The sequence below is a fragment of the Lontra canadensis genome, unplaced genomic scaffold, assembly GCF_010015895.1.
Source record: "Lontra canadensis isolate GAN:19392208 unplaced genomic scaffold, GSC_riverotter_1.0 scaffold120, whole genome shotgun sequence".
In the NCBI taxonomy this organism is placed as follows: domain Eukaryota; kingdom Metazoa; phylum Chordata; class Mammalia; order Carnivora; family Mustelidae; genus Lontra; species Lontra canadensis.
The window spans coordinates 4,752,295-4,895,114 of NW_022631114.1; the positions used below are offsets into that span (position 1 = coordinate 4,752,295).

The 142,820-nt window shown below is 44.8% G+C and overlaps 3 protein-coding genes across 4 annotated transcripts in view; all 3 read left to right on the forward strand.

Moving 5' to 3' along the window:
- Positions 1 to 6,536: 6,536 nt before the first annotated feature.
- Positions 6,537 to 60,510, forward strand: NUP133 (nucleoporin 133). The gene is made up of 26 exons (XM_032841085.1): positions 6,537 to 6,780; positions 8,959 to 9,077; positions 11,884 to 11,987; positions 13,160 to 13,267; positions 14,821 to 14,955; positions 15,584 to 15,754; positions 17,436 to 17,591; positions 17,895 to 17,965; positions 23,393 to 23,540; positions 24,831 to 24,978; positions 25,917 to 26,074; positions 27,009 to 27,100; positions 33,384 to 33,547; positions 34,675 to 34,769; positions 40,260 to 40,484; positions 44,657 to 44,779; positions 45,341 to 45,440; positions 46,104 to 46,355; positions 46,989 to 47,122; positions 48,903 to 49,061; positions 49,874 to 50,009; positions 52,282 to 52,400; positions 53,378 to 53,458; positions 54,201 to 54,265; positions 56,305 to 56,393; positions 60,275 to 60,510. Exons 1-26 carry the CDS (start codon positions 6,599 to 6,601, stop codon positions 60,409 to 60,411), a joined length of 3,471 nt encoding a protein of 1,156 aa, XP_032696976.1. The 5' UTR covers positions 6,537 to 6,598; the 3' UTR covers positions 60,412 to 60,510.
- Positions 60,511 to 67,597: 7,087 nt separating this feature from the next.
- ACTA1 (actin alpha 1, skeletal muscle) lies at positions 67,598 to 70,491 on the forward strand. 2 transcript variants are annotated; one of them, XM_032841109.1, is made up of 7 exons: positions 67,598 to 67,715; positions 68,586 to 68,726; positions 68,834 to 69,158; positions 69,269 to 69,430; positions 69,526 to 69,717; positions 69,822 to 70,003; positions 70,086 to 70,491. In XM_032841109.1, exons 2-7 carry the CDS (start codon positions 68,598 to 68,600, stop codon positions 70,227 to 70,229), a joined length of 1,134 nt encoding a protein of 377 aa, XP_032697000.1. In that variant the 5' UTR covers positions 67,598 to 67,715; positions 68,586 to 68,597; the 3' UTR covers positions 70,230 to 70,491. The 2 variants fall into 2 exon arrangements, with proteins under 2 accessions (XP_032697000.1, XP_032696999.1); XM_032841108.1 differs by having other exon boundaries at positions 67,602 to 67,733.
- Positions 70,492 to 134,298: 63,807 nt separating this feature from the next.
- Positions 134,299 to 142,820, forward strand: part of CCSAP (centriole, cilia and spindle associated protein) — a 16,409-nt gene continuing 7,887 nt past the window's right edge. Inside the window, exons 1-2 of the mRNA XM_032841102.1 lie at positions 134,299 to 134,340; positions 134,753 to 135,186. Of these exons, the coding sequence (XP_032696993.1) occupies positions 134,799 to 135,186 (388 nt within the window). The 5' untranslated portion in view covers positions 134,299 to 134,340; positions 134,753 to 134,798. The remainder of the gene's footprint in view (positions 134,341 to 134,752; positions 135,187 to 142,820) is intronic.

Below are 142,820 nucleotides of genomic sequence, written 5' to 3' on the forward strand. Positions count from 1 at the left end.
CATGATAAGCGTGTCATATTATAATTCATTCTACATAAGGGAATTTATTATTGAATAAAATGAACTCAGTGAGTGAATGAACTCCAAGTTCTTTGTATTAGGAAACAATACATCTGTGACAATCATTTTAACAAGCTTTACTTGTATTCTTTATACAATTTGCTATTATGGTGTGGTTTTCAGAAAGCAGACAAAACAATTACAAGGCTGGATCTGAGGGAAATCTCTTTGTGCCATAGAAGTATTTACAAAATTGAATTTGATCATTATATTTTATTTTCTAATACAAGATGTTCAATTGTGTCTTTAGGGAACATTTTATATCCTGGATTAAAATTTATAGTGAACTTCATCTGTGTCTGTCACTTCTTCTAAAACTATAGTGAACTTATCTGTGTCTGTCACTTCTAAAACATGATAAGGAAAAGTAAGTAGTAACTACAAGTTCTTTCATTTCCTCCCTACCTGATTGTTAATGTCCTCATATTTACTTTTTTTTTTTTTTTTTAGGTATTTTTGCTATTTACCAACTGTTAGAAGGTGGGGGAGGGACAGTAAATTAACCCCCAAACTGAGAAGGTACTTAGAGACTGGAAAACAAAGCAGGTGACTCCATCTAGTTTACACAGAGTTTTATTCAGGTAACTTGCTGATGGGGGGTCGGGTGGACGACGAGCCAGGCAGCTGCACAGCTACTCTCCATAAAGTCCAGACCTTGGTCTACAGATTTTATAGAGCAAGGAGATACATGGGTGGGAGGGCACTGTGGTGAGATCAAAGGGTTTGCATGCACCTAACTGACAGCTAACTTTTAATTAGATAATTGTGGTGCCATCCATGCATTGGGAAGAGTAAAGACTCTTACCTCCAACAGATGCATGGGAGGCCAAAGCAAGCCTCCACACATCCCAGCCTTGGGGGGCATTTCTAAATTATGTATATTAATCTTCAAGGGGCCTGGAACACAAGTCATAGAGCAAACATGAACAAGATGGAGGGCTAAAGATGGAGTCAGTATTGTCAATACTCCTACATAAATACTCTATTTAGTTGCTTCAGTGCAGCAACTAAGCACCCCCTGCCCCCACCTTGGACAAGGAGTTGTGCTGTGGGGTTAATGACAGAATGATCATCTGCCCTCTAGGAGCTTCTAATTTATTTAGAAGGAGAGATAAGGCAGATAAAAATTAATTACAAGGGGCACCTGGGTTGCTCAGTGGGTTAAGCCTCTGCCTTCAGCTCAGGTCGTGATCTCAGGGTCCTGGGATCGATCCCCACATTGGGCTCTCTGCTCTCTCCCTCTCTCTCTGCCTGCCTCTCTGCCTACTTGTGATCTCTCTGTCAAATAAATAAATAAAATCTTAAAAAAAATTAATTACAAGAAAATAGCTAAGTAGTACAGAGGTGTTGTTGCCAGCACTGTGGATGGTGCCACTTTTTTTCCAGAGTGTACACGTTAACATGTTTGATACTTCCACAATCCTATAATTTATTTTTTATTTATTTGACACAGAGAGAGAGGAGGCATGCATAAACAGGAAGCAGCAGGCAGAGGGAAAGGGGGAAGCAGGCTCTCTGCTGAGCAGGGAGCCCAATGGGGGGCTCAATCCCAGGACCCTGGGGTCATGACCTGAGGTGCCCCAGATAATTCTATAATTAACATAAAAACCTATCATCCCCTTTTCACGGAAGACAAAACACGAATAGGAGAGTTGTAAGTCAGTTCAGCACTGATGCTATATAGAAGGAGATATTTGAGAAGCAGGAGCCAGATCATGGGGGACCTTTAATATCATGCTGAAAATCTTAGCTTTCATCCTACATGCATGGGGAACCATTGAGGGATATATATGTTCATATAAGCAATTTAGAAAATAAGCCAAAAACACTTTTAATCACCAGAAAGTCTACCTGTGAGGATAAAATTTCATGTTAATGAGCTTAGGGTTTTTTGTCCACCCTCCCAGGCTCACCCCTATGTGCAAGGCCTTCTCTGACCCTGGACTTGACTGGTTCTCAGGAAATAATCATAAGCTAAATAAACTGTTACAGGCTAAACCCTTGTCAGTACATGTTTATAAATTAGGGCTCTATTTTGGAAATTCATTTTATTTCATAAAAATGCCAAAGCTGTTAGAAAATAAATGAAAATATAAATGTTACAAAACATTAAGTATATTTATGAAAAGTATGTGAGAACTACATTGTAAATGTTCCTTTGGGGGTGTTCTACATGATTTTTACATCTGAGGCATCATGGTGATTTCTATTCATTCCAAAAACATCTATTTTGTTAGGTCCTCTGCCAACAAAGGACCTGTGCCTCCCTCAATAAACTGCCCCATGGATCCGCAATCTGACTGGCTGCCTGATGTGTATGGCCTGCAAGCTAAGGATGGTTTTCACAGTTTTGTTTGTTTTTAAAGATTTGTTTATTCATTTAGTGAGAAGGAGAGTGTGCAAGCTGGGGGAAGGGCAGAGGGAGAGGGAGAGAGACAATCCCAAGCAGACTGCACAGAGCATGAAGCCTGACTTTGGGTTTGATCCCACGACCTTGAGATCCTGGCCTGAGCCAAAACCAAGTGTCGAATGCCTAACTGCCTGAGCCACCCAGGTGCCCTAGTTTTTACAGTTTTAAATTATTTTTTAAAAACCAAAAGAAAAATGCTTCATAACATATCAAAGTTATATGAAATTCAAATCCCAGTGTCCATAAATAGAGTTTTATTGTGATAGGGTCCGTGATCAAAGGAACGAGACTGATCTAAAGCGAAAATCAAACAAAGCTTTATTTTACGCCAAGCATCAAAAATCAAACTGACCGGTCAGGGCTGTCTCTTACGAAAAGGTGACGACGATGACCCCGGCAAGTCTGCTCCCAACGTGGCTGCTCTGGACGAGGCCTTTCTGCAGATGAGGCCGCTCCCAGGACGAGGCCGTTGCTGATGAGGTCGCTCCTCAGACAGGGCTGCTCCCCGGACAAGGCTGCTCACAAAAAGAGGCCGCTCTGGAGGAAGCGTCTTCCCTGAGGATGCTGCCTCCCGCAGGGCTGCTCACCGAGGAAGCCTCGTTCCAGATGAAGGCGCTCCCCAGAATGGCGCAGCTCCGGCGAGGCTGCGGCTCAGGGTATCAAGGCCGCTCCTGGTGGCGAGGTTGCTGGCGTCTAGGTTCCCTGTATCCACTGCCGAGGACCGTGGTGTGTGGGCGGGGCCACTGGTGTCAGGGCCGCTGGCGTCTCTGGGTTCCTTGCGTGCTGCGACCGCTGGCGTGCTGGGACTGCTGGCGTCGGGGCCGCCGGCGGCTCAGGTCCGCTGGCGGCTTGGCTGCTGGTGTCTCCTCTGCTCCCCGCGGCACCGCTGCCAAAGGCGTGGTGTGGGCAGGGCTGCTGGCGTCGGGGCCACCGGCGGCTGGGGACCGCTGGACGCTCGGGTCCACTGGCGGCTCTTCTAGCTCTGACAAGAGCTGTTACAACTCCTACAGCTCTTAGAAGAGCTGTCACAGCTCTCTTTCTTCTGCTCCCGCCGACTCTCCTTCTTCTGCTCCTTCTTCCTCTGACAGCTCTCCTTCTCCTTCCTCACCAGCCTGGCAGACCAACCTTTATGGGGGGTGGTTGAGCCCCACCCCTACACGGGTAGCCAATTGAATCCCAATTTACCCAATGGATATACCCACGCCCCAGCGATTGGACGTCTCCACCCGGCCTGCCCCGCTCCTTCCGGGGTCCACAAGCTAGTTCCTCTGGGAGGGGCAGGCACCTACCATTGGAACACAGTCACACTCACTGGTGAGCGGTTGCAACAGATGATATGGCCTGAAAGCTGGAGATACTTTCTGACCCTTGACAGTTTGCTGACTGCAGAACTAGTGAAAACAATATTCACTCTTCCCTGCTCGGAGGACTTCTAAACTACAGTGAAATTTAGAGTTTAGAGTCTCAATTTAGAGTCTCAAATTTAGAGTCTCAAAAAGTTCCATTGCCATTAGATGGCAATTAAATGAATGCCTTGAAAATGATTAGGCATGGATAATTTCCATGATGAGTTCTTCATTGTTTCCCTGCCTTTCTATTTTAATAATATCACCATTAACTGTGTTGGTGATAGTGGAATTCTAACAATTCTACTACAGCTGCAGGAAACAATTCTGGCTACTATCCCGTTGTTGATTGCAGTGATTAGTGCCACAGAAATCAAAGTTTGGAAGGGCAGTCTTTAGGAAGGGTGTATAAAAAGGAGGCACATGTTCAAGTTGAGCTTCTCATATGTGTACATGTGTCTATGAGGCATTTTTTTATTGCAATAAAAAATGGGCTCATAGTGGACATACTGTTTTTTGACCAACTTGCTTTTAAAAATTTTACAACAGAATATTTTCCTACATCCTTAAGTATTCATTACACACATCTACATGTATTCTTTTTAACCATATAGAATTTTATAATGTGAATATACTATAAATCTATCATTGGACATCTTTCTATATTCTTTGCTATTATAAACATATTTATTATTATTTTTTTCAGCTAAATTCTAAAAGTGAATTGCTAGGTTTAAAGAGCATATACAAGGGGCGCATGGGTGGCTCAGTCAATAAATGACTGCTTTTGGCTCAGGTCATGATCTCAGGGTCCTGGGATCCAGCCCTGAATTGGGCTCCCTGCTTGGTGGGAAGTCTGCTTCTTTCTCTCCCACTCCCCTTGCTTGTGTTTCCTCTCTCGCTGTCTCTCTGTTAAATACATAAATAAAAAAAAAATTTTAAAAAGATAGCATATACAAGTTATAAGGCTTTTCGATAGATTATCCTCTTAAAAGACCATACTAATTTATAAATATCTCACCAAAAAATACACCAAAAATGTATACATCAGCGCCTATTACCCCACAGCCTTTCAGCATGAACGATTTTCATTTTATAAAACCTTCCGGCTAATTCAACAGGCAAACAATACTGATTGGTGGTTTCATTTGCATTTCTTTAATTATTAGTCGTGTTGAAGATCTTTTCATGTGTTTTTGGTCGTTTCTAGTCTTTGACTTAATGCTAGCTCATGCCCTTCATACATTTCCATTTTTTCTATTGGGGTAGCTTGCTTTCTCTGGTTTTCTTTAAAGAGTACTATTTTATTGGAAATACTGTTTCTCTTCGCTTGTTTGCCTTCATTCTATGTTATTGTTTTTTGACATCCACAAATACAGTCACATCTGTATTATCTAATTCTCACAAGTGAGTACTATTAGTAATTTAATAGAGGCTTAACACGGAGACAGTAAATAGCAGAGCGGAGATCTGAAGTGAGTCCCATTTAATTCCAGAGTCTATACACTCAATAACTACTCCAGTGGTTATCTCAGGGTCCCCAGATGGCCGCATCATCCGACACCTAGAAACTCCTTAGAGATGCAAAGACACTGTGATTGGGCAGCAATGCAGTTTAACAAGCCCTCCTGGTGATGATACCGCTTGAGTGTGAGAACTCTAGATTTCCTGTCTAAGGGACTATCCTATTCAAAAAGAGGTCGAAGTATAAACAAGGAAACGATTTATTGTTTGTTGTTGTTGTTGTTTGCTTTGTTTTTTAAGGAAATGGCAGCCACTAGGAAAAGGCAGAACCCTGGGTAGTGATAAAGAAGTACTTGTTCTGCCCCCAAGGCATAGATCCTGATACTGTTCCACTCGCCGCGGTCACCGCTGTCCACTGCAGGAGGCTGACGTTCAGGGGCTACAGTGTACCAGAAGTCGCAGTGGCGGTTAAGTGTGAAGAATGACTCCTGGACAGAGCTCTTCTTTTTGACTTGGGTAACCGGCCAGTTTTACCAAGTGGGGCAGAGGTGTTAGGACAGGGTCCCTAAAGGAAAACAAGAATTCGGCTTTTAACAGGTGGCTCGTCAGGAGTCCTGCAGGACCGCAGGTCAAAAAGTCCACTAGGGAGCTGTTTGGAGTCTGCAGTTTTTGAGCAAGATCTCGGAGAAAGATGTGGACTTGTGGCGTCACTAGCGTGGATGAGACAGCAGGGAGTGGGGAATGATACATATAGAGAAGAACAAATATAACAGAGTGTGAAACCGCTGGCAACTTTTCCGATTTCCCCCTCCTCAGCGTGGACCAGTGAACCCACACTTTCCAGTTCCCAAGAGGCTCGGGAAAGACCAGAACGCAGAGAGGCTTTGCGTTCAGGCTGCTAAAGGGCCAGACAGTCGAAAAGGGCACCTGGCTCTCCAGTTTCACTTCCCTGAGACTCCGGACACCCGCCAGCCCCCTAAACCCTCCACTGGTCACCTACAGGACCAAGTCCCACGGCCCTAGGCAGCCTCTGACGTCATTACCACGCGCCCTCCCCGGCCCGCTACCTACACGGCTCCGACCACACCCCGCGGCTCGGCGCCGCGCTTTTACGTCTCACCGCCGCGCTTTTACGTCTCACCGCCCTCCCACCCGGGCCTCCCCCGCCTCCCAGACAAAGCCCGCAGCTCGGCGCTTTGCTTTTGCGTCATCACCGCGCGCCCTCCCGCCTTTGGGCGTTCAAGCTCCCCGGCGCGCGAGCAGAGCTGCAGCCCCACAGAAGGAATCTGCGCGCCCCGTGTCGCCTCTCCGTTCCGTCATGTTCCCGGGCGTCTCCTCTCCGCGGACACCTGGGCCCGGGACCCGAAGGGGCCCGCTGGGCGGAGTCGGACCGGGCTCCACGCCCCGGGCGACTAGCAGAAAAGGTCTGTCACTAGGGTCGGCAGTCAGCTCCCCGGTGCTCTTTTCGCCGGTCGGCCGGCGTAGCTCGCTGAGCTCGCGGTAAGTGATTGTCCTGGGTTGGGTATCTTGACCGATCGGCGGGCCTGATGGGGTAGTGTCTCCAGAAGCCTCCGGAAGCGGGGGCGGCGGGGAGGAATGCCAAAGTTTTGGGGAAATAGCTCTTCGCCCTTTTTGCAGGTAGTTATTTCAGCCTCGCTTTAATTTATCAGGCATTCACTTTGCACCTTTCCTGGAATTAGCTTTGTGTAGAGGTGAACAAATTAGAATTCAGTCGGTGGTTAGCTGCCTCCTTACTACCCCTGTGTTGCGGTGTCAGTCAGTCATGGGTCTTTTCATTTGTGTAAAGGCGATAGCCTGCTTCACTTAAGGCCAAATGAATCAATATGAAATCCGTCGTCGGTGGTGGGAAAGAGCATCTCCAACCCAGGAAAATGCCTAATAGAGAGTTATTGTCATTCATATCTTCTGATTGATAACTAAAGGAGTTTTGGCCGTACACGTCAACTTTCTAGCGAAATTAATAGGCGAAAGTCTTTCCATAGCAGTGAGTTAAGAATAGTAATTTTGTAAACATATAAAAAACGTGGCACATCAGTCCACATCACCTGTTAAGTCATGCTCCGCACCCATCCTTTCATAATTAATCTAGAACTTTAGGCGGTAACTTGTTTCTGAGTAGTTTCTTCCGACTTTGTCTACCCTAAAAGAACTTTGTTTTGCAGGGAAACTTAACATTTTGAAAGTGCTCTTTAAAGTGGTGATCTTGTCAGTGTTTTCTACTCCTTTTGAGAAAAGTCAGGGAATTAAAGCTGTACTTTACTTAATGTGTTTTTAAAATATTTTCTTACTTTCTAGTGATTATTTAAAGAAAAATCTTGGTTATAATGGTATGTCAAGAAACAAAGCTCACTTAATCCTCATGATAAGAGAGAGAATAAGTTTTATACTGGTAACTACATTATTTTTTGAATGTTAACAGGGTGAGGAGATAAAATTTCAACTGCTGTATCTGCTGTTGAAGAACAGGTAACAGCAGATACTCATGATTCTGATTTCTTGTACAAATCTGGGGTCGCCTGTGTGGCTAAGTCTGTTAAGCGTCTGCCTTTGGCTTAGGTCATGATCTAGGGGTCCTGGGATGGAATCCTGCGCAAGGAGCCTGCTTCTTCCTCTGCCTCCCTCCCGGTCCTCTCTCATGAATAAATAAATAAAATCTTTAAAAAAAAATCTGGTAGATTTCATAAAATTCTATAGCTGATGAGGGAAAAATGGGTGAAAGGGAGTGGAAGGTACAGACTTTCAGTTACAGAATGTGCAAGTCATGGTATGAAAAGCACAGCATGGGGAATATAATCAGTGATGTTATAATAGGGGGGGTTGCATGGTGTCAGAGTAGCTATACTTGTGAGCATAGCACAGAATTTCTAATCACTCTTTTGTACACCTGAAACTAATATAACATTGTGTGTCAACTCTACTTCAGTAAAAAAAGTTCCAAGGCTGATGTGAGCTTAAAGATAATCTAATTCAATATTTGTAAAGCTTATTTGACCACAGTGTAGAATAAACTCTAGATTATATTCTGTTTTTCAAAAATGTTGATTGAGACCCTCAAAATGATCCACAACTTGGAAAACACTGATCTAGTTCAACCTTCGTATATCACAGCTAAGGAAGCAGTTATAAGGAGTTTAAGTGAATAGAGCATACATCTGATTACTAGAGCATAAGAGTCAGAAGCCGTTTTCTAGATCCTGTCAGTCTGTTTTTTTTTTTTTAACAAAAAATGTATTATGCAGTACATATGAGCCAGAGTTGTGTGTGTGGTTTTGTTTTTTGTTTGGTTTGGTTTTGGTTTTCGTTTTCGTTTTTTTGTTTTGTTTTGTTTTTGTTTTTTACTGTTACACCTCATCTTTCTTCTTGTTTATCAAAGATCTTCTCTTTATGTGAAAATATGTACCTAAAAATTAGGATAGTGGAAAAAAAGTTTTTCAAGGATTTTGTTTATTTGACAGAAAGCAGGGGGAGTAGCAGGCAGAGGGAGAGGGAGAAGCAGGCTCCCTACTGAGTGGAGAACCCAATTTGGGTTAGACCCTGAGACCCTGGGATCATGAGCTGAGCCCAAGGCAGACGCTTAACTGACTGAGCCACCCAGATGCCCCAAGACAACAGAAAATTTTAAGATACGGTTCAAGGAATGTTGTCTTTTTTGTTTAGAGGAACACCTACACGAATATTGCCACACCACTGTGTAACTGAGTCTATGAACTATGATGTGAAAACATTTGGATCTTCTCTTCCTGTTAAAGTAATGGAAGCCTTGACATTGGCTGAAGGTAGGTGTCATTTTCCGTTTGCCTCTATTAGCAGTTCAAAATGCAGCCTGGCTCTGGCTCAGATTGGTATTTGTGCTTTGTCTGATATCCCTTCACTTAAATGGGGTAGAGACAGGTAACATTTGGTTTTCACTGTAATTGAGAAATGTAATAAATTTGAAAAACAGAATGAGTTTATTTTTAGCACACTTTTTTTTTTTTTTTTTGGACAGAGAGGGATCCCAAGTAGGCAGAGGGGCAGACAGAGAGAGAGAGGGGAAAGCAGGCTTCCCGCCGAGCAGAGAGCCCAATGCGGGGCTCGATCCCAGGACCCTGAGATCTTGAGCTGAGCCGAAGGCAGAGGCTTAACCCACTGAGCCACCCAGGCGCCCCTTTAGCACACATTTGACTGCATATGCAAAACTCAGTCTCATTTCAAAAGTTGATCATGTGTATGAAGTTTAGCTTAAAAAAAGCCAAAACACTGCCTCACATTATTGGGTGTGATAATGCAGTAAGGTCAAGGCTTACTACCTCTATTTCTGGATCCTAGAGGTTAGTATCCTAGAGGTTATATGTACATGTTTGTGTTATCAGTGTGGTGTACCTTTAGAATATTCTCTTGGCAGAGAATCAGATTGGCACTTCGGAAGAACCAGTCACAGAAGGGTCAGAAAGGCAACAGTAAGGATGAGGGATTGGGTGACTGGGAGAGCAAAGTTCAGAGCATCCTCATGGATGTTCCCAAGTAGTCTTTATTTGTGATTCAATTCTAGATTTTTGTGATTTTCTGGAACAGTGTTTTTCAGACTGCAGGTAGTAATGGAAATCAGTTTAGTGGCTCATGGCCAACATTTTAAAAAAATAGAATGCAGAATATCAGAGTGCATTTCATATAATAATGTTAGATGCTTGTTTGTTTTATTTAAATTATACGTGAATGCGTCATGATATAAAAGGTATTTCATACCGTGAATGACAGTCAAAAAAGGTTAAAGTGTACTCCGTTCTAGCAAGGAATATTTCTCATCAACCTGAACTTGCATATCTTGCCTGTGAGTCCTTGAGAACTCAGGTATAGTGGTTTGCAGACAACTAAACTTCTACTAACTTCTGTCATGCACTGTTTTTATTATTTTTTTAAAGTTTTTAAATTTATTTTTGCAAGAGAGTGAGCATGCACCAGAGAGAGCACACACATGAGCAGGGGGAGGGGCAGGGGCAATCGCACCTTTCCTGCTGAGCAGGTTAGGACCCTGGGATCATGACCTGAGCTGAAGACAGATGCTGAAAGTGCCCAGGTGCCCTGCACTATTTTTGTTTTAAATATATATAATATATTTTCCATTTTTCTTTACTCTTTTAAAAATTTGAGCTTAAATTATATTTAAGCCTTTTAACATACTCCAGGTTCATGCCACCAGACTTTTAGTAACAAATAATACTCAGCCTCAGAGGAGAGAGTCCCTAGAAATTAGGATGTTTAAACTGAGGGGTGTTTAAACTGGAAGAACTTTTCCCTGTATGGAAACCTACCAAGGGCTGTGTGTGAAGTCAGAGACCTCAAGGACTTACCAGTAGAGTATTTGGAGCTGCTTTGTTGCTTTCAGGAAAAGAAAATATTGAGCCGATATGCTAATTCAGCAGAAACCACACAGCCTGTGTGAGTTAGTATTTTAGCTTGTACGTTATTGATGCCTTTTATCTCGCCCCTCTACCCGGCTTTAGGCAAAGAGCAAAGCTCAAATTAATTAAATTTCTAGGGCTAACACACTTACTGAGGTTTACCACCAGTGCTTATGACAGCAATATAATAATGCAGTTTTGTCATTTAATATGGAATGTAACCCATCGGGTGTCTGGGTGACTGGCTCAGTTGATTAAGCGGCCGACTCTTGGTTTTAGCTCAGGTCATGGGCTCAAGTCCTGTGTCATCCTCTGCACTTAGTGAGGAGTCTACTTGAGATTCTCTTCCTCCCCTCCCTCTGCCCCTTCCTTGTGCATGCTCTCTCTCTTTCTAAAATAAATAACTTTTAAGAAAATATGGAATGTAACCCTTGATGTCGGCATATAATGAAGTGCTTTATCATACTTTTAAAGAATGTATTTGAAAAGTACTTATCATACTTTAAGGAAAGTATTTGAAAATCACATTCTTTTGAAGGAACAATTTTCCTTGAAATTTTTTAATATATTTATTGGGAAAGATTATTATTTGTGTTGTTGTATCAAAATAAAATTACAAATGTTACTAAATATTATAGAAAGTAAGATGCTGGATTATAACCAATACTAAAAGATATTAAGCCTAAGTCCAAAATATACTTTTTGCCTTCAGATACATTTCTGAAAGTGATTATCAAAGTTAAATGGATTTCTTATTTTGGGTATTAATAACTCTTGAATTACTCAAGAGCACTTTTTGATGTGAATGAATTTTTTTATGTGGTGATCACTTTTTTACACACACACACATCTGTAAAGAATGTAACCATAAAGAAGATCTTGGTATAAGGAATTTTAAGGTTTTTTTTTCTTCTTTTTGTTTTTTTTAAAGATTTTATTTATTTATTTGACAGACAGAGATCACAAGTAGGCAGAGAGGCAGGCAGAGGGGGGGGGGGGAAGCAGGCTCCCCACTGAGCACAGAGCCTAATGTGCGACTCCATCCCAGGACCCCGAGATCATGACGTGAATCTCGAACCGAAGGCAGAGGCTTAACCCACTGAGCCACCCAAGGGCCCCTTCTTTTTTTTTTTTTTTTTTTAACAGTTTTTCTTATTCATGCTTTAAGTTTAATTACGTACTTTTTTTTTCTTCTTTTTAGTTGATGATCACTTGACTGTTCACATAGATGAAGGAGGATGGGCTTGTCTGGTCTGCAAAGAGAAACTCATTATTTGGAAGATTGCTCTGTCACCTATTACTAAGGTAATTGCTGTTTAGGGAGCTAAAAGGAGGTAGAGGAGAGGATTACCCATTGGCTCTTAATTTTTACCCTAAAGCTTTAGAGTTGTTAAAGTACAGTAATCTGAATCTGCTCAGACCTGGCTCTGCATTTTTGTTATGATACGGAGTACTGAGCATGCAAATACATTTTCATGTTGGGAAAGTTTCTCCCATTTAATAATTTTAACTAGATCCATGTTATTTACAATTTAATAACATTAGACTTTATAATTTTTAATTAACATTATAAATGTCATTTCAGTCTACCTAATGAAGTTTAAGACTAAATGCTGTCCACCTAACCTAATGAACTGAGTTTATTTATTTCTAAGATAGAACTCTGTTTCACTAAATCCACCAAATGATGCTTAATAGGGAAAAACTGAGGGGTGGCTGTGTGACTCAGTCAGTTAAGCAGCTAACTCTTGATTTTGGCTCAAGTCATGATTTCTGGGTCACATAGGATTATCATTTGTGTTTCTGAGACCTTATCCTCAGCAACTTATTTTCTTTTGTGTTCCATATCAGGCATCCTGTCTTGCACCAGTCACTGGTTACTGTTGTCACTGGGCCATTGTTCTGTTGGAACTGGGGACTCGTGCTTACCTAAACTCTTGACATCTGTGGTCTCCATACTGGTGCTGCCCCGAAAATAGAATTTGTAGTTGAGAGCATAGGTGAAGGAGACGTCCTGGGGGCCCTGATGAGTTACCAGAAGGAGCCTGATACCTGGCATAGGCCAAGAAGTATTTTCTGGACAGCTTGGTATAATTGGTTATTCTGTGGTCATGAAGATTTTAGATGTCAAATAAACAAATCAAGACTAGCCTGGGAAAATTCCATACATACATCTCTTAACCAGTACACATCTTTTTAGTCCAGAAAGATACTGGGCTTGTTGATATTCAGGGTCTGGTCTACCTCTTAAGTTTTCCTGATTCTGTATCTCTTAAGATACTTTGTTTTGAAATTACTGAAAGCCCTGATGAAACCCTAATGAAAAAGATAAGAGAAAAAAGAATATTTGTAGAATGGTATTTCCAGCAATGAATGAGAATATGAAATATGCAGGGAAAGAAAATAGTGAAGTCAGGTGCGTATTCAAAAAACTTGGATTTGATGTGAAAGATTTTTGGTTTGGGTTTCTTCTTTAGTTATCTGTTTGCAAAGAACTTCAGCTGCCGCCTAGTGACTTCCCTTGGAGTGCTGACTTGGTGGCTCTCTCTTATCCTGATACTGCAGGTGAAGCACATTCTACTCAGGTAGGTGACTTAAGTGCTTATTGAAATATAGATTTTTTTAAAATAAGGGAGTTCTAATATTAGAGGAATCATCCAACCTGATTCAGACACATAACCGTAAAGCCACAGGAGTCAAGACACTAGTATTGGCAGATAGACACATAGAGAATGCTGATACAGAGGTGGCCTTTGATCTGTGACAGCTGCAATAGCAGTTCAGTGGAGTAAGGATAGTCTTTTCAGTAAATGGTGTTGGGACCATTGATCATCCTTATGCAAAAAAAAAAAAAAAAAAAAAAGAGTTTTCCCCTAAACTTCCTATCTTATACAAAGATTAACTCAAAAGGGATCATAGATTAGATTTAGATCTAAAACATAAAACTATAAATTTTTGGAAGAAAGCAGGAGAAGATCATCATGACCTAGGATTAGACAAAGAGTTCTTGGAAATCACCAAAAGCGTGATTCACAAAAGTAAAAAATAGGTAAATTGGACTTCATCAAAATTAAAAACTTGGCTCTGTCAAAGACAGTGACAAGAAAAGAGACAAGCTACAGACTGGGAGAGAATGTTCCTAAGTCCTATATCCAAGAAAGAACTTGTATCTAGAATGTAAAATGAACTCTCAAAGCTTAATAGGAAAACAACCCAATTTCAAAACAGAGCACAAGATTTGAACAGATACTTTACCAAAGAAGATATAAGGGTGTCAGAGGTGTTCACATCATTGGCCATTAGGGAAATGCATACTGAAATGACAGTGAGCTATCACAGTACACGGATTAAAATGGTCAAAATACAAAATACTGACCCTGCCAAGTGCCGGCAAGGATGTGGAGCAACTGGAACTCCCACATTCCTGATGGGATGCAAAATGGCACAGCTACTTGATTTTTACTTTCCTGGCAATTCCATTCCTAGCTATTTACCTCATAGAAATTAAAACTTAAAAGTTTACACAAAAAACAGTGTATGATTGTCATAACAGCTTTATTTGTGATAGCCAAAGGTGGAAACAACTCAAATGTCCTTTTAACAAGTGAATGAATAAAGAAATGGGTTTCATCCATAGAATGGACTACTATGCAACAGTAAAAAGGAATGAATTCTTTATACAGCAACAACCCAGATCAGAGACATGCTGAAATGAGATAAGCCAGTGCTTAAAGGTTACATTCTGTATGATTTCATTTACTTGGCATTCTCAGAAAGATGAAACTATAATGATGGAATTGGCCAATTGCCAGGGTTAAGATGGGGAAAAGGTGTGATTATAAAGTGATAGTTAGCACGAGGGAGTTTGGGATGTTTATGGGACTGTGCTGTGTACCTATCTGGGTAGTAGTTACCTAGGTCTATACAGGTGTTAAAATTACTAAAACTGCACAACAAAAGGAAAAGAAAGTAAATTTTATAGTCTGATGATGTTTAAATATAAACAGGAAGGGTTATGTCCCCCCTAATTTCTGTAAATCAAATAATAAATTGCTCTAGTTTGTTTTTATCAGTGTCACCAGACACACCAGACACACCTTTTTACTGTAATTGCCGAGTGTTATGATCTTGTTTGAAGGCTATTGCTGTCATGGTTGCCACCAGAGAAGGATCCATCCGCTACTGGCCAAGGCTTGCTGGTGAAGATACCTACATGGAGACCTTTGTAGATTTGGGAGGTGATAAGACTTACAGTTTCCTAACAGCAGTGCAGGTATGTGATGGATTTTCTTTCATATTTATTGGAAAGCTGTGATTTGCCTTGGAGTGAGATGTGAATGAGTAAAAGTTGTTTTGGATAGACCATACAGCCAGAGAGGAATCAGAAAGAGGCAAGAGAAGAATGTAAGGGTCTAGGAGTTAAGCGGTTGGACAAAGGAAAGCCCTTTTCCTAGGACTCTGAAATACCAGTATTGAATCCTAGCCCATGGTATTCATTTCTTTCAGAAATATTTCCTGACGGTGACTTAGAAACCCTTAGACATTAGGAAGAATGGCTTGCATTATAATGTACACTTTGCAAGTTTACCAAAGAATAAAATGTGATACTTGATTTGTTGAACCTGTGGTGTGGTGAACCTGTATTTTAAAAATCAGAATTAAGGAAACACCCAATTAAAAAAACAACTAAAATTTATGTAAAATTAATAGTATCATATCTTAGTAACATGTTATAGTATTTGTAAGTAAATCATTTTAGTAAAATGATACTTTTTTTTTAAATTCTTTTAGATTTGTTTTAAGGTACAGATGATGACTTGTTTCTATATCAAAGCATTTTGTGTTAATGCTCTTTATCTTAGTTATAGATGCGTCACTAATTTCACAATATTTGTTCATAGGGAGGAAGTTTTATTTTGTCTTCATCGGGAAGCCAGCTGGTTCGGCTGATACCTGATAGTTTAGGAAAGATTCATCAACACATTCTGCCTCAAGGACAAGGGATGCTTTCAGGAATTGGTCGGAAGGTTTCTTCTCTTTTGGGAATTTTATCTCCCAGTAGTGATCTCATTGTAAGTTGATAAAATGATTTTGTTTTACAAGCTTGTTTCTTCGTGAAATCAGTAAGTTGGAGGTTTCCTATGAAGTTGGTATTGTCTCCGTATGAATACTAATATATAGGAAGTAAAACCTTTGATGGTTTCAGTGAAGCATTTTTATTGTGATCAAATGAGTTCATACGAACTCTCACAAACCCTGTAATTTAATATTCTTAAATCATACAGATTCTCTTACATGTACATTCTTTGGATTAAAACTGTTATGTAAAATTGTTACATAAAATTATATATAAAAATATATAAACTGCTATTATATAAAATTGTGTTTAAGGACCAGTTTTGCTTTTTGACTTAACGGAAAGTGTTCTCGACTCCCATGACTCCAGCTGTTTGTGTGGATGACTCGAATCTGGATCTGTCGGCCGGGCTTCTGCCTCAGGCTCTGGCACAGCGAAGGGAGGCAGATGGCAGCAAACCTGGAGCATGTCCTCTCTGCTAGAGGCTCTATATTTGTTATTTTGAGCAATAACTGTGATACCCTGTAACGCAGAGTGCTTTCTCCCCAGTTTGCGGATGAGCAAACAGCCTCGGTGACATTTATGTAAACCGCCTGACGTTGCACGGCTACTCTGTGGCAGATAAGTGCCCGGGCCTCTGAGTGGAAAGCACATTTTCTTCTCGCTGCGCTGTTTCCTTCTAACTGCGGGTTGCTCTCGCCATCTGCTTTCCTGATGGTCTAAGGACCTAAAACCTAATATGTCTGAAAACAAATTGCTCATATTCCCTCTTCCCTCACATTTGCTACACCAAAAGTGTATATAAAGCTCGTTTCTCTTTTGGCCTGTTAATTTCTGTTCATGACCCTGTCACTGTTTTCAGTGACCTGAGTATAAACTCTCCAGTGTGTGTGTGTGGGTGGGTGTGTGTATGCACACCTCCCTTCTATAGCAGATTCCGTACTTAACAGATACTATAGATTTGACTTATAATATGTCTCATTTTCATCCCTACCTTTTGCTTCCATTGTTATGCCCTAATCTGCACTCTTGGTGAATTTCCCCTAAGCCCTGGGTGGCAGTTCAGTTTACTCTCTGATGGCTCTCTAACCCATTAGTGGCCAGAATCATGGTGCTAGGAGAAATGGAGAAAATCAGGGCTTTAACTCAAAACAATCGTGTGCCCAACTAAAAACACAACTGTACTTCATAACCAATATATACTTGAAAAGGCAGAATAATCTATCTACATATAACTTGCCACATTCCTTTTCCTCCAACACACCTCTTGAGTTCAAAAGCCATTGATAATACCTTGTTTACTAGGTTTACAAATTCACATGCAGGACTCTGCTGTGTGTCCCTAATTTTTCATTTGAGCATTATTTTTCCTCCTTTTCTAGCTATAGTCTAGATTCCAGTGTAACAGGACTGCTTGTTCTCTGGAAGGCCTCGTAACTTTCCCACAACTGTACTCTTTGTGGGCTGTCTGCTTTTATATTTCTAGAAATCTTACTTTGCTTTCAAGGTTCATTTTAGGATCACTCCTTTCTGGAATACTAAATAAAGAATTCCGCCAGGATTACTAATGGAATACTTATAAAACATATAAATTTGAATTTCAGAAAAGTAGTTCCTTCACATTAGAACTTAAAAATCTGTAAATGTAACTTTTTTCTTCTCTCCTCTCCATACAGCTTTCAAGTGTCCTTTGGGATAGAGAGAGAGCAAGCTTTTATAGCCTGACAAGTTCGAACATCAGTAAATGGGAATTGGATGATTCTTCAGAAAAACAGGCACATAGTTGGGATCTAAATAGAGTCCTGAAGGAAAACATTACTGATGCTATTTGGGTAAGGAAAAATAATATTCATCTTTGCAATTCACATTTTGATTAGATAAGAATGCTAGTTTCTTTAATTATTTTATTTATTAGAACACATTTCAATGCAGTGTAGCTTTTAGTCATCAGATAAGCAAAAATAGGGAGTTCAAGCCTTAGAAATACTGGAGTTCACTGATTTACTTAGTAGCTTTAAAAATGCGTATATTATTTATTCAGCAACTTTGAACTGTTTAATAGGTGCTGGGAATACAAAGGTGAAAAGCAATGATCCTTATACTCATGGAGCTTTGTTATTGGTGTTTTCATATAGGGATCTGAAAGTAACTATGAAGCTATTAAAGAAGGGGTCAACATTCGGTATTTGGATTTGAAGCAAAACTGGTAAGCAGTTAGCTTGTCCTCAAGAATACAGGGAGCTATTTGGGAAACTAATGTTTATTGTAAAATGATGATCAGTCTTGCCGTCTGTTCTTCTAATGCTGTTCGCATCATACTTTCATCCTTACTGAAAGGCTTTGTGTCCTTTTCTAGAGATGCTGGTTGATTTGAGAAATATAGGCAGTTCTCAGCCCTCACCTGCATATTCTTACGTTAGTTGTCTGCCCTAGTTCGAGACTCATCTTTCCTGCTCTTATGGCTGGAGCTTCTCTTCACACTAAGAGATGCCCTCCCTGCTGCTGCTGCTGCGGGTGCCCCCTGCTGTCATCCTTCTCTTCTCAGTGGCCATACCAGGCATTCTTCTCCAGCCTTTTTGCTTTAGTAAGCTTATGTTTGTGGCGAAAGTGGGGTGAGGTTTTGTCTTGGCAGTACAAGTGAGAACTCACTCAGGGTTTAAATTCACAGTGAATTTCCTCTTAGAAATGGTGCTCTAAGTGGCACTTAATATCCTAGGTTAGTCTGATAAATCCTAGGTTAGTTATCCTGTGTTATTATTTAATTTTAATACCAAAGGTCATATGGAACTTAAAAACCATTTATAACATGGCTTCCATGTTATATATGACTTGTAATTCTTCAAAACACAACATACCAGAAGTTAAGAGCAATTTTTGTGTTTTAGAGTTATTTATTTATTTATTTATTTATTTATTTTAAAGATTTTATTTATTTATTTGACAGAGAGAGGGAGATCACAAGTTACTCAGAGAGGTGGGGGAGGTGGAGGAGCAGGCTCCCCGCTAAGAGAGCCCGACTCGGGGCTCGATCCCAGGACCCTGAGATCATGACCTGAGCCAAAGGCAGAGGCTTAACCCACTGAGCCACCCAGGCGCCCCTAGAGCAATTTATTTAGTAGAACAAATTCTACTTGTTTTTTTGGAAGGATATTGCAGTTCTGCTGTATAATTTTTCTTAGGCTCTTGAGAATATCAGTAAGATCCTTCTTTATAGTTTCTGAAAACCTTACATAAACTATCAAAGAGGTAGAAATAGCATGTGTTTAATTTCCACAAGTGGTTTAATTAAATATAGTTTATGTGTTTTCATGTATCTTTACCAGACTTTCAGGAATTTAGGACTACTGCTAGGGTGCACCTGGGTGACTCAGTCGTTAAACATCTGCCTTTGGCTCAGGTCATGATTCCAGGGTCGCAGTAGTAGGATCGAGTCCCGCATCAGGCTCCCTGCTCTGTGGAAAGCCTGCTTTTCCCTTTCCCACTCCTGCTTGTATTCCCTCTTCCACTGTCTCTCTCTGTCAAATAAATAAAATCTTAAAAAAAAAATTACTGCTGCTGGGACACAGCCCACGTGGTTATGCGATGCAGACATTTTTTCACATAGTTTTCGGAACAGAGATGTGGACTGAAAACAGAAGAGAAACATGCTTAAGAATTTCTGGACTGGGTCAGAGCCCGGGCTCGTCTCCTCCATTGTTGTCATGCTAGCAAGGTGCTTGTGGGACTTGAAAGACGCAGCTCTTGTTCTCCTTCTGGACCGTCTAGTGATCATATGGTGTCTGTATCTGCATACGTTTCTTCTATTTAAGAATACTGTCCGTCTTCTTGATGCTCACTGATGCTCCTTGATCTTTTGCTTGTGTTGGCCAGGTTTGTAACCTGGCATATATGTTCATGGAACAGGCTTACAAGTTCTTTTACTAGATTATTACACAGAGCTCAGAGAGCCTCATTTTAGATGTGAAGTTGGATTTTTTAAGTCTTAAGTGTATTGTTTTGTATATACTCATGTAAAAATTTAACAATAAATTTTTCATTTTTAAATTTTTTTTTTAAATTTATTTATTTGACAGACAAAGATCACAAGTAGGCAGAGAGGCAGGCAGAGGGAGAGAGAGAGAGGAGGAAGCAGGCTCCCCGCTGAACAGAGCGCCTGATGCGGGGCTTGATTCCAGGATCCTGGGATCATGACCTGAGTCGAAAGCAGAGGCTTTAACCCACTGAGCCACCCAGGCGTCCCTGTTTTTAAATTTTTTTTTTAAAAGATTTTATTTATTTATTTGAGAGAGAGTGAGGGAGAGCATGAGAGGGCAGAAAGTCAGAGGGAGAAGCAGACTCCCTGCGGAGCTGGGAGCCCGATGTGGAACTTGATCCAGGGACTCCGGGATCATGACCCGAGCTGAAGGCAGTGGCCTATCCAGCCGAGCCACCCAGGCACCCTGTTTTTAAATTTTTAACAATAAATAAAAAATTTATTGTTAAATTTTTATTGGTTTTCAAAATTTAGAGTATCTACCTATCATCTCTACTACCTAAAACAGCTTCATGTTTTTTCCAAACGTGAAGATGTTTTTATATAGATGTCAAATAAAACTGTTCTAGCACTACTCTAAGAAATTCTGTTAGACACGTCTCCATGACTTCGTGGCACCCCTTATCACCCAATATACAGTCTTTAGAGTAACTTCAGTATAGAGCCTTATCATAGGTACGACCAACTCTGCCTCCCTCCTTGGTACATTCAAGATCACATTCTCTGGGACCTCACTTGGTTTCTTTTTTCTTTTTTTTTTTTTTTTCTGGTCTTTTTGGCTGTACTTTTCATCTCTGTGACCTGTTTATTTTATAACTGGAAGTTTATACCTGTTAAAGCACTTTGTTTCACCCATCCCCTCAGCCATCTCTCTTCTGGCAGCTAAGAGTCTTCTTTTGCTTTTCTGATTGTTTGTTTTGTTTTTAAGATTCCACGTAAAAGGGAAGTCATATGGTATTTGTCTTTTTGTGTCTGACTTACTTCACTTAGCATAATACTCTAGTTCCATCCATTTTGTCACAGATGGCAAGATCTTACTCTTTTTTGCTGAGTAGTATTCCTGTGTGTCTGTGTGTGCGCGCGCACACTGTGTCTTTATCCATTCATTTGTTGATGAGTACTCGGGTTGCTTACATGTCTCAGCTGTTGCTGCAACAAACATAGGGGTACATATATATTTTCAAATTAGTGTTTTTGTTTTCTTTGGATAAATACCCAGCTAGTGGAGTTATTGGATCATGCGGTATTTCAATTTTTAATTTTTTGAGAAACCTCCATACTGTTTTCCATAGCAGCTTCACCAGTTTGCATTCCCACCAACAGAATGTGAGGGCTCCTTTTTCCTCTACATCCTCACCAGCACTTGTTAATTCTTGTCCTTTTTATTTTAGCCATTCCGACAGGTGTGAGGTGATATTTCATTGTGATTTTGTGCATTTCCCTGATGATTACTGATGTTGAGCATCTTTTCATGTGTCTCCTAGCCACCTGTATGTCTTCTTTAGAAAAACATCTATTCAGGGCCTCTGCCCATTTTTAAATTGGGTTATTTGGGGGTGGTGTGGTGTTGTGTAAGTTCTTTACGTTATTTTAGATATTAACCGCTTATCAGATATATCACTTTTGGAATTCCATTCATTAGGTTGCCTTTTTGTTTTGTTGATCATTTCCTTTGCTGTGCAAAAGCTTTTTATTTTGGTGTAACCCCAGGAGTTTGATTTTGCTTTAGTTTCTCTTGCCTGAGGAGACATATCCATAAATATGTTGTTAAGGCTGATGTCCTAGAGATCACTGCCTGTTTTCTTTTAGGAGTTTTATGGTTTCAGATCTCACATTTAGGTCTTTAGTCCATTAGTTATTTTTTATGCATAACGTTCTTCTATATCCGGTATTAGCTCTTTAGGTCACTGCCAGTCCATTATAAGTTTGGGCTAGTATTGTTGGATTCCTTTCAGGAGTCTGAGTAGGAGTGATAAGGGTTCAGGAGCTGGTGAAGATCACAGTGGAAAAAGAAACGAGAGCCATGTTCAGATTGCTCGATTTGAAGTGATGTCATTTAGTCAGTCGCTGGGTTTCATTTTTTTTTCCGGTTTCTTGTTTTTAGTTGTCAGTAGAGGGCGCTTGCTCCCTGCCCCTCCCAACACCCCATTAATATTTCTGAGACTTGAATGAAAGTTGCTAATAATAAATACTACTGAATATTTTGGAGGGCTTGAGATTAGAGACCATGTAATTCTTTGTTGAGGGCAACAATTTTGATAGACTTACGAGAAACATAAGCTTTAAGATAGAAAAAGGTTTGTTTTCACATTGAAATTTCTGCAACTGATTGTTAAAAACAAGATGTTCCTCTGGACCAAAGTAAGCTCTAAAGAACAAATTAGGTCGGGGTTTGGCAGCCTTTCTTTGAAGGGCCCACAATGTGGTCTTCACTGCATCTCTTCTACTCTGTCAGTGATAGCATGAAAGCATCCATAGGCTGTGCAGAAATGAGTGGGCCTGGCTGCAGTCCAGTAAAGCTTCATTTATAAAAACTTGCTTGAGCACAGTTTGGCCTGAGGGCTATGCTTTGTCAGTCCTGCATTTGATGATTTGTTGATTTTTTTTAAAGTCAGATTTATTGAGCTATATTTTATATACGGTAAAATTCACCTGTTTTAGTGTATAATGAGTTGACAGATGCAGACTCATTTGACCGTGAGACACAATCGCAATATGAAATAGTTCCATCACCCCCCACACTTCCTTGCATCCCTTTGTAATCAAAGCCTCCTTCAGTCTTAACCCTGGCAACTGTTGATGTGTTTTCAGTCCCTGTTGTTTTGTCTTTTTCTGAATGCCCTGTCAATGGGATCATATAATATAAAACCTGTTGAGACTGCCTTCTTTCACTTAGCACAATGCATTTGATGTTCATTCAGCAGTTTCTTCCTTTTTACTGAGTAGTGCACACTGTGTAGCATTACCAGGGCTTGAGGTGCCTGGGTGGTTCAGTTGGTTAAATGTCCCAACTCTTCATTTCAGCTCAGGTCATGAACTCAGGGTCATGGCACTGAGCCCTGCCTTGGGCTCCGTGCTCAGCTCAGAGTCTGCTTGGGATTCTCTCTCCTCCTCTGCCCCCTCTCCACTTGCACTCTCTTCTCTCAAAGTCTTGAAAAAAAAATTACCAGGGGAGCCTGGGTGGCTCAGTTGGTTAAGCATCTACCTTCGCCTCAGGTCATAATCCCAGGGTCCTGCATCAGGCTCCCTGCTCAGCACAGAGCCGGATTCTCCCTCTCCCTCTGCTGCTCCCCCTGCTTGTGTTCTCTCTCTCTCTTTCTCTGCCACATAAATAAATAAAATCTTAAAAAAAAAAAAAATTACCGGGATTTATCTATTCAGCAGTTGAAGGATATTGGGCTTCCAGTTTTAGGTGATTGTGAATAAAGCCGCTATAACTATTTGCACACAGGTTTTTGTGTGAACGTAAGTTTTTGTTTTTCTTGGGTAAATATCTAGGGGTGGGATTGCTAGGGCATATGGTTAGTATGTATTTAACTATATAAGAAACTGACAAACTGACTTCCAAGAGGCTGTAGATCTTTCTTTTCCATTGATTAGTGATGGGCTCCTGATTTTGGCAGCCGCATGGCACCCAGCAGACAATCCATGTCTCATCTATTACTCTCTGATAACGGTAGAAGATAATGGCCACCAAATGTCTGATGCAGTAACTGTGGAAGTCACTCAGTGCAATCCACCTTTTCAGGTAAGAGTGAAGTGAACTACAGAGGACAAGAATGTACTGCGTTGTTCTCCTAACTGTTGTAGGCTCAGATTCTTCTGAGAGATTTACTTGGAGGGCTTGAGATGCTTTCAGATGGCCGGTTTTTAGGCATTGCATTTTGTTTGCCATCTTAGACTCGTTACTTTGGACAACCTTAGCTAAAGAGAAATGAGAGTGGAAGCAGCTGACGGCAAGCAGTTGTTTAATGTTGTAAGTACTGTTGAATAATGGGGATGTTCATAAGACAAAGACAAAGCCTTAAAGTGTAAATTCATTTCATTTAGCCTTATACCATATAGTACCTAATTTTGTTAATCCTTATTCTTTTTTTTTTAATATTTAAAACATTTTACTTTTATTTTTTTAAATCCTTATTCTTAATGTGATTGTAACTAAATACTGTAAAGAAGTCATTTAATTTGTCCTTTTATTTCATACAAACCTTACAGTTCTGATTATGCAAGAAAAACATGCTCAGTGATAAGATTTTTCAGGCAGTGCAAAAGAGACGTAAAGAAAACAGTTTCAGAATACAAACATTATGGAATACCACTTTTTAATGTTTTGTTTATAACATTACTTCTTTAATAAATAAAGAATTTATAAAATTAAAAATTTTATAAATTATAAAAATACAAATATATAAAAATATAAATTTATAAATTTATTTAAAAATTTATAAAATTACTTCTTTAATAATAAACAGTATATTTAACATTTGCTGATTTCATTTAATTCATTTAATTTCATATTTCTGTTTCTGCTAATATAAACAATTTATTTTATATATAAAATATATATTAATATATATACATATAATTTATATATATACAAATTAATTTATATATAAAATAAACAAATTAATTCAATTTTCTTGTGCTTGGTATCTTTACAGTGAAGTAAGAACCAAAATGTTCACCAGGGATCACTTACAAAGTATTTGCCAATTTTAAATTAGTAATAAAATAAATCAGTCTTTTAATTTCTTTTCTCATGTTTGTTATAGGCTTTTAGTTAGACTCTTACCATCATGTAATTTTCAAAATTTGCTGATTATTTACAACTCAACAAATGATTTCTCTCTAATTGTTTATAAACTTACATCATATTTTGTAAATCATCCCAAGAGTAGTATTTAGGTTTTGACAAGGACAGTCGGAATTATTGTGTCACTTTTATGAGATAGTGTATAAAAATACAAGTTACAAAATTATGCAGGCAAGTATTTTTGTTTTAATTATCGTTAAACATAATCTGACATTTAATTTTCAGTCTGAAGACTTGATTATGTGTCGGTTGATGGTCCCAAACTTTTCAAATCAGACTGCCTATCTGTATACTGAAAGTGCTGTCTACGTGTGTGCCACTGGAACTGGGAAGTTTTCTCTTCCTAGGGAGAAAATTGTCTTTAATACACAAGGTACAGTATCAGTTTTAGAAAGGGTGATTAATGACTTGTTAGTCGTTCTTAGCAGTTTTTATTCTCTTTCCATAAGTGTTAAGTATGCTACCCCCAGGTGTTATTTAGACATTCACTACCACAGCAGTAGTAGCTGACGTCACAACCCTACTGAAAAACCAAAAGGGTAGTAAAATTCCCCAACTCTTACATTTTTGGGCAAAAGATAGTAATATTTTCCCCTATAAGGGGCCAGGAAACAAAGAATTGACACTAAGAGAAGTAACTGCTTATTCCTAGATAGACTAATTTATCCTGAGTTGATGTTCTTTAAGTAAGTTTGTCCAGACTCCTGGCTAAGAAGAATCCTGGGTACTGGACTCACGCAGGGGGGCTGGAATGGTGGCCAAGGATGGGGGAGCCAGCCAGGAGTGAATAAAAGCAAAACAAGCAGTCTAATCAGGATAAAGAGACTGAGCAGAGGGCAAAATCCAAGCAAGGCAACAGGATGGAACCTAGATTTTCTAGTTTTAACACAAGAACCTTGACTTTGGGTAGGGAGAATGTTAATAAGGAATTGAGCAAACAGACTTTTTCCCCATCTCCATTGACCTACTCAGTAAATACAGAAAGAGGGCAAGAGGACTCCATTGGATTAAAAAGCTGTCATTCTGAGTTTTGCAGAATGAATAATTTTCTTTTTTGGCTTATCATACCCACTGCTATCTTGCAAGACTTGTTTTTGTTGTCCCCAAACCGAATGACACAGAGCCTGGTATTTCAAATAGCAACAGGTTCCCGACATTTGATCTAGATTTAAAAAGCTGAGTTCAAAGTAGGAGGATTATTGTAAAGGAAAAAAAAAGTTCTTAGTGTATCAAGATGATGATTTTTTGCTTAGGGCGGTAGATTTTAGAAAGCATTTTTTTGTTATGTATGTGTATTTTTCTTTCTTTTAGGAGATAGTATTTTAGGAGCTGGTTCCTGCGGTGGTTTTCCTATCCTTTTTTCTAGAAACAGTGGGTTGGTGTCTATTACTTCAAGGGAGGGTGTGTCTATATTAGCAGAAGACCTTGAAGATTCCCTAGCATCTTCAGTTGCTGGACCCAGCAATGAGGTAATGTGGTTCCATAAGATTTTAAGATTTTTGTCAGGGTGTTTCCCACAAATGTTTTAGAATAACAGTTTTAAGAGTTGTGATGAAAACATAATTCTTTTACCTCCTTCATCTCCTCTGTCCTTTCCAGAAGCAGCTCCTTTTCAGTCTTTTATCTGTTTTTGCTGGTATTTTCTCCATATTTCTAAGTAATACCATATGTTGCCATCTCTTAATTCACCAATATTAGGCATCTGTTGATTTCCTATTATAGAAGATAAGGATTTAGGATAACTTACTTTGGTTTCCTTGGCTTTAGGAGACCTATCTAGAAAAATGTTGCTGCAGCCAATGTCAGAGAAACTACTGCCTTTGCTCTCTTCAATGATTTTTATGATTTCAGGTCTCACATTTAGGTCCTTAATCACATTTTGAGTTTATTTTTGTGTGTAGGGTAAGAAAGTGGTCCAGATGTATTTTGCCTATAGCCGTCCAGTTTTCCCAACACTGTTTGTTAAAGAAATGGCCTGTTTTCCACTGCATATTCTTGCCTCCTTTGTTAAAGATTAATTGATCATACAATTGTGCATTGATTTCTGGGCTCTCTAATCTGTTACGCTGATCTGTGTGTTTTCATGCCAGTACCGTACTTTGGATTACTACAGCTTTGTGGTATAACTTGGTACCTGGGATACCTTTGTGGTATAACTTGATACCTCCTCCAGTTTTTTATTTTTCAGGATTTCTTTGGTTATATATATACCTTTTTGATAAGGTATTTAGTCCATTTTATCTTGTTTTAGTAAATGTCTTAAGTAAACTGCTGGTATAAAGAACATGGTAAACAGCTATGTGTCTGTGTTGTTGCTGTCAAAGGTGGGTCTGGTTTTTTTGTCCAAGAATTCAGAATATTTTGATACCTTCACCTCTAAATTACAGTTTTTTTATTTGACAGAGTATGGTTTTTGAGCCTTCTACAAAGAATGAAACCATAGCCCAGGAGGATAAAACCAAACTGTTAAAAGCTGCTTTTCTGCAATATTGCAGGTATGAAAAGTTTTTTAAATTATGGCCTATTTATTTTAACCCTGGGGACACATTTTACTGATATATGCTACTTTTTTGTTGACTGATGGGAGTAAGGTGGAGGAATGATGCCACCAAGGAGGAGATTTTTCTGAGCTTCAGTGCTATTAAAGCTTTGTTAAAAACTTACTCTGAACTTGATAGGCAAAAGAGGCTTCCAGTTAGTCTGGGAAAAAGCATGGTGTAACATATTCTCTCCACTTAACGGATAACAGTGAGCTATTAAAAATGGTGGTCATGGGGCACCTGGGTGGCTCAGTGGGTTAAAGCCTCTGCCTTCAGCTCGGGTCATGATCCCAGGGTCCTGGGATCGAGCCCCACATCAGGCTCTCTGCTTGGCGGGGAGCCTGCTTCCTCCTCTGTCTCTCTCTCTCTGCCTGCCTCTCTGTCTACTTGTGATCTCTGTCAAATAAATAAATAAAATCTTTAAAAAAAAAAAAATGGTGGTCATGAAAGACATTTAGCAAGCATGTTTTATGTATACTGTGAAGGCAAATAAGTTGCTTATAGTGGTTTAGATGTTATAGAGAAATTGGATTTCGTCTATTCATTGGGTTTTGCTGCATACAAAATCACCAGAGAACATAGTTGTTTTTTTTAATACAGCTCATGATTCTGTAATCTGGCCGTTTGGGGTTGGGCATAGGTGGCCATTTTATGGTTCCCATCTGAATTCACTGTCAATGATCAGTGCCAGACATCCTGGTTAGACTTGCTCACATTTTTTTTTAATATTTTATTTATTTTTTTGACACAAAGAGAGAGAGAGATCACAAGGAGGCAGAGAGGCAGGCAGAGAGAGGGGGAAGCAGGCTCTCTGCTCAGCAGAGAGCCTGATGTGGGGCTGGATCCCAGGACTCTGAGACCATGACCTGAGCTGAAGGCAGAGGCTTAACCCACTGAGCCACCCAGGGGCTCCCATTTCAAGGGCTCTGGTCATCTCTCTGATCATGTGCGCTCTCATCATCTAGCAGATTAGCCTTGTTTACCTATCTCATGCGTGGCAAGACGTGGCAAGAGATTAAGTCTCAGTGTACAAATGCTTTTCAAATCTTGGCTTGGGTCATATTTACCAATATCCTATTGGCCATAGCAAATTACAGGGGCAAGCCCCCCCCCCCACATGGGAGGGTGCTGATAGGGAGTGTGCATACGGGAGGGGAATGATACTCAGTTTGCCACACTTGATGACCTAATACTTCTGGATTCAAGGCAAATTCAGTCATTTGTTTGTCCTAGAGATATATTTTGCATATCATGTACCTTCCTTAAAAGGTATAGTAAATTCACGTTTGAATGAACACTAAGGAAAATTGAGATCTAGCCTTTGTTCTGCCCTTAAATAGCTGCGTAAAACTTTGGACAGATTGCTAACATTTCTGGAATTTTGTTTCTTTCTCTGTGAAGTGTTGAGTGGGGTCGCCATTGGGCTGTCTGAAGGATCATTAGTTTATCTGGCAGGTCTTTGTTTTGAAGTTATAGTCAGAGTTTACTACCTCTGTATCCCCCAGTTCTCATCTCGTGATCCCATGGTCTCACCAGCAGTGGTATTTGATGCATAGGAGTTCACTCCCACAGGGGGAATAGCACATAAAGTTTTACAGTTCTGTGCCACTGGGGCGCCTGGATGGCTCAGTTGGTTAAGGATCTGCCTTTGGCTCAGGTAATGTTCCCAGGGTCCTGCAATCGGGCCCCATCTCGGGCTCCCTGCTCAGGGGGGAGTCTGTTTCTCCCTCTCCCTCTGCTCCTCTCCCTGCTTGTGCACGTGCTGTGTGCTCTCTCTTTCAAATGAATAAAATCTTAAAAAACACACATAATTCTGTGCCATCAAAATAATCTACTGCTCTTAGTTTCTCATCCAGAAGAGGGCACCATTAGACAAGTTTTTTGGTTCTGTTTTTAAAATGTATTCTTTTAATTTTGCTCTATTGCATGGTGTTCAGTCTTACTGCCAGGATATGGATTAAACTACTATGATCGTGTCTTACACAAGTTTGTCCTTTAACAATTTTGACAGACTTGTGGCATCTCAAAATTTAAAAGATAATGGAGCAAGTCACCATAGTCCTTGTATTAGTTTCCTGGAGCTACTTTAACAAATCACTACAAACTGGGTGACTTCCTAGAAATTTATTCTGTCATGGTTCTGGAGGCCAGAAATCCAAAATCAAGGTATCAGCAGGGCCATGCTCCCTCTGAAAGCTCTAGGGAAGAATCTTTGCTTGCCTCTTTCCTAGCTTCTGATGGTTGCTGGCAATCATCAGCATTCCTTAGCTTGCACGTGGATCACTCCAGTTGTTTCCATTACCACATGGCCTTCTTCCCTGCGTGTCTGCCTTTACATGTCCTCCGAATCATGACACTTGTCGCTGGATTTAGAGCCCACCCTAATTCAGTGTAACTTCACCATAACTTAACTAATTATATATGCAAAAACCTTATTTCCAAATAAGGTCACATTCTGAGGTTCTGGGTAAATGAGGATATGGAGGGATGCTATTCAACCCCATGTAGTCATTTCTTTTTTTTTTTTTTTTTTTTTAAGATTTTATTTATTTATTAGATAGACAGAGATCACAAGTAGGCAGAGAGGCAGGCAGAGAGAGAGAGAGGGAGCAGGTTCCCCGCGGAGCAGAGAGCCCGATGTGGGACTCAATCCCAGGACCCTGGGATCATGACCTGAGCCGAAGGCAGAGGCTTTAACCCACTGAGCCACCCAGGCGCCCCCCCCATGTAGTCATTTCTAAATGTTCTGTAGGGAAAGATTATTAAGCTCGAAAAGGAATCCCCTGACTTGAAGTCCTAAGGGTATAGTAACCTTAGGAATAGGGTCATGGATCTCTAGCACAGCTGTGCCTTCAACTTACCCCGTGAGGCTAACGAAATCATTTTGGGGTTGGTATGAACCTATTAATAGTCTTAAGGAATTAGATTCTTCACAAATGGAATCATACTTTTAAAGCAGGGTTTTGCTATCTCATCACTGTTGACATTTGAAGCCATACGATGTTCTACTGTGAGCTATCCTGTGAATTGTAGAATGTGTAGCAGCCACAGCTGGCCTCTTCCTACTTGGTGCCAGTAGCACCCTCCCCCAACTTATGACAACCACAATTATCTTCAGACATTGCCACATGCTCCCTAGCGGCTGAAATGAGTAGATCACACTCAAAAATGTTCTGTGTTTCGTTTTTTGCTAAGGTTAATATTGCTTTTTCTATGGCATGGTTTCTTTGAAATCAATTTTTACATTATTTTTATTTTCACTTGACTCAATATAAATATAAATATATATTTATATATATAAGTATACATATATATCACATATATAAATATATTAGAATATAAATATATATTTATAAATAAATATAAACATAAATATCTTTCGCTCATGACAGTTTTAAGAAACTTACTCTGTTAATTAAAATAGTTAATTGTTGATTATCTTGCCTTAGCGAACTTTGTATTCCCATAACCTGTAGCATAACCAGGTTTCCAGCTTCAGCTTGGCCTTAAACACTTTTAGGCAGTTTTTCTTTGTTTCTCTATTCAGGTCGATCTCTTGTTCTACCGAGAGTCCATTTCAGTGCTTTTCTAACTCTTCTCAACCTTTTCCATTTCTCTGCCTCTTCTGCCATACTTAGCAGAGGGCTCAGCCTCCTACTTCACAGATAATAGAAGCCATTAGATTGCAACTCCCCTGGACTTAATACCTACACACTTACCTGCACTGCATCTACTTTTCCTCTTTCGCTCCCTATAAAGTGGGAAGGGTTGCTCTTTCTAAAAAGAATCCCTGTCTTTTTTTTGGGGTTTGTTTTAAAGATTTCATTTATACATTTAGAGCGTGTGCGTGTGCAAGCAGAAAGGAGGGGCGGGGGAGGGGAGAAAGAGAGAAAATCTCAGATTCCCCGCTGAGTGCGGAGCCTGACATGGGGCTTAATCCCACAAACTCAAGATCACGACCTGAGCAGAAATCAAGTTGGATGCTTAATGGACTGAGACATCCAGGTACCCCTCTTTGTCCTTGTTTTGAATGCCACAGTCTCTTTCTTCTCTTGAGACTATGTTTTGTTATTCCTCTTCTATATCTTTGACCTCTCTTGTGCTGGCTTCTTCTCACCAGCCATTAATCATATTTAATATACCATTTTAAAAAAACCAGGGGCGGGCTCCTGAGTGGCACATTTGGTTAAGCATCTAACTCTGAGTTTTGGCTCAGGTCATGACCTCAGGGTTCTGATATGGAACCCCCTCTTGAACTCCATGTTCTGTGCCGAATCTGCTTGGGTTTCTCCCTCTCCTTTGGACCCTTCCCCCACTGCAATCTCTCTCTCTCTCTCTCTCTCTCTCTCTCTCAAATAAATAAATCTTAAAAAAAAAAAAAAAGAAAAAGACCAGTCTTTGACTTTGTGTCCCCCTCTGATCTACTACCCCTTTTGTTTGTTCCTGTTTATAACTAAACTGCCTGAAAAGTTGTCTGCCTTTGCCGTTGTCTATCGTAATTTTTCTCTCTCTACTCCCTTTTTTTTTCCTACTTACTTCATTTGCCAAAGAAACACAGATTTACCGTACTCTAGGCCATTATATACAAATGAAGAATGTTCCAGAGTAGCTGTTATTCCATAAGCATCTCAGTTCAATGTGCCCACAGCCTTGCTTGTCTTCTCCAAAGCTTATTCTTTCTCTTTTACCCACTGTTTCTGCCACTGGTAAAAATGTCCTACCACAATACATTCAGCTTCAGAGCAAAAATATATCAGATCCAAACAGTTGCCAATATGTACCTCAAATCTCTTTTTTTCTCAAACCTGACTACTTGTCTCCATTCTCCTCTGCAGCTACTGCTAGTGGAGACCCCCCTCTCTTGTCTGGGTTTCTGCAATAACTTTTTTTTTTTGGTCCAGATTTTATTTATTTATTAGAGAGAGACACAATGAGAGAGGGAACACAAGCAGAGGGATCAGGGAACCTGATGCGGGGCTCGATCCCAGGACTCTGGGATCATGACCTGAGCTGAAGGCAGATGCCAGTGACTGAGCCACCCAGGCGCCCGTGCGGGAACTTCCTATCTGAGTATTTCTGCCCCCTGTCCATATCCTAAGATGATCCTTTGGGAAAATAGAACAGATCGTGACACTTTCTTCTTAGTGCCTAAGAAGTGCCTTCTAGTGCCTATAACTCCATTACATGGAGTGTGAGGTTTTATGTATTCTGCCTTTTGATTGGTGGTGTTTCTGAGAGTCTGCCCTGGAAGGCTTCTTCCCTGGGTGATCTCCTCTTCCCTATGGCTTCAGTTCTTTGCTAAGATACGGACGTACTTACTCACAGGTGTGATGTGTGCTCTCTCTGCCACCGTGTACCCCTCCCCAGAATCTCCTCAGCCTCGCTGCTCCGCTTCTGTAGCTGTAGGCCTCTGCTTATCCACCTTTTTCTCCAGCGAGTTTTCCCTGCCCCTGGGATGGTTTTGGTTTCCCTTCTGTGTGCTCTGTAGCAAGTGCTCTGTTCTTTTCATGTCACAGTATACATGTAACTACTTGTTTAACTCTGGCTTCTTGTGACACTGTGTCCTTGGTGAAGTCTTAGAGTGTTTTTTAACGTCTTGTCATTCTGGCTCCAGTGCCTAGCATGTTGTAAGTACTCAACATATGATTATTGCATTAATAAATGTGTAATGATTGTCTCCCTTTTAAATAAATGTTACTGAAAGTAGTTAACGTTGGGGCACCTGGGTGGCTTGGTCCATTGAGTGTCTGACTCGCTCAGGTCACGATCTCACTGGTGGTGAGATTGAGCTCTGTGTGGGGCTCTGAGCTCAGTGGGGAGTCTGCTTGAGATTCTCTCCCTCTTCCCTTCCCTTGGCATGCTCTTTCTCTCTCTATCTCAAATAAATAAATCTTTTTTATAAAAGGTAACTTTGGACTAAAATAGGGGACTTTCACTGTTACCTTACTCTTTTTTGAAAGATTTTATTTCTTTGTTTGAGGCGAGGGGAGAGTGAGTGTGAGAGAGAGTGCGTGAATGAGCACCAGCGGGAGGAGGGGCAGAGGGGAAGAGAGAACCAGACTCCCTGTCGAGCAGAGAGCCGGACTCGGGGCTCAGTCCCAGGACCCCAGGATCATGAACCGAAGGCAGACGCTTCACCAACTGAGCCACCCAGGCGCCCCCATAGTTAACTTTTTCATGGTGAATTTTTAAAATGGTTTGCCTCCTTTAATACTTCTATTTTCTAATTTTATTTCAGAAAAGATCTAGGTCATGCTCAAATGATGGTTGATGAGCTCTTTTCCTCCCGTTCTGATTTGGATTCTGATTGTGAACTAGACAGAGCTGTTACACAAATCAGTGTGGATCTGGTGGATGACTACCCAGCATCTGACCCACGGTGGGCTGAGTCTGTGCCTGAGGGTAAGAACTTCTACTTTTCATATTATGCAGTGATATGTTTTGAGCATATTACGGTTCTTTTATTAAAGCATTTCTTTTTTTTTTAAAGATTTTATTTATTTATTTGACAGACAGATCACAAGTAGGCAGAGAGGCAGGCAGAGAGAGAGGAAGGGAAGCAGGTTCCCCGCTGAGCAGAGAGCCCGATGAGGGGCTCGATCCCAGGACCCTGGGATCATGACCTGAGCCGAAGGCAGAGTCTTTAACCCATTGAGCCACCTAGGCGCCCCATTAAAGCATTTCTTGAAGCATTTTTTTTTTAGTTTTTGAAGCAATTATTAGTTTACTTTTTTTAAAAGGTTATAACTTACCTTATAGTAGATTTTGAAAAAGGCTCAGAACATATCTACGTGATAAAAACTGAAGGACTGTTAGAGCAAATCCTGCTTGTTGTATGTGAAGCAGATTAATTAGCCCTACTTAGCTTTCTTACCATTTAATTTCTAAAGGGAAATTGGTGGCATGGATAAGCATTTGGTACTTATTTAATAGCTCCCAAATTAAATGATAATTTTGGCATAATCATTGTTTTTGCCTAATAAAAATGATAAATTTCCCAATGAGCGGCAATGAGCTAATCTCAGCATATAGAAGTGAGCATATCATGTCTCTGCTCTGTGCTTTCCTTTCTGCCCTGGGTGACCGTCCTTCTTACACTTCCGCCGCAGCATCACGGGCACTCAGCTTTCCTAGGTACCAGCAAACTGTCTCCAGTGTCCGTTTCTCCCTCTGATGTGCTACTTAGCAAGTTTGCTAAGCCTCATTAGAGGGTTAGGAAGGAAACATCAGTGCTTACCTTTTTTCTTTGACTTCATTTTGAGCTGGCAAGCTTAGAATGATATAAATGATTAATAATAACAGGGTTTGTGTTTTGAATAAATATAGTATGAATTGTGTCAAACTACCAAAATTTTCGTCTAAATTTTTTAAAATCTTGGGTAATGTTACAAATAGTCGCAAATAGTTCCATGAAAAGGTTGGTATTTTCCTTTGGCGTATAGATATTTTTTAAGTTTTTAATTTAATAGCAGTAATTATTGTAAAGTCAGCACATTATGTGTTTAAATTTTGTTCTTATGTTTCAACAGAAGCACCTGGGTTTAGCAATACATCACTGATTATTCTTCACCAGCTAGAAGACAAGATGAAGGCCCATTCTTTCCTTATGGACTTTATTCACCAAGTAAGCATTCTAGTTTCTGTGAACAAGAATGGCCAGGACACCTGGCTTTTCTGTGTCTTTTGTCACTCTCTCCAGGACAGTGGGAGATCCTTTCTTATTCTGAGGTGTTTTGTGGGGTTGGACAGGACTAGTGTTTTCCAGTTTCTTTGCTGACTTGAAAGTAAATAAGGGTTGTTGGGGGATAGGGAGCTATTCAAGTATAAAAGCTGCATGGGAAACAGGCTGAAAAGAAGAAAAACAGTGTATTTCCACAGAAATGTTTCAACTTTCTTTTAAGATTCTATGATACCTGTGTGGTTTTATGTCAACTTAGGTTTTCATGAATTGCTTTGTATTATTGAAAAGATCGTGAAGAATAGTAAGGCAATGACAGATTTTGATTTTTGGGTTATAATTTTGAAGTGCCATTAGAATCAATTCCTTATTTAAAGTTTGTGGTGGTTTCTTGTTTTGTTTTTGTTTTTGTTTTTGTTTTTTAGTGGAGTATCCCCATTTATATTGGGCCTAAAATTAGAATATGTTTTTGCAGCTAGACAGAATTGTTACACAGTATCACTTAGCAAGTGATACTGAAGGACTGTTGGAGCAAATCCTGCTTGTTCTATGTGAAGCCGATTAATTAGCCCTTGTTGATCAGTAGTGGCTCCCAAGCATGTTATATATCCAAATGAATACATTTAATCCCACTTTTGCTTATTTTTTCCGAAATTGGTAATGCCTTCATGTTAAAGAGATTACGATGCTGTCTAATAGAACTTTCTGTGGTGATGAGAATGTTCTATATCTGTGTTACTCAGTAGTCACAGGCAGCTGCCGAGCACTTAAAATATGGGTGGTACAACTGAGGAACTATATTTGTTTTTAATTTATTTTAGTTAAATTTAAATCATCACTTTGGTGGATAGTGGATACCTTATTGAACAGGTCAGTTCTAGATGATTCCAGAATGTTTGTAACATATGGTTTGGCTCCTGTCTACTTTTATTGTCTTGGCAAGGGCACTCTAATCATTCAAGTCTCTCTCCTTTCTTTTTAAAGTGGTTTAGATAGACTACAGACTAATGGAGGGGTGGGGAACAGATTTGTTCTGATGTAATTGTTTATTTAGTCAGATATATCAGTTAACTATTAATACCTAACAAACCATCCCAAAATGTGGATTAAAACATTTCTTTCAGGTACCTGAGCAGTTTTTTTGTGGATTTCAGCTGGACCACTCCTTGAACTGCATTTAGGGTGGGCTGAGCTGGAAGGTCCCCAAGCGTCTCTCGCCTGACACTGGATGTCAGTCTGTCAGCTGGGCCACATGGTTCTTCTCCTCTGCTTAGTCTATAATTCTCTTTTAGGCTGAACTGGCTTTCTGTGGTCTCAGGACAGCCCTCCATGGGGATGAACTTAGAAGCTGTAGTCTTCCTCAGGTCTTACCCTAGTTGTCACAAAATGTCACTTCCACCAAAGTGACATTGGTCAAAGCAAGTCACCGCCAGTCCAGATGAAAAGGATTGAGAAATGGATTTTACCTCTTGATGGGAGGAGGCCCAAAGTCTTGTGGCAGGAGGGTTGTGTCGTATATACTGGGATGGAAGGAGTTCATGCCTTACTATGTGACACCGAGGAGACACTAATTTATCAGAGGGTGAGAGAGCCATGGGTAGGAGCAGTTGCTGTATCTCTTGGCACAGCCTCCCTGGGCTTCAGAAACCCTGCTGGAGTCATTCAACTCTTGGATTCAGCGTCCACTGCCAGGTAATACCTAGCTGGATCTAAAAACCCCATTATTGCTATGCCTTTATGTTTGAATTACCTTTAATATTTCAGAGCATATTATTAATTGTTAATTATTATTAATGTAAACGATTGTATAACCAGATACTTGTCTCTAAGGAAATACTTTTTTTTTTAAGGTTTTATTTATTTATTTGTTGGAGAGAGAAAGAGCATGAGGAGGGGGAGTGGCAGGCAAAAGGAGAGGCAGGTTCCTCGCTGAGCAAGGAACCCGATGTGGGACTCAATCCCAGGACCTTGGGATCATGACCTGAGCTGAAGGCAGACACTTAACTGACTGAGCCACCCAGGTGTTCCTGAGGAAATACTTCTGAATATGAGGTTCTCCTCCTCAAGCCAGACTCTGTGCCAACAAGGCCATATCTCATGCTAAAGAGAATGAAAATTAATATCAAGGCCTCAGGACAGTACCTCTGCCTCCAGTTTTCAGGCACTGAGGGAAGCATATGTCTTCACATGTAGTTTGGAGAAGCTTAGAAGCAGGAAGTTACTGTGCTCCTGTTTGTTATGTGGCTTGAGTGACGCTAATATATAGACATCACTTTACTGGCAGTGCTGCCATGCTGAGGTGAGTAAAAGCAGGCAGGCAGAGTTCCCTCAGGTAAAAACTGCATTTACAGTATTTGTGAGGGAACCAGGAAGAAAATTCAAATCCAAAATGACTATGCAACTCTTTTTTTTTTTTTTTTTTTTGACATGCAACTCTTACTTTAAAATAACCAGGTAAACAGGTCGAATAAATTAAGACAGGTTGATTCAGTGACCTATTCCATGGTCATTAAAAATAATGTAAAAAAAAAATGAGTTAATGTGGAAAAAAATAAGGTACAGACAATATAGTGTGACTCCTTTGTGTTTTAAAAAAAAGAAAAATGCCTGCTAGCAAATGAGTGCCACAAAAGCAGATAAAGATAGGGAAATTTAACCATAGCTCCAGTAGGGAATGGGCTGGGGACTCTTACCTCTCCATATTGTTAAGTTTTCTAACCATGTGCAAGTTGGCTCTCCGCTTTTGCCATGGACAGTGTGGTGGAGAGATTTCCAGAATGGTGACCTACTGCAGCGTGAGTCAGTTTTCCCTTTTTCTTGTGTTCTGTGAGGGAAAAACAGGACTCTTTGCAGACTGCCCTAGGTAGGTAACCTGTATTGTAGCTTTCAGAGTCATGAAAGTTTGCAACTCATACCCCAACACAGACAGCTAGCACTGGGAAAGGCCATGTGGTTTTTCCCACGATTTTCCAAGTTTCTTCTTTTCTAGGGTGTTGCTTTACTAGTGAAGGAATTAAGAAAGCAGATCTCGCACTCATGCAGACAAGAATCGTGCCTGTCTTTTGCAAAGGTAGCAGTACGTTGAGCTTTAGGAGTGTCACAGAGGTCTAGCCCCTCTGTGTGAGGACTCTGTTTAAACACTGAGCAGGTGCCCCCTCTGCACCCCAATGCCAGCATTAGTCAGGGCAGGCTGGGAGCTTAGTGCCTGAGTCACGCCTGCAGGCTGCTAGGCCTAGGCGTTCAAATCCTGCCTTGCACATCCCGGTTCAGTCTTCCCGTTCATAGAAACCTCATTGATACCCCCAACTCATGGACGGTTGCTGTTTTACAGAGTAGAATTCATCAGGTTTAAGTCCTCCTGCTCTAACTACAGCTTGACATATGGGCCATGAGTCTAGACCCTCATGCATACAGGGTCCTTTAGGGGTCTGGCTTGAGGAAAGAAGACTTTAAAGGGACCAGTGTGAGTGAAATAGTGCCGGGAGTCTGACAGGGTTCCAGTTCTCTTTGCACCATGGGGAATCCAAGGTGGCAGACCACGTTCAACTGAGAGCTCTGGTGTCCACATTATGCCTCGCAAGCCCTGCACTGTTGGTTGAGCCCCAAAGGGAGTGTGTTGGGAAGAGATGCCTTTGTGAAACGTTTTGTACTGTTCTCTTTCATGGGTCAGAGCTTAACAGCCTCTTTCCTGGCTTTGCTATTCACTAGGGGTGGCAGAGGATGTTCCCGAGAGCGTTGAGGTCTGACCTGCCGTATTATCCTTCATTCTGGCCCCAGTTTATCAGACCTACTCTCTCTTTGGTTGTATTCCGCGAACAAAGGGTTCACGTGTGCTGTCCTCTTAGTTGATAGTCTTTATATGTAATTGCTGTAGATGCCCAAAGTCAGGGTGCAGCTTTTCTTTGAGCAGTTTAACTAGTGAATTCAGCAGCAAAGTGACAAGAAATGGTTCTCCAGCCAAGAGAGGTCATGTTCATCCTCTTACTGTCCAGGTTCTCTGCTCACAATAGTAGTCAGTGAGAGGTGCTGCTGGGCACGGCACCCTGGGCATGCAGCATTTTTGTGTCAGGTCACAGTGTAGAAACAGTCTTCTCAGGACACCAGGGTGGCTTAGTTGGTTAAGTGGTCCCCTGCGTTCGGGTCATGGTCCCAGGTTCCTGGAATCAAGCCCCACTTTGGGTTCCCTGCTCGGCAGGGGAGCCTGCTTCTCCCTCTCCCTCTGCTTGTGCTCTCTGTCAGATAAATAAAATCTTGAACAGTCTTCTCTCATTTAGGAAAAATGAAAGAGCTTTTTTGCACAGAGAAAAAGGAAAAAGACCCACAATGTCAACTTTTGTCTTTTGTGTTCAGCTGCCTGATGTTGCAGTGTTTGTTCTTGACATGCATAAACCAGACTTCCAAGACACGAGTTGTTTTGGCTTTTCACTACAATTACCGCTTGTTCCTCCTGTCTTGACTGCTGATGTTCCTCAATGATTCTGGTGTCTCTTATACAGAAAGAGTGGCTCCTGTGGCTTGCCATTTACACACTGTAGGGCTCTCTTTATACTTTAAAAAAAGAAGAGGGAGAGGACTGTCACTAATAACCTCATGGGGGATTCACAGAAAACCATTTTAGCCCTTTTAGCAAAAGGTAGATTTCTCATTGTTTCTTTAAGCTTGTTGTAATAAAAGAAATATAATTCAGGAAAAAAAAAACCCTTTTCTAACCATTTGTGGTTTTTGCCCATTTCAGTAGGACTTCTCTGGGGATTTGGGGCGTTGTTTATTTTTGTTTTTTTGTATTTTTTTAAAAATAAACCTCAGCATACAAAAATCAAGTCACTCAGTAATAAAATCTGGAAGAGTATTCAGTGTTTAGATATGTCTCTTGGCTTCTTCCTAGTTGGGATGTTAACGCTTTATCAGATGAGAAAGCTTAGAAGAACTTCAGAATCTAGTAGTAACACATCAGAAATGGGCATCAGGCAGATCGGAGGTAGTAGTGCAAAGGATTAGAGATGCCCCCACCTTTCCCATGGCTTTTAGTTTCCATGGAAGTTAGTCACTAATGATGGAGACTGCTGAGTTTCTAGTTCACAGAGATCTAGAACCTTGAGGAGTTAGGTAGAAAAGAGCAATTTTATGCTTTTGATAACCAGAATAAATGAGAAATAAGATAGAGTAGTGGAATGACCTTAATCTCAGAAAAGGAACATCTGTACTTTTTTATGGTTGCTCATGCCTCTGGCTGAAGAGAGAGAGAGAGAGAGAGAGAGAGAAAGAGAGTGTGTGTGTGTTTAAAACAGTGGAAAGGAGAAGATAGCTGAGGTACTTTATTGGGGACAGCTAAGGTCAGTGGCTCTGTACCCATTGTGCTGCTGGTGGAGATAAGCCTGCATTATATTGTGTGTTACTATAAATGCTTTCTAAGAACATGTGTTTGTTTTTCGCCAGGTTGGCTTATTTGGACGTCTTCACACTTTTGCAGTAAGAGGGATGCCCATGGCAACTCGACTGTTGCTCTGCGAGCATGCTGAGAAGTTATCAGCCGCCATTGTTCTCAAGAACTACCACTCGAGGCTCTCTGACCTGGTGAACACAGCAATAATGATTGCTTTAAACAAGAGGGACTGTGAAATCCCATCCAACCTGACTCCCGCAGACGTCTTTTTTAGAGAAGTAAGAGTAGTTTTTTGCTTTTAATGTGGCTTCTTAGAGCTCTGCCATTTGCTGATCATGCCTCAAACAGGGAGAAGATTGAGGACAAAAAAATCTTTTTGAAATTTTAAATAGGACTCCGTATTTACTTATTACATTCCCTATAAATTAGAGCTTACAAAATTGACTATTTTCTACTGTCTGCTGGATATTTTCCTTTTGCCTCTCCAAATCCACTCTTGATGCTGCCCCAGAGGGCAACTTGTCCATGGGTTTCTGTGCCTTCCTGTTGTCTTTGATAACAGTGAGGCACCATCAGGTTGGGAGTGCTTATCTGTTAATATTTGTTCTGTTATTCCCCCAGCTTCTTTCCTTCCCTGCTTCCACTGCAGTTGGCTGTGCCTTCTGTCAGAGACTGCGGCTTCTCACTGGCTGCTCTCCACGTGTCCTGTAACTCCTTCCGCCCAGGGCCCCTTCATGCCTGGGCTTAATAGGGGCTGCCTGTTGCTAGCCCTGGATGCAGCACCTTCCTGTAGATCCTCTGACCCTGGCCAGCACCACCATAAGCTGTCCCTTCACTAAACTCAGCTCAGCTACCTGCTAGGATCCTACTATCTACCTTGCTTTTAAACTCAGATTTATTTTCAAAGGAAAAGAAAACCCTAATGTGAACTTCCCAGGGAGAAGAGATTAAGACTTTGGCCAGCTGGTGCAGCTGACCGTTGTGATAATAGTGTACAGCTCTTATTCTTGTGCGACTTTACAACCTCATGAAGGGGGAGGGGAGACTTTACTCTCTCCCTATAAAGATGGTGACATTAATGGTTTGAGCTCTTCTCGCAGCTCTGCAATTTGAAATTGTTTTTTTAGCTGTGAGGAACTTTAATTCTATTTAAATTCTATTTGGTGAGTCTCATTTTTATTTCTTCTCTGTTACATTCTAGCTATAATCTAGCAGGATATGCCAGAAGTCTTTTTTTCTTCTTATTACAGTTGACCCTTGAACAACATGCGAACCCCCTTGCACAATGGAAAATCTGTGTGTAACTTCAAAAACTTAACTACTAATAGCTTACTGTTGACCAGAAGCTTTATCAATAGTCAAATTAACACACATTTTATATGTTATATACAGTATTATATACTCATTCTTATAATAAAGGGAATGTTAAAATTTACATAAGGAAGAGAAAATAAATTCACAGTATTGAATTCATATACTGTAGGTATGGAAAAAAAATTTGTGCATCAGTGGACCCATGCAGTTTAAATCTGTCTTATTTAAGGGTCAACTATTTTTCATGTACTGTAACCTAAAAATTATTTAAGATGCTGAAATAGGTTCAGGTTTTCTGTTGATTCCATAAATGTATTTAGTTCTAAGAATGCCTTGTTCTTGTATATTTGGGTTCGCTTTTTTCCTAAGGATATAAGGCAAAGCACTTTTTTGTTTTATTTTTTTATTTTTCAAATGTAGGAAATATCCCCAAAATCTGAATGAAAGAAAAACAGTTCACCTCAAATTTCATGATCTAAACAGTCTGAAAGGAATGTATGCAGAGCCCTCACTCCCCTACCCCCAGTCAAGCTTACGGACTAAACTCACAGGTGTCTGCACTTGGCCCTAACTCTTTGTTGTGTAGGAAGGGGAGGAGAGTGATGGTGTCAGAAATAGAAGTGGGCAAAGAAGGGCTACAGAGAAGGTCACCTACGAGTTGGATAAGAGTACTATTTGGGAGGGAGAGGTTATCCAATGTCAGAGCTGTTCGAAGAGGTGGGGACTATCCCAAAAACCCTGCAGGAGGACCATCCAAGTTAATTGTTGGGTGTGTGAGGTGTCAGGGTCAGTCCAGGTAAAGGTGAAAATGTCTTGGGATTCTGGGGAGTTGGGAATAGTGAAGAATGCATCCTAAAGTCTTAAGACAGTAAAGTACATGGTGGAGGGTGGAATGGTGGGGAAGAGGGTGTGTGGACTGAGGACAGTGGGGCGGATAGCGATGACTGCGTTGTTGATCATTCTGAGATCCTGAACAAGTCTAGAAGAGCTATCTAGCTTGTTGGCTGGAAGGATTGGAGTACTGTAAGAAGAGTTAGTAGGTTTCCGTATATTTAAGGAAAGGGATTTGGAAATGAGGGGTTGTAAGTCTCTCAAGGCCTCACGTTTGAGAGGCTATTAGGGTTTGAAGGGAAAAAGGTAGGAGGATCCTTAAGGTATATAGATTCCTTTCACAAACTGTTGTAACTTTTGTGTTCTTTTTGGTCTTTGTTCATACATAATTTTACATGGCAAAGCAAATTTTTTAAGAAGTTATTAACTAATTCTTTGGAAGAATTGAGTAAGAGCCTGGTTCCATTTTCTGTTTTTGGATCAAAATGGAAAGCATACTAGTTAATTCATTATACCTGCATTTTCCAGTTAACGGGGGTGGAGGGGGGGAGGAAGAATCTGGAAATTATCAGTTGGATCTGTAATTCATGAGTAGTACCTTAGGAGTATGATAGAACAAAACCAAAAATGTGATTGGTTCTTTAAAAGAACGCTCCATATGGAAAATGGTAATGCTTAAGACTCTATGTCACCATTTAAAAAAAAAATTTTTTTTTATTTAAAGATTTTTACTTATTTATTTGACAGACGGAGGTCACAAGTAGGCAGAGAGGCAGGCAGAGAGAGAGAGAGTAATAAGCAGGCTCCTTGCTAAGCAGAGAGTGCAATGCGGGGCTCGATCCCAGGACTCTGGGATCATGACCTGAGCCAAAGTCAGAGGCTTTAACCCACTGAGCCACCCAGGCGCCCCGATGTCACCATTTATCTTAATTCCTCATGATGTTTACTGGTCTTGTTTCCTTTGGGTTGTAGTTTTGAATCCTAGGGTTCCATAGAGTTAACTGCTTAAGGGACAGACTGTTGGGTCCCCGTATGAATAGTGTTTGAAATCACTGAGTATGCACTGAGTATGCACTCGTGGTGAAGGTGTTTAGTAATTGTTTTGACATTTTATTTGCTTTTATATATACTTTTTAAGATTTTATTTATTTGTCAGAGAGAGAGAACAAAATCAGGAGGAGCAGCAGAGGCAGAAGGAGAAGCAGATTTCCTACTGAGCAAGGAACCCGAATTGGGGCTTGATCCCAGGACCCTGGGATCATGACCTGAGCCGAGGGCAGACACTTAACCGACTGAGCCATCAGGCATCCCTGCTTTTTTATCTTCTGCTTTTTTATGTCATATATGCTTTCTTACCATTTTCACATTAACAGTATTAAGAACTTCTGGCATTTAATCTTACAAATTAAATGAGCCAAAAGTCTCTTGCTGTGGCTGTTAGGATGCCTTTGACTAACACCTGAAATAGAAAAGGAAGAACAGGGTTTAAAAGACGATTTGGGGGGGGGTCACATTTTGCATGTTTTGTTCCTTCAGCTAGTTTATAAGCTTAAGGGCAGCAAACCTCACTTCTGTTATTTTTGTGTGTGCTCAATGCTATACAAACTCTTAATGTATTAAGTAAATACTCACTTAATAAAGGGGGGAAGTTTGGGGTGCCTGGATGGCTCAGAGGGTTACGTGTCTGCCTTCGGCTCAGGTCATGATCTTAGGGTACTAGGACCGAGCCCTGTAGCAGGCTCTCTGCTCAGCAGGCAACCTGCTTTCCCCACCTCTCTCTGCCTGCCTCTCTACCTACTTGTGATCTCTCTGTCAAATAAATAAATAAAATCTTTTATAAATAAATAAAGCGGGGGAGTTTCACTGTGGGCTGAAGCTGGAAATAGGTGTTTCAGTGCTTAAAGAACATTTTGGCTTCATTATCTTCATGTGTTAATAATGACAAAAAATTAGAAAAGAAGTTACATACATTTGACTCTTGAACAATGTGGAGGCTTAAGGGTGCTAACCCCCACACAGTCAGAGTGTTTTAAAAAATCATAAAGGAGAAATTTACTGTACTGTATCGAAAAACATCCACGTGTAAGTGGACTCATGCGGTTCAAACCTTTTTGCTCAAGGATCCCTTGAACATTATTTTCTCTTTCTACTTCCTTTTAAATTCATTTTTACCATCCGCTGTTTTATTCTGGCTAATGAACTGAGGATATTCCTTGATGAGAAAAGCCCCTTGAGTAGATTCTGGGCAGTTGTAATTACTGTGCATTGCCATAATTTTTGTTTTGCCTTCTCTGTACTTCCCCAGGTGTCCCAGGTAGACACTGTCTGTGAGTGCTTGCTCGAGCATGAGGAGCAGGTCTTAAAGGATACATCATTGGAATCCGTTGAGTGGGCTGAGGTGGTCATCAATGTCAACAGTATTCTTAAGGTATAAAACTACTGTGAAGATTTCAGCAAATCAAAGACCAGAGTGTGGATAGAAGAGAAAGTGGCTTCCGTATTCCTACTCTGTATTGCCAGTAATTTATAAGTGTTTAGCATTTAATTCCAGAAGTTTAAAAAAATACCAGTCATTTTATTAATCAGCCAAACATTTTGAATGTTTGCCTTGTGTATTAATTTCTATGTTCCTGAGTCGTGTTTGGTAAAACAAACCTTTTATTTGGAGAAGGATGGATATATCATTACAAATGTATAAATATTACACTGACTACTTAAATAAATCACTCAAAACGTTATTGTTTATAGTACTGATTAAAATGTGCCATTTAGTCTTAGCTAATGGTCTTTATAGCAATGGTTTTCCTACTTTGGTTACTATCGTTTTCCAAAATTGAATTTAAATTTCAAATGTAGAATAAGAACCAAAAAGTAATTCTGCAGACCTGTGCTGAGTAATTTTTGGTATTAATAGACTTTGATGTTTCAAATTACCTTTAAAAATACTGGGATTCGTCACTTTCTGCACATGCTAACACGTTTTCCCCAGGACATGCTACAAGCTGCTAGTCATCATCGGCAAAATAGAAACTCCTTATATAGAAGAGAAGAACCGGCAGAACAGGAACCTGAATATGTTCCCTGGACGGGTGAGATTTCAAGCGCTGAGCCCAAATACACTGATTTATTATTAACAGTGATTCAAAGCATATTCCTAATGACCTTTTGGGAAGCCATATTACTCCATTAGTGTAGGTTTATAAGTGGAATGAGAAATAAGTGCTGTCACCAGAATGAGCAATTCTCGTGAAAATTGCTTTATTCCCTTGAATAATTTATAGATCTCTCCATGATGTATTTCATAGTACTTACTATGTGTGCACTAGATTTTATTTTTTAAGTAATTGCTGCCCCCAACGAGAGACTTGAACTTGTGACCCCAGGATCGAGAGTCGCATGCTCTAGTGACTGAGGCACCCCATGTCTCCTAGATTTTAGGGCATATAGTTGTTCAAAGAAGCATGTCCTGGTTATGGAGGTGTTGACTCTATTTAATGTTGATTTAATACAAAAAAGTATGTGGAGCAGCATCAAAGGGATTTAGAAGGAAGAAGGACCATGTTTACCTGGCTTTGTTGAGGAAGTCTCCCACAGAGAAGATGGGATTTGAGCAGGACAGACGGGTATCTATCAACTGAAACCCTGTTTGATTTCTTTTTCCAGCAGCAGTGAGGTGATAAGTTTTAGGCAGTTGGCCTTTCTCAGCCAGTGTAGAGCCCTTACTTACCGTGTTAATTTGTGTGATTTCACAGCAACAAGTGGTCCTTCAGGCATCCGAACAGTAATAGAACGCCAGCATGGGATTGTCCTGAAAGTGGTTTATCCTCAGGCAGACAGCAACCTCCGAAACATTCTGACAGAGCAGCTGGTGGCACTGATTGATTGCTTCCTGGATGGTTATGTTTCCCAGCTGAGGTCTCTGGACCGAGCTGGTGATCAAGAAAGATACAACAGTCTGGAGATGGAGTACCTCCAGAAGAGAGCAGATCTCTTATCTCCACTTCGTAAGTACATGGTATTTAGCGAAGGCCGTGGGTCTTCGAATTTGCATAACGGATGAAGGAGTCAAATCATTAATGCAGCGTGTTCGGTGTACTGTCTTCACCCAGCCGTGACCAAGGCCTTGCTGCGTGTGTGTGCAGCTTCCTGTGCTCGTTTGTTCCGCCCTGTTCTCGAAACTTCTAGGTACAGGTACCATGCTGAAGAGGATTTGGAAAGGTAAATTAGCAACAATTGGAGACTGTCCTTCAAGCTTGTCATCTGAGACCTTTACACAAATAACTGGTCTGCCCAGTAGAGCACGATGAGGGCTGTTAGAGGCCGCAGCTAGGAGACTGTGGCTGTTCAGCAAAGGACACGTTCTCTTCATAGCTAGGATGAGGAAGAGGGGCTTGTACACACAGGAAGGGCATAGCCTCCTAGGTAGGTGGGAACAAGCAGTGGATTAAATTTGTGTCTTTAATGAATTTATGTGGATTATGAAACTGAATGCCAGTGACTGGAAAGGTTTCTATTCCATTAATTGTTTTTAGAGTATGGTATGAGTTAAAGGTAAAATTTCAAGTAATATTTTTTTCATCACATATTAAGTTTTCACTAACAGGATTTTTTTTTTCCGTCTGTTCTCATTTTTACAGTCACACTAGGCCAGTACCCGTGGGCTGCTTCATTAGCAGAAAAGTACTGTGACTTTGATATCTTAGTACAGATGTGTGAGCAGACGGACAACCAGACCAGACTCCAGCGCTACATGACCCAATTTGCTGATCAGGTAATGAACACAGAGGACATAGGCAGTAGATCGGGTAGTTGGTTTTACCATTTCAAATGTTCGGTTTTTAGGAAGATGCTGTTAACTTAGATACTAATTTGTACATTATGTTTCTTTGTAAGTTGGCAGATAATTCCAGATATTACTGAAAGATTCTCTGACCTTTGAACAAAGTGTTAAAACTCTCAGTTCTATTCTGGTATTTCTAGTTATAATTAAAAGTACTTGGGTAGACGGATATTGGGAGAGTTTTAAAACTTTGAAAAAATTTCATGGGAGCACAGGATCCTACAACTTTTGGAGAGCTCAGCTTTTCTTGATTGACATAATGCTTTTTTTTTTTTTTTTTTAAGTTCTCATTATGACAATCTTTAGGTGAATTTGAGTTGCTCCTTAAAGCCACTTTATTCAGTCAGTTGATATTCATGTAAAAACCGATTTTTTCCTACTGTAAAAGTGACATTGTATAAAATTCGGAAAACGTCTATAAAATAGAAAATTTTAAGTCCCTCACAATTTCACCACCCAGAGAGAACCCTTTTTAACATTTGGTTTGTATTGTTCTAGTCTCCATACTCTCTAATATTGCAGACAAACATGTTTCGCCAATTGCTTGTTTCTCTTAATACATCATTGATATTTGTGCTTATCATTAACTGTTTCACAACCACGTTTTTGATGGTGTTAATGGTATATTGTAAACTGGGCGTAACTTACCATATTTGACTAGGGCCTAGTAAATACTTTTGCGCCCATCATGATTTTTATTCTTTTTGTGGACTCTAATCCCGTGTTGACATTTTCCATCCATTTTTGTATTCATTTACTTTCTTTAATATGTTTAGTAGTTATTTAAAAATCCTTCCATGCTGCCTCCAAAATCTGATCATTTTCTGGTCTGTTCTGTTGTCTCCTTATTAGTCATATTTTTCTGTTTTTATGTCTTGTGATTTTTTTTTTGTTTTATTTTGGATGTTGTGTATAAAAGAACCTTAAAGATGGAAATGAATGCTCTTTTTCCTTGGGGAGGCAGATAGGATGAGAGGCAGGTCACTTGATTCATCAAGAATAGGAGTGGGCCAAGGCTTGGTTTCAGCTTTTGTTACATTCATTTCATGTCCAGTTTTGAAGTCTTGTGGGACCGGTGTGTTTGTTGCAGAGTTCCCGCTTTAGTGGAAACATCTCTTACATACCGTGTAGGACATTCTGGTCTTCCTTTGCACCGTAGCCTTCTGTACTACCCAGCATTCAGCAAACGTCTGGTGGGAAAAACCAGCAAGGCATTGAGGGCCCCTCTAGACTCCTATTTATCATGCAAACCTGCATGGCCTTCTGACACCGAATTCAACCCTGAAGAATCTTTCGACCTGCGCTGTCACATAGAGCTTTCTGTGACATTGGAGATCTTACTCATGTAGTCTAAGGGCATAGGGCCATTGAGCACTTGAAATGTGGCTAGTGTGACTGAGGAACTGAATTTTAAAATTTTAATTAAGTTTAAACAGCTGTATATAGCTAATGGCTACCATACCATACCATGCACATCTAAAGTTTATGTGATCTTGCGCAAGATCCTCTTTTTGAATCTGAATTCCCCATTTATTAAATGAGGTGACTTGAGTTTTTTTTAGGACCTTACCACATAGAAAATCTAAGTGTTTAAAGATTTTTGTTCTGCAATCTAAGACCTTTGAAAAAAAATTAATATTTTAATATAGAAATGTACTTTAAAAAATTATATTACTGAATATTATTGGATTTTTTGCCCTACTATTTGTAGAATTTTTCAGACTTTCTCTTCCGTTGGTATCTGGAGAAAGGAAAGCGAGGCAAATTATTATCTCAGCCCATTTCTCAGCATGGAGAGTTGGCGAATTTTTTGCAGGCTCATGAACATCTCAGCTGGTTGCATGAAATTAACAGCCAAGAATTAGAAAAGGTAAGAACAATTGAGTTACATCGAGCAGAGTTAGGCAGTTTTTTACTTGATTAGTGTAGTTTAGTGATTAGAATACTATTTAGAGATTACTTTGTTTTTTTTTTTAAGGTTTTATTTATTTATTTGACAGAGAGGGACCCAACAAGAGAGGGAACACAAGCAGGTGGAGTGGGAGAGAGAGAAGCAGGCTTCCCACTGAGCAGGGAGCCCGATGCGGGGCTTGATCCCAGGACCTTGGGATCATGACACAAGCCAAAGGCAGACTCTTAACGACTGAGCCACCCAAGTGCCCCTAAGAGATTATTCGAAATATGTATCTCCTATTCTCTGACATAATTTGAATAAACTGTTCTTTTTTACTTATGGTAGTGTTGCCATTACTTTTAGTGTCTCAGTAAAAAAAAGTATCTTTTGTGATTTGACTACTATTATAGTAAAGTACAAAAATTTTATTAATGTGTAAAGAACAGTCTATTGCCTTTTTTTGTAATGAAAATGTTCAAATTATGAGTAAAAATAGTACAAGAATTAATTTTAAAGTTTGTCCTTGACAAGTTGTTCAATTGAATATATAGTTATTATAGAACAGATGTTTTGTACGCATTTCTTTTCCCAGTAATTAGTGTGGCTGGTTAATATTTTATTGAGTAGTTACTCCTGGTATATAGTACCAATCAGTTTTAGGTTTGCTGGTATTGGATCTGACCTTTCATTCGTATCGGGGGAAAACAGTTTTGGGTTGTACTTAACCTTTATTTCAATTTAAATTAGTACACAGAATCTTACCATTTTTCATGTTTTGTTTATTGTAGGCTCATGCAACACTTCTGGGTTTGGCAAACATGGAAACTCATTACTTTGCAAAGAAGAAAACCCTTCTGGGTTTGAGTAAATTGGCTGCATTGGCTTCAGACTTTTCAGAGGATATACTGCAGGAAAAAATTGAAGGTAAAAGAAAGATTTGAACATCAGTCATGCTATCAGTGAACTTAGTGCATTCCTATTATCATTTAATAGGGTTCACTAGACACAGAATCTGCCTCTCCTTTATGAAGAGTGGTTTCTGTTCAGTGTTGTTAGACACTTACTCAAGAATGTATTTTTTGGGATTCTGTTTTTTAGAGAAAATTTGTATGTTAATTAAGAATTCCTAAGAAGGTGGTTATATGATTTGAAGAGTGCTCTGAGGGGCGCCTGGGTGGCTCAGTGGGTTAAAGCCTCTGCCTTCGGCTTGGGTCATGATCCTGGGGTCCTGGGATCGAGCCCCACATCGGGCTCTCTGCTCAGCGGGGAGCCTGCTTCCCTCCCCACCCCGGCCTGCCTCTCTGCCTACTTGTGATCTCTGTCTGTTAAATAAATAAATAAATCTTTAAAAAAAAAAAAAAAGAGTGCTCTGAGTACCCTTAGTGACTCGTATTCTAAGAACAAGAAGAGCTACAAAGAAATCTTAGCCTTTACTCAGTGGGTTTTATTATAGATGGTTGTAATTTTGAAGCTACTAGTTTCAGAATTCAAAACTTTTTGGCATCTTAATTTTATACAACTATTTTGTTACATTGTAGGTTGAGAAATTGATTGGATATATTGTTATTTTTGAGAGCCAGGGGGAAGGGAGATGAAATCTGGAAGGAGGACGAGGAAGAACCCTATACTACATTTGAATTAGAGATGATCAGATGGAATCAGGATTGTTCAAAATTAAAGTTTTTCTGTACCCCCGGAGCATAAGTATACCTAGTCCTGTACTTTGGCATCTCACTATTTCTCAGTAAAAGGAAATGAGGGTATTAAAGAAATGGTCTCGGGAAGTCTTGTTTAGCCAGAAAACAAGTTTAATGTAGAGATGTCAACACAATAGCCTCCACTGGCCAAGTCTGGGGATAATTTGAACTCCAAAAAGAATGATAATAAAACGTTCTATTTCACCATTTAAAAATGAAAAATCCAGGGCGCCTGGGTGGCTCATTCATTAGGCGTCAGCCTTCAGCTCAGGTCATGATCTCAGGGTCCTAAGATTGAGCTCCACATCAGGCTTCCTGTTTAGTGGAGAGCCTCTCTCTCCCTTTCCCTCTGCTGCTACCCCTGCTTCTGTAAGGTTGGCTGATAGTCTAACATGGGAAGCCAAATTTTAGCCTGGTCATCAGACTTAGACCATGTTAATCAAATCAGGGTTTTATTTTTTGCTCCCCCATCCACCAGAAATCGTTGGAACTCTGGTCACTGTCTTGATTTGATCACTTCTTAACTTTCACTTTCTTAAAACAGTGGGAGTATTTTCAAGTGTCAGTAATTACCTACAGACTGTCATCAGTGTATCTGGTCAGAGGGAGTAGATTTTTAAAAAATAATTCTGGTTATATGATAATTCCTTATGGAAATTTATAAATCACCAGGAAAAACACAACAAAAAAATAAATTGTCTATATAATGTCATTGCCTCAGAGATTACTACTGTTACTATTTTGTAATCCTCCCAGTCTGTTTTTCTAGGTATGGAAATTGCACAAAAATGATTTGTGTGATTGTTATAAAATTAGCATCATGTGGAATGATGTTATTATGAGCATATATGTGCTTTGGTCACTGTACTTTGCTATGACCACTGTGTTTATGAGGCTGCATGGCAGTTCTCAGTCCTTTCCCCTGCAGCCCAGCACACTTTCCTGAGCAAAACCTGGGATTGGGCTGCAGCCTTGATCGCTTCTCCCAAGTAAGCCTCACCCGGTCACTTTGTCCTCTTCAGGTTACTGTTGCTTGTTGGATTTGGTGCTTAAACTTCCAGGTTTTGTTTTTCCTGGAATATACTCGTGGTAGCTTTTAAATAGATCATTTCCCTCGGTGAAAGAGTATATTAGAAACTCTGGTGGGAGTTACTGAGCTAAATAACATGGGACTGGGTGACCCCCGATTTGAGGCACTTGTGCCTCATGAAATAGCCATCTGCTCTATAATTCCTTCAAGCAGTAGCGTGTATTTTCATAGCTCTTCTCTCCCCGCCTGTTTCTGGCGACTGATTGTTGCTATGATTTGAATCAAGCCATGAATATGTTTTAACATCAGAAATCAAGAGGTAGCAGAATTAATAACATTTTAAGATCACAAAGTAGTGATGAGATTACCTTTAGAGATGCTCTGCCTTTTTTTTTTTTTTAATTCAGATTTGTTTTATGATAGAGCAGAAGAGTTTACTGCCCTCCCCGCCTCTCATTCTGAATTCTAGAAATGGCTGAGCAGGAGCGCTTTCTACTGCACCAGGAGACCCTGCCTGAACAGCTGCTGGCGGAGAAACAGCTCAGTCTCAGTGCGATGCCGGTGCTCACTGCCCCTCAGCTCATCAGCGTGCGTGCTTTTCCATCTTTGCACCATTCCTTAGTCTCAAAACAACATCGCTATTTCTAGAGTCAGGTGGTATAGTTTGTACGGGTGGTCATCTTCCCACTTCCTATTTTTCTGGTAACTTTCCGCTTGCCCTAGAATAAGTTGTTAGAAGCTGCTGGAGATCAGGATGCACGTTAGCAGGAAGTACTGGACCAGCCTCTGCCTCCCTGTCCATCTCCACCTGTTCCTAGAGATGCTCATGCAGGTGACCAGAAGAAAGTACTTGTACTTCCTTTTCCAGCAGAGGACAAATATGTACCACGAGGTACAGCTCAGGTTCTTCCACAAGAAAAATGGTTTAAGGAACTGGATTTTCATAGCCTATAAGTACTGACCTCACCCTTTTCCTCTGGAACATAACACATTCCTAAGGGCATAGCTAGATTGTGGGCTGCAGCCTGGGTAAGATACTTTTGTTGTTAGATACACTCGTAGCCTTAACTCTGCTTCTCTCTTTGCCTTTCAAGAAAGTGTTTCAAATACAAGAACAACGTAGATCACTTTGAATTTGCTCTAATTTTATTGAAAAGAAAATAATCCAAAAACGTCAGTATTTTAGCCATTACTAGTAACAGATTTCCTATAATTGAGCTCACAATGGCCTCTCCTTATGTAGCATATTGCAAAGAAAATGCTCGAAAGGATACTGAACTATGTATACTATCTGGAACCTAAAAATAAAATTTACTGATATTTTAGAAGTATATATATCAAGATTTGCAAATTAATTACTGTTGAGCATAGGCACATTTTGAAGGACAATTTATTAGAGGATAGGTGGAGTGTAATTTCCAAAGATGATAGTTTTCTTATGATAAAATAAAGATACCTTTGACTTACTTGAAAGACAGAATGATGTATTTTTCTCCATAAATTTCTCTAGTCTTGGTTATATGATTACTTAAAATAATGCTGAACCTTTTTTGAACTTGCCATAGCTGTATATCTGTGAAGAAAACAGAAGAGCTAATGAATATGATTTCAAGAAAGCTTTGGACCTGCTGGAATATATTGATGAGGTAAGTAAAATCACTTGAGATGATCACAGGCAAGGATCACAATTTATATATTTGGTTTTCTGTAGAACTGAATACATACAAAAAGAGAAAAAAATACATCTTTTAGCCAATCATGACAATGTATTAATTTAGAAAGACTCTCTGGTTCAGCTATTCCTAACTCTTGGAATGTGTATAGCTCTTTAGAAAAGCTGTCAGGAGATTCCCTTTCCTGATAATTCTCACACATTCCCAGATGTCTTTTTCTGTGCATGAATAAAAACACAGTTTTTCAGAGTCCTGAGGCATTTTTTCTCTTTCATTATTAAATCATCATTAGTTCCTCAGTCTGATACATTGCTTTATCGATTTATTCTTCATAGTGTTCACCCTAAGAGGAGCTGTTTCTTTGGGGGAGAGGGGGCGGTTATGATAACAATTCTGTAGATTAAATAGTTGGCCCTGCAATTGGAAGCAGTTTGGTAGATTTTTAAAATGTAGTGTATTGGCTTTTATTTACCTTGTTTCAAATCTTAGCCCTTCAAGCTTCCTGATAAAATCAGATTATCACAGAATAATCAGAAACTAATTCTCACGTAGTTACTAATTGGCTTACTCTTCTGGGTATTAATATCTTAAAGGAAATCTTTTAAAATTATGAATTAAATTAAATCATTTATGCAGAATTAATTAACTCAAATTTAAACATGTATATTTTTTTAAATCAGGACTTAATGAGGATTTTTTTTGTTTTACGATAAAGGAGGAAGATGTAAATATAAATGATCTAAAACTGGAAATCCTTTGCAAAGCTCTTCAGAGAGATAAGTAAGTTCTCATAACATGAATCTAAGCTATGGTTTTAGAAAAGGACTCTATTTTTTTTTTTTTTTTTTTAATTTACTTGACAGACAGAGATCACAAGTAGGCAGAGAGGCAGCCAGAGAGAGAGGAGGAAGCAGGCTCCCTGAGTAGGGAGGCTGATGTGGGCTCAATCCCACGACCCTGAGATTACGACCTGAGCTGAAAGCAAAGGCTTTAACCCACTGAGCCACCCAGACACCCCTAGAAAAGGACTCTTGAGGAAGATAATGTATCATGTATCAAATGGTTTTATAACCTAATTATATAATAACATAATTATAAAAATTTTATTGTGTGCATTAGTAGTCTAAGTTTCTCATTCAGTAGTTAAGGAAGAGTTTAAGGACTTAGGACCACTGGTATAATAAATCTCTATTTTGATTTTATTTATTTGAGTGGGAGAGTGGGGGTGGGGTGCAGAGGGAGAGGGGGAGAAAGAGAATCTCAAGAAGGCTGGATGCCCAGTGCAGAACCCAGTGTGGAGCTCAATCCCATGACCCCAAGATCATGACCTGAGTCGGACACTTAACCAAGACACCTAAATGCCCCTCTACTTTTGATTTTAAAATTTAGACTGTCAGTTTGCACAGAAATATATATGTTCCTGATTTTCACAGAAGTTGGGCCAGTTCTGCCAAAGAAGCTGCATTTTGTTTTAAACAAAAAGTACATTAGAGTATCGGTACTCTCTTGTAAATTACTGAGACCTCTTTTTTGTGATTATCTCCTTCCTGAGAAGGGAGATTTCCATGGGAAATGGTGGCAAAGAAAGGCGGTGGCAGTGAAAGAAAGAATAATCAGTTGGGGGATTGAATTGTTTCTAGGAAAAGAATTTAAGAGAACTTGACTTGAGTGCTAACACCCTTCCCTACTTAAAATTTTCCTTTTTATATGGTGCTGAGAAATTGCAGTAGGACTATTTTTACTAAAGCATTTCTTCTTCTGATCACTCCCAAATAGTTAAAATTGTTGTTCTATTTGGTCTTGGAGGTCACTTTCTGAAGATCTCCCTCTGCCTGCTTCATTCTCCTTTCTAATCTTAAAAAAAGTATGCTGTCATTTGATTGGAATTCTTTATCATGGCTTCACGTTTATAAACTTTAAGGTGTTGGGTGCCTGGGTGGCTCAGTGGATTAAGCCGCTGTCTTCGGCTCAGGTCATGATCGCAGTGTCCTGGGATTGAGCCCCACATCGGGCTTTCTGCTCAGCAGGGAGCCTGCTTCCCCCTCTCTCTCTGCCTGCCTCTCTGCCTACTTGTGATCTCTCTCTCTGTCAAATAAATAAATAAAATCTTAAAAAAAAAAAAAAAAAAAACCCTTAAGGTATTGGGGCACCTGGGTGGCTCATTCAGTTAAGCATCTGCCTTTGGCTCATGTCATGATTTCTGGGTTCTGGGTCCTCATGTCAGGCTCCCCGCCTCCCACTGCCCCTCATCGCCATGCTCGCTTCCTGTCTCTCTCTCAAATAAAATTTTTAAAAAACTTTAAGGTATTGTGGAATATATTCATGGATTACTACAAAGCAGTGGTTTTGTGTGTGTGTGTGTGTGTGTGTGTGTGTGTGTGTGCAGTAATCTCAACTAGATAAAACATTATACTAGACCCTGGTTACCATTTTATTTTTATGAAAATCAGAGTATGTTACAATATATTGTAACTGTTACCTATGGTCTGAAGATTGTACTTGGGAGTCCTTACTAGGTTTGTTATTTATTTATAGAATATGGGGGGAAAGATGGCTTGCTACTTTGTTTTAACATGAAATACATACGGTTGTGTTGGGTGAATAGCTACCTGAGTGTAGCATTTTGTATCTGATATTGGGACTCTAAGTATATTCAACATTCAAACCTCCCTTATTTAAATACTTTGAAACAGTATTACAGAACTCAAGATTCTCCACCCCTGGTACAACCAGCAAAATAAAACTACAGTAGCAAACAGAAGTCATTTATTTCAGATATGTCTACGATTTCTTTTTCTTACTGCAATTTTGTTTTCTAGCTGGTCCAGTTCAGATGGTAAGGATGATCCAATTGAAGTATCTAAAGACAGTATATTTGTGAAAATCTTACAGAAACTTTTAAAAGATGGTAAGTCATTTGTTAATATTGGAAGTTATAGCATCACTTCTCAGTTTCAGAAATCTGAAAATAACGGGGATTTTCCAAGGTGTCAGTGCCAGGGCGGTTTAAGATTAAATAGTATCATACTCAGAATTAGATTTGTTTAAAATGTTTCTTTCCTCTCCCAATTGGGGGAGCACGTGTCAAGGTGAAGTCTCCATCCACATGGGTCCTGGTGGACCCCAGTGGGCAAAGTCTCCATGCTGATTCAGGATGGACAAGGAATGGATTCAGATGTTGTGACACCAAAACTCTGTATGACAGAAGTAACCATTTTCCTTTAATTTTTTGGTTAACTCTTGTGAAGATTGAAAACTTGAAATGATATATAAATGACAAATAACTTTTTGATATATAATGGACCGTACTAAAGTACAATTTACAAAATGCTTTTACACGTCCATTTTGGACACTAACACTCTAAAATTCATGTTAGGAACAATATAAAAAGAAAAAGAAGGGGGTATGTTTTGCATGTTTTGTACCTAATATAGTGAACAAAATTCCATTTGCTGATTGAGACACAATAAATTAGGTAAAGAAGCTTTTGTAGGTAAAATGCTGTTCTCAGGGGGAATATGAAGTAGGGGATACAGTTGACCCTTGAACAATGTGTGGATGAGAGGCAGTGACCCCCAGTACGGTTGAAAATCCACATACATCTTTTGGCTTCCTAAAAACTTTACTACTGTTAGCCTGCTGTTGATCAGAAACCTTACCAATAACATAAACTTTTGGTTAACACATACTTTGCATGTGTATTATATACTATATTCTTATAATAAGATAAATTAGAGAAAATAAATTGTTATTGAGAAAATACAGTACTCTATCAAAAAAATTCGCAGGTAAGTAGACCCATGCCATCCAAACCTGGGTTGTTTAAGGTTCAACTGTATTTACTTTCACCTTTTTTCATATTACTGGGAGCTTAATGTATGGAGGGTGTTAGACTAGAGATGAGCGTTTTGCACATTTTATACATGTGCGGCTCATATTTATTATAGAAATTTCTATCAAAATGTGTCATATTAAATTCAAGCAACGTGCAAAATAGACTTAGTATTTACCAATCCTTGCAAATATAAGGGTACTCTGTTTTATACCAAATGGAAAAAATACACAGTGGTAAGTTATTGTAAATTCAATCCCTTTAGATAGATAGGACTTTTATCCATCATACTGACATTTACACACATTTGAAAGTTTTCTATACATATGTATGCAAGATACATTATTTAATCTACATCAAATATGACGAACCCAGTGCCTGGTACATAGTAGTCACTCAATAGACATTTGTCCTTTGGATGCCTTCAAGTATTTTGCAGATTCATAGCCCCAGCTCCTCTGTAATGGGTTGTATTCTGCAGTCTTCTATTTTAAAATGGCTGGCTTAACCAGGGGACATGAAGGGGGGGACCCTTAGAAAAACAGCGTGAAACTAACCACACAGACCAGTATTCTGGGGTGAAACAGAAGCAAACTCTCAGCATTTACATGGCGGAAGCTTTTGTTTTCCAGCCCAGCTGCGATGGTCTCTTAGTGTTACTCTTCAGATTTTTAGTCTCCTTTTGTAAGTAATTCAGTGAAAATATAATTCCATGACTAGATTACTTGGAACTTGCTCAGAATTGATCTGGACTTGTATTTTGAAAAAGTAATACTTGGTCATCCTGTCATGACCGATTTAATAGTGCATTCTTTTTCAAAGATGAGCAAATAACATAAAGGTTAATTAAGCCTTTTCGTTGTCACAAAATAAATAAAATAATTAAAAATGAAATAACGAAGGGGTATAACAGAAGAACCTGATTTGTTTGAAAGTATTTGAAATACCTGAAATTCAGAAAGAGCTAAAATGCCCCTCTAAGACTTTCTCTTTTCTGTATTTGGAAATGAAATAACTGGGTATGGTTGATTTCTCTGTACTACTGGAGAGATTTTCCATGAGCCTAATAGATTATTAGAAAGCATTTGGACCCAAATCCAGTGCTTTCCTTGAAGATTGTTCTCATAAAAGTGCAACAGAATTAAATTGTGGCTATTTAATGTTTAGTGCTATTTAGAGGTGACTTTGCTATTTTTATTATTCTTAGATTATAAATCATAGATGAACAATAGGAATGGAAAGTTGTGATTTTACAGGAAGAATTATTAAATTATGACCAAAGAACAAAAGCAAGTAGAAACTATTAGAAAAATGAACATATGTATACAAGGAAAAGGTATATATACTTATAACAAGAAGTTAAAGACAGTTATTTTTGGAACCTTTTTAATAATACAGCTACTATGTACGATAGTGAATGTTTTTATTTATTTATTTTTATTTATTTATTTTTTTTAAAGATTTTATTTTTATTTATTGGACAGAGAGAGAGATCACAAGTAGGCAGAGAGGCAGGCAGAGAGAGAAGAGGAAGCAGGCTCCCCGCTGATCAGAGAGCCCGATGCAGGGCTCGATCCCAGCACCCTGGGATCATGACCTGAGCCGAAGGCAGAGGCTTAACCCACTGAGCCACCCAGGCGCCCCGATAGTGAATGTTTTTAAAGGAGGACAGAGCCTGATGGTAGGGAGAAAAAGAAATCCATCAAATATTAGTTCTTTTTTTTTTTTTTTTTTTTTAAAGATTTATTTATTTATTTATTTGACAGGCAGAGATCACAAGTAGGCAGAGAGGCAGGCAGAGAGAGAGGAAGGGAAGCAGGCTCCCTGCTGAGCAGAGAGCCAGATGTGGGGCTCCATCCCAAGACCCTGGGATCATGACCTGAGCCGAAGGCAGAGGCTTTAACCCACTGAGCCACCCAGGCGCCCCAAATATTAGTTTTAAACAGAGGGCATGCACGGTAAAAATAGAAGCCAAATACGATGTTAAATTTTTTTAGAGAATTGATCTTTTAAAATCAATATATTTTCAGAAGTGTAATGCTGTTTGACAGATAAAAACTCCTTATTGAAAGTATTTTAATTGTAGTAAATGATCTATAAATATTTCAAATTTAGCCTCAAAACATTTATTAACCCAGTTTTTAATTATATAATAAAGTACAAAAAATAGTACTAGGCACTTTGAGAGTATTGGGAAAAAAGCCTCAGTATTTGATTTTGAGAACCTTATGATAATATGACAAATTATAAAATATTGTATTATTAATTGAAAAATTTTTCCCATTTTCTTTATCAAATGAGAAAATTGTAGAAACCTTTTTGTAACTACACAGCTCCTAATTCCAACAGTTCCAATTCATCAGTGCTCATTGGCTTTCCAGCTTTACAGAGGTCTAATGAATAAATAATTCTTCACCTATCTCATTTCAGACTATAATATATTTTGAGACACTGGAGCTAGCTTTCATAATACTATACTACTAAATTATTTCCCTGTATGTAATTGGATATATATTTAATATATATAATTGTTGAAGTACTTGAATATATAATTAGATATTATATATTTGTTTGAAATTAATATATAATAGTTGGAATATGTAATTGTTTGAAATACTTGTTTTCAGGTGATTATTAGTTAAAAACTTCCACATTGAAGAAATGACTTAAGCTGTGTAGAAAATGAAAGTATTTCAAGTCTTACTAAAAACTTTGATCAGATTGGCGTTTTGACCACTAGGGGGAAAAAATACTCCAGCAGCCTCTTCAAAGTAAGAATGTCATGCTGTAGACCTACAAGCATGTTTGACAGTGGAAGGAATTTAGAGCAGAGTATTTCCCAGTAGTGGAGTGACATTATATTTTAAATAGAAGCACAGGTGTTATCATTAATCATCTTCATTCATTTGGGAGTTTTATGAAAATTAAGAAGGACTTTCTGTGTTTGTGTTTATAGGCATTCAGCTCAGTGAGTACCTGCCAGAGGTGAGAGACCTCCTGCAAGCAGACCAGCTCGGAAGCCTGAAGTCTAATCCTTACTTTGAGTTTGTTTTGAAAGCAAACTATGAATATTATGTTATGGGGCAAATATAACTTTTTTAAAAAATGGTCACTGTTCCTGAAAATGTGTGGAAGCATGTCCTTATAAAAATCTTAGGCCTTAAACATCTAAAAATTTGTACAGTTTTATAACACGTATTGCTAAATTTTGTATGCTTTATTTGAAAGCTGCTACAAAACAGTTGTAAGGCTGACTGTAGTTTTGGTTTTTTTGTTACAAGATATTTTCTCTCCTCCTTTTTCCACCTAAAATGTAGCACTTGTTATTTCCGTGCTTGCTACCCTTCCTTTCTCTTCTTATCTGTTGGGAGTTCTGGAATTCTTACTCTGGTTCTGGGTACTTGTATGCACAAAGCACTTCTCGGCCTCAGTTTCTGTCTCTAAACATGACCAGAGCGCACGGATTGTCTCTGAAATGGCTGTGACTCTGCACTGAAGAGATTTGGAGTATTGATATCTGTTTTGATTGGGGCTAGTGAGCAATATGTAGTAAGGTAGATGTCAGATTTGCTGACTTGGTGTAGGACTGAAAGACTAAACAAGGAGTAATTCATGTGAGCTTGAGAACGGATTAGTTCATTGGGAAAATATTAAATATTTCTACATAAATAATTGAGTATTAATGAGAGGAACAAGACCCTTAAGTGTTTTCTAGCCTATCTATAAGTTACCATGTAATAAGTTTATAGTATTAGTGTTAGTTACAGTCTTCCAGTATGGAGATTCCTTTAGCTTCGTGTATTTTCAAAGTGATTTACACTGAATTCCAGCTTTACCACAGTCTAACGAATATAAAGCGTGTGTTATGCTAGAAGCCATTATAGGTTTTCTTAATATGGCATCTGATTTCCTGAAAAGTAGTGATTCCCAAAGCTTCATTGTTCTGACCAGTGTCATCACTCAGCTTTTAATCAGCTTTAAATAAAGACTAGAGATTGGATAGGGAGGTGCTGGCATATTCAGATTCTGGCCCAGTTGAATGCTCACTAAACAACTTGCTCTGACAGCTGAAAAAGTCAGAAATTAAATATGGTGAAGAGAGGCCAGTTCCTGGTTTCACGAAGTACAGCCGTCTGTGTCCTCTTCCTTCTGGCTTCACATCCAGCCTTTGAACACATTGTCAAGGAGAGGTTAATGGAGCTCATTACATTAATAACCAGAGGAAAGACACTAGCAGCCTTGTCGTCTTCTTTTTGCAGCTTGTATGCAGGGACAGCATCAGGGTCCAGGTTAGGAACCTACTGAAGGGTGCTAAGGGAAGTTAGGAAGAACTTGTCAGATGGCAGGTAAGAAATTGCTAAAATTCTCTTCTTACAGGACAAGGCTTTGGTTTTCTATTGACATTAACAGTTCTTAGCTCTACGATCCTTGTCCGTAATAATGTGCTATGGGGACACAGCATTGTGCCCCCTTCAACGTGCTGCCACAAATCTAATAATCCCTAGTGTGACAGGAAGGCCAGTCTGAGAGTCACCTTGGCCCTGTCGATGGCATGATTTTGCATTACTGTTGTCACGGTGTAATGCATAGTCGTCTTATTTTGAGGGAGGGGAAGGCTCGCTCTTCTAGCTCTGTCTTGTCGTCAGTAGCCTAGCACTGAAATGGTTGGATTTTTTAAAATTAGTAATCGTAAAATTAAGGCCTAAGATTTTGAATAATTTTTCTGAATTAAAATTTTACAACATAGTCTTTCCCAAAGAATTGATTTTTATATAAATTGAGTAATGGATAAAGACACAAAAAGTGAGCATGTTTTCTAAGGAAAGAGAAATTTTACTGACTTGGGAAAGTTTTTTTTTTCCACTTCTCTCTTTGCTTTTCTCAAAGTCACAGCTTGCAGCCTTGATTAAATGAAATGATAACATGTTTTTGAAAGTGAGCAGCCAGCTTTGTGTGCTGGTACGTTTTAAGATTTTATGAATATGAAGTGCCTGGGTAGCTTAGTCTGTTAAATGTCTGCCTTTGGCTGAGGTCATGATCTCAGGTCATGGGATCGAGTCCCGCATTGGGCTCTCTGCTCAGAGGGGAGTCTACTTCTCCCTCTCCCTCTGCCTCTCCCCCTGCTTGTGCTCTCTCTGTCTCTCTCTCAAATGAATTAAAAAAAAAAAAAAATCATGAATGTGTCAAGAATGAAGGCAGAACTGGAGATACGTGTAAGAGACTTGCTGGAACCCCAGTGAAGTAAAAGACTACTGATACCCTCCAATGAAAGGATTTCCTTTTTGAAGAAAACTTCAAAACTGGATTGTTTCTTTTACTTTGGGGTTTGAATCAGAATCCTGAAGTGTATCACCCACCAGGCACACAAGGCCACATTTCTCCTTTGAGGCCGACTGCTTTCTCTAGGAACAGGAATGGAAGGAAAGCCACACCATAATGTCATCGGACTCACTTCTTAATCTCTTGTAATCCAGCGTACTTGCACGTGTTGAGGCAGATAACTACAGAAATATTAACGTGGTCCCACCTGTGTATTCCTGGACCTTTAATTTGGAGAATGGCTGAAGAGAAAATAGTATTTCTATGCAAAATCCCCTCATTAAATACCAAAATACAATTTAAAAAATAGTTTTGTATAATCCTAACAATTTTTTAAAAGATTTTTATTTGAGAGAGAGTGTGAGGAGGGGGAAGAGCAGAGGGACAAGCAGACTCCCCACTGAGCAGGGAGGCCCCCCCACACACACACACAACAAACAAGCAAAACTGACGAAAATGTGAAATCTATTTTTTGTAAAAGTATATGGGGGGCGCCTGGGTGGCTCAGTGGGTTAAAGCCTCTGCCTTCGGCTCGGGTCATGATCTCAGGGTCCTGGGATCGAGCCCCGCATCGGGCTCTCTGCTCAGCGGGGAGCCTGCTTCCCCCTCTCTCTGCCTGCCTCTCTGCCTACTTGTGATCTCTCGGTCACATAAATGAATAAAATCTTAAAAAAAAAAAAAAAAAAAGTATATGGAATCCCACCAGCCAGAAATAGTTTCACTTACCAGTTTGAACTGGCTGGCTCAGCTGGAAGAGCAGGCAGCTCTCGATCTCAGAGTCGTGAGTTCAAGCCCCATGTTGGGTGTAGAGATTACTTAAGCTTTTAAAAAAGTGAAATGTATCTTGGACAGTTTGGCACTGGGCATTCTGTGTATTCCATAACCTAATGTATACTGTGACCATCTCCTTAATCCAGTGTTTGCCAGCCTTTTTCCCACTGTCATTCCTGAGGACTCTTCTTAGACAGTTTTGTCCTAATCACTCCACCCCCATACTCCCCACTGGGAAAATTTAATACTACAGATATACTGTCTATTTTTTTATGTTCTGTGCCTCTGGAGGCCACAAATCATTGTAATATGTAAGATATTTTTCACACCCCCACAAAAAAATAATCCCCCCCCCTTCAAAAATGCATGTCTTCACAATTCTTCAAGATACAACTTAATGACTGCAGGACACTTTACCACATGGCTGTGCCATGCTTTATTTAACGTTTCTCTGCCTTCTAGCGATCTGAACACTTGGGTTAATGGTTTTGGGTTGGGTTGGGTTTTTTTACTTTACTTTTGCCGTTTTAGATAATACTAGAATAAATCTTTGTGCCAAAATCTGTGCGTACCCCAAATTCCTGTAAAATTACATGACTCTTCCTGCTCAGTTGGTGATGATGTTGACAGGTTTAGCAAACAGTTTAATAATGTCGAATGTCCTTTGCTCCCCTCTTCTACCACCTCACCCCTCACCCCCCACCAAACACTCCGAAAGATACTGAGCTATTGAGTGTTTATGCCCCAGGCACTTACCTAGTTTTAATCTTCAGGTCAGTGTTAAGGAGTACGTAGTATCATCAGTTGAGAATATGGAGTCTTTCTTGAAGTGACCTATGTGCTTTTAACAATATGAGAGCATATGAAGTGTTTTATGAATTCATATTTGAGATTTTTTTTGAGAGAGAGAATGGGAGGGCGGGGAGCAGAGGGTAAGGGAGAAGCAGACATATGGCAGAAGGGGGGGGAGGATACCCCTGGAAATACTTTACTGCAGAGTGCAAGCTTTTGACCCACTGATTATTCTGGATATTAGGAGGTGGTGGGGTGAGGGGTGGAGCTGAGGGCTCCAGTGGAATCATTAGGTCAGTACAGATGGCCAAGGCAGAAGCCTTGACTTCATTACAGGAGGTCTTCGGCCTCTCAGAAAAGAACCCTTGAAGAACTTTTATGTTTCCAGAACCAGACCAAGTGCTGGGGAGGATTAAAGGAAAGTAGAAAGCTGTCCCCGCCCTGCCCTGACTACTAGTGAGAGTCACCCAAGCCCCAGCTGTGGGACCTGGGAGTGGTCTAGCTCATTGAGCCTTGCTTTTCTGATTCTTAAAACGGAATGACTATTACCTGTATTATTTACCTCAGAATAGTGAGAAGCTTATATGCTTTTAACAATATGAAAGCATATAAAGTGTTTTATGAATTCATACTTGAGATTTTTTTTGAGAGAGAGAATGGGAGGGTGGGGAGCAGAGGGACAGGGAGAAGCAGACTCCCCACGCAGCAGGAAGCCTGTTGCGGGGCTCGATCCCAGGACCCCCAGACCACCCAGGCACCCCGAATTCATATTTGAAACAATAGGAAATGATAGAAGGCTTAGACCCAGCGAGAGTGGGACATACAGATTTGTGAGGTGCTCGGGGCTCAGGGCTGCGGAGGAGGGGGCTGTGAACCCACAGCTGAGTAGCAGCACGGCCCTGTCAGGTGCCATGAACGGGGCTGCACCCGAGACCTTAGAAGCAGGCCCTCTGTCTCAGGCATACCCTACATGGCTGAGCTTTACTTAGTCCTCAGAAGGATATGCAGGCGGTCACCCGCTTATCGGGTGAGAGCGGAGCACTGGTGTGTTCCCCAAAAGTGCACATGTATGGAGACAGTTTTTCCACTCGTCCGGGACTCGCCCGTGAGGTCTAGTCCTAGGCCAATGAGAATTCAACAAGACCAGAATGGGACTGGGTGGCCCCACAGTGACCTGTCAGAGACTATTTAAACAGCTCCACCCAGGGGCAGAAAGCAGATGTCTGGCCGGGTGTCCTGGGCGGCGGCGGCGGCGGCAGCAGCACCAGCAGCAGCAGCGCCACCACCACCACCAGCCGCCCATCCCCCTCGCCCCCCGAAAGGTTTGTTGGACTCAGTCACAGTCTCTTCACTCCTGAGCCTTGCGTGGTTGAAGCTCACGGATCTGGGCTGCGCAAGCTTGCTAGAGGAGAGAGGAGCTGCACTGAGCACGAATTTCGGAAAACACAACCGCTCCCCTTTAAAATACCCAAGTTCTTAGATACTCCTATTTCAGGCCAAAATTTAAGCTTTTCCGTTTATATCGTACCTATAGTGCATTTGCTGGCTTATTTTTTTCTAGTGTCCTCACTACCCACTGACAGCAGGACCTGAGGTTTTCAAAATGACATGTAGTTCTGTCACTCGCTCACTCTCTAAGGTAAGGAAAAAGCTACATAGGAGACCGCAGTAGCTTTTAGCTGACCCTTGGCATCCACTGCGTAAGCCCCATCCTGACCAAACTACTGTTTAGTTGACGGATGGCTTTAGGAGGAGCTGCCATGATGCGGCCTCCAGGGCAGGGTTGCATGTGCTCTTCTGTCCCTCCAGAGGAGCCACACCTGTCCCAGTTGCTGAGTTCCACTACCAAATGTGAATTGCAACTATTTCGGGAGCACTTAAGCACATCAGAAAAATGAACCATTCCATCCTTGCTTGTCCCATGTCACTGATGTACCCCCTCAAAGCATGTCACTGAGTTCATCACAGAAAATTGTGTCTCCCTGTGGCTTCCACCGCAGGCTTAGGACTGCGCTCCCACCCCACCCCACCCCCACCCCCACCCCCCACCAAAAAAAGAGAAAATGTGAGCCCAGCACCAACTGGATAACCTCCTCTGACCCTCACTCCACCTTACCGTAAGTAGATCCAAATCCTTCTAGAAAATTTGAAAGGCATATCCCCATATATCAGTGGTATAAATAGAACCTCTTCAGCGGCCTCTGGTAGATGGTGACTCTCCCGAGGTGGACTGGGAGGCCGCAGGGCCTTGGCAAGGCATCATCCTCTAAATATAAAGATGAGTTTGTTCAGCCTTTGCAGAAGGAAAAATCGCTACCCATCCTAGAGTGCAATGTCCTTGTCCTCCTCACTGGGAGGGAGGTCGGGCAGGTTTCACTTAGGGCGCTTCACCCATTCCACCAAGGCACCAAGGTCGTGCCCTGTACCCTGGCCTTTCAGTTCCAGGACAGGGACACTCTTAGCCCCACTAAGGAGGTGGGGACTTAGGGGCTCAGCTCGGCCCACCCAGCCTGGGGCAGGTTGGGGAGAAAGAGGACACCCCCCCCCAGTTCCTTCACCCCCCAGGTGTGCTGCACGTCACTGAGGAGAACAGCTCCGGGTGCCCTGGCTTTGTGCCCGGCCCTGCCAGAGCCGCCGACCCGGCCTGTCCCCGGGAGCCCTGCGCCGCCGCCGCCTCTTCCCCGCCTCTCCGTCCTCTCCTCCCGCCGCCAGTTGTCTGGGCCGCGACAGCTGCGCGCCCTCCCGCCGCCGGTGGCCCTCTCCGCGGCGGGGGCGGGGGCCGACCTGGGTCGGCCCTTGAATTGGGGCCTCAGGGGTAGAGGGGGAGAATATGAAGTTCACTGGCGGGGAGGGGCTCGGGGGTCTCCTTCCTTCCGTTCCTGGGACACTGGGTGTGACTCCTGCCCCCATCCTCTCTGTCGCACGACTGAGACGCGGCTCCCTCCTCCTTCTAGCCGCGTGTGGGGTTTTGCAGGTCTAAGTAAACCCAAAGAAGGGTTGAAATGTGGGAGGCACCCTCCGCAGCGCCCGTGCGAGCAGAGCCGACGGGGTGGAGAGGCCTTTCGGACAGGTGCAGCTCCGGGAGCGCAGGCGCACACACGCACCCACTGGCGCGCGCGGTGACCCTCGCCCCACCCCATCCCCTACCGCGGGCAACTGGGCCGGGTCGCGGGGGGGGGGGTGGGGTGGGGGTGGCCGACCGGCCGGGGAGACGCTCCATATACGGCCCGGCCCGCGTTACCTGGGCTTGGGCCAGGCCGCTCCTTCTTTGGTCAGCCCAGGGGACCCGGGCGGGGGCCCAGGCCGCGAGCCGGCTGGGGGAGGGGGCTCTAGTGCCCAACACCCAAATATGGCTCGAGAAGGGGAGCGACATTCCTGCGGGGCGGCACGGGGGGGTGCGCCCGCGGGCTATATAAAACCTGAGCGCGAGGACCAGCGGCCACCGCAGCGGACAGCGCGAAGAGAAGCCTCGCTTCCCTCCCGCGGCGACCCGGGCCCGAGCCAGAGAGCAGCAGGTGTAGCCACCCGCCCAGGTAGGGCGGGAGTGGGGGAGGGGACGGGGACAGGAGAATAATAGGACGGGGGATAAGGTGACAGGGCACCACTTAGGGGAGCCTGGAGAACTCCGAGGTAGAACCCAACCAACTCATCTGATCAGCCCCAAGGCCTACTTTACGCTCTTTATAGAGGAGACACAACGCATTCAGTTTTTGGAAATGTCTCCAAATTTATCCCTAGCCCCTTTGGGCTCCGCTAGCTGGCGTTTAGTGTGTGCCAGGTGGATTAAAGCTTTTGCTTTAGTCGTCCCAAGGGCAATACCTCCCAACGAAGGCCTGAGCCAGAGAGCAGGAGGGGCCCCTCTTCTCTGGGTTGGCCATCAGGCTTTTGAAAAGGTGCCTCTGTTCAGAGCCTGGAATGTCAGACGGGTCCGGAATGGGCCAGTCCGCCCTGGGTGGAGCACCAAAGCCCCTCCCACGGGCATGTCCTTGCACCCGCACACCTGCCCAGCTAGCAGGTACCGCCGGCCTTAACCTTCCAGGTGAGGCCGCGGAGGCGCTGAGACGGTGGGCGCCCGCGCCTGACTCTTGCCGCGGGTAGCCTGCAGCGAAGGCAAGGAAGTCTTGGGGGACCCTGTGCTTGGATTCCCGTGGTGGAGAAATTCTCCGTGTGGGCGCGACGACCCTGTGCCCCTCTCCCCGTCGCATCGCAGCCCTGAGCCTGGGGAGGGAAGCCCGGGATGGGTCCCTTCGACTGCTCCCCTGGCGGGTTGCGCGCCGTTCCGGCTGGGGAAGCCCGTCGGTCCCTGGGAAGGGAGGGCTCTCGGGCCAGCGGGGCCTCCTGTGCTGACGTGCCGCGTGTCTCCACGGCCTTCCTATCCTTTGCAGAAACCAGACACCATGTGTGACGAAGACGAGACCACCGCCCTCGTGTGCGACAATGGCTCCGGCCTGGTGAAAGCCGGCTTCGCCGGCGACGACGCCCCTAGGGCCGTGTTCCCTTCCATCGTGGGCCGCCCTCGCCACCAGGTCAGGCTGCCGCTCGGCGGAGGGAGCCGGGCCGGGGACCTCCGTGGAGCCGGGCCCTGTGCCACTCTGAGCCGCGGTAACGTGGGCGTGATGTCTCCGCTCCGCAGGGCGTCATGGTGGGTATGGGTCAGAAAGATTCCTATGTGGGCGACGAGGCTCAGAGCAAGAGAGGTATCCTGACCCTGAAGTACCCCATCGAGCACGGCATCATCACCAACTGGGACGACATGGAGAAGATCTGGCACCACACCTTCTACAACGAGCTCCGCGTGGCCCCTGAGGAGCACCCCACCCTGCTCACCGAGGCCCCCCTCAACCCCAAAGCCAACCGCGAGAAGATGACCCAGATCATGTTTGAGACCTTCAACGTGCCCGCCATGTACGTGGCCATCCAGGCCGTGCTGTCCCTGTACGCGTCCGGCCGTACCACCGGTGAGTGCGCGCGGCCCCGGCCCCCACCCCCCGGCCCCCGCCCCCCGCCCGCGTCGGCGGAGGGGCTCGCGCTCACTGCCCGCCTTGTGCCCGCCCTGCCCCCCGCGCAGGCATCGTGCTCGACTCTGGCGACGGCGTCACCCACAACGTGCCCATCTATGAGGGCTACGCTCTGCCGCACGCCATCATGCGCCTGGACCTGGCCGGCCGCGACCTCACTGACTACCTGATGAAGATCCTCACTGAGCGTGGCTACTCCTTCGTGACCACAGGTGCGCGGCGCTCAGGGCACCTGGTGCGGGCGGGGTGGCGCTCGGGCCCCGGGACCCTGCGCTGAGGGCTCCTCTCCTGCTGCTGCCCCCCACAGCTGAGCGCGAGATCGTGCGCGACATCAAGGAGAAGCTGTGCTACGTGGCCCTGGACTTCGAGAACGAGATGGCGACGGCCGCCTCCTCCTCCTCCCTGGAGAAGAGCTACGAGCTGCCCGATGGGCAGGTCATCACCATCGGGAACGAGCGCTTCCGCTGCCCGGAGACGCTCTTCCAGCCCTCCTTCATCGGTGAGTCCCGCTCGCCCGCCTCCGCGGGAGTCCCGGGGCCCCGCCCGCGCCCCCGTCTCCCGGTCGCGCCCCGCCGGCTCACGCTCCTCTCTGCGGGCCCCCAGGCATGGAGTCGGCGGGCATCCATGAGACCACCTACAACAGCATCATGAAGTGCGACATCGACATCAGGAAGGACCTGTACGCCAACAACGTCATGTCGGGGGGCACCACCATGTACCCCGGTATCGCTGACCGCATGCAGAAGGAGATCACAGCGCTGGCCCCCAGCACCATGAAGATCAAGGTGGGCGGCGGCCCGCGCCCCCAGCCCACGCTTGGGCTCAGGGCTGCGGGCTTCACCCCCTGACGCGCTCCCTGTCTTACAGATCATCGCCCCGCCTGAGCGCAAGTACTCGGTGTGGATCGGCGGCTCCATCCTGGCCTCGCTGTCCACCTTCCAGCAGATGTGGATCACCAAGCAGGAGTACGACGAGGCCGGGCCCTCCATCGTCCACCGCAAATGCTTCTAGACCCCATTCCACCAACAGCGCTCGAATTCTCCTCAGGACGACAAATCTGCTCAGGTTGCAGGTGGCTGACCTCGAGTCACCGCGCAGCGACTTCGTCTTTAACAACCAACTGCAGTTGCTGCCGCCGCAACGCGACACAGTGTTTATAACGTGTACATACATTAACTTATTTACCTCATTTTGTTATTTTTAAAACAAAGCCCTGTGGAAGGAAATGGAAAACTTGAAGCATTAAACTCAGCCATTCTGTCTGTTGCGTAAAGTTGTTTGTTGTGTTTATTTGCCGTGGGAGGGAAGTGGCAGGGGACGGGCGAGGGAAAGAGGCCCCCCCATCTTCCCGTGTCACAAGTGTCACTGGTGTCACTTTTCACAATACTCCCAGTGAGTGTGCTTCTTGCCACACCATTAGTTAAGTCTTCCCTCTCTGGATCAGGACAATTTCCAAACTGGCAGGCCCATTAAAGGCCCGACCTGGCCCCCTGGTGTGTGTTGAGGACCGTCCCCCTCAGCAGGGCGCTGCCCTGAGCCGCAGGCTCTGGGAGGGCCGCGGGCGGGTGGCTCTGGCCTGCCCCAGGCATCGGGCGCTGTCCACGGTGCTGGCGCGCGCGAGCCGCTCCGCCTACGGCGCTGGGCGTTCCCTTAAAGGAAACCCGCGTCCACTCCCGAATCTCGAGACCTAACTGAACGGGTTGTGTTCTGCATTTAATGAGCCGGTTTTCGTTTGTAAGTGAAGACAGTCACTTCCCTTCCAGACTGGGGAGTCCTTTGCTTCTTGCCAAGGTGATGGTGGTATAAAAATCAGGGGTGGGGGAGGAGCCACGCCCAGAGGTGGGAGGAGGGTGAGAAAGAGGCGAACGAGCGGTCCAGCAAGGACAGTACACGCTGGGCATACACAGACCCCGAGGACAGCCCAGCAAGGAGGGATCTGCAGGGAGTGGAGCTGAGACCGGCTGTGGAAGAAGAGGGGTAAACAAGGGAGGAGGAACACCACCCTCTCCTTCCCGCCACTGGCCATGTTCTGAAGGCACAAAATACACTAATGGGGGTGCAATTTCTTTGGGAGAGCTCAGTACCTACTTGTTTAAAAACCAGCTTAATGTTTTCTAGTGGAGGTTACCAAGGACAGTGGTACCTAAATAAAATAGATTCTGACTCAAAGAAGGTAATGAAGTTTTTTGGAAAATAAGTTTGTAAGTAGAATTAACAATATGCAGTGTTATAAGCCACATAGCCATAGGTTTCTTCATTCTCTCCTTTTATGGCCTATTGAGACGTTTCTGAAGTCTTTGAGGACTCTAAGGTGGGAATTCTGCCAAACCCAGATATCAGGAAAATCAGTAATCCAGTAGAATTTAAAATTTTAATAAAACAAGTCTATGATGCTGCATATTATTGCCTCAAAAAGGGTGGATAAGCGTTAAAAATGGGCTAAGTTCTAGTCTCTTGGAGGAATCTAGGCATTACTGATAATGACATACGCATATCTGAGCAAACCAAACCCATGTACACACAGACTGAATAATTCATGTAGCCAGCAGCCCAGAAAAATGTCACAGTTACATGAATTAGTTGTCATATTAAGCGTTTTTTAACCAAAACCCAAAATCACTTAATTAAGATTTCAGTAAGGTATGTAAGGAGATAATGACCCATTTCTTCTGTGATCATAATCATTGCATGACTCATGGTCATTTAGATCTCACAGAAATTTTCAATATAATCTGGTAGCTTTTCCTGCTGCATTACCTTTGATACTGCTCTTCTATAGAAAAAAATGTGCAAATATTGTTAATTGTGTGGTTTCACTGGGAATGTGCCAAGTCTGAAAATTATCTTCCTTACTGAGACTTCTCTAAAAACAACAACACATCACACATTTTATGAGTGTTCTGTTAGCTTTCCTGCTTTCCTATTAGGTTACAATGATAGATATTTGGTGAATTGTATTTCCTGTATTTGTCCTAAAGGAGGATGTTGGCTGTGGTGTAGTAAATAATGAAACTTTTGAAAATGTGTATCTAGAGCATATACAAATGTTTGTGCTGGGCGAGGGGGGAAATACTGAGTCCAATAGCTGTAAGAGTGTTTGTAGTAATAAGAATCAAGAAGTCCCTGTGTGGAGTGAATAATGTTACATCTTCTCCCCCAGCTGAACAGCCATCTCAGAGAATCAGTTTTTGGAGCAGTGAGAGAATTGAAAACAACAAAAAATTTCCCCCATCCACTGCTTATGGTGTGTTTCCTTAGACTTGGCAGTGGGACTTATCAGGGATCTTATTTCCTTCTCACAAGAGCTTGTGAAGTTGCCACCAATTTGTTTTCACTAAATCTATATTACCAGTGTTCATTGAAGAAAGAAGGAACAGAGAAGAACATGAGAAGAGAGAATGTGCCAGGATTAAAAAGGTTTAAGGTTAAGTGGCAGAAAGGAAAGGATCCGAGACCACAGTACACCCTAGGCTCTGTCATTTAAACCTTTGGAAGTTTGAATTGGACCATGGACTATCAGGGTCCGTCCCAGCTGCATCTGTCCCCTGACCTATTACCCCAGATGTGGTAGAACCCACAAAAGGTAAATGAAATATTTTGCTGCCCACCCACCATGCGCAAGAGGTACAGAGAGGGCTCAGATATGGTCCCATCCTTAAGAGTTTGGTGCCACGATCCCCAATATCACTGGACACTTATGCCTTGACCCTGATTACTGCAAAGCCTATGGGAGCTCCTGGATGCAAGGCCCTCTCTGCACCGTGAACCGTCGGATGCTGCGGACACGGTGGATGTTTTATAGCCTGTTCCACCACTTGCCACTGTGAGGCTGGCTTCCCTCCCATTGTTTTCTGACAATGCTGGATGGGTTCCGAATATTGGTTCTCATGGGGAAATACAACCTTTGGTGTGCTCAAGAGGGTCTGCCCTGCCTCTGGTGTTGGGGACCACCTCTTACCGGGTAGTGCCTCAGCTGCAAGGACAGGAGGTGGAAATGGGCTCATCCCACAGACCGGTACTGCCATGTGGGCATTTATGTGATCAGCTTACCTACCTGGCTGCCTCCTTCTCCTCTTTGTCTCATTTCTGTCACTTTCGTTTCCTTTCTGCCCCGTACTGTCCTTTGGAAGTCATCAATTTCAGCACCGTTGATATGTCATCGTTCTTTTGAGGAATTACCAGAAGCCGATGATACATTCCTCAACTGCAGCTCTCAGAAAGAAGCAGAGAACATCTGGCCTTGATGGCACTCGGTTTGGGTAGGCATCACAGTAGGAACACAGGACTCTGGGCCACCTGTTTCCTTGTCACCCACAACCAGAGCCAGCTCCCAAGCCACCAAGGGCTGCAACTTCCAAAGGTGGTTTAGGAAGGCAAAGGCAGCTGGAAGCTAGTCAGATGTGAATGAGGAACATGCGGGGGCTTCACAAGGGTGGTCCTGTCACATAGGAAGCTGGAGGCCCTGTCTCTGGATGTAGGAGTCCCGAGCCCTCTGATTGGCCCTGTCCCTCTTATCAGTTTCTTAATGGCTTCTCCCAATAATGAAGTTTCTGAGGGCGATATGTGAGTGAGTAAAAGGCAGATCGCAGAAGGTGCTAAGATGACCTTGGTGGCACTCATATGTGTCGATAATATCAGGATTGCCTTTTGTATGATAACGATTGGTGATTCCTAAACCTCATCAGTGTGCAGAGCTGCTGGCCACCAGAGCTGGCCTTGGGAATGGCAGATTCTCTACATCATGGGCCAAGGGGCAGCCATAACACCTTTGGATCCTTATCTTTCCACATCTTGACTTATTTCCTTCATGGCACCTATACTAGGATCCTGTGGTTGCTGTAACATATTGCTGCAAAATAGGTGCTTTGAAACAACAGGAGTTAACTTTTTCACAGTTCTGGGGGCTACAAGTTCAAGATCAAGGTGGTGGTGGAATTGGTATGTTTTGAGGCCTCTCTCCTTGGCTTGTAGATGGCCCTCTTCTCCCTGTGTCTTCACTTCATATTCTCCCTTTCCATGTCTGGGTCCAAATTTCCTCCTTACGTGATATACCTGGTGTAGACAAGCTCATAGAGGAAGAAAGTAAGAGGCTGGTTGCCAGAGGCTGGGAGGAGGAAGAGAGAGGAGTTAGTATTTAATTGGCACAGAGTTCTGGAGCTGGATGGTGGCGACAGTTGCATGATAAAATGAATGAACTTAATGCCACAGAACAGATGGTTAGAATTACAAATTTTACATTAGGTATATTGTACCACAATTTTAAGAAAAGGTAAGCACATGAAAAAGTGCTCAATATTTTTATTCGTTAGAGACAGATGAAATAAAAAAAACAGATGCTACTATATTCTTACTATAACAGCTAAAATTAAAAAGATTGACAATCCCAGATGTTGACAAGCGTGTGAAGAAACTAGAATTTTCATACTCTGAGTGGGAATGCAAAATGGTACCATCTCTTTGGAAAACATCTGGAAGTTTCTTATAAAACTAAACTGCTCTAATACCTGATAATTCTATTGCTAAGAATTTAGCCACAATGATTAAAAACATATATTCGCCAAAGGACTTGTACAAGTATGCTAATAGCAGCTTTATTCATTACTACTATTTTATAATAGTAAAAATTAGAGACAGCTGGGTGCCTGGGTGGCTCAGTGGGTTAGGCCTCTGACTCTTGACCTCAGCCCAAGTCTTGATTTCAGGGTCGTGAGTTCAAGCCTCAAGTTGGGCTTCATGCTGGGCATGGAGCTTACTTAAAAAAAAGAAAAAGAAAACCAGAAACAACTGGAAACAGCTCAGGTATTCATCATAGAAAAACAGACAAACTGTGTGTAGTCATATAATGGACTACTATTCAGCAATAGAAAGGAAAAAACTTTAGGTACACACAACATGAATGTATCTCAAAAACATGCTGAGTGAAAAAAAATGTACACAGAAGCCTATATATGTAATATTCCATTTATAGATATTAGAGAGCAAGCAAAACTAGTCTGTGATATAGAAAAAAACAGAACAATGGTTGTCTCTGGGGAGTGGGGTAGAGATTTGAGAACTTTCTGGGGTGATGGAAATGTTCTGTATTCTGATAAATGTAAATTGTGTCAAACAGATCAAGTTCAGTGAGCATACAATTAAGATCTGTGTGTTTCATTCAATGTACACTTTAATCAAAAGAAAAAATGGCAAGCCATAATAGAATATCAGAAGTTTTTTTTTTAAAGTAATATCTATGCCCAACACAGGGCTTAAACTCATGACGCTGAGATCAAGAGTCACATGCTAGGTCACCTGGGTGTGCAGTCGGTTAAGTGACTGACTCCTGATTTTGGTTCAGGTTGTGATATCAGGATTGAGATCTCAGGGTCATGAGATCTAGTGTTGTGTCAGGCTCCATGCTCAGTGTGGAGTCTGTTTGACAGTGTCTCTGCCCGTCCCTTCTGTGCATTTGCCTTCTCTCTCTCTGAAATAAATGAATGAATCTTGGCGGGGGAGTCACATGCTCTACTGACTGAACCAGTCAGGTGCCCCAGAATATCATATATGTTCTACACTAAAAAATTTTCAACACTTTTCATTTTAGGGGGTTTATCTGAATTGCATAGTGGGTAGTTCCTCTAATTGATCATCCAGTCTACTAATTCTTCCTTTTACTTAATCTATCATTAAGCTCTTTTGTAGACTTTTAAGTTTCTGTTATTAATTTTTTCCCTTATGGAAATTTTTATATATTCTGTTTTGTTCTTTTCCAAATCAACAAGATCATGTTTTTATACTTTCTGTTCCAATGGATATTTGTTAGCTTTTCTCTTACTTCCTTAATAAAGCATCCAAAGGTATTGTGGTTTTTTTTTTTAAGATTTTATTTATTTAAGAGAGAGTGAGAGAGAGAGGAAGTACAAGCAGTGGGGAGGGGTAGAGAGAGAGAGAGGGAGAAACAGGCTCCCTGAGAAGAAGGGAGCCTGACCTGGGGCTTGCTCCCAGGATCCCAGGATCAGGACCTGAGCAGAAGGCAAACACTTAGACGCCCCTGCATCCAATGGTTTTTTTGGTGTGTGTGTGTGTGTGTGTGTGTTAAACAATGTGGACGTAATAATCCCAGAAACTGGATCTTGGAGTCTGTTTCTGCTACCTCTTGTTCAGGTTCTTATTGATACCGCCTTGTTTCCATGTGTTTCCTTGTTGACGGTGTCATGTTCACTGTCCTTGAAGAATGCTTGTAGACTTGGAAACCTAGAATACAAGTGCCTCTCTTCAGAAAGGATCTGCATTTGCTTCCGCCAGGGATCTCCTAGGATACAGCTCTTCTGAAATGATGATAAAAGTCACCGCCTGGTGGTCCCAGGTGATACAAACCCGGACCACAGATACACGTGAGGACTCAGCTGTGTTCAGTTTCTCGGGAACCCGCCCCCTCGCCAACAAGCCACCACGTGCTCGGTGTCAAGGCGACTTACCTTTCAGAAGCTGGCGAGGCCTTATGCGGTGAGGTTTACTTCTGGTTCACACCTTCCCTCTTCTCCTATGGGGTAGCCCTTCAGCTTCATGGAGGAAGGCTCCAAGCTTTACAAAGCTGTTAAACCTCCAGTGCCAGGTAAGCTAGATAAGCAAACGCTCTCAGAGCTGAGCTGCTCCCAGAATTGCCACACTTCTGGCTTCCCTCAGATTTTGGCCTGACTAATTCCCTAGTATCTTGTCAACTCTTCAGTGCCTGCTAAGATTTTTAAAATTCTTTATCTGGCTTTTTAAAAAGTCATTTGCAATGGGAGTGTTGATTCTGAGAATTTAGCCTGCCATATTCTCTAAAAATGGAACTCCACAGCTCTTCCTTCTCAGGCTTGGCTTTGGCCACCGACGGAAAACGGCACAAATCTCATAGGCAGGCTTCAGGAATTTTGCCCCCAATTCTGCTGCCTTATTTTAAAGCTGTTGTTTTTTCTCTGGGTCTAAAAATGCTCTGGGTCTGGAATATTCCCCAGGCTGATGGGGTACCAGCTGGGAGGCCGGGGCGCCTGGAGCCCTCGCGGTCCAATGCTAACGTGCCATGTGTCAACAGGGATCAGTTGAAGCACGAAAAAAAAAATGAAGGGCAAAAGAGACAAAGGGCCTGGGTCAAAGTCAACACAACAGCTGCTGCTAGTGGGTTGGAAGGTGATTTTTTTCTGCCTTTTTTATACTTCAATATTTGTTCCAACTTCATTTTTCTTCAAGAAATGTGTATTATGTTACTATTAAAAATAGTCAAGTGATAAATGGGGAAAAAAAAAGAAAAAAAAAAAAACTGGAAGAGAAGAGCTCCAGAAGTCCTGATAGTATTTCCAGCAGCGGGGATGAGTTTGGGCAGATGCTATCCAAGCCAGCTCCTGAGACAGAGGGAAGAGCTTTGGGGTTTGGGCCGGGCAGGGGATCCGAAGACAACCGCTGTGTCATGTGTGATCCCCAGGTGGCACCGCTGAAAGGAGCTCCACTCGCTCCTTTCTTTTCTCTGCTCTGAGCTCCAGAGCAGTCCTGGGCGAACTTGGCAGAGACTGTTTTCTGGTCCCGGCTCCTTATCTAGTCGGAGGGGGAAGAGCCGCCCATGGCCGCTGGCCCCTCACTTCGCTGCCGGCGTAGGATTCTGCCCTAGTCACACATGGGAGAGAAAGGAGAGGCTGTTCTGAATGACTCGGGAGCCGGACGAGCTGGTGAGCTGGGAGAAGGCAGAGTGTCTCCAACGCCCAGCTTCCCTGCAAATTCCTCAGAGCCCCGTCTCACACTTGGCCCTTCCAAAGCCAGAGTGCTCCAAATCCACCCCCAACATATAGTTGTGAAGATCTCTCCTACTCTAGGCACCGAGAGGCGCGCTAGAGAATCACTTGACTGTAGTTGAACTTCTTCAGTAAATGCTTCAAAGGGGGGCCTCGTGTGCTCCACATCTATCTCTGGCAGGTTCTCTGGAACCTGGGTTTTCCTCTGCTTCCTGTCTCAGACTTTCAGGGCCCAGAGCGGAACAGGCTGGTGGAGGCCTGGGCCGCAGGGGTAGACCAGGCCCCAGCAGGACCTGCGCTCTGACCTCCAGGGACACTGAGGCTGAACCTGCCTGCTCGAGTGCCAGGAACCCGAAAGCCAGGGTCTCGGCCCCTCTGAGACTGAAGGGGCTTCAGCCTGGAAAACACACCCAGGCCCCGGCTCAGGGTGGGTGCTGTTCTCCTGGAGGGCTCTCCCTTTTCCTTCCCTGCCCCTTGGGCGACTCCTTGCCGCACCCTCACCCTGGCCCTGTGCTGAGCGGCTGTACTTTTTCCAAAGGGCAATCTGGACGCTGTGAGGCAAATAGATTTGTTCCAGGCCACGGGAGAATACAGGGTCATGGTTCACAGCCACGGGAGTATCCTTTTCCTCCACCCAGCTTCCTGGTTATCTAAGGACACAGGCATGGGGGCTGTCTTTTAAGTCTGAGAAGTCACGACATCCAAACTCTGGTCCTGACTGTCCTTCTGCTCATTTTCTAAAAGGATCCAGAACTCTGGGACTCCCCTGTTGCCTGCTGATTGCACACCCACTTGTCAGCAGTTAATTTGTTGATTTAGTCAACATACATTTACTGAGCACTTACTATGCGCCCGGCCCTGTGCCAGGAGGTAAGGTGGTGAGCCAAAGGCTCAGGGTCTCAGCCCTCAGGGGGCTCACAGTATCAAGGGGAGGGGGATGCAGAAGGGGCCACACCAGGCTTGAGCAGACCCTTCATTGCAGAGGATCTATTTTTTCTTTAATCTAAGAGTGATGGAAACCTATTGAACCATTTTAGACAGAAGGAGAGACAGAGCAAACCTGGCATCACCAGACGCAGGAGGAAAGACTCCACGACAGCTCTCGGGCCTCTGACTCAGCCTCTGATTCACATTAGGATGCTCACTGAAACCGGGGAGCTAGTGAGCTGTGGCAGGAGTGGGACATGCTGTGGTGGGTGTGGAACACAGGGCAGACTGGCACCTGGAGAAGGAGTTGCAGGAGGGGAGGGAGGAACGGATCTGGCGCCAGAGATGTGGCCTGGGCCCTGAGACGGGAGTGCCTGGGCCTCTAGGATGGGGTATGGCCTGGGCTACAACCTTTCCACTTCCTGTCAGTCTGCTCCCACCTTGGAGCTGGCAGGGAGGATCATCAGAACTGGAGGGTTCTCCTTAGAAGATCCAGGAAGACCACAGGAGAATGAGAGTTTGTGCTATTTTGGCGTTTCCTCCTATCTCAGGCATGAATGCAGGGGAATTTTAAACAGTAAATGAGCCTTGGGGGAACCTGCCTCAAATAGCACTGCTTTATCCCGTGTCTGCTCTGAGGACCTGTGTTCCTGGTGCTGGGAAGGGGCGGAGAGAAGGGAGGGGGGAGGGGAGAGGAGGGGAAGGGGGAGGAAGACGAGAGGGAGGAAGAAGCTTGGGAAAGAGGAGAGGGGATGGGGCAGAGGCGGAGCAGGGGAGGGGAGGGGAGAGATGGAGAAGGGAGGGGACGTGGAGGGGAGGCCCGCAGCTGTCCGGGGCCCCCCCCAACCGCCTGCCACACGGTGAGTCACCGTGCCAGCTCCCAGCGCCTGCCTCTATTTTTATATCGGAGCCTGTTCATATCTGACTCGTTAAATAAGCCTCGCAGCTGGTGAGGGGGATCTGGTGGCTGAGGATGAGGCCGAGGGGATCGCTGGGCGTCTGAGTAGGAATTATAAATCGATCCCTGCCTCTTACCAGGAGATCTTCGCCTTTTCAATAAGCAGGCGCCGGAGCCCTGACTGCTCGGGGAGGGGAGGCTCGCTAGGCCTCAGGCAGCCATGCCGCTAATGATCCCGGGACCCATCGGAGGCCACCCGAACTGCAGCCTGGGCTTTGGCACCAGGGGGTGGTGGCAGCTGCGGGAGGGGCTTGGGAAGCTGTGCGCAAAGGCACTTGATGGTGACAGCCGGCCGAATAGGGCTTCTCAACGGAGAGTGGAAGGCTGCCGCCCTCCCCGGGCTGGAGCCACCAGCAGCCGGTCAGGGACAAATGCAGGAGACCGAGGCTGGCCGTCAGATGGGGGCTGCGATTCTACGAGCCCGGTCACCTTGTGCACGTCATTCCGTTTCTCTGCACCTCCATCTCCTCATCCGTGGAAAGTCTTGCAGGGTTGGGGGATGACCGCAAAGGGACCAGAGAACCCAGTGTCACTGTCCGCTGTGCCGAGGGGGAGGCTGGCAGGCCCAGGCCTGAGAAGAGCTCCACTCCCCACCGCCTTCTAGACAATGTGTGCTGCCTTTTCCTTGATTTGCCATGAGAACGCCACCAGCCTGTCTGAGCTCGCTGGCAGGGGTCAAGGGCACGAGGTGCTCTGCTGCATGTCTTTGAGCCTCCCTGGATTATCTTCCATTTGGATAATCTCCAGGAGGAGAGCCATTGAGCAATCTGGGCCCTGCCTCCTGAAGTTAACTTGTTTGCATCAACTCATGGGGGAGGGGGATATTGATTATGTTAATCCTGGTGCTTCTGAGGTGCTGACAGGAGAATTAGCATTTACTCTTGCCGGGAAGGACCCGGTGAGCTGGGCCATGCATTCTTCTTGCCATGCTTTGCCAGGGGTGGACAGTCAGCACGCACACGTGCCCTTGTATCCCCAGGATCCCAGCTCCTGGGCCTCGTGGAGAAGAGGCATGAGCGTTTCTGGTCTCTCCATGGAAAGAATCCTCACATTCAGGGCAAGATCCTGGTGACCCAAGGCCCCAGGACCTGCCTGTGCACGGAGGCTGGGGACCAGACAGGCTGAGCCCCCCACCCCAGCACAGCTCCAAGTGCCCTGGGGCCATGCCTACAGGAGCAGGTGCCTGGCCACTGGCACAGACCTCCCCTCTCTGGGGCCTCCTAGATCAGGCAGCTGTCCTCTCTTTCATACACTCGGTCTGACCCTAGAAGGAAGTAGAGGGACACTGACAAGTGGTCTGGGTTTTTTCCCCCTCTTGCACTAGTAAGCCTAGTTTTAAACTCAAACTTTAAAGCCAAGAGTGGCTCTGATAGGCCCTGGGGCAGAAACAAGAGGATCCAGATCCTGCTGGGAAAGCACAGGGGGCCAGCCAGGCTTGGTGCATGAGCTGTCCTCCCCCGCCCCACCCTCCCCTGTCCCCTACCCATCTGAACACTGTGGCGGGAGCTGAGGGCCCCATTAACCTGGACATAGGCTCTGGTGCCTGGCTCTCCCATGTGCTCAAACCACCCCCCCTCCCCCGCTCCAAGACCTGCACCTTTCCTGACAGGTATGGCTGGGACACTCCTCCCCCCACCCCCGCCCCCAAAGTGGCCTCAAAGCCTACACAGCTTCTTCCACCAGGGCTGGCTCAGTGAGGGTCTGCTGGTCGAGTCTCTGCCCTTCATGAACGGCAGAAAGGGCATCTTCTTTTGTGGCCAAGGAGCAGCCTGTTCAGGAGGAAAGCGAGAAGTGTTCCCACTTTGCAGGTTAGAAAGCCAAGGCTGCGAGTTGATGGTGGAGTCCCAGGCTGTTACAGCATCAGGAAGCCTGTGTCTCTAACCTGTTACTCTCCTGCTGCCCAGTCCTGAATCCCTGGGGAGCGTGGTGGTGGGCATGGTGGAGAAGTCAAGGGCAGCCCTGGAAACGCAGAGCTGTCGGGCCTTTTTTGGGGGAGATGGATAAAAGAGGGCATCTCTCTTTTAGATCCTTTCAGTCAGAGTCAGCAGGGAGGACAAAGCCCATCAACATCCTTAATCCAGTTTGGAACTCGTCCAACTTCCTAGCGGCCTCCGCTCACTCTGCCCGCCTGACTTTCCATTGCGGGGCGGGCCGCCCCGTGTCCTCTGGGAGCTGGAGCAGTCGGGAGGGTGTGGGGAGAGAACAGGCTTTCTGGGCCAGGCGCACTGACCGCTCACCCCACATGCCTGCCATCCACCCCCCTCTCCGGGCGCTCATCCTCTCAGTTTAGGGCTCTTCTGGGCACCAGGCGGGGCCGCCAGCTCTGTGGCTGGAGGGAGGGTGAGGCTAGTGGGGACAGGCTGGGGCAGGTGTCAGCTCACTCCCTCTCCTTGCATGGCCACGGCCTGTGGCCTGCCTTCTGATTTGTGTGTATTATTAGGTCGCAGGGACTTGGGCGGCCGTGGGGGAGCTGTAGAGGGTGGGACGCCACCCAGCCAGCAGAGGGAATTATCCTTGAACCTGAGGTGGGTTGGGGGTCCTCCAGCCCGGCTGGGAGAGCAGGCCACCCCCACTTCCTGCCTCCCCCAGGGGGCTGAAGAAGTGCCTTGTGTACATTATCAGTGCCTTTTCTTGCTGCGCTCCCGAAGACCCCAGGGCGCACCCCTCCCACCCCGCCCCTGCCATGCCTCCCCAACCCCGGGCTTGTTTCCGGTCCAGAATTAACCGAGCTTGCAGCTGATAGGGGCTTCCTGGCCTTTCCTCCCCGGTAACATATGGGCATGTTTACTAGGGAGGTTAATGTCAAGACAGCAGAGTTAATTTTGGAAATTAGGACCACACTGCCCTGGAGATGGAGGCGGAGCCCCCTGGCAGGGCCCTGAGCACCCCCAGGCCCCCACCCAGGGCCCTGAGCAGCTGAGCTCTGGGAGGGAGGAAGGCAACCGTGTTCGCTTTTGGCCCCAGCCCCCAAAGGATATGACAAGGGCTGACAAGCAGCCGGGAGGCTGAGCCGCTTTGCCGGAGGACGGGAAGCGACAGGTGTCTTTATGCTGTGGGAGAAGAGGACAGGAACCCCTCTCACTGGCTGCCATCAGCCAGAGACAGAAGCCACCCTCCGCCTCTTCAGGGGCTCAGGGCCCAGGCTGGCCTGGTGTGCAGCTCTGGTTTGAGTTCCTTCCTTCCTTCCTTCCTTCCTTCTTTTACCCCTTCCTTCCGTCCTTTCTCTCTTGACAAAGAGCTTCATTAACCTTTGTCTCAAACTTTATTCCCAGGCTTCTTCAGCTTAGGGAGCTGCACAGAAGGGGTTGTACATAAATAAAAGCGGAAAACAGCTGCCATGTCCAAGAAGCTTGGGCTTAAAAATACTAGAAAGGTAGATTTTATCAGCTCCCCAAGCGGCAGTCTGAGCAGTGGCCACAGTACAAGCTAGCAGCTCCCAGGAGCTCCTCTGTTTTATCTTCTTCGGAAGAGGACGCGATCGCTTTCACCTTGTCCTCGGAAGCCCTCATGGAAATTCTCCGCAGGACCTGGAACTGCATCACCTCCGCTCGGAGCCTCGGTTAGAATATCCCGGGGAGCTGGTCACGGGCGGCGGGGTCCTGAGAAGCTGCGGGAGACGCACGTCTGCTGAGCTGGGGGGATCGTTGAGACGGGGACCCTTGGCCTGGGCCCCTTTGCCCCTGTAAAGTGCGTGGGGGTGGGCTGCTCTCCCCCACAGCAGCTCTCACTGTGCGCCTGACAGTCTCTCGGAGAACGTGGCCCCAGAGCCGGCTGGCTTCGCACAGACTCGGCCTGACAATGATGTCTGAAGGAGGGCTTCGTAATATTTTTGCTGCCCTTGGAGACGTTTCTGGAACAGTAAGTGTGATGTACATGTTTATGGAACGCCTTAAGGATTTATTATTTCGAAGCTCAATTTCAGATTTTTTTTTTTTTGGAAAAAATTTTGATGTACACGAAAAGTTGCAGCAGGAGTACATAGAGCTTCTTTCTGTATATCCTGCACCCAGTCCCCCTGTTGTTCCTGTCTTCATACCCTGGGCACAGCGGCCATGCTAAGCAACCAGGCTTGCTGCGTTACTATTACATAAATTCCAGAAGTTATTTGGGTTTTGGCTGTTTTCCCACGAACGCCCCCTCTCTATCCCAGGACCCCATGGGGGCACCATGCTGCATCCAGTGTTCATATTTTCTTGCTCTCATCATCACAGTTTCTCAAGTCCTCTCCAGTTTTTTTGTTTTGTTTTGTTTTTCATGAGCTTGACAGTTTTGAGGAGTACTGCTCAGGGATTTTGGAGAAGGTCTCTCAATTTGGATTTCTCTCATCTTTTTCTCATGATCAGATCAGGGTTATGGGTTTTTGGAAAGAACACCAAAGAGGCCAAGTTCCCCTCTTATCACATCATATAGAAGGTCGTATGAGATGGCGTGTCTCCCCGTGGGCATTTGTCCTCATTGCGAGGCTAAGGGGGTGTCTGCCAGGTTTCTCCAGCCTAACGTAATATTTTTTACTTTCCCTACAATACTTTTTAGAACCTAGGCTTAGAGCTTAAAGGAAGGGGATGGGGGATCCATCCATACCCTGCAGCTGGGAGTCTCTCCATACATTGTTCAGAATCTTCTGGAAGGAGGGGCTGTCTCTCTTCACCCATTACTAATGAAAGCAGTCATCACTTCCATATACACTCTGGGTTATAATCCAGGGCTATGTTACCTATTTTCTTGTCAAGTCATTCTGACTTTGGCCATTAGGTGCTCTTCCCTTTGACAGCACAATACTTTTGTTGATGGTGCACTTCCTTACTTTCTCCTACAGTGATACACTCCAGGCATATGTTGGATTTTCCCTGCTCAAGAATCAATCACTTCTCCAAGGAGTCCTTTTATTAGAGAATGATATTTAGAAACCAAGATCTGGGCACTAGTGTGCTCACTGCTGCTGGGGTGTTTATTGCTGTTGCTAGGCCCTCCTGACAGGCAGAGCTAAGGAATATTGATGGGTATATTAACCCACATATACCTGCATCTATAATTATTTCCATATATACATTTGCATATATGTTAAGTTAAATATGAGTTCCTAGTGGTTTCTCTGACTCTATTCCAGTACAACAGAGTTTTGTGGGGTTTTTTTTCTAAGATTTTATTTATGTATTTGACAGAGAGAGACACAGCGAGAGAGGGAACACAAGCAGGGGGAGTAGGAGAGGGGGAAGCAGGCTTCCTGCCAAGCAGGGAAGCCTGATGCGGGACTTGATCCCAGGACCCTGGGATCACGACCTGAACTGAAGGCAGACACCCAACGACTGAGCCACCCAGGCACCCCAGTATAACAGAGTTTTGAAATGATCTATAAATTGAGTGAATCTGGTAGTGGTACTAGCTCAGAAAAAAATATGAACGTGAAAATAAGTCTCTCCATTCCTGGGTTGTAGAGGGAGGATGTTGGATTTTCCACAGGAGGAAGGAGGGTTCAAGCCTATCTCATTTCAATCTTAGGAGCCACACGACCCCAGCTGATGTCTAGAAGACAGAGAGGGCATTTCATTACTTTGCATTTTCACTTTTCAGCCAGGTGTCTGCCATTATATAGATACAGATAGAGACAGACTTAAATGACACCTCCTCAGATAAGGAAAAAGAAAGCTCCCTCATGCCAGAGCCAGCTCTTTTAAGAGCAGGAAGGCAGCACTGTCCAAACAATTGTCTTCTGGGACATGTCCTTCTCTCAACTCTGGACACCGCCCTTTCCCCCCCTATGCCTGTGGGGCCTTGGCAACATTAGATGCTGGGATCTTCAGCATCTTCTGACCCTCGCTGGGTCCTTAGATCACAGAGCCCCCTTGCCTGGGTGTAGAAGTACCACAAGGACCACAAGATGGGAACATCCGGTCTTCACTCCTTGAGGGAAAAGCCAGTCCAGTCTGCCCCCCAGCACAGTCCTGTCCAGGTGATGTTGCCTCTCTGGTTCCGCAGTCTGAAGGTAGCCAAGGCTTTACCATTATGCTGAACTCTGCCTTCAACTTTGGGGCAGATGGCGGTGACTGGCTGCCACCACTAGACCTGTTTGAGGGGACCCTATGGCAGGTGATGGGGCACACCTGACGGCAGGAGCCCAGCTCCCTTTCCAGCCCCCCCCCTCCACATGGGCACTAAGGGCTCTACTGTTTGGGCTTTGGATCTCCCTCTTTACGTCAGCATAGAGTGTATATCTGACGGACATGTAGGGTTCACAGATTTTGGAAGCTTCTAAATTAAAAGGAAAGGAATCTTGGCTTGAAGCACCAAGAGTTTTAAGAGATGTGACTTGTAAAACAGAGAAAGGTATCATAACTCTGCCTTCTGCTTTAGGCTTCTTACGGGTGTGGTGCCCAGTGTGTGCCGATCTTGCAGGAAACTATGCTCTCTGGAGAAGGAAGTGGGATTTACCTTGGAGACAGGGAAGGCAAGGGAACAGGCACTTATGGGACCATGTACCCAGCCCTCTGCTGGCCACTGGGGGAGAGATCAAGGGAAAGGGGAACACCTGTCTTGCCCTGACAAGCTTACCATCTTCTGGAGAAGGGGAGATGCACCAGAAGCCACACCAGGAGCATGAGTCCTAGTCTGGGAGACCTCTGTGGGCCGACCACTCATGAGCAGGGCCTCCAGAGGCTGTGGGAGCAGGCCCTGGATGACATTTGGGAGCAGACCCTGAATATGCAGGTCGTGAATCCTAGAGGTCACTTCCCAGATGTGTGATCTTGGTTCATGTCATTGTCTCTAGTGTCCACTTCCTTGTTCATAAACTGAGAAAAATGTTCCCAAGAATATTGTGAGGATCGACATGAGGATGTCTGCATCGCCATGGGTGTGAAATACCGTTCAGTGCCTGGTAGCAGACACCACTGTTCATTCAAAGAGAAGGCCAGATTCTCGCGGCTCTGAATACTGGCTCAAATGTCTGTTTGATCTACCCCATGACCGCGGGAATTTTTTTTTTTTTTTAAATCACTCCCTTACTTTCTGGCCCAATGAGATACTTCAGACTCCCCTTGTGTATTTTCTGCCCTGGTCCTAGAATCAGCCATTTCTCCTGGGAGTTCTGGTTCCTTTTCTTGGAGAATGGTTTTAGAACACAGAGATCTGGCGCTGGCTCTGTTTATTGCTACTGGGGTATCATTGCTCCAAGGTCCTTTCAGCTGACAGAGCAAGATAGTTACTTATGTACTGTAAACCGTGCCTACACACAACTGTGGGCATTGCCCTATCCAGCAATCTATCTGTACATTAAAGCAAACATGAGGGGCACCTGGGCGGTTCATTCGTTAAGCGTCTGCCTTCGGCTCAGGTCATGATCCCAGGGTCCTGGGATCGAGTCCCACGTCAGGCTCTCTGCTCAGTGGGGAGTCTGCTTCTTCCTCTCCCGCTGCTTGTGTACCTGCTCTCGTTACCTCTCTCTCCCTGTGTCAAATAAATAAATAAAATCTAAAAAAAAAAAAAAAGCAAACATGAGTTCATACTGTTCTCCGACTGCAGTGCCTTACCACGTGGCTCTTGTAGCCACCTCCCCTTGCCTCTGTAACCTCCCCTCCAACAGGGGAGACCTGACTCCCATTGTCATCCACTTACTTAATTGTTCAACGACAATATACATGTGGGGTGGTCTCAGAATTCTGTAGCCGTGGCCCCGTGCAAAGCCCCACGTTTATCAAGTACAGTGAGGAAAGAGGAAAGAGTGGTTTCACAGTAGGGACGCCTGCCAGGCATGCCTCCACCATGTGACCAAGTTAAACACCCCCTGTTAGGACACGCCCTGGGTGAGATGTGATGAAAACAGCCCTTTATGCCAGCGGCCTCGCTCCAAAAAATGCATAACCCCAATATAATTTTGAGAAGGACATCAGACACCTCCCAAACAAAAGACGTTTTATAAAATACCTGACTCAGTATGTCTCAAAACTGTCAAGGTCATAAAAAATGAGGGAAGTTGGAGAAAATGTCACAGCCAAGAGGAACCCAAGAAGACACGAGGATTCAGTGAAATAAGGGATCCTGGGACAGAAAACGGGCATTGGATAAAAACCAAGGAAATCTGAATAGAGTGTGAGCTCTTGTTAATAACAATGTATCAGTGTTGGTTCATTGATTGTAACAAACACGCTAATTTAAGCTGTTAATAATAGGGGGAACTGGGTATGAAGTATATGGGAGCTTTCTATACAATCTTTACAACTTCACCGTAAGTCAAAAACCACTCTCAAATAAAAAGTTTACTTAAAAAACAAATAAAAGGGAATGTCAGGTCCAAGACCACCTGGTCTGGCTACTCTCCTCCCACAGGCTCTCAGGGCATCTCCCAGGATGCCTGCTCCTTCAGGAATACAAGTACAGCCTTATGCTCTTCTGGTCTTGCCTCAAATTGGAGCAGGCCAGGCAAACTGGGCTCCTGAACTGTTCTCTTGAAAGCAGAAAGGCAGACCGAATAAGAGCCCCCAAAGAGGGCCATGTTGTGATCCCCAGGACCCATACCCCGGTAGCTACTGTGGCCAAAGAGACTTCACATATGGGACTAAGGTCAGGAACTCGAGATGGGGACGTTATGCAGATTATCTGGGTGGACCAGTGTCATCACAAGAGTTTGTCCAAGAGGGAGGCAGGGCTTCAGAGTCAGGCGAGGAGTAGTGACGGTGACGGTGAGGGCAGAGATGACGGTGATGCAGTTACACTGCAGAAGAGGATGACGAGCCAAGGAACACAGGCGGCTTCCAAGGAGATGGACCCTGACCTCCTCCAGAAGGAACGCAGCCCTGCCGACCCCAGGATGTAAGATCCATTTCAGACTTCCAACCTCCAGAAATACAAGACGACGTGCTTGTATCATTCAAACACCAAATTTGTGGTCACTGAGTACAGCCATGATGGGACACTAATGCAAATGTCTTAAGCAAAGTGATCCTTTCTGGGGCTGACTTCCCTCTTCTGGGCCCGGACTGAACTTTCCACAGAAGCAGGAGTCCATGCTATCAAGGGGGCATGTTTTCCTCAGGAGCTATATCACATTTTGTATTCCATCCGGATTCCCCGGGGAATCTGTATCACAGCAGGGTAATTAACACTGGCGTTATGCTGGGTTTCCCCCACCTCCTCATCAACAGCAAATTTCTTATCTGCAGACTTACTTGATGGAAGCAAACTCGCTTTCCTTTCTTTGAAGTTCTTGCCAACTTCCCTTTGGAAGACAGCAATTATCTGTCTTTGCTATTTAGAGCATCTTCAGTTCCTGGCTATCTGGATGACAGCAATATTCTGTCGATAAATTCTCTGCAGCCTGAAGGTTTATTTTCACACGTTGCTTTTCCTTTTGAAATAATAAAGGGCCTCGAGGGAAAGGCAGCTTCCCAGAGCCAGACGCACGGGACTGTGATGTTTCTGTGCGTGCACGTGTCTGTGAGGGTGTGGGCTCCGTGTATTCTAAACCTCTCCAGAAATAGATGAACCAAACTTCCCATGAGATTGAATTCGGCTTTGAAAACAACAAACCTACTTGATTCTCTGTGCATCATAGCCGGTTTAAGGCTGAAGCAGAAATAGGTACCTTTAGGAAAGGCTCTTCTGCCAGCAGAACCTTCCACAAGGAGAAGTCCTGGGTCACGTCACAGATGTGGCCAGTGAAAATGCATAAATCTGGCATCCCCCTTACATCAGTGAAATGGGATTTTAGAGTTTATAAAGCAGCACTTGCACACAGCATCAAAAACCTGTAACGTAGTTGTTGTTACTTTCATTTTATAAATAATAGCTATTTTTTTGGTCTTCTCTGAGAGCTTGAGATATGGCAGGGACTGTGCTAGACTTCTTAACTGCCTGGATTTGGAGCCTGGCTTCCCCCTCTTACCCTCTCCCCTTACTGGCTGAACAGCTATGCCCAAACTGCCTGGTCCCTCTGTGCCTCAGTTTCCTCCTCTATAGGAGAGAATACTTGTATTTACCCTCAGAGGATTGCCATGAGGATGACAAGAGATGATGTTTGTAAGGGGCTTAGAATGATGCCTACCCTGATGGAAGCCCTCACAGCATCCTTTTGAAGCAGGTGTTTGTCCCAAACCTGTGTCAGGTGTATCACTTGCCTCACTCTGGGGCCTAAAACTGACCTTGGATTAACTTCTGTCATTTACAGTCTTTGACTGATGGCCGGCTGATTCTCAACAAAGGTGCCAAAATAACTCAATGGAGGAAAGAACAGTCTTTTCAACAAGTGTTTTTGGGAACATCTGGGCATCCACATATGAAAGAACGAAGTTGGATCCCTACCTCACACCATACACGAAAATTAACTCTATTACCAGTTTCTCTGTGCGTTTTTCTCCTTCACCTGATGAGTAGTCTCTCAGCGAGTCCCCCTCTCTACCCAGAGGATACTGTTCCATACGTGGCTATAGATTCTGTGTGTCCGTGGGAGGAAGTGAGAGGCCATCTTAAACTGCAACTCCAAAATTAACATTTTATGCTTCACAGGATACCGTCAAGGAAGTAAAAAGACAACCCACAGAATAGAAGAAAATATTTGCAAATTATATAGCTGAGAAGGGACAGTTTGGGGCTGGTCTCAACCTACCATCAACCAGTGTTGTGATCTGACTGGACTTTGTCTTTCTTATTATGATTGTAAGATGCCCTACAGCAGCCACCAGGAAACTTTGAAAAAATAGGAGTTTATTACTTACAACACCTAGAAATTACACAGCATACCTGGGGCCATATAGTGAGGCTGTGCGGGGAAGAGTGCACAGGCTCGGAGTTCTGCTTTTATTGGGGTTGAGGGTGGGGATCTACGGTTTCCCAGGCTTAACCTTTATTGGTAAATTTAAAGCATAAGAGTGGGAATTTAAAGCATAGGAAGAAAAGAGACAAGTGACCCAAATGGCCAATTATCAAAATTAACCAAGATCTCTAAGACAACAGAGCCTCACTGGGCAGAGGTGGCCTGGCTCTTTATCTAATCACATGGCTGGCAATATGTTTATTCAAGATAGCCATCTTTGAAACGGATACCTCATTGAAAAGGAAGCTTAAGCAATCAAAGCTTAAGTCAGGCACTCACATTACAAAAAAGAGAAAAGAAAAACAATTAGGGCTTACACTATAGGGCTGTCTATCCAGAATGGATAAATAATTTAAAATCCAGCAATAAAAAAAAATAACCTAATCAAAAATAAGGAAAGGATGTGAATGGACTTTTCTCCGGAGGAAAAAATACAATGGCCAACAAGCCCTTGACATTCAACGTCATTCATCATTATGGAAATGGAAATCAGAAGCACAATGAGATCCACTTCATACCCACTGGGATGTGAACAAAGACAGACAATAGCAGGTACTGACACAGATATGGAGAAATTGGAACTCATTCTCACTGCTGGTGGGGATGGAAGGTGGGGTAGTCACTCTGGGAAACTGTTAATTGCATTTCTCCCAAAAGTGAAACAGCACATTGCTTCAGCATATGGTCCAGAAAGTCCACTCCTCGATTTGTGTCCTAAAGGTCTGGAAACAGGTACTCAAACAAATACTTGTTCGTGAATATGTATAGCAGCACTAGTCATAACAGTCCGAAAGTGAAAATAACCCAAATGTCTATAAAGAGATGAATGGAGGGGCCCCTGGGTGGCTCAGTCAGTTTGGTGTCCAATTCTTGATTCTGGCTCAAGTCATGATGTCAGGGTCATGAGCCCCAGGTGGGGCTCTGTGCTCGGCAGGGAGTCTGCTTGAGATTCTCACCCTCTCCCTCTGCCCCTCCCCTGCTTGCCCACGCACACTCTTTCTCTCTTTCAAATAAATCAATAAATCTTCAAAAATAAAATCAACAAAATGTAATCTATCTATACAAGTGGAATATTTTTCAGCCATAAAGAAAAAAATTTAAGCACTGACACATGCTATAGTGTACGTGAACTTTGAAAATCTTATTCCAAGTAAAAGAAGCCAGACACGAAAGGTCACATATTGTATGATTCTCTTTATATAAAATATCCAGAATCAATAAATCCATAAAAATGGGAAGTAGATGGTGGTTGCCAAGAGCTGGGGGTTGGAGAGGGGAGTAATGGGGAGTGACTGTGTAATAGGTAATGGGGTTTTGGCAATGACAATGTTTTGGAGGTAGACAGAGGGGTGGTAGAACAATTTTATTACTAAATTACTAAATTAATTACTAAATTTACTAAATTTATTTATTTATTTATTTATTATTATTTATTTATTATTACTAAAATTACTAAACAAATTTATTACTAAATACCTCTGAATCGTTCACTTGAAAATGATAAACGTCATGATCGGTTAACTTCATCTCAATAAGAAAAATGAGGAAAGTAATTATTCTCGGGGATATAGTGACAGAAAGAGGATGCTGAGGGCTTCTGCACGGCTGGTGATGTTGTTTCCTAATTAGGGTGTGGGATATGCAAATACACCGAATGTGTGAAAATTTGTTGAGCTGTACATTTATGATCTGACACTCTACTGGATGTATATTATACACCTAAAAAAAGTTAAAATGGAAAAAATATATGCTCAACACAGTGCCTGGAGCATAAGAGAGGCTCAACCCCCATTACTCTTCACTTGTCCCCACAACCTCCCTCACCAGGCTCCCCTCCAGCCTTGCCTGTCTCCCTTCCTTATTGCTCTCAGCAGCGCAGCGCGGAGACGGGAGAGGATATGCCTCCATCTTCTCATCAGGAGCCGATCTGATCTTAAGAGAGGGCCATTGCTCGCTCCGGAGACCGTAGAAATCATCGCAAAATTCTCCAAGTCTACTCAATGGCCGAATCTTAACGCAGAATGTAGTAGGTAATATACTGAGGGGATACATTATGAGAAAACAGACACCAAGGGCAGAAGATCCTTCCAAATATGAAGACTCGTGCATGAGTCTTCATATGGTTACTAAACGCCATGCTAACTGGTATAAAATAACGAGTTAACTAACTGGTATAAAGTGAACTCTAAAATGATTTTCTTGGAGATTCTAAGAGAATCTTCTCCTGGGCCAGGCTGTTTGTGAGCATGAGTTCAGGCACAGAAGGGCCCGCATCACATTGGTAAGTGAGGGGCCCAAGGGAGACACTCTGCATGGATTTGCACTGAGCTCCTGGCCTCAAGGACTCTGAGAAGGCGCTCTGGGTGGCACAGGCCTCCCATATCTCCATACACCGGGCCGCCCTGTTCCTGCCACTGAGGTCACTCCTGGGCCCTCACATAAGCCCACGTCTTTCTTGTCTTGGGGCTTTTGCTCAGGCTGTTTCTATTTCCTGCGGACCCAAGGTCCGGGCGTGTTGGCTCCTCATCCTTCGGAAAGGGCCCGACGCAGCTTACAGAGAGGCTGTTTTCAGGGACCCAGGACTTGCGTTAATCCGGTGTGGGAACACATGCGGACACGGAAACGACGAAGAAGAAAGTTTTTTTACACCTTCAATACCCGAATCAAATTTTCTTGGTTTGGGAGATCCCTGACATGTTCAGGTCTATTCTCCTAGTGTCCTAACTATGCATGGGTATGTCTGCGTGTGTAATTTTGTTTTTAATTGGACACACTGGTCGCCGCGGCTGACGGGTCCATGATGGAACACATTCTGTCGTCCAGCCTCACATGCGGACAGATCATCTCCCAAATGTTCTGACAAATGTTCGCTTCGCACTCATGACTTCAGCGATGAAGCGCTGCCTGGAGGGGACACTGTGGGATGAAGTAGGTCAGAGCACCTGTCGCTAGTGTCCTATTTTCCTACCGGCTCCTCCCCTCCCCCACCCCCGCCCCCGCAGCTGGCATTTTTTGCTTTGAAAATGGCAAGACGGTGGGAAGGTTGTACTTTCACCGAAGGGGTGTGTTGTCTCCGGCTGAATACGTCCTAGACCAGGCCTCTAATGGGAAATAATGCTTGTGCTAATTCCCATAGAATTAACTCCCTGACCACGTAATTCTCCAAACTGGCCTAATATGCAGCTGGCACTTCCCCAAACGTGGATGAATTCCCTTTGGCTGCGGCGTCAAATTAGAGGTTTCAAATTAGACTGTGGAGTCTTCTGGGACTGGCAGAAGACGAGGGTTGAAGATGGGGAGGCTGCCAAGCCCTCACTGTGGAAGAAGGGCAGAGAAAAGGAAAACGGGGAGGAGAAGGGGGGACGGAGTTCGATGCCCACCAACCCCCCACCCCCACCCCCAGCCCCGGTTCTGATCACTTTTTCCTTTGGACCCGTGATAGGCAAGAAAGGACACTATTTGTAGTCACTGTTTCCTGGTGACACTGAACCTTACTTTTTGTGGGGTGTGCAGAACACACTTGCTTGGCGGGTTTGTCCTTCTGGGACCGGCCTGTTTGTCCCCTTTGCCTGTGGGTCGCACAGCACTCCCACCCTTCTCTCTAGCTCGTAGGGTCGTCTGCATGTCGATTTCTGGGCTGGTTTACATGTTGTAACCATTGTTTACCGCCCGTCCCTGCAAGGCTGCTTCTTTCTGAATGGCCAAAGGGGGGTGGATTTATAGTTATTTACACGTTATCAGTTTGCATAGGTGCGTGCGTCTAAAGACTCGAGTCTAGCTTTGAGTTTCACGCTGCCGCTGCTGAGAAAAACTCCTGTCACCGGGGAGGATGAACTTGCTCCCCCCAAGTGTCTTTCACTGAAGGGCTGAGAGCGCTGGATGGGCTGCCGCGGCTCTGATGACACCCTTGATGGTTGGGTGCTGCAGAGCCGGGAGCAGCAGCATGGAAATTTCCTGACCTGCGGGGAGAGCGTGGCAAGAAGCAGAGTCTCTCTGGAGCTCTGTGATCTCATCTAAAAACTGAGAGGGTGATGAGAAGGGGGGACACTACAAATTTACAGAGGTGACCTGGGCGCAGAGGGTGGGAGTAGGGAGTACATGTGCAGGGGAACGCTCACTTGTCCCTCTGTCTGCTTCTGTTCTGTGTGAGCTGTTAGAACCTCCATGTGTCCATGAACTTCTCCAACGTGGTTATGAAAAACATCAAGCACAGGGAAAGTTACGGGAATGTGCATGAACACCCATCTGCCCTCCACCTAGGATCCCCCACTGACGTCTGCCTAATCACCTACCCGTCCGCCCACTCAGCCCTCTCCCCACCCTGCGATCTGTCTGATTTTTTGATGCATTTCAAAGGAAGTTGCAGATATATGTCCAATATTCTTGAAACTACTTGTTAGGTCTGTTCACAAAGAGAAGCGGTTTTTTGTTTGTTTGTTTGTTTTGTTTTTAGAGAAGGGGAGAGGAGGGAAGGGGCAGAGGGAGAGGGAGAGAGAGAATCTGAAGCAGACCCCACACCCAGTATGGAGCCCAATGCAGGGCTCCATCTCACCACCCTGAGATCGTAACCTGAGCCACAATCAAGAGTCAGATGCTTAGCTGTCTGAGCCACTCAGGCAACCACGCTTTTTAAAAATTGTTATTTTTTAAAGAAGTGTTTAAATGAAATGATCCTTAAGGTTATCTCTGACTTCAAAGATTACAGTATGACACTTCTTCCAAAATGTTTGTCTAACAGAAAGGCTCAGGCCCCTCACGGAGGAATGTATTTTACCTTAATTTCTTTGATGTAAGTAACTTTAAAAAAAAGATTTTATTTATTTATTTGACAGAGAGAAAGAGAGCACAAGCAGGGGGAGGGGCAGAGGGGGAGGAAGAAGCGGCCTCCCCACTGAGCTGGGAGCCTGATGTGGGGCTCGATCCCAGGACTCCAGGATCATGTCTGCAGCCAAGGACAGATGCTTAACCCACTGAGCCACCCAGGCACCCCATGTAATGTGCTTTTTGTTGAAAAATGGGAAAATAGAGGTAAAAAGAAAAAAACGTTAAAATCATAGAGAGATCCAATTTTACTATGTTTAGATTTGGATTTTTTCCCTAGTGAAAATACATGAATAAACAAATAGTATCATTTTGTAGCCTTTTTATAGCCTTATGGAAGAGAAGTGAATAGATATCCATCCGCCACTCTGTGTGTGAAATTTCGTTCACAGCAACCTATTGGGGCATTTAGTCTTATCACCTATGTGTTCTAGAGGAGGAGACGAAGGCCCAGAGAGACTGAGAAACTTGTCCAATGTCACACAGCAAGTAAGTCACAGAACTGGGATATGAAACGAAGTCTGACTTAATACCAAGCACATGCACTTACCTATTATATTTCTTTCCAACCAAAAGGAAATTGACATTCCTGTACTAAGAAATAAATGCCTGTTTTTGGATTATGAGGATTGTTCTCAGCTATAAATTGGTGTTTAGAGGTATTTAGCTACATTCAGAGAAGGAGATATGGTAGAGATTGGATAGTGAGTGCAAGGTTGCCCAGCTAGCTTCAGCAAGGGTGAGGAGGGGAGTTGGTTATCAGGACGTGGGAGATGAAGCCAGGTCCCAAAAAGGGAATGCACAGGAGGGCTGGAAGGGCCTTGGGTACCTCTCTCTGTTGTTCACCGACGTCCTCCTCTTTGAATATCTGCTTTGTTCTCCCCTTCCTTGCTTATCCGGCCCACCATAGACAATGGACACCCTGCAGCTCCAAATTACGCTTACAGGTCCAGTCCTAGGCGAAAGCTCAGATTCTGTCTGAGTTCTCTCTGACACTTCCAAGAACAGGGAAAATCAGATGGGCCTAGCTTGAGTCAAGTTTCCATCCTCGGTCAATATGGAATGGCTAGGAAAACGGGTGCCCCAGCACTAGCATGGCCAATGGGTGTTCTCTGTTGCCAATAGAGACAGGGGAAGGACCAAATGTCCCAGAGAAGAGCATCACGGGTGCCCCAACAGACGCCCCTTAGCAAAACTGGTGGAACAGAAAGACCAGCAGTCCAAAAGCTACCCAAGTCCACATCCTCCTTCCCCATCCTCTGCTGGAGACCTCTTGACCTGCGGGGAGGGTGAGGTTGGACACCCAGAGTCTTTAGGGAATGCACAGACATTAGACAAGGATGGCTGTCAGTGTGCTTCAGGGACATCCGTGAGTGTCATGACACAAAGGACTCAAAGGACTTGGGTTGGTCCCTGTGTTCATTTTCTAGTCCCACTGTAACACAATTTGCCAGATTGGGTGGTTTAAATGATAGAAATTTATTGTTCACTGTTCTGGAGGCCAGAAGTCCGAGACCCAAGTTGTCAGCAGGGTTGGTTCCTTTGAGCACTGTGAGGGAAGGCTCTGTCCCAGGCTTCTCTCCCCGGCTTATAGATGGCCTTGTTCATTTTCACATTGCCCCCCCCCCATGTCTGTTTCCAAATTCCTCTTTTTAGAAGTACACCAGTGATATTGGAGTAGTAACTCTAATCCACTCTTATGACCTCACTGGAGTCTGATTACCTCTGTAAAGAGCCTAGTTCCAAATAAGGTCATATTGTGAGGTCCTGTGAGGTTAGGACTTCAATACATGAATTTAGGTGGTGGTGGGGGGGGCTCACAGATCAGCCCCTGCAGTTCCTCTCTGAGTCTCTGTCCCAGCTGAATGGAGGCACAAGGGCCCACAGGCATGGTAGGAGGGTGGAATCCCCATCAGCATCAACCTTGCAGAATTCAGAATCTGTTCTTGAATGTTCCATGGTGAAATCCAGAACCAGCACAGTCCATTTTAAAAGAAATGAAATAAATGTTCAGTAACTGTTCAATGAATGAATGAATGAAAAGGGCGATGGACTTCTCAGAGGCTACAGGATAAAAAGGACAGGAAATATAGTCGAAATTGGGTCTTGTTGCAACACAAAGAAATGGAAGGACAACCCATGCTCGTGGATTAGAGGAACGAATATTGTTAAAATCCCTACAGTTACAGTCTGCACAGGTAACGCAATTCCTCTCAAAATACTAACAGTGTTTTTCACAGAACTAGAACAAACAGTCCTAAATTTCTAAGGAACCACAGAAGACCCGAAAATAGCCAAAGCAATCTTGAAAAAATTTCCCGAAAAGGGAAAACAAAGCTGGAGGCATCACAATTCCAGACTTCAAGTTATCTTACAAAGCTGTAGTGATCAAAACAGTAGGATACTGGCACAAAAATAGACACATTCAATAGAACAGAATAGAAAACCCAGAAATAAATCCACAACTATATGTTCAATTAATCTTTGACAAAGCAGAAAAGAATATCCAGTGGGAAAAGGACAGTCTGTTCAACAAATACTGCTGGGAACACTGAGCAGCTACATGAAAAAGAAAGAAACTGGGCCACTTTCTTACATCATGCACAGAAATAAATTCAAAATGGATTAAAGACCTAAATGTGAGACCCGAAGCCATAAAAATCCTGGAAGAGGGCACAGGCAGTCATTTCTTTGACATTAGTCGAAGGAACATCTTTCTCGATGTGTCTCCTGAGGCGAGGGAAGCAAAATCAACTATTGGACTCCCTCAAAATAAAAACCTTCTGTACAGCAAGGGAAATAATCAACAAAACTAAAAGGCAACCTACCGAATGGAAGAAAGTATTTGCAAATGACCTCTGATAAAGGGTCAGTATCCAAAATATATGAAGAGCTGATAACACTCAACACCCAAAACACAAATAGATCAGTTTAAAAGTTGACAGAAGACATCCACACAGCTCGTGAACACACGAAAAGACGCTCAACATCACTCATCACCATGGAAACGCAAATCAGAACCACAATGAGAGATCACTTCACGCCTGTCAGAATGGCTGAAATCAAAACCACGAAAAAAACCCCAAAACGACGACAACAACAACAAAAAACCCTGCACAGGTGTTGACAAGGTTGTGGAGAAAAAAGGAGCCTCTTGCACTGTTGGTGGGAATGCAAACTGGTGCAGCCAGTGTGGAAAACAGCAGGGAGGTTCCTCGAAAAGTTAAAAATAGAGCTACCCTAGGATCCAGCAATCACAATACTGGGTATTCACAAAACATACAAAAACAGGCGATTCAGAAGCTCCTGGGTGGCTCAGTGGGTTAAGTTTCTGCCTTCGGCTCAGGTCATGATCTCAGGGTCCTGGGATCGAGGCCCGCATTGGGCTCTCGGCTCAGCGGGGCGCCTGCTTCTCCCTCTCTCTCTCTGTCTGCTTGTGATCTCTCTCTGTGTCAAATAAATAAATAAATAAATAAATAAATAATCTTAAAAAAACAAACACCGATTCAGAGGGATACATGCACCCCTATGTTTATAGCAACGTTATCTCCAATAGCTGAATTACGGAAGCAGCCCAAGTGTCCATCTACTGATGAATGGATAAAGAAGTGGTATATACAATGGGATATTCCTCGGCCATAAGAAGAATGAAATCTTGCCATTTGCCACAACATGGGTGGGGCTAGAGAGTATAAGGGTAAGTGAAGAAAGTCCAGGAAAGACAAATACCATGATTTTACTCATATGTGGAATCTAAGAACAAAACAAATGAGAAAAGGGAAAAAAGAGAGACAAACCAGGAAACGGACTCTTAACTACAGAGAACAATCTGAGGGTTACCAGAAGGGAGTTGGGGGACGTGTGTATCCATGAAGGGGAACAGGGAGGGCCCCTGTCATGCGGAGCACCGGGCGTTGTATGGAAGTGAGAAATCACTATATTGCACCCATGAAACGAATATTCTACTGTGTGTTAACTAACTTAATTAAAATAAAAACGTACCAAAAAAAGAGAAAAATGTTACATGAAGAAAAGAAATTGGGTCTTGTTGACAAAATAGCCCTGAGTCCCCACCCAGAAAGTTCTCTCCTCCTGGAGCGGTGGGAAAACAGGCTCTTCTAAGTGTGTGCTCGCGTGTGCGCGCCTGTGCACATGTGCCTGCGTCTACGTGTGTGCCTGTGAAGCTTAGCTCCGAGTCCTTCCTGAGACTCCAATGCCTTTAGTATTTTTACTCAGGAAGTCAGGTTCTTGCAAATAAAACCCTTGTCCTTTGAGACTGTGTCTCTGGGGTGGATTTCCAGGCCCGTTTCGAAGCCAAAGGCAAGGCTATTCTGTTCTCTTGGCTCAGCCTCCCCTGAAACAACCAAACTCAGGCTCTTACTGATGAAAGAGTCCCAGGGTAGGAAGAACGTACCAAGAATAGGGATATTTCAAGAGATCCTTCTGCCTCATTAAGATCAACAGATGTAATGATTCATGGGTCTCAGAGGATTTCCGGGAATAAGAAAAAGCTGGAAGAAACAGAAGTCAGCAGCTTTGGCTCGATTTCTTGTCTTCAATGTGTCATTTAGTCGAAGCCACCTTTCCTCATGGCTCTACGATTGTCCTGATCCCAGAAAAAAGGAGAGGTACTGACTTCGATCATGTCTTTGAAGGCCCAGGAGCCATGTTGGAACAAGGAGACAAAGGGACCCACATGGGAACCAATGACTTAATCCCGGGCAGACCAGCACTAGACCCAGCCCTCACCGCCCCCCCGGGATCAGTATGAGCGCAGACCATTTTCCCCAGTCGGCAGTCAGGGAGGAAAAAACACTCTGTACCTTCATACAAAATAAATACCATACAGTCACTCAGTCTAGTTTTGATCTCCAAAGACGAAAATCTTGAGCATTTCCCGTAAGCCTGAACTCTGCAGAAACAGCCTCATCGCTGGCTTTTGGAGTCGATGTCTGAGGATGTAACACAATGTATGGGTGATAATTGTGTGAGGGGTTTTTCGTGTTTTCCACCATGGAAAGACAGATGTAAACATGGCAATTTTGTGGAGTTTAAGTGTGAGACACTTGTTGGGTTTTTTATTGGATGAGAGAGTATTACTGAAGTCTGGCTCCCTTGCCCCTTTTTATAAAGAAACTTCTTTTCTCCTTTCAGAGCACTTTTGGTCTCTACACCTTCTCTTGACAGATACAACACATGAATTTGATTTCACAGCTTTAGAAAAGCCTTAGGGCCCCTGGGTGGCTCAGTTGGTTGAGCGTCTGACTCTTGATTTCGGTCATGATCTCAGGGTTGTGAGATCGAGCCCGTGTTGGGCTCCCCACTGGGCGTGGAGCCTGCTTAAGATTCTCTCTCATCTCCCCCCCACCCCCATGTATGCTCTCTCACTCTCTCTCTCTTAAAAGAAAGAAAGGGAGGGAGGGAGAAGGAAGGAAGGAAGGAAGGAAGGAAGGAAGGAAGGAAGGAAGGAAAAGGAAAGGCAAGCCAGGTACACATGATACTCTGCTGAGTCACACAGAACACGAAGGGGCCCCAGAGTTCTGGGGCCTTCTTTGCCATGGCTCCACCCCTGGGCTGCCCTCTCCTTCCCCAGACACTGGTGTCAGGGCCCTTGTCTGCCCAGGCCCAAGGGACAGAAATGGACTCATTAGAAGCATGGAAACATCATGGGTCTGTCTCTGTTGGTCCCAGTGTATTCGGACAAATCACAGTGTGCACCTTAATCTCCTTAAAGGAGCGTCTACCCCGGGGCTGCAGGGAGGCAAGAAGATGTGTGGGTCCTGGAGGACCCTGGTGACCTTCAAACTATCCACCCCCCGGGGCCATTTGTGGAGCAAGCTGTTATTTGGAAGAAAACACAGGATGCGTGGACTGGACCAGCCCTGACATATTTGAAACCACTCTGCACTGAAAATCCAGAAAGCCGCACCAGGAGGTGTCATAGTTCTCATGGGAAACCATCAAGTCAGTGTGTCTGTGCTTCAGGGTCAAAGCCTCGGGGTTCTCAGGGCCCTACTACGCACCCATGGTCATCTAGCGGTTTTCTTCCTATGCCGGCATTGCTCTGTAATGGAAGAAGATTTCATGATGTGAGGGTTTGCTAGTGGAGCACACGCCACGTCTGAGCGTGAGAACCCGGGTGCCAAAATCCCCCACGTGTGGACCCTTGAGCTTGGCGGGGTTGGGGGGGAGCAGAGCCGCTGCTCATTGCTTGGGAAGGAGGGGGCAGAGGTGCTGTCCCATGCAGCGTGCCGCTGCTCACGCAGGCGCGGGGCTACTGGTGTGGGTGCTTTCTGGTCACCATCTGTGTTTTCGTCGGCCAGCACCCTTCTTCCTCCCTGTGCTATCGAGCACATGGTCGTGCATCACCCATCTCCCCCAGAAGACCGGGGCCAGGCCCATGACCCAGCTTGAACCAAGCTGGAAACAGCAGTTGGTCCTGGATGAGCCAACGATCCAAACTGTCCAGTAAGAGTCCTTGCCTAGACTAGTCTGCGGGGTTTGGAGAGGTAGCCTCACTTCTGCTGGGCGGCCAGGAGGGGTGAGAGGTGGGGGTTACAGGCGGTTGTGGCCCCTGGGGTGGCAGCTAGGAGAGGGACAGCCAGGTGGGGATGCTCAGATTGGATCTGGGGACCTGGTGCGTCCTCATTACTTGAGTCTACAAATTCCTTCCCACTGTTGTTTGTTCGATATGAACCAGTTGGACTGGATTTCGGTGGCTCTCAACTGGAACAGCCCAGGCTCAGAGCCCCACATCCTGAGGCAGCTCCCCGGGTGGTCACAGGCACAGAGTTAGGGATCAGACTGCCTCAGTTCCGGTCTTGGTTCCACTTCTCCACACGCACAGCTAGATGCAGCCTAGCCCGTGTCCTCAGCTGGAAGATGGGCCAGCGTTGCCCTAGAGCCCGTGAATCAGGCCCGAGTATAACAAGCAAAAAATTGCGCGACACCTGTCCGTGACTATGACCGAGTCCTTTCAAGGTCTCCCAACGGTTGGGTGCTCCGAACAAAAGCTTTCATTGGGAAAGAAATGTTTTCATCTTTGAGGCAGTTTGAAGTTTAACTGGATAAATCTGAAGGCGTCTGCTTTCTTCCAGGGGAATTTATCGGCAGAGTAAGAGAATTGCCGTTCCCAGTCCTCCAGAGAGCCCTCGGGGGAAGGAAATCTCCTCACACCCAATTTTCCGCTAGGTCCCAAGGCAGAGTTGTAGGTCAGTGTGTCCTAAATACCTATGACGTCAGCACAGTAGGCGGTCACATTCACGTTCTAGGCGCAGAGCCTCTCTTCCGAGCTAGAGGACACGTTCTGCAGTGTTCGTGACTGCCTGACAAAATGACTGTGTGCTTTCCTCTGTGCCAAGCCTCGTGGGAAGCTGCAGTGTTTTCTTCACGTACTTACACGTCGTCTTGTTCTAAAAAGGCCTTATGAGAGCTCATACAAGATTATAAAGGATAAAATGAAAACGAGCAAAGAAATTGGAGCATAGAGGGTTGGAAAGCTAAGATAAAGCTAGGAGGAGGGAGATTAGTCAGGCAGGTAGAAACGGACCGTAAGTTTAATTCTGAGCTCACCAACAGCTTGTGCAAAGAGGGAGATATAATATGATTGTATTTTTTTTTTAAAGATTTTATTTATTTATTTGACAGACAGAGATCACAAGGAGGCAGAGAGGCAGGCACAGAGGGGGAGGCAGGCTCCCTGCTGAGCAGAGAGCCCGATGCGGGGCTCAATCCCAGGACTCTGGGATCATGACCTGAGCCAAAGACAGAAGCTTTAACCCACTGAGCCACCCAGGTGCCCCCAAATATGATTGTATTAATCATGTCTTTTGTTTTTTTTTAGAGAGAGCTGAAATATGTTATTTATTTATTTATTTTTTAAAATTATATTATGTTTGTCATCATACAATCATGTCTTTATACTGATGTTTGGGGCCTTGATGACCCTGCGAAGGCCAGTGCCTGTCCCAGGGCTGGCTAATTCCTAGAGATAGTCAACAACCCATCTTTAAGCACCTTTCATTGGCAAACCACCAATCCAGAACCCATACCCCAGTCACCTCCTCCATGGGTTCTCCTATTTCAGGCCACTGTCCCCCTGCCCTAATCACCCAGGCACAGGTGGCAAACACCCTGGGACAGCCCCTATGCTCCCAAACCCACTGAGGTTACTCAAACTAGCTGATCTCAAAACTGCTCCCCCTGCCTCACCTTGCTTATCCCATGGAAGACACAATGGAGGCTCTTGGCGACATTTCACCCCACCCCCCGGCTCTCCCCCTCTCCACCTCCTCACTGACCTGCTGTTTCCCGGTGCGTCTCTTACTTCTAGGGAATCTGTGGGTATAAAAAAATGTCTTCCTTTGTGACAGACATTTCCGTGTCTGTGCGTCTTATCATACCTGAATGAAACATCCCCAGCACATTCTACCGCAGTGATTCACGGTATCCAGTGAGAGAAAACAAGCCAACTGCTCAGAAACACAGTTGCTCAGAAAAATGAGGCAAAAGTCATTGTCACCTACAGCCCTCTTAGAAAGGACATTGCATCATGGACTAAGCGTGTCCTCCAAGACAAATTCATTCATTCTTGGATAGGATGCTTTTGGTAGCAAGTAACAGAAAATGGGCGGAAATAGTTCAGAGGGAGGGGGGTTCCCTGGGCCTTACTGCTCTGGGAGCCCTGCTTCTCTCTGATTCTTTGGGCTGTTTGTTTCCCCTTTGTGCACTTTCTGAAACCCAGAAGATCTGTTTATCTTAATGTGGTAGGAAAACATTTTGAAATATTAGCTGCTCATTTTAATTCTTCGCATTCCTTTCTACCCCACAGCCCTTCTTTCCAACATTAGAGGCCAAGTTCAGAGACAAAACCAGCCACCTTCTTAGCCTTGGCACTAAAGAAAATAGGCTTCTGCAGACCACAGCTGAGTAATGTCTAGAAACGGAGGGTTTCAGCTGGCAAGAGCCTGGTTTTGGGGGAGGGAAACCATCAAAGAGCTGAGTGTTTGAAATTTACCTGTAGGTGGCAGGAAGACACTCAGAAGTGACATTTGGAAGCCTATTTTCTTCACCACAGAGTGAGGGGAGAAAAGCTCTTTCCGAGATGAAAGGAAGAGAGTCTTTCCAAATTTGGGAGGCGGGTAGGGTAGTAAGGAGATCATGGATACTGCAAGTTTCTGAGAAGGAACTCTGTGTCAGGCACACTCAAGCTGAATGAGTTATGACAATGACCCCTTGATACGTCCACAGGGGCCCCTGAACCCTGGGAGCTGTGCACAGGTAGGGTCAGCATGCTGGAGCTTGGGGAAGCATCTAAGTGGGGTGTCCGGGGGGCCCAAGGCTATGGTGTTGAGGCTGGATCAGGGAAAGGTCCTGAGGTCCCCGGGAGGCCCCAGAAGTACCAAGAGAGCTGGGGAACCTGAAGGAGGCCCAGAGTTTTGTTGAGGAGGGTGTGACTCCTTGCAGAGCTGCAAAAGATGCAGAGTTGTGGGAATGAGGACCCAAAAGGAGGGCCACATGGGCAAAGGTGGACTGAGGTCAGCACCCCCCCACCCCAGCACTAACCTGAGTCCCTCAGAGCCTTGCACATCCCCAGGGGAAAGGAAGGCAGAAACATCTGAATTTTAATCCTAAAATGACTTCATAGTCATTAATGAAATTTAATTGGAAATAACAAGATTATTTTTGCTTTGGGGAGAAAACAGGGGTCTGAGAAAAAGTATAAAATGATTATAGAAAACACTTTCAATTTTTGCACAGTTCAACTCACAAGTTTTAGGGCGACTCTGTGTAAGGTATTTTGGGGGTTAGTATCTCAACAGTTGTTGCAACTCCAGTGAATATCCGGTTATTATTATTAACTGTAGGCAGGACTCAAGCATGAGTCTCAAATTTTCTCTTTTATCCTTATGGGAAAATGGCTTGTTTGTCTATATTTCCTTAATTTTGTTATTTTTCCATAATAACAGTATTGCTATGGCATGTATTCATTCCATAAGCACTACTGAAGACTTCTAGGCGACAAAGGCAAGGGTGCATCAATTTTGGATCAGGTTCCGTCGTCAGTAAGAGACTAAAAATCGTGACATAAGCAAGATAAAAATGTATTTCTCTTTCCTCTAAAAGGTTGGGGATAGATTATCCAGGACTGGAACTGAGGCTCTAGTCCACAAAATCCTCAGACACCCAGGACTATCTACTTTGCTGCACTGGGTCCCAATTCACGTCCCCACTGCCCGGTCCAATATGGCTGCCTAGGTCTGGTCATCACACACACATTCCAGCTAGGAGGAAGGAGGAAGGCAAAGGACACGACTAGCTGTCTTTTATGGAAAGCTGGAAGCTGTCATGCGATACTGTTACTTATACTTCATTGGTCGAAACTTGGCCAAAATACAATGCTTCAAGGGTAACTCAGAAAAGTCATTTTTATTCTGAGCACTGATGTGCTCAGCTAGAATGTGGGCTTTCTATAAAGATATAAGAAAGGGGGATGGTTTGGGGCATAATGAACAATGTCTGGCACAGGACGCTAGGAATTCTTAGGAATTCTTTATTTATGTCAATCCAATTCAGCAAACAGTAATTGGGCAACTATGATATGCCAGGTTCGGTCAAGACAGGTGCTGGAGACGCCCTCCTTGGCAGGCCTTTGACCTATCCTGCTGCTCTCCGTCTGATGAGGAATCACTTCCTCTTCTCCTTCTGATCTGGTTTGGCTTTGCAGAGACAGAGCTTTTTATTTTTTTTTTAAGACTTTTTAAAATTTATTTGAAAAACAGAGATCACAAGCAGGCAGAGAGACAGGCAGAGGGAGAGGAAGGGAAGCAGGCTCACTACTGAGCGGAGAGCCCAGTGTGGGGCTCCATCCCAGGACCCTGGGATCATGACCTGAGCCGAAGGCAGATGCTTTAACCCACTGAGCCACCCAAGCGCCCCTGAGACAGTTTTTTAAAAACATATTTTCTGCTAGCGATATTGCCCTATGCTGAACTCTAAGGGTGAGTAATTCTGTTCTACTGAACCAATGCTTTGATTCTGTATGAGGAGGAATCACCCAGCCCACAATTACCTCTAGGCCTTGAGTGTGAATCATCAATCAATACTAAATCCCTCAGACCCAGAATCACAGAATCGTAAAGCCGGAATGGTCTCAGGGAGCACTGAGCCCAATGTCCTCGTTCTACACAGAAGGACAGGTCATGCAGAAGCTCACAAGTCCTCTATGGTTCCTGGGGCTTGAGGCCCCCTCCAGCTTCCTGGCCGAGAGGCCAGCACGTGGTGCCAGCCCAGACCTCAGTCACATGTCACCAGGCAGTGCCCAGGGCGGCTGTAACCAATGCTTCATCCTGTTCCATAATCTCCAGGTGGCCTGTCCCAGTTCTGCAGACGCACGTTTCCGAGCCCTGCTTGAGGCAAAACTCAGGTTTGGATTTGTGTCCTCTCGCTCCCTGTGCTCCCCCTTCGCCTCCCCTCCCTGCCCGCCTCACCGTCACCCCTGCAGTGCTTGACTACCTTTCTTTTCATCCATCCCTGGGTGCAGGGGGTGGGGGTGCCATGCACTCGGACCAGCTCAGCCCGTCCCGAGGCGGCCGCTGCTCAGAACTTGTTGCCCCAGAAGGGGCATGAGGGAGTGAGTGTATAAAGATGTGAGGTTATCCTTCTCCTGATGCCATTCTAACTCGTATGCCAGTGACATTTCCTGAGTGGGAGGGAAGGACTGAGGTTAGTCCCTGGGACTGGGGATTAGCCCAGCCCTGACACACCTGGGAAGGCAGTTTCGGGGGTACTCCAGCCTCTCCCCTGTGCCCTGCGGGGGAACAAGGTGCTGACTGCTGGTCACACTACCTCCATCTCCCAGCAGGGAAGAGACTGGGGGGGGGTGGCTCCCTGGTGACATCTGAAGGGACAGAGCATCCCACCCAGAGAGAGCCACTGTCCTCCAGCTTCCTTTGCGGTGGGCCTGGCTCTTGTTCCTTCCCTGGCCCCTTCCCTGCGGGGCCCCAGAGGACAAGCGGCATCCCCGCTCCTGGTCCCGGGTCCCAGAGGTGGTGTCTAGTGGGGCCTGGGGTCAGGAAGCCCATGGCAGGAGGACACTCTCCGCCCCCTGTCCAGTGCGCTCAGTGGCCTTCCCGCTTCCTGCCTGAATTCTCTGAGCACGGGAGCGGGTGGCCCGGGGATTGTCCCCTCTGTGCGTGAGTCAGGTAGCAGTACAGATGGGTAGCAGGAGAGGTCGGGAAATAAAGAGTAAGGGAGCACTCCCACAGATCCCAAATGAGCCCCCTGCCCACCCCTCCCTGCGGAAACGGATCACAGGGGCTCCCTGATCCGGAGTGAGCAGACTTAGGGTCCTGGTTAGGCAGATGCTTGGCCCATGGCTGGGGTGGGTCACGACCGTGCTTTAATAGGGGGCATAAATGTGGTGAAATGTTGGAGGAGGGTTGCTTCTATTCTGATCCACAGTGAGGCAACAAAACTGTTGTCCCCTTTTCTCCCACATGCGTTTTTGCTCCTGCCTCTGGCTCTAGGGCACATCAGAACTCCTCGCAGAAAATCTATTGAAAAGGGAAAAGCACATTTTTCAAGCCTGAAAAAGCAAGATGCTTCCCGGAAGTTATGATGTCATCGCATCTGACGGGGGCAGTATGCTTTTGTGGCAAAGAGAAAGGGGGGTTATTATTCATATTAGATACAGACTGGTGGGTGGCCGTTTCCTCCCGCGTCATCCTGGGTGGAAGGACTCACTGCTTCTCCGCCCAGCTATTCTCCTTGAATTCATTTGCAAAATCCTGCTCTCAGAGTTTTCCTGAAGAAAATGAACACACTATTTTATAAGAAGAACATGAAAGAACATATTTTATAAGAAATATAAAAAAAGAACATTATTTTATAAGAAGGGCGAACACAGGGACACCTGGGTGGCTCAGTCAGTGAAGCCTGTGCCTTCGGCAGGGGTAATGGTCCCACGGTCCTGGTGAGCCCCTGATTTGGGCTCTCCACTCAGGTGGGAGCCTGCTTCTCCCTCTCCCTCACTGTTCTCACTCTCTTGCTCTGTCTCAAATAAATACATTTTTTAAAAATCTTTAAAAAAAATAAGGGCAAACAGGCCACAAATTCCTGGTCCCCTAAGCTTGTCTAGAACACCTCTCCCCCCCCCCCCCCCCCCCCCCCCCCGTCACAAGCCTGCCAGGGAGGGGCACCCCAGTCCGGGGTAGCCCTGCAGGAAGGCTTCCTTCCTTTCCTGACTCCATGCTCCCTGACAGGTATTTTTTTAGGGCACAGATGAAAGAGGGATGAAGTGTGGTCCCAGATCCCCCTCCCCAACTCATAGGTCCTGATCTGGAGCATTCTGGATGTGGTGTGAGTGAACGCCCCCCCCCCCCGCCCCCCGCCGCCCCGTTACCAAAAGACAGAGCCCAGGAAAATCCTAGAGCCCGGGGTCCGATCGGCCACCTGTCAGATCTACCCTTGGGGCTGCAGACACAGCCTCGGAGGGATTCCCCCCGGGACCTGGTACTCATATTTTCTCTTCTGTTTCCTATCCCTATCAGAAAACCTCCGTGTTTAGGGTCAGGCGAGGGATGCGGAGAGACGGAGTTCAACTTGGCTGAGGAATCTTCCTCTTAGTCTGAGAAATCAGCGAAGGGTCATTTTAGTTCACCTATTCTGTCTTCAGTCGCCCCCACCCCCGCCGCAGGTGGAGGAGACATTACCTCTCAGACGTAATCTTAGGGAAAGCACAGGTGTTTACTGGGAAGCACGTGTCCATAGGCTGTCCTGCCCCAGAGTGAAACCGGAGGTCCTTGTTTTGTTTGGGGAAGGAAGGGGGGTGGTCGCTAGGGAGAGATACAGTGAAAGGACTAGCCGCCTTTATGACCCCACACCTCCAGTAAAGCGTCTTAAACTCACCAAGTGCTCGGGGTGAGTGGACTTTTGGTGGGAAGGGCTCCAGAGGCTCCCTTTGCCCCCGGCGGGCAGGCACGGGTAGGGGGCGCTAATGTGGGAAATCGAACGCAGAGGGCCGGCACCCATGGTGCGGAGGGCTTTCACTTGGTCGGCCGGGTGTTGATGGTGGCTCTGGAGATGGGTCTCAGCCAAACCAATTTAGCATGACAAATGTATGCTGCAGGGAGGCTCCAGCGGACATCTGTGTTCCATCACAATAGACAAGGGAGTTGAAACGAAAAGCAAAATCAGGCTGCATTTTCCCTTTTTATGCTATTGAGGGTATCGCCCATTTCAGAGCCATGGGCTTTGGTCTTCGCACGTGCTGCTGCTTAGGGAGAGGTGTGTGCTGTTCCAGAGACAGAACTAGCTCCTTCCTCACCTGCAGGACTCAGGTAACACACCCACCCCTGTCCATGGCAGGCGGAGCATAGCCTCTCTCCTCGACCGAAAATTCTCCTCTAGAAATAAACAGGCTTGTAACTCCGAATAGCTCTGAGTGTTCCCAGTGTGACTCGGGCTTCCTTAAGAGTTTTGTAGGACTCCTCTTGCCTTTTCTCTTTTTTCCCTCTACCACAGTGGGATCAGTGCTTCTCGAACTTTCTGGTGCATAGCCTCACCTGGGGATTCTGTGAAGATGCAGATTCTAGATCAGCAGATCTGAGATGGTCAGAAAGTCTAGTTAGTAGCAAGGTCCCTGATGATGCGATGCCGCTGGTGGTCCGTGGACCCCCGTTTGAGGAGTGAATCTCCGAACCCCAGGTCCACCCAGGGAAGGCGGCGTCTCCCAGGGTGCGGTTCTCGGGCGCGGTGCATCAGAGTCCGTTGAAGTGTCTGCAAAAATGCAGACCTCTGGGCTCCCTCCACCCCAGTCAGAATCTAGGGGAGGACACTCGACATCTGCAGTTTAATAAAAGCTCCAGATGAGGGGCGCCTGGCGGACTCAGTAGGAAGAGCATGCGGCCATCGAGAGTCATGAGTTCGAGCCCCACGCTGGGTGTAGTAATTACTTAAATAAATAAGACTTTTAAAAAACAACCCCCAGATAACTCGAGGGCAGACAGAGGTCAGTCAGCAGCTGCTGCAGGAAAGAGAGCTACAGTCGCTCATGGCAGAGTCTCGGTTGCGATGGTCCCTAGGCTTGTGTTGTTGTGTTGCGACGGTCCCTGGGTTTTGGTCTCCTGACTCCTCAAAATAGATCTGCTTCATGAGATGGCTACAATAATTAGCCAATAACTTCAGATCTTGGCATAAAGAAACCCTAGGGGGAAGTACTCTCTAAAGGAAAAAGAGCTCAGGAGACCATTGGAGCACGGCAGGTGGGGAAGTCCCCTCATCCCCCTTTTTCAGGGAGCATCCCTTGTACCTCCAGCACCTGGCACAGAGCAATCACCTGAGCAGGCAAGGAGGCCAGGGCACCAGTGACCGCGCAGAGCTGGCAGGTAGGACGCCTGAAGCCCACACAAGAAGCAGCCCTGGGGGCGGGGCCAGCTCTCTCTGCAGGGAGTTGGGGGGGGTGGGAGGGAGTGGGAGGGAGTCCGCAGGTCCTGACTCAGGATCCACCATTAGGAATCACCCCAAAAGGCAGTTTAGCACGGCAGAGGCTTCTCCTGCCCTAGCCCCCTGCAGGACGTATGTCAAATCTGATGCCTGAAAATCCTAGGTGACAAATCACATAAGGATCCAATCACATGAGCAGATGGTGTGGTCCCCTTGACAGTCACACCTGGTGGCTGCTGAAACCCTAGAGAGTGTAATTAGAAAATAAACCACCCTGCTTCAGATATTCAATTCTCTTGCCAAGTGAGAAATTTCACCTTGCAGCAATGATGTCCTCTTCCATGAAGTTTGTCTGTCTGCCCATGAGGCTGAAGATAGTTTCCACTTTCATCTCAGTGTGGAAGATAATAGTGACCCTAATGTTGCCACCACCTCCGTGAGTGACTATAATGTCCTTTGCGTGGAAAGGGACTTACACTTTGCAAAGCACCTTTCCACGGTGCCAGATCTACAGAGGCGAGAACTAGCCCTCCCTCTCCCTCTTTTTCCTCCTCCCGTGAGTACACAGTGCGTGCCTGCGATGTGCTGAGTGGGCATTTCAGAGTGAAGAGACAGCTCCTGATACCACGGAGATCACAGAGTATGGGCAGAGACAGATGGACGAGCAAGCTGTTAGAACCGCAGTGATGAGTGCCGAATGAGTGGTGAGGATGTGAGCTATGATGCATGGGGGGTGGGGGGGTTGTTGGCTGCTGGAAGGCAGTGCCTGGAAGCTGAGCTGGAGTTTTATGTACTTTCCCACTCAGGGAACTGGAAGCAGCACGGCACTGGGGCACTGGGAATGCTGGGGAGAGAGGAGGATAGAAAGGAAAGCAGGGGTCAGATCAGGAAAGGCTTTCTGCATCCTGCCAAAGGTTTGGCTTTCCATCTTGCAGGAGCCCCTGGAAGGTGCTCAGCAGGGGAGCCTTGAGTGAGGTCCCTAAGGCAGCCAAAAGAAGGGGAGGTGGTCCTGGAGGAGGCGTGCACCACGGACTGCCTTGGCAAGAAAGGTCTTGTTAGTGAATCATGTTTACACTTCAAATAGTAACAATTTTTGCAAACTTAAATGCCCATCATGGGTTGGTTCGTTCACTGTCCTTCAAGCCTCGTTTGAAAAAAAGATACTGGGGTGCCCTGGATAAATCTGTTCAGGGAAGACAAAGAGGCCTCCTATCCAGAACTAAGATGGAAACATTAAGACTGATGGAGCCCAGCCACCCATTCATTTCCAAACAATTGACAGGGAAAACGCTAGCCACAATGGGATAGAGAAATGGTTAATACAGTCATAACTACAGAAAACAGAAAACTGACCTTTAAAAATCCTAATAGAAAAGCAGGCAAACAACATGTATGAACAAATCCATAATTTAAGATAAATAGTACATAGAAACACAAAGGACATAAGATAAATATACAAACCAATGCACGTGAAAAATATTTAACACTATTACTGATCAAAGTCATGACCATTTAAGCCCCGGGAGTTGCTGCTTCTCGTTTATCAAATTGACAATATTTAAGAAGCTAACACACAAGTCAGTACCGAGAAGGCTGGTGGCATGGGGACCCTCCCCAGCCTTGCAGGGAGCAGGGGGAGTGGAAATTGGAAACTTTTCTGAAAGCAATTTAGACAATGAAACACAAGCCATGACAATGCCTCGTTCTGTGATTTTACTTTCAGGCATCTATCTTAAGGAAATAATGAATGAGACAGCAAAGATGTGTATGTACAAGACCCCTGCAGTGTTACTTCTGATAAACCTAATTTGGAAGAGGTAAATCGTGGGTCAAGGCTAGCCCAGCTGGATAAGCTTGGGTGCGTGGTGTAAGATGGCCCAGCTGAGCGACCACTTGAAGTAGATTCTCCAAGATGTTGAAATGGTTGAGGAAAGCGACCATGATGCCATCTCACATAAAACTAGTAGATTAAACCACAAAATCAGCATCGTCTCAATTTCACTTTTTCAAATGAATCCACAAAATTAAAGGCAGCCTACAGAATGGGAGAAGATATTTGCAAACAACATATCAAATAAAGGGCTAGTCCAAAACCTATAGAGAACTTATCAAACTCAGCACCCAAAATCCCCCAAAAAATCCAGTCAAGAAATGAGCAAAAGACATGAACAGACATTTCAGCAAAGGAGACATCCAAATGGCCAAGAGACACATGAAAAAGTGCTCCACATCACTCAGCATCAAGGAAATACAAATCAAAACCACAATGAGATACCACCTCACACCCGTCAGAATGGCTAAAATTAACAAGTCAGGAAACGACAGATGTTGGCGAGGATGCGGAGAAAGGGGAAGCCTCCTTACACTGTAAGTGGTGGCTGCAATCTGGTACAGCCATTCCGGAAAACATCATGGAGGTTCCTCAAAAAGTTAAAAATAGAGCTACCCTATGACCCAGCAATTATACTACTGGGTATTTATCCAAAGGATACAAACATAGCCATTTGAAGGAGCACATGAACCTCAATGTTTATAGCAACAATGTCCACAATTGCCAAACTATGGAAAGAGCCCAGATGTCCATGGACAGATGAATGGATAAAGAAGATGTGACACACACACACACACACACACACACACACACACACACACAGAGGAATATTATGCAGCCATCAAAAAGAATGAAATCTTGCCATTTACAACAACGTGGTTGGAACTAGAGGGTATTATGCTAAGTGAAATAAGTCAATCAGAGAAAGGCAAATACCATATGATTTCACCCATATGGGGAACTTAAGAAACAAAACTTATGAATATAGGGGAAGAGAAGAAAAATAAGATAAAAACAGAGTGGGAGGCAAACCATGAAAGGCTCTTAACTATAGGGAGCAAACAGGATTGCTGGAGGGGCATAGGGTGGGGGATGGGTTAACTGGGGGATGGACATTAAACGAGGCCACGTGATGTGATGAGCACTGGGTATTATAGGCAACTGACGAATCACTAAATTCTACCCCTGAAACTAATACCACACTATATGTTAACTAAATTGAACTTAGATTAAAAAAATAAAATAAAAAGACTATACACTTAAATAAATATCAGTGCATCCAAGTGAAGAGGTTATGAGCATTTCTTATAACGTAATTTCTCCACTTCCTTGTATTTTACAGTTTCCTACAACAAATATTTCTTTTTTACTATTTTTTAAATTTAGCCTACAAAGCCTACTTGCACCATCAAAGGACGTGGTCCCTGAAGGTACAGCAGGTTGGCGCTGGTGTCAGCTCTGGTTAGGGCAGATGGAGTGGCAGGTGGCCTTTTGTTGGCCAGGTGCTCAGAGTGCTCGGTGTCACTGTGTCATTGGTCCCTGTGGAGGGCCTGTGTGACCACATGAATAGACCTCATCAAACCCCATCTCGACATCCTACCAGCCAGATCCCAAATTGCCTGTAGCTACTCCTAGTCCATGGGAAGGGAAGTGTATGGGGGGAAAGTTGCAATTTAAATTACTTACTGTTGTACATTGTGCGCAAACCAAGAACTTTCTAAAAACACTGTTAGAGTCCCTCTCAGAGTCTTGAGGGGACCAAGGCAAGTGAGGTCCTTGGCGCTTGACCTTAATTAGATTTACTGCGAATGCATCTTCTTAGCGGTGACTACTTGTTGAACTCAGTGAAGGGTGTTGGGGTACTGTGATTTGTAATAAGAAATAGGTAGTTTGTCTTTGTCCTGTTTCTGGCACAGAGCTCCAAAACCCCTCAGGATTTCCTAAGCGATAAGGACAAAAGGAGCTTTTGCTATAATACTCGGTCTCTTGTCCTCAGTTTCTGAAATTCAGATGCATAAAGGTGACATGGGTGTCTTGTTATTCATAGACAGCTGGGTTACGGTAATGAGGTGACTTTTGAAGTGCACTGAGCTTGGAGGCTGGTTGCCAAGGGAACCACCCTGTGAATGCACGGCTGGAAGTTTTCAGTCCTACCCCTTGACTTCTGGGAAAGGGGAGTGCAGCTGGAGATTGAGTTCAATCATGGATGGTCAATGATTGAATCAAGTATGCCTCTGCAATGAAGCTTCAACGAAAACCCAAAAGGACAGGGTTTGGAGAGCTTCCTGGTGGGTGGACACGTGGAGATTCGGGGAGAGTGGCCGGCTCAGAGACGGCATGGGCCCACCTCACCCTTGCCCGTACCTCACCCTATACATTTCTCCCAGCTGGCTGTTTCTGAGTTATATCCTTTCACAATAAATTGGTGATCTGGTAAGTAAGATGTTTCTCTGAGTTCTGTGAGCTGCCCTAACAAATTAATCAGACCCAAGGAAGCCGTCATTGGAACCTCTGATGCGCAGCTAGTTGGTCAGAGGCACGGGGAACCACGTGGGCTTGGGACTGGCATCTGAAGTAGGCGTAAACTTGGGGGACTGAGCCCTCACCCCGTGGGATCCGACACCATGTCCAGGAAGACGGATTCAGAAATGAGTTGAATTGTAGGACACCCAGATGACGTCTTGGGTTTTCTCTCACACCGCCAATAAGCAAAGCTAAGACGTAGCTTTGGAACTGGTGTTAGGATTATCAGACATGAACTCAGCCCGGAGGAGCTCAGGTTTTAGTTCAGAGCCCTAATCTGCAGGACCCAGGGCATCTTGTCCCAAGCTAGATTCCTGAGTCTTTCAGGACATCAAATGAGTAGCAGGGATCCTGGAACTGACCTCAAAGAAAAAATCTGGGCCACTTAGAAGGTTGAACGCTATCCATAAGCAGTCCTTGGAGTCACTGTTCTTTCTCCCGGGAGAGTCCTCACACTTACATCTGAAAACTTGAAACTGGAGGCTGGACCTTTGTTCCTACTTTCCCAACCAGTGTGGCAGTTAGAAGGGGGAGATGGGGGACCTGGCACGTATGTTCAAGGGACCTGCTGAAGTCTGAAGGCTCAGATTCCTGAGCTCTGAATGGTAAGCAGAGTCCTGCCAAGCTCTTGGTTAGGAGGGACAGACACAGGGGAGGTATTTTCATGGACTCCTGGGGTGGGTGTGGAAACCAAGGTTGTTAAGTGGGTGGCCAATCATCGTAGTTGGGTGGATGGCCCAACTGTAATTTAAATTGTAGTTGGGGCAGAGGGCCTGGCCGGTGGGGCGAAGTTGGGTCACCTAAGAGACAAAAGCCATGCAATTTGCTTCCTAGATGACCAGCCACCTCTTGAGTGGAAGGCTACTTCTGCTCTGCTGAAAGCAATTTCAGGCACTCGTTTAGAAATCAACACCCTTCCTCCAGCAAGTCCATACTTGCCCCCCAGAGGGATCTGGTTCAGCATAGTTCTCTGGGGACCAAAACCCTTCTCCCTGCCTTGTGCTCACCCAGCACGGCTCCCGCATGACTCAGGCAGGGAGAGGGACAGGGCACACCTTTCAGAGCATACGTGCCCTTGTAGACAGTGGAGGCGTGCTCCCTCCCCACGTTGCTCTTGCCTTCACTTCTTGCAGGACCGAGGAATGGGGCTAGAACCTGGCTCTGCTGTCCTCAGGGGAATATAGTCAGTGATAAAAGGCGAAAGGGCCACCAGTGTAGTGGTGTTACTCGGGGTAAATCAATGCTTGGAGAACCTCTTGCTTAGCGCAGCAGCCCAGGCAAGCAGAGCACTCCGTGGAGAGCTGGTCAGTTGCCATCTTGGAGACCTTAGATCCCCGAGTGCCTGATGGGCCTGTTTCAGACCACAGTCCTGGGTCTCAGCAGGATACCGCCGGGTAAGAATTTTTGTAGTTAGAATCAATTCTGCTGGCCACTCTTCAAGTAATTCCCCAAATAAGTCCACTTCTGTTTCTCTGGAGAAGACAAATCTGGCCCTTCAGCCCCATCTGTGAGAAGCTGAGAGCTTGACCTCCCAGCTGAGACCCCGGGAGAGGATCGAGCTGAACAGAGCATCAAGTCAGAAAGCCACAAAACAGGTTCTAGCTTAAATAAATTGGGCCATCAGCCTCTTTGGGAACTAAGTCCCATATTCTTTTCAGTACCTCAGTCTTTTACAGATCTTCCCAAAATTAGTTCCCTCAATTCCCAGAAATTTTCTAGTTAGATGCTGACCATTGCTGTCCTAAAAGCCCAGACTGAATTCTAAAAGGGAGTTCATCTAAAAATCCTTGCTTCTGTAATTGGCTTGGTCCAATGCTTTCACTTCATGCAAAGCAACTACTGAAGAACTTAAAAAAATTCTCCTTTTTCTCATCTCAGCTGAACCCTTTATGTCCAGGGGCCCCCTGAGACCTTGCAGAGATGTTTGGAGCTATTTATAAACATGACACATGATGATGTCTGCCTTGGCAAGCAGATCGCATAGACCTTGAAGTTTTGGGAGGAGGAAACAGATACCCTAGTCTGAATCGGGCCATGATATCACTTACCTTCTAATTCGTGGTGGCCTGCTGCCCGGGAAACGCCATCTGAGCCTTGGAGAGATCCAAGGCTCCATGAGAAAACTCAGTCCCTGAGGACCCCAGCTGGTAAGTCTGGAAATGTCTGGATCTATAACTGGCACTGGGGTTGGAGAAGACTCAGGCATTCACTTTTCTTTGTCCAGTGATGCCCCCAGAAAAGTTCTCATGTGTTGTTATGAAAACCAGTGTTTCCCTTTGCCTCACCACCTTCTGCATTGTCCTTTTAGGCAAAAGCATAATCCAGGACAAAGCGAGATGCTTGATGAGTTCCCAGACTTCAGACCCAGATAATCTACAACTGGGGATTCTAAAGATGCTCCTGGATATAATTTGGAACCATTTTTTGGTGATTTTAGAGGAATCACAGATGATAGGAATATTAAAAAGATTGATCAGATTAGTATCTCATTTTTTTAAAGGAAAATGTAGTAGATTCTGAGAAACTGTAGGTCTGCTTGACATTGCTTTCCAGGAAACTCCTGGGATGGGTTGTTGAATGTGTGATTTTAACTATGAGGGAAGGGATTAGGAGATATCTGGGAGTCTGCACTAGTTCAGAGAGCGCATGTAGGTTGTGCCAGACTCGTGCCATTCTGTGTTCTGATCGTGGTGTCACTTAATAACACCAAGGAGTCCCAAAGAGAGCATTTTGTTGGTTTCATGTGGCATCTGACATAAAATCCTATGTGTGAACTGGAAAATGTGGGCTGGATATTGGCACACCTGGGCAGGTGAGGGATGAGTGGGTTGAAAAATTATGTTGAAAAACTGGACTGAGGTGCTCCTGGGTAGCTCAGTTGTTAAGTGTCTGCCTTTGGCTTAGGTCATGATCCCAGGGCCCTGAGATTGAGCCCCGCATCCGGCTCCCTGCTCAGCGGGAAGCCTGCTTCTCCCTCTCCCACTCCCCCTGCTTGTGTTCCCTCTCTCACTGCCTTCTCTCTCTGTCAAATAAATAAATAAATCTTAAAAAAAAAAAAAAGCCAACCTGGATCGATATCACAGTGGAGCATGAAGTATTCTGTTCTAGCTTCTCAGTATTTGGAAATGGAACACTTGCTTGCTAAGCTCATAGACACTATAGAAGTGACCAGGAAAGCTAGTCTGTAGATAACCAGACTTAACATCCAAGCTTGACAGCCTGGAATGGGGACCTCAGATCAATGGGTAAAATGACAACCAGGACAAATGCCAAGTTTGGATTTAGATTTTTATTTTCTTTAACTTTTTAAAAAAGATTCTATCTATCTATCATCTATTTGAGAGAGAGAGAGCGAGCACAAGCAGTAGGCGTGGAAGAGGGAGAGGGAGAAGCAGGCTCCCAGGACTGGGATCATGACCTGAGCTCACCTTCAAGGACTGAGCCACCCAGGTGGCCCCTGGATTTAGATTTTTAAATATGGGAGAAACATTTTGGCAATTCATGTGAAAAATCATGGAGGAGTTAAAGACACCACAGCGTGCTGTGATTAAAATATACATACAGGGGTGCCTGGGTGGCTCAGTGGGTTAAAGCCTCTGTCTTAGGCTCAGGTCATGATCCCAGGGTCCTGGGATCGAGCCCGAGCGGGCACTGGGCTCTCTGCTCAACAGGGGGCCTGCTTCCCCTTCTCTCTCTGCCTGTCTCTCTGCCTACTTGTGATGTCTGTCTGTCAAATAAATAAATAAAATCTTAAAAAAAAAAAAAGATACATACAATCATGCCCGGCCCTCCTGGAACATCCACGTGGAGATCATGTCCAGGCCATTGCACATGAAAATTAGTCTGCACCTGGTCCCTGTTGGGCCACATCTCAGTTCAATCCTGGGATCTGCGTTTTAAGATCCAGGAACCGTGATAAGCCAGAGAGCATGAATCTGCCCAATCAGAATAAGGAGGCATCTGCAATGTCATACAAAGGAAAGTGAAGGAAACTTTTGAATATTTAAAACATGTATTTTAGGGCACCTGGGTGGCTCAGGTGTTAAGCATATGCCTTCGGCTCAGGTCATGATTCCAGGGTCATGGGATCAAGCCCCATGTCGGACTCCCTACTCCGAGGGAAGCCTGCTTCTCCCTCTCCCACTCCCCCTGCTTCTGTTCCCTCTCTCAATGGTGCCTCTCTTTGTCAAATGAATAAAGAAAATCTTTTTAAAAAATTAAAACATGTATTTTTGTTTTTTACTGTAGAAAAACAAACACGTGTTATAAAAATTGGGAAAACTAAGGGGCAGTGGAGAAAAGACGTTCATTCTTGTTTTTAGATAGGAGAAGGTGAGGACTGGGGGAATGGGAGGAGAGGTTGGTTAGGGCACAGGAGGACTGACTTGGCCTCTGAGGTTCAGTTTCCTCTTCACCAAGATGGGGGGCTTGATTAGGGGACCCTCAGGCCACTTATAATGTTATGAATGACTTTCTGATAGGGCAGGACTGTCTCCCAAGCTGAAGGGCGCTCAGGTAATCAAAGGAGTAGATTGATCCATGCTATTCCAGATTCTGGGAGATAAAACTAGAATCAGAAGGACAGGTAAACGAAGAAAGCTTACTATAGTTCATCACTAATTAAAATATATTACTATTTATATAAATATACATAAAATCATATACATAATTTATAATATATAAATACACATTATTTTTATTATTTCTATGATTTATATAGATATTCATATGTAATTTAACTGTATATAACAAAACAAAACAAAAAAACGAAAACAAACCCAAAACCAAAATACCCCAATGATCTATAATGCAAAACTTCTTACTGCCCCTCCTTCCTGCTCTTTCCTTTCTGCTTCTACTTCTTGGTGAAAAGGAATTGAGCATACAGTTGACCTTGAACGACATGATTTGGATGGCATGGGTCCACTCACACGTGGATTTTTTCCACGAATACAGTGCACTGATGTAAATGTATATTCCCTGTGGTTTTCTTCATGACAATTTCTTTTCTCCAGCTCTATTGTCAGAATACAGTGCATAGGACAGAGCTTACAAAATACATGTTAATCGATTATTCATGTTATCAGTAAGGCTTCCGGTTAACAGAGGCTATCAGTAGGGAAGTTTGGAGGTAGTCAAAAGTTATACTTAGACTTTCAACTGTGTGGGGTCAAGGGTCCACAGTATTTTGAAATCCAGTGTGACTTAAGAGAGTGATTTACACTGAAATCGCTGGTATAGCACACGTCAGAGGCTCAGGCCATCTTCGCTGAGCGAATGTGTCTGGTTACTGGCTTGGAGACCTCCTGGTCTGGCAGCCAGAGGACACAACCCTGACTCCACGGGTGACACCTAAATGCAAATGCATGCCAGTGTGTCCCCGAGGAGGCGTGCTCAGGGTTTGCTGTGAGAGAGGCGAGGGGGCTGGAGGATGGAAGGCTTGAGTAGAGCTTAAGGACAAGTCGGAACTCGCCCAAGGGACAGGAGGGACTCCAGGTGAGCTCAGCGGTGTGGAGGGACTGTGTCTGCAGGTCCAGATGGCTGACCCCGGCAGACCCAGCGCTCAGCAAATACCAACGTACCCCTCTACACTTTCCTTTGCAGTCTGGCTGAGTTCGTATGACTGGATCTAAAAAGGATGTGTGTCACTACTCGGCCCAGGCATTAAGAGCTGGTATGCCTCTTCCATCCCTGTGAAATAACAGAATGTGTATATGTTGGCTTCTGTCCCTGGGTCCTGTCACAGAACTCCTCGAATCCTTATATTTTCCTAAGTGAAAAGAACACTGGGAATATCTTCTGTTCTAATATATTTGGTCTTCGACCTTGGTCTTTGACACAGGGCTCTTAAATCCCTTAGAATTCCCTGGGTGACAGGACGGTCTGTCGTTCTAATGAGGTGGGCTGAGTGGGCTGCTGGATTGCTTCAGGATGGAGGCTGGTCACCGGAAGGACCAGGCTGTGATCAGAAGCTTGAGCTTTCAGCCCTACCGACCATCCTCCAGGACGGGAGAGAGGCTGGAGAATGAGTTAATAATCAGCCTTGCCAACATGAAAAAGCCTCTACAAAAATCCCAGACATATGGGGTTCTGAGAGCTTCTGGGTTGATGGACACATTATATGGAAGGAGGGTGGTGCACCCCAACTCCACGGGGACAGAAGCTCCTGCACTCAGAACCTTTTGGATATCATCTTATATATCTTTCATCTGGCTGTTCTCTGATAGCCTTCATTATATTCTTTTTAATAAACCAGTAAACCTAAGGAAGTGTTGCTGGAATTCTGTGGGCCATTGTGTCCAGCAAATGATCACATTCAAGGAGAGGGGTCCTGGGAATCTCTGATTTGCAGCCAAGTGGGACAGAAATTGTAGGTGATCGAGGGACTAGTGATAACCTGTGATGAGCCTTGGAAGTAGGGAGCAGACTTGTGGGACCAAGCCCTTAACCCATGGGATCTGATGTTCCCTCCAGGTAGATGGTGTCAGAACTGAACTGTAGGACCCCCAGCTGGTGTCTCAGAATTTCTTGATGTGTAAAACCTACATAGGTGGTATCAAAGAGTTGTGACTGTGGAGGTCATGCAAGAGCAAAAGAGAGGGTGCTTTTTCTAACTTAGCCCCCTTTCTCCACTTCTCCTTGTGATCTGGAAGCTCTGTGTTGGGTTGGTTGTGTCACAGGATGGAGAGATGGAGGATTTCTGACTCACTGCTGGGAGGACAGACCCATCTTTGTGTGGGTGAAAAATAGACCTCTATTGTTTTTGGAGACTGGGATTTTGGAATCAGTCTACTGTAGAAGCTGATCTGACCGGGTAGGAAATGCTCTCAGACTACTCCCCTTCTCCTGTTGAGATGAACAGGAAGTAAAAACCTTACCAAATATTCCTATTTTTCTGGAGGGTGAGGATTGTTACCTTAGCTTCATCTAAAAGAACTCTATTTTGGGGCACCTGGGTGGTTGCGTCTGTTAAGCGTCTGTCTTAACGCAGGTCATAATCCCAGGGTTCAGGGATCGAGTCTCACATGGGGCTCCCTGCTCTTGTCCTTCAGCTCCCTGCCAACTTCTCCTTCGGCCCCTCCATCCCACCTCCCCACTTGTGCTCTCTCTCTCTCTCTCAAATGAATAAATAAAAATCTTAAAAAAAAAAAGAAAAAGAACTCGATTTCTATCTGTGTCACTTATTTAAACGTCCTTGGTCGGACTTTCTTTAGTAAAAGATTCTGATTTTTTTTTTAAGGCATAACATTTCAAGAAGTTCCTAGCATTTCTGGAGTTCTTGTGAAGCCCTCAGTGTGCATCTCACCTAATCTTTACGATGACTCTATGGCGTAGGCATTGTCACCATTCCCATGTTTTGGGGGTTGGAAACTGAGGCTCACACAGAGGCAAAGGGCTAACCTGGGGAAAATCTGGGAGCAGGTAGAGAAGCTGGGTGTTCAGCCCAGTGCTGTCCAACCACATTTTAATTTGTAAGAAACTTCTTTATCCTGCAATAAATTCTGTCTCCCAGGCTTCCAATAAATGCTTAATGAGTTGAATCCTACACTAGAACCACTATATTATGTATGCATCTTTCCATTTCAAGAAGACAAAGGCTCAGTACAGGAAAAGGCAAGAGCTAAAGGAGAGTTTCCAACCAGGCTTCCATTGCATAAAGAGGCATTATTATAAAATAGTGTATTTTAACACCATGGCAAGGAATGAAGTATGATGTTGGCTACAGATTTCAGGATCTGCGGCCCCCTTGAGCTGTACTTCTGTTGCTATTTTAACACCCTGTATATCTAAATTATATGTTTGAAACATCTTGATTGTCAATCATGAGCAACAGTGTTCTGGGAAAGCCCACTTGACATTAACACCAATAATATACATACGTGTTTCCATGTGAATGGGTACAATGCAAGAGTAAATTCTGGTCCCAATTCAGACAATAAGTATATGATCTTGAGAAACTTACTTACCTTCACTCAATGACCACATACACGTGTTTTCATGGCTGGAGGATTATGAAATAACCAGTCTGTAGGCAGCATCTGAAGTTCAGGAGATCCACGAAAGACTGGTTTACCTACTCCCACCTAGTCCTGCCAACAGAGATTCTAATTCAACTTTGTAACAATGATCAGAGGTTCAAACACTTTTTTCTCTACTTTCAAAATCAAGATTTCTTTGATACACCGTGTACTTGTGTCTAATCTCTAGTATTGAGAAGTTAGGGTGCACAGTACATAAGACCACCCTTGCTTTGGACACCAGCTGCAAGTTTGGGACTCCCCAGGTCCACTCTTGGGTTTGATCATTTTTTAGAAGCGCTCACAGAACTCACTGAAAGCTGATGGTTACAATTTATACCAGCAAAAGGATAGAGATTGAAATCATCCAGTAGAGTCATCCAGGAGGGTTCCAAATGCAGAGCTTCTGGTTGTCCCGTCCCCATGGAGTCATGGACAGTATTAACTCCTCCCAGCAATGATGTTGACATTATCTGTGGAACATTGTCAACTAAGGAAGTTCACCTAAACCTTAGTGTCTAGAGTCTCTATGGAGGCTCCCCAAGTCAACTGCTTGTGTAGCTCCCCTCAGTCTCCAGATCTTTTGGAAGTTGAGCTGATACTGCGTGACTCAAAGCCCCCACCATAAATCACATTGTTAGACATTCTGATACGGTCTGAGACCCCCGAGTAAACAAAGACACTCATCAGTGAGGACATACTAAGAGCTTGGAGATTACCTACGAGGATCCGAGGGCAAAGGCCATACCTCCTTTTGGGCAAGGTTAAAATGCTTACTATGCATGTAGAAAAGTTTTCTTGTAGATAAGTTTATGAAGACCAATTTTTCAAAAATCTTGTTTTCTATTTGAGACAAAACAGAGTCAACTGTATCATCCAAAGCAAGTGCATTTTCAACATCTGTTACGGTGCTAGGAAAACCCTGTATTAATTGTTGGCAAATTTGACCATACAATGTCTGAGCACTGACTTATCTGTTGGCAGACATGCTTACACGCACCACCAACACGGGCTGGCTGAAGTTATGGGGGTGTTATCTCCCCTTGACCACACAGTGCTAAAGGTTCAGCCTGGCTTCTGACCAGCCATCCTTGTCGTGGTTGCCAGTTCCCAGGGTTCTGAAAAGAAGGCATAAGGAGATGTGGGACAGTGTCAGCAGCCTCCAAACCTGTTGTTAATTTGTCACGGTCACTCAACTCCTTTTCACGTACCCACTCTCTCCTCTCCAGACTCAGAAGATGAGCAACTCTCTGACACTCCAGAGTCATTCAGGCAGCAATGTTTAATTGGCTCTGAAAGTTGAGTGCACTTTGACGTCACCATGGATCTCTAGGACCGTCAAAGTATATGTTATGAACTGAACTGTGTTCCCTCCAAATTTGGATGTTGAAGCCCTAACCCCCAGTATGATTGTACTTGCAGATAGGGCCTCTGAGGAGGTGATAAAGGTTAAACAAGGTCCTAAGGGTGAGGGCCAGATGTGATAGGACTGGTGCCCTCATAAGAAGACGCAGAGTTCTCTCCATCAGGCGAGGACACAGCAAGAAGGCAGCTGTCTCCAAGCCGGGAAGAGGGCTTTCACCAACAAATGATCGTGTTGGATTTAAGTCTCCAGAACTGGGAGAAATAAATTTCTGTTATGGTAGCCCCTAGTCTTTGGTATACAGTTACAGTAATCTGAGCTGACTGATACAGTATAATCCCCTCAATGTAGGCAACATTGCTCTCTTAAATATGTAGAAAGAATATGTGTCAAAAATTGATTTAAGGGGCACCTGGGTGGCTCGGTGGGTTAATCCTCTGTCTTCGGCTCGGGTCATGATCTCAGGGTCCTGGGATCGAGCCCCATATCGGGCTCTCTGCTAAGTGGGGAGTCTGCTTCCCCCCTCCACCCCTCTGCCTGCCTCTCTGCCTACTTGTGATCTTTGTCTGTCAAATAAATAAGATCTTTATAAAAAAATTGATTTAAGCTCTCACCAAAGGGTCCTGCATGATGGTGAAGCTGGTTCTCAGTTAGACTTCTGCTTTATTTTAAGATTTATTTATTTATTTGAGAGAGAGAGGAAGTATGAGCTGAGGGAGAGGGAGAGAGAAACTTGAGCAGACTTGGAGCTAAGTGGGGAGCCCAGTGCCGGGCTCCATCTCACGACCCTGAGATCACCACCTGAGCCGAACCCAAGAGTTGTATGCTTAACTGACCGCACCACCCAGGCGCCCCTCGGTTAGACTTCTGAAATGAGCACCTTCCTCTGACTCTTGTTCAAAGGCACAAGGTCCTCCCATGCTGCTGCTTTCTCATAAAAAGAACTACCCTCTGTTGATTGCTTATTAAACGAATATACAGTTCTATTACTTCATGAACTGTAATTTTATCCAGTACTCGCGAGAGCTGCCATTATGTCTATTTTATACCTAAGGACGTTGAAGCACAAAGAAGTTAAATGACTTGACCAAGCTCACCTAGTGGCAAAGTCAAGATTCAAACTCAGTCAACCTGGCCCCCGGTGCTTACTATCCTTACCCCCACACCACATTGTCTCCACTCTCTTTATTCTCTGCCTCAGGGTACTTGGCCACTACTCCTCAGCCAGATTCCTTTTGTCTTTTTTTTTTTTTAAGATTTTATTTATTTATTTGTCAGAGAGAGAGAGAGAGAGCAGGAGGCAGGGGGAGAAGCAGTTCCCCTCTGATCAAGGAACCCGACGCAGTACTTGATCCCAGGACCCTGGGACCATGACCTGAGCTGAAGGCAGACACAACCAACTGAGCCACCCAGGTGCCCCACAAATTCCTTTTGTCCTAATCTCCCCTTCTAGCAACATGAATGGAGTTGGCCATAGTTTAGTTCCATTTCTGTCTCCGCTACTTACTAGCTGTGGAATCTTGGTTCGGGTACTTATTAGGGCTAAACCTCAGATTCATCCTTTATTTAAAAAGTCTATGTCACAGAGTTGTTTTGAGAATTCATTGAGATAACATGAGCAAAGTTCCTGATATCAGTAGGCATTTGATGCTAGCTCTGTTACATATCTTATCATATAGTCTCATGAATAGGAGATAGGGGTTCTTTTCCTGGGATCCAAAGCCAGCAGGGGGAGAGGATGACAGGAAGACATCTTCCTTCCTTCCTTCCTTCCTTCCTTCCTTCCTTCCTTTCTTTCTCTCTCTCCCTCTCTCTCTCTCTCTCTCTCTTTCTTTCTTTCTTTCTTTTTCTGGTGAAAGAGTCTGTGGCTTTTGTCATATTCCCAAAAGAGTAGGTGACCTGCCCTCCAGCCCCCCGCCATCAGTTGGGAACCAGTGAATGTTAGTGAGCCTGGAGATTGAGACTTGAGTCCTTCAGAATTCAGAAATGAATTGAATCTTTCATATTTTCTGCCCTCAGCACAGCTGGGCACATAGCTGGACCCGGGTCTTTCAGCTTTTCTACCCCTGAGCACAGACCTGGACACGCAGCCAGCTCTTGGTGATTGCCTGAAACTGAATTTCACTGGAATTCAGTGATGGATGTCAAGGTCTAGGAGGGTGGGGTTCCTGATGTTGTGAAAAGATTTCCAAAATCACTTCTCTTGTCTGACAACAAAGCTGAGTATTCCAAATGTTGCATTGGAAAAGGACGTTGATTACACCAGCCCAACTGCACTATGACGTCTACTGCTGGAGACTGGTACGTGGGTGTCAGGCGTGGCTGTGCATACAGCAAGTCTGTCAGACTGTATTAGCCCTCGCTGCTCTTCCCTCACTCAGATACCTTGAAATAATAGCAACTACCGTGCAAAGAATGGAAACACAAGCTATTCATTTCATTTTTTATTTTGACCCATCTACTTGTGGGCTGTTATACCCACCCCAACTTAAAAAGGAATTAAGTATACCTAGATATTGATTTCCAATTAAGGTCTTTAATAGATCTTGCCTTCCTATGTGAGATCTGGGTATTTATATCACATACTCCTGTCAATCTCATTGAATTAAGAAAGTTTACATTTTACTTCAATTCTGAAGGGTGAGTAATAATTTTCAAACAATAAAGAAGTAGCAGATTAAGGAAGGATTTTAGTAAGCATCCAAAATACACATCCTACAAGAGAATAAGACCAGTGAGAGAGATAATCGGAGCAAGAAGAACATGCAAGAGAACAAAGTCGTGGTCAGCTAGTGGACGAGAGTGAACCACAAATTTGGCTCTAGGCAGCTGTCAAAGCAAAGAAAAACCACAGAATTTTCCAGAAGGTAAAAAAAGAAAAATAAGTCAATTTGTCAAGCCAGGACTAAGACAAATTTCTTAGTGAAGGGGGTGATGACGGGGCAGGCAGATCATTGCAACCGCCTTGTGTGGAATTCATAGAGAGTATCTGGCTGTTTCTTGTAGAGGCCCCCAGCGAGGCCAATCCTCTAACACCAGATGCAACTCAGAAGAAAACCATTCTGGGAGGCACCCGCGATGCTCTTGAAGAACACTTTTCTAATGGATTGGCTAGAACGCAAAGAAAAGATTCAGATGGAAAAAAAAAAAAAAGAATTGCCTAGAGCAACGGGAGTGTGTGCATATCCGTTGGGCAGTCCTCCCTGAAAAATATGTTCTTGCTCCCAAGCCTCATAGAATGGGGGGTGCTGTTCTCTGGGGGACAGACCTGGAGTATAGACATTCTATGAGGTTTACCAAGTGGAGTGTAGAATGCCCATCCTTCCATGAAAATTATGAAGCCTCAGAAAAAAAGATGCGTGTCCTGATCTGCACGGGGGTGGGCTGACAGTGTATGCAAACAGGGCCAAGAATTTTTTCCGAAACACACACAAATAGACCACCTGGGGCTCAGCATGCAACACCAGAGAGCAAGACAGCACGAGTGGCAGTCTGGGTGCTCTTTCAAAGCAGGCGTTACCGATCCAGCCAGTGGAGACTGTACCCAGAATTGTAAGGTCTGACAAATTGCCATGGTAATCACAGTGTGCTTCTGGGTGTGATGGCTTATTATCTAGTAGTCAAAGCAATTGGAGATATTTTTGCTTCTTTGTTAGACAGGGCCAAGAAGAGGAGGATCAGAGAAAGGGGATCGTTCTGAACAGACTCAGAGGCCCGGTGCTAGAAGTCAAGGAGAGAGAGAGAAGGAGGTGGGGAGAGGGAGAGAGAAGGAAAGGCTGGAAGAGCTTGTATGGCTGTTTAGGGAATGAAGGTGAACAGGAGGTAAAATGTAGCCATGGTGGAGGAAGGGAGGAGGGCACAGGGGTTTTACAGTCTGAACGTTTGTGTCCCCCCACCCCAAATTTATCTGTTAAAACCAACCCCTCCCATGCTCCATCTGCTGGTGTTAGGATTTGGGGCCTCTGCGAGGTGATTCAGCCATGAGGGTAGACCCCTCCTGAATGGGATTAGTGTCCTTAGAAAAGAGGCCCCCGAGAGCTCCCTCACTCCCTTTCCTGCCATGGGAAGACATAGAAGACACCATCCATGAACAAGGAAGACAGGACTCTCACCAGAACCCAACTGTGCTGGCAACTTGATCACAGACGTCTGGCCTCCAGAACTGTGAGAAATACATTTCTGTTGTTCATAAGCTACAAAGCCTATGGGACTTCATTACAGCAGCCCGAGTGGACTAAGATAGGGGTCCCTGCCTGAGAGCCAGCCCCAGGGCTCCACACCTCTCAGAGGAGCTCAAATTAGTGGTCAGGCTCAGGGTCTGTGATCAGTGGATCCTGGCACAGAACCTCTCTTTGCCTGTTCTCAGTAAGCGAAACACTTCAAGTGGTTTCCCTTGTGGGACTCCTGAAGCCCCAGATAGGGAGGAGTCTGAGTAACCGACTTCTGCGCAGACACGCAGACACGGTGTATACAGCTGGTGTTTTCCGCACAGCCACCTTCTCCTTGTGAACCGGGCTCCAGGCCATCTAGTTGGCGGTATTTTCCCAGGCTTCTTGGTAGGAAAGCATTCAAGCTCAATATTTTTTATTTATTTTTTTTTGCATACTTTCGTTTTTCCTATGGCTGGTACAGACTTGAGAAATAAGGATATGACTACCAGGAATAATCCAGTCCAACAAAGGCTTGGTCTAGATCTTGTTCCTATGGAAGGAACTATCTGCCTGTAGCTTTGTAGATGATAATTCCTGGCTATGTTCATTGCAAACAAGGAGGGAGAGAAGGCGGTTCAACAGTCCTGAGGTCTACTTGATGATTTTGTTTAAATGTTATTTTTCTGTGCTCTTATTTAGAATCTAGATTAGTCTGCAGCTCTGACAGCTCCTTCCCTCCAGGGGACAGGCCTCGCTTCCCCTTCAGCTGAGGACTGGGGCAGGCCCTGTGGGTAGAGTAACTCCCCGGTGTGTAGATCCTTATTTGCTCAGGTCCTTGCTCTCTGCGGGGCCCCGAAGGGGGCTTGGTGCTTGTGAGTGTGCCCCCAACTGGGATGATACGATGATGAGAGGAGGGACATGTGAGCCACTGTGTGATCGACAGGTCACCCCAGCAAGTGATTTGCAGTCTCGAAGATGACTCTGACATTTTGACTCTGAGAGTGGGAGAATGAAAATGCTGTCAGCAGGAACTGGGAATTTAGGAGGACTTGGTTGGGGGTGGGGGAGCAAGATGGCAGATCTGAACACGAAGCACACAGTGGATCTATGCACAGGGAGAGAGTAGGCAATAAGGTGGTTTGGCCCTGCAGAGAGGGGCAGGACGTGGGGGCGTCAATGCCCGAAAGAAGTCATCATTGCTCTGGGATCCTTGTTCAGAGACAGCAGGATGAGACAGGCGAGGGAAGAATGGGGAATCCTTAGTTCGAACAAGGACAAGGAGGAATTGGAAGCTGCCAAGGCATCTGGGAACCCTCGCAGAGAAGAGGAAGGAGTCCTGACTGTCCGGTGTTATTAAACAAAGTGCTTAACTGTTCATCAGAGAAATCAGCTCTGCTAATTTTAGAAGAAAACACACCTATTTAAAACTTGCCTGGGTGGCTTCCAGAATCTGTAGAAGGGCTGTAAAAAACAGGCTTGGAGCTCTGCGAGGAGGAACCACCACGGAGACTGCCACTCTCCCCAGGAGAGCGAGGTATGTGGCTGGTGTCCCAGACACCTTGACCTCTGGATGCCAGCATCTCTCTGAGAACCACGGCCACTGCCTGCCCCAGAAACTCCGGCTTGAACTCAGCATTTCAGCCAAAGAGAGAGCCTCCTGGTCCTTGCTTCTTTGCAACAGTAAAAACCCTGATGCCGAGCCTGGGGACAGCAGGGTCTGATGATCAGAGTTTAGGGCGTCACAGCTGCACTCTGGCTGCAAGGGAGGCTGGGGAAAATCTCTAGCACATGTAGCTTCTCCCCTGGGAGGTGGAGTTATAAAAGACGGCAGAGCGGACGGGACATCTGAGTACTTACGTTTGTGTTTGGAGAGGGGGCGGAGGGGAGGATTAGGAGAGTTGGGGAGGATCAGGAGAGTTGAGAGGAGAGCATATGACATGGGAAGAACATTCCAGAAGAAAGGAAGAATGAGATGGAGGAAGCCTTAGGAAGACAGCCTCCCCTGGCTCAGGACAAGGTTATTAACACAGGAGTGGGTGGCACCCTGAGGGTCATAGCACCTGAGGCTTTAGGTGGCAGGGCTCTGGGAAGTGGGGAGCTCAGAGAATTCGGGGTGCACCCCTGAAGGTGGAGAACAGCCTGAAGCCCTCCCCTTTTGTGAGGATCCCGCAGCAGCAGGTCTTACATGGAATCTGTATGCCAATATAGCAAATACTGATTATTTTCCTATAATCTTCCAGGAGTTCCGTATTCCTTTCTATTGGCTCGCCAGTCCCCTGGGGGGAGAGGCTCTCCCAGGGCTGCCTCTCACAGAAGCCTCCCCTCTCCCAAAGTCGAGGGAGCACATCTTCCCTCTCCTGTCTGTCCAGGAGCCTGCAGCCTGCCTTGGGGTTTCTCCTCGATGCCACTCACATTCCACTCTCCCTATTTCTTCTGTGCGCTTCTCAGGCCGTTCCTAAGATTTCCCTCTTGTGTAAGAAACCAGCTCCAAGTCCATGACGTTTGCCACAGTTATATCTTGTCATCTCTGCTCCGTGGTCCCAATTCCACCTGCAGAACTAATGGACACTCCGCACCCCCCGCCCCCGGCCACTAGCAACCCTCAGTGCTATATGAACAGAGGGTTCTTTAGAAGGAATGTTAGCCTTCCCTGATGGAGAAATACAATTTGATAGATACTGCTTATGATTGTAGTCAATTTCCTAACAGCTGTACCTTACTTATGATCAACTACCTTCCAGCTCCCCCCCACCCCCTTGCAGGTGCTGTCAAATTAGAAAGCTCTCATCCTGTTCTTAGACACAAAGACAAACATACCCAGGAGCACATGCAGTTTTGTCTGCCTACCGCTCCTCCTGTGCTTATCATGGGGCTGTCACTCTCAGCCTGCCACCCTATCGCCATCTACAGGGCTGGGCACGGTAACCCAGGCTTGGCCAATCGTATCACTTCCTACACCTAGCAACAGCTCAGCCTGTGACTGAAGAATCTTTCTCTAATTGGAATACCAAGAAGTTCTCTCTTGCTGCTGGTGGTCCTCTGCTAAGACATCATAAGCTTGGGGCCACAAGGGTACTTCCTCAGCTATGTAGGAGACGTCCATTTACAGTGGGAAACACAGGAGCCAGCCCCACGAGGAAAGCAGAGCTCAAAGACAGAAAGAAATAGAATCCCAATGACATTGACTGGGTCACTGGATTTAGTTCTGCTAGAGTCCTTAAATATCCTTCCCTTCTCTCTCTTTCTTTCTTTCTTTCTTTCTTTCTTTCTTTCTTTCTTTCTTTCTTTTAAAGACTTATTTATTTATTTGATGGGAGGAGGGAGAGGGAGCACAAGCAGGGGGAGTGGCAGAGGCCAAGGGAAAAGCTCTTGATCCCAGGACCCCAGGATCATGACCCGAGCTGAAGGCAGACGCAGCTGAAGGCAGACGGTTCACCTACTGAGCCACCCCGTCACCCCTAAATATCCTTTCTGTTTAAGCTGGTTGAATTAGTCTTTGTCACCTCCAAGTAGATGAGCCCTGATGAATAATAACACTTAAAAAAATTAGAATGAAAGTAATACCCTTAATTGTGCAAAACAGGTAAAAGTAAAACAAATTGTTCTTCATTCTATTTTTAGTTATACAAAAAATGGTATACTACCTTACACATTGTGTGTGTGTGTGTAGATATGTGACTGTAAGGTTTGATCACAAATTTCTCCCTCCAGAACTCACGCCTCTTTGCAAGGTAAGTGCGGCTGTTCCTCTCATGTATGGTGGAGTTCATCTCTCTCTCCCTCTCTGAATCTGGCTGGCCTTGTGGTTTGAATCTTAGTATGCACCACAAAAGATGCTTATGACCTTCCCAGGCCGTGCAGCTTCTGTCATTACCCTCTCAAAAGAGGACCAGGTGAAAAAGCCAGTCTAGCCCCCTGGAGGATGAGGCCATAGTGGGGCCACCAAGGCAGTCCATGACCAGGGAGGCATGTGAGGCCCTCTGGAGCCTTCTAGGATGGCTCTCCCTCCGGCTGAATGCTATTGTGTAAGTGACTCTAAACCAGCCATGTGAAACCAGCAGAGAAATTGCCTGGTGACCCCACAGAATTAAGAGAAATAATAAATCTTAATTGTTTTAAGCCACCAAGATTTGGGGTGGTTAATTACGCGGCCAAGGCCAACTGAAACACATTGTGTTCTGTATGTTTCATGTAACTGCAGCTCGTCATTCCCTCCAGATTACTAATGTATTTGTTAAAATTCTCTTTGGTTGCGACCCATCTGAAACTAACTGGGACAGCTTAAGCAAAATGAAAAGCATTAGAAAGTTTCTGGAGGTATCCCAAGGAGCAAAAGGTAAAGTTGGGGGTGAGGGGAGAAGTCAGGGCCACTGTGGGGACATCAACGGTGGGGGTCATGGAGTGTGCGTCCGGAGAAGTGCCATTAACCACCCAGTGGTAGTGACTCCGGCACTGCTGACTTCAAGTTCTCAGGACAGTCTGACGGGTCCCACTTGGGCAGTATCTACCTCTAGATCCTTCAGCTACGATGAGGGGCTGGGACAGAACACAAAGGCAGAAGCAAAACTCAAAAATCGTAGGTGGAAAAAAAATCACCACCACCACCACCCACATGTTAGGTGAAGGGGTGGGGGGTGGGGGCTGGAATCCCAGTATGGAAGCCAGAACAGGGGAACTCACTCCTGGCGGAGGCCTGCTTTTCAACTGTTACTTTGATTTTCCAAAGGTTCTTTCAAATCTTTTCGTAAAGAATGTATCAAGGCTCCTCTCAATAGAGGGTAAGAACCTGCGTGGGGCCACTCTCGAAACCGTGACGACTACAGCAACATTGTATACGTTCGCACAAGGCAACTGACTCTGTTAAGGCCTTTTTTGTACAAAGGTCTCTGAGAGGGTGGGTTGGAGGTTTTCATGAAGTTTAAAAAATGTTTGGGGTATCGACCGGAAAGGAATTGTAGTAAAACGTAAAAAGAGGTGAAAGCCAGAGTAACGTGCTGTGAACACAGAAGGGAAGCCGAGAGCCAACGCGTGGGCTCGTTTCTGTAAAGGCTAGGGGCGCAGGTGCGTCAGGAGGGAGCGCAGAGGGTCGCGGGTCTTGGGAGGGGACGCACCTCTCCCGGGACAGGGCAGCAACTCCACCCCCTAACCGAGGCCTCCTGCGGCGGCGGGCGCCTGGGATGGCGGCGTCTGGGGACACGGGCGCGCGGGCGCCTCGGACAGGTGGGCCGGGGCCGGGGGCCATGCAGCCCGGGGCTGCCGGAGGCGCTGTGTCCCCGCGCCTCGCGCTAGGCACTGAAGCAGCCACCCCCAAGCAGCGGGGCGGGGGCCGGGACCGGGAGCGCGCGGGGGAGGCGTCTGCTCCCGGGGACTGAGGCGGCGCCTTCGCCTGCCGCCTGCCGCAGGGACGCGGGCCGCCGTGCCGTCGGCGACATCTTGCTCGGGAGGAAGGCGCCGGGGAGACCGGGTGGCTGGGAGCTGCAGCGCGCGGCGCGCGGAGTACGGGAAGGGAGACGCAGGCCAGCCCGGCGCGGCACCAGGAGGTAAGCAGGGAGGGCGCCTCGGGGACCCCCTAGTCCCGCCCCTGCTTGGCCTCGCTCCTGCGCCCTCCGGGCCCCGGCCTCCCGCGGCCCTGTCCCCCGAGCCCGCAGCCTCTGGCGTCCCACCTCCCGAGCCGTCCCCCGAGGTAGCCCCCGACCCCCAGCCCCCTCCTCCCGCCCCGTGCCCCGCCGGGGCTCTCCGGACGGGGTCACAGGACGCGACGCCACCTGCAGGGCCCTCCCGGGGCCCGCCCCTTCCCGTGGCCGCCCGCCCGCTCCCTCCGCCCCCTCACCACCGCCCCCGCCCGCGTCCCGCCCCGTGCGGGCGGGGCTCCGGGTTTAAACGTCGCGGCGGGCCGGGCCGGCGGGAGGGGAGGGGCGGGGCGGGCCTCTGTGTCGTGTCCCCTGTTCCGTAGGCGGCGGCGGCGGCGCGCACTCCAGCCGGCGGCGGGCACCATGGCCCCGGGGAGCGGGGTGAAGAGCGAGTACATGAAGCGCTACCGGGAGCCGCGCTGGGACGAGTACGGGCCGTGCTACCGCGAGCTGCTGCACTACCGCCTGGGCCGCCGGCTGCTGGAGCAGGCGCACGCGCCCTGGCTCTGGGACGACTGGGGCCCGGCCGGAGCCTCGGACGACTCGGCGTCGTCGGCGTCGTCGTCGGGCGCCGGGGGCCCCGCGCCCCAGGGCGCCCCCGCCTCACCGCCCGCGGAGCCCGCGGCGCGGGAGGGGCCGGAGCGGCGGGCGCGCGGGCCGGCTGAGGAGCGGGGCGCGGAGGCGGCGGAGGCCGAGGAGGCCCGGGACGCGGAGGGCGCGGACGAGGCGGCGGCGGCGGCGGCTCCGCCAGGTACCGGGCCGGGAGTGGGCAGCGAGGGCGCTGCGAGAGGCCTGCTTCGGGCTGCCCCGCTCCGGGTCTCGCTGCGCTCCGGGCAACCCCCCCCCCCCCGCCCTTTTTTTCCTGGTAGATGAAGAATCCACGTCCCTTGACAAAATAAGGATGCTGTCAGCCCCGCTCTTGCCCTCCCACCCTTTATTTCCATAATAGGACGGCTCCGGGTTGAGCCAGTTACAGGAATTCAGCTGAAGCGCTGCTGAGCTCCGTGTCTTCACCCGAGGCCCGTGGTTGCTTCACTGCGCTCTGAAATCCCATCTATTTATATCTAAGCGCCCATTTTTTTTTCGTAGAGGAGCCCAGCTTTCACCGGATTCTCAAAGAGGACCTACTCCGGGAGAGGTTAAGAACCACGGAGCCAGGCTTTCAGTCTTATGAATGGGGCCGCTGTTTGCTGTGTTAACTCCCTGACCCGCTGCCTTGTCTCTAAAGAATATTTTGAATTTGTTTACGCAGGCTGTTGCGTAACTCCTGGTTGGTGGGAGAAAATTCCTCGTGAGGGCTGGGTGCTCTCCGCTTCTTGCCGGTGCACGGAGCCCAAGCGAGCATCCTTTTCCAAAGGCTGCCGCGGTGGAGGGCTGGAGCAGCCGTTGCAGCAAGGCTCACGGGTGCTGGGTGTCTTGATTCAGCCAGGGCCCAGCACCTTGTCTCCTGGCCAGACGGTCGCCGAGCTGGGGTCTCAGCATAAGAGGCCCGGAGGTGGTCGCTGGTGCCCAGCGCCGAATTAAATGCCTCAGGCGGGATACAGCCTGGAGCGACAGTGGTTCCTTCCTTCTGTCTTCTAACGTTGGCCAGATGCCTCTCCCTCTCCACCCCCATCCTGGGTCACTCGATTTTAAAGATTTTATTTGTTTGACAGAGATCACAAGTAGGCAGAGACAGGCAGGCAGAGAAAGGGGGGCGGGGAGCAGGGTCCCCGCTGATCAGAGAGCACAATGTGGGGCTCATCCCAGGACCCTGAGATCATACCTGAGCCAAAAGCAGAGGCCCAACCCACTGAGCCACCAGGTGCCCCCCCCATTAGATTTTAAAGAGGCTCCTGCAGTTAGAATAACCGAGAGCTTCTTAAGCCTCCAGTCACTGATCTTAGAATGTGTATGGTCTCGTTTAACGTTCAAAATAGTTCTAACTGGTGGGAGCACAATTTTTTTACGTTTTATAGATGAAGAAATGGAAACTCGGGCCAAATGATCAGTGACTTTATTTTTGTTTGCTTATGGCATAGTAAGTGGTAATTAACCAACTCTAGCAGTTTGTAATGGTCTCTCTGCAAGAGGCTCAGGAGGAGAGGAGATGTCATCTTTGAGTCGGAGAGCCAGGTGACAGAGCTCTCCTTCCGTCATCTTAAGTTATTCTCAGCAACATCTGCTGCGGAGCGGCCTCTCCATCTTCCTGTTCCTTGTCGATTCCCAGAGATTTATGAATATCTGGAAGCTGGAGTCCTAGTTTCAGCGATCGATCGCTGGTGGAAATTTGAATAACAGAAGGTGGCGGTGGGTAGGGGAACAGGCCTTCTGATTGATTCCTGTGGCACCGATCCACCGGCCAAGTTGTGAGATGTACTCAATCAGACAATGTGCTTTTCTCCTTCTGGCCCTTCCCCTTCATTGTTCGTGAAAGAGGTGTCAGTTTTTTCTGTGGGTATAGAAATGCAGCTTTCAGATGGCATTGTGGTATAGATGGTACCGTGTTTGCCTGAATTCAGGATTATTTTGGTTTCCCTAGAGACACTGACTCCGACCAGTGGCTAAGATCAGTCATTTCTTCTCTGCTAGTATTTCTGGTTTAGGTGTTAGGCAGAAGGAAGGATGTTTGCTGAGTCCGGGACTCCCGACTGCAAAATCCTTGTTTTCCAGTGGATGGTTTTACATACTACAAGGATGAGCATTCTTGAATTTCTATAGAACATAAACATTTGGTTCTTGTTTTTATTGAAGCCAGATGTACACATGAATCCTACAGTTCTGTATGGCTTATTACAGAGATGCAGCAGCTCCCCGGCCACACACAGACCAGTTGCCCATTCCTTAGGGCTCCACTTCCAACTCCTTTGGTTTTTCTTTTGGTGCTGGTATCTATTTCTCCAAGTAACATGGAGAGGGGTCCTTGTAAATAACAATAAATAAGCAATTGCTGTTTATTATTGATGGTATTGACACTTCTTAATTTTCTTCCCGAGTTTTTAGCATTATCTATCTGGCTTTCGTTCTTTTCACCCCTCTCCTAACCCATACACAAGGCCCCTTCCCATACCTTCTGCAGTATAGTCAGCCGGGAGTTGGTTAGGTTACAATTAGTATCTATAATGTGGTGCCTGGAAAATGTTGTTCAAAGCTGTCCTGTATTGTTTGCCATGACTCCTTTTTCTCTTACAATACAACCAACACATCGGGTTTGCTATCACTCTCGACATCTTAAGACATCCCTGCCAGGGCCTCTGACCTACTTCCATCTGCCCTGGTTGCTGCTCTTGCCACCTGCTGCCCGGCCCGGTCCCATGTTGGGAGGGCCCTTGGCCACCACCCCACAGACTCCTTGGTTTCCCTCTTGGGTAGGAGCCCTTGTGTGACCCTCATATCATTTTCCTTCTTGGTTTACCCCTCCTGTTGGAGTTTGTCTTCTAGTAGCTTCCTGAAAAAGGGTATGTGAGACATGAATTTCCTAAGACCTTGCATGTCGAAAGATAGCTTTATCCTGCCCTCATGATTTGGTGAGTTTGTGGCTGAGCTTGGAATTTAGGTTGGAAATATTGTCTCTAAAAAATCTGGAGACATCGCTCTGTTGTGTTGTAACTCGTGATACTGCTCTTACAATCCCATGTCTTCCTGATTCTTGATTACCTGTCCCCACCGTCAGGAAGCATGTAGGGTCTTCTCTTTGTCCTTTTATTTGGAATTTTTTCCTTGGTCTATGTCTGTTTTCCTCCAGTGTTCTGGGTGAGTCCTCACAGTGAAACTCCTGCTTTGTAATTTTGGTAAGTTTTCTTGAGTTGTTTTTTCATTTCTATTTCTGTTGCTGTTCCTTTCCTTCTAAATGTCTTGGCTGGATGTTAGACTTCATGAATTTATTCCTTCCTTTTCTAATATGCACCCCACGCCCTATTTTCGTATGTCTTTTTCTTCTATTCTTCTGGGTGATAGTCTCAATTGTATCTTCCCAGTTCTGCTATTACATTTCTTTTTAATTACTGGCATCCTATTTATTTTTAAATTTAATTAATTTTGTTTTCTGGACGTACCTTCTTTCCCCTCTCTTTCCCTCTCCTCCCCCCACTTTCTCTTTTTATTCCTTTTTAAGAAATAGTATTCTGTTCTTGATTCATGCATACAGTATCTTCTATTATCTTGGTGAGGATATTACTAGAAGTTTTTTGTTTTCTTCTTGTATTTCTATAGCATAGTCTCTGGTTCCCCACTTCTCCCCATTTTTGATTCTTTTTGTTTATTAAACCTGTATTTCATGTTAGTTTTCTCAAATGTCTAATGACCCTTGGCTTCTTGTCCTGATTTAAGAGAGGGTGCTAAAAAGCTGTCAGGATGTTCTTTGTGCGGGGTAGGTGGCAGTGGGAGTGTTTACTATGGAATGCTTTGAAGCATGCCTTGAAGAGTGGTCTGGACTGTCTCTAATTCCTTTTTTCATAGTCCTATTTCTTCTTAAATTAAATTTGTTTTTTAGCAAAGTTATACATATGCATAATTTTTGAAAATACACTTAAAATGAAAAAAATAATTCTGACCTATTTCCCATATCCCTTGCTTGCTAGGGTGCACGTTCCAACTCTTTTCAGCTTTGGCCACCTTCTTCTCATCTAGACTTACCTGTTGGCTTTTTTATTTTAAATGTTATATAATGACTTCCCATCATGGGAGATGATTTAGCTTAAGATCTTAGCTCTGGCCTCCCCACCCCCCAATATATATACAGCAGCACCCACTTGTCCTACAGTATTAACTATACAACTATTTAAGCACTATATGACTGTATGACCGTTTAAGCACAATTATGTGAATTATTGTGGCTGGGTAAAATGGTATTTACTGGTGAGCGTGTAGTATATTCTGACTACATTTTCTTTTCATTTATGTTTTTCCTGAAGTTAATCATTGCTTCATTTTTTTCTGTTTGTTTACATATATTTTATATTCCCATCATTAATTCAGCTTGAAATAGTCTGGTTGTACTTTAAAACTTGTCATATGCCAGACACATGAGGTGTTCAGTTCATTCAATTTTTTCCTTGGAGATCTTTTTTTTGAACCCTCATCCTCCTGTTCTTATTGATGCTGCCCAGATCAGACACAGCTATCGGTCTGGGGCTTCTCTTCACTGGTTGCCTGAGTCTTCCTTTTGTTTACCTCCTTTATCTGAGCCCGGTCTTATAAATCTCAAGTGTTCCTTTGTGTGGCCAATCCCTTCCTTTTGGTGTAACACATTCTCCGTAAGTCCTCAGAATACTTTTGTGACCTTGCATGACTGAAAATGCCTTTACTATATCCAAAAGCTGGATTGATATTTTGCAAAAGAGAGAACTCTAGATTACAAATTTCAGTATTTTAAGGCATTATTATATTGAATCCTAGTTTTTGGTCTTGCTTTTTAGAAGTACCATGCCTTTCTGACACCCTGTGTATGCGACCTCTTTTTTTGGGGGGGGGGTGGGATTGGGAGGGTGTTTCTAAGAGATTCTCCTTATCCTATATCCTATATGTTCTAAAATTCTATGTGTCTGTCCTTTTTTTTTTTTTTTTAATGTAAGCTCTACACCCGATGTGGGGCTTGAACTCATGACCCTGAGGTCAAGAGTCTCATGCTCTGCCAACTTAGCCAGCCGGGTGCCCCCTATGTGTGTGTGTCTTTTATCATTCATTGCGCTGACAACTTGGTGGGTCTCTTTAGTCTGGAAATATTTCTTACAGTTCAGTAATATTTTCTAGTACCACTTAAAATAATTTCCTGTGGTCTATTCATTTTTTCTTTCCATGATTATTTTTAGTTGGATGGTGTAACTCCTGAATCAAATCTCTAACATTTTTATTTAAAACTTCTCTGATACTGGAATTTTGGATTCTATTTTCTTGGAGAACTCATCAATTTTATCTTCCAAACTTTATACTGAAATTTTTAAATCTCCCATTCTAGTCTTAAATTTTGAAGAGATTACATGTTTTTTTGTCCCAAGTGTTATTTTTTAAAAATTAAAAATAAAAAAATGGCATCCTGTTCTTCTTGGACTTCTTTTCCCTCAAAAAAGAAAAAGCCATAAATATCCTTTGAGAGCTTCCTGTATTTCCCAGTCTTTTCTATATATTTTGATCTTTTTCTTTTTAGAGGACGGACTCACATGTTTGTTCTTAGCCTGTCCGCTCGCATGTAGGAGTGAGGCTTGAAGAGCTCTTCAGGAGCTCTCTATGTGGGGGTGCTCGTTGACTAATTGGATGAGGACCAGCTGTTTCTCTGAGCACTAAAAGCATAGTATACACCCATTTTCCTTGTGTTTACTTCCCCAAACAGCAGCCCTCCAATCTCCTGCCTGGAGGGGTACAAGCCTGGCTGTCAGCATTCTGGGAACAGAGCTGGGGAAAGGGAGCAGGGACCTTGTTCTTTACCACATAAACCTATTTTCAGGCAGGTGTCACCCCTTACTTCTCCTGTCCCCTCTCATTCTCTATCTGGAGAGTAACCCATATGCCTTCTGGGCTGGGAGAGGGGCCATCACCTGGCTTATGGACTCGAGGAACGACTATGCAGGAGGTATCTACAGCTACATCACAGAATTAGCCTGAAAACTAGTGGCTTAAGATTCCAGTACTCATTGGTTATTGCTCATGGTTTCTGTGGGTTGGAGTTTGGCCTGGGCACAGGGGTATGCCTTGTTTCCACTCTGTGCTGCCTGCAGCCTTGGCTGGAAGGTGCCAGGGCTGCGGGCTGCCTGCTGGGACCCTCACATGTGACATCTTCATGTGCCCGGCCTTCCTCATAACATGCTGGCTGGCCTCCAAGGGCATGTGTTCCTGAGAGAAAGCGGGGCAGATGTTGGATTGCCCTTTATGACTTACCACCTGGAGCCACATAGCACCTCTTTCACCGCATTCTTTGCTTACCAAAGTCTGCCCAGATTCATGGGGGTTCTAGAAGCACTCCCAGCCCAGTTCTCAACAGGCACATTCATATTATGTTGTCAGAAGAGCACATGGGCTAGGGCACTGATTAATGCTGGACCTTCTGCTTCATTTTCCAGTTCCTTTTGGGGTTCAGTTTGTGTCCTATGGGGCTTTCTTCTGCAGGGACTTAGGATTCATCCTACTCAACCCTGCGAGGTCCCTTTTACATCGTCCTCTACTTTTCCAGCTTCCAAAATTTTATCAACACCTGATGTCATCGCCTCCCTTGCTTTCTGTGCTGTGAGTTATGTCTTTTTTCCTTCACTCTAGTGGGCTTTTGGGATGAAGGGACTCTACGCACATGGCGTTGGTGCATATTTAACCTAAACTCTATTTGCTGTATTTTTTTTTCCATTTGCTATATTTTTACTTATGTTTATTATTTACTACTTTCTCTCTTTCTTCACCAGTCTTGCCAGAAACTTGTGAATTCTGTTAGTTTTTTTCCTAAACTAACTCTTGGCCATGTGGATTTTCTTTATTATATGTTTTTAGTAATCTATGATCTTTTTTCCCTTACTCTAATTTTCTTTTTTTTTGAAGATTTTATTTATTTGAGAGTGAGAAAGAGAGAATGCATATGCAAGCAGGGGAGGGAGAGGGACAAGCAGACTCTGCACTGAGCTCAGAGACTGACACAGGGCTGGATCCCAGAACCCTCCATGACTGGAGCCGAAACCAAGAGTCAAATGCTTAACCCACTGAGCCACCCAGGCGCCCCCTCTAATTTTCTTTGAGTTTATTTTTCTAACTTTTTTTTTTAAAGATTTATTTATTTATTTGCCAGAGAGAGAGAGAGAGAGAGAGATCACAAGTAGGCAGAGAGGCAGGCAGAGGCAGAGAAAGAAGCAGGCCTCCCGCTGAGAAAGGAGCCCAATGTGGGACTTGATCCCAGGACCCCGGGACCATGACCTAAGCTGAAGGCAGCCGCTCAACCATCTGAGCCACTCAGGCATCCCTATTTTTCTAACTTTTTAAGATGGTTGCTTATCATTGACATTTTTTTTACCTGCCTTTCTCTTTGGCTATATTGATTTAAGGCTTTAAATTTCCATCTGATTACTGCTTTAACTACACCATCAGTTGAGTATGATAAATCTGAACTCCCTGCAGGAGAAAGGCCCAAGTTTTGTTTTTTTATTACTTAAGCAAAATATTACGATTTTTAAAATACATGAAAAATTAATAAAAATTAACATTTATGTATAAGACAAACATAAGGAAACATATTTATCTTAAAAAAAAACCTAGGGGCAGCTGGGTGGTTCAGTTAGTTAAGCATCTGTATCTTGATTTCAGTTCAAGTCATGATCTCAGGGTGGTGAGATCGAGCCCCATGTTGGACCCCTCACTCAGCACGGACTCTGCCAGGATTCTCTTTCTCCCTTTACCCCCCGACTAAATGAATGAATGAATGAATGAACGAAT

Coding starts and splice junctions, on each gene's coding strand:
- NUP133 (XM_032841085.1), top strand. CDS start 6,599: ATGTTCCCGGGCGTCTCCTCTCCGCGGACACCTGGGCCCGGGACCCGA. Junction 15,755..17,435: donor CTCCCAGTAGTGATCTCATT/GTAAGTTGATAA, acceptor CTCTCCATACAG/CTTTCAAGTGTCCTTTGGGA. Junction 17,966..23,392: donor TTGGATTTGAAGCAAAACTG/GTAAGCAGTTAG, acceptor TCCATTGATTAG/TGATGGGCTCCTGATTTTGG.
- ACTA1 (XM_032841109.1), top strand. CDS start 68,598: ATGTGTGACGAAGACGAGACCACCGCCCTCGTGTGCGACAATGGCTCC. Junction 68,727..68,833: donor TGGGCCGCCCTCGCCACCAG/GTCAGGCTGCCG, acceptor TCCGCTCCGCAG/GGCGTCATGGTGGGTATGGG. Junction 70,004..70,085: donor CCAGCACCATGAAGATCAAG/GTGGGCGGCGGC, acceptor CCTGTCTTACAG/ATCATCGCCCCGCCTGAGCG.